Source organism: Nicotiana tomentosiformis, chromosome 1 (assembly GCF_000390325.3).
Source record: "Nicotiana tomentosiformis chromosome 1, ASM39032v3, whole genome shotgun sequence".
Taxonomy (NCBI): Eukaryota; Viridiplantae; Streptophyta; class Magnoliopsida; order Solanales; family Solanaceae; genus Nicotiana; species Nicotiana tomentosiformis.
Window position 1 is genome coordinate 75,774,123 of NC_090812.1, and position 144,179 is coordinate 75,918,301.

Sequence of the window (144,179 nt, forward strand, 5' to 3'; positions counted from 1 at the left end):
ATAACCACAATTTCTTTTAAGTTTGAAAATACAATAAATAAATTTAAGAGTAAAATCCCACAAATACTGATACAAATACACTCCCAAAACTCGGTGTCACTGAGTACATGAGCATCTAAATGATAACATAGTCTGACTCATAAAAATACTGTCTGGAAATATAGAACAACACAAATACCTGAAAAGGAAAAGAGTCAAGGTCTGCGGACGCCAAGAAGCTACCTCGATAATCTCCAGCAGGTAAAACTCCGAAATCTAGCAGTCGCCGGAAGTACCTGGATCTGCACACGAATTGCAAAGTGTAGTATGAATACAACTGACCCTATGTACTCAATAAGTAACAAGACTAACCTTTGGGCTAAAGGTAGTGACGAGCTCCACAGGTACAAACCAATATACAAATAATAGTAAACAAATGTAGGCATATTCTCAAGTTCAACAGTTAAACTCAATACAAGTAAAATAGATAAATTCTGCATGATATCAGGAATATGACATCCTTATATCTACATGCCAAAATATATCACACTCTCAGAATACTCAATCACTCAGTACTGTTTATGGCCAATCCATCCCAGGGAACTCTATCCCAAATACATATATATCAACTGACAGTCAGTCACTCAGTACCGTACAAGGCCAATCCAGCCCAGGGAACTCCATCCCCATATATATATATATATATATGAATAAGGAAACTCCATGCCTAGGGAACACCATCCCGAATATAAATAGATAAGGCAAATCCATGCCTGGGGAACTCATTCCCAAATATAAAGAAACTACGCTCACTGTGGGGGGTGCAGACTCCAGAGGGGCTCCTTCAGCCCAAGAGCTATAATAAGCCAGATCCAGGCATAAATGAATAAAATATGATGCGGTGTGCAACCAGATCCCATAAATATCACTCAAAATCTCCAGTCTCTCGGGCTCTCAATGACATAAAAATCAACCTGACATGATGATATGACGTATCAATGAATGATAACAGAGACGGAGATATGATATGCAAATGATAGATGTGACTGAGTATACAATTACAATTTAAACAAATAATTCAACAGCAACATGACCCATGTGGGTCCCAAAAATATCGGCACGTAGCCTAAACATGATCTTTAATACGAGTCTCAGCTCAATTTCTCCAACACGTGAAGGATATATGGATAATGACATGATTCTTTGATTATACAACTCTACGGAATTTATTTAAGTCACAATTTCTATGGTGCACGCCCACACGCCCATCACCTAGCATGTGTGTCACCTCCAAACAATTCACATAACACGTAATTCAGGGATTCATATCCTTAGAACCAAGTTTAGAAGTGTTACTTACCTAAAACCATGCAAGTTCTTTATTCCAATATGCCTTTGCCTCACAAATCGGCTTCCTGACGCCTTAAATCTAGTCACAATTAATTCGATACAATCAACACAAATTATAGGAGTTAATTCCATAAGAAAATACTAATTTTCCAGCAAAACTTCAAAATTCAACTCAAAAATTGTCAGTGGGGCCCTCGTCTCAGAACCCGACAAAAGATACAAAATATAAACGTCCATTCAACCACGAGTCCAACCATATCAAATTTACCAAAATCCGACATCAACTCGACCTCCAAATCTCAAATCTTATTTTCAAACCCCTAGGCCCAATTTCTCGAATTACACCTCAAAAACACGTAATCTAGTCAGAATACTCAATGATAATTCAATATTATTGACTAATAATGACCACAAGTGACTTACCTCAAGATTTCCCATGAATTCTCTATGAAACATCGCCTCAACCCATGTTAGAATTGACCAAAAATGGCAAAAGCTCGGAACCCTCTATTTTGTTCACTGCCCAGATGTTCCGCACCTACGAAATTTTTAACCGCTTCTGCGATCATTTTGCTGCTTCTGCGGACTCGCTTCTGCGGTTTTTCCCAGCTTCCACTACCTCTGCTTCTATGACCTTAGTGTCACTTCTGCGGACTCGCTTATGCGAGGTTCCGTCCGCTTCTGCCGACCTCACGCTTCTGCGATCAACAAGCCGCTTTAGTAGCTTCGCAGATACGGCAAAAGCTTCGTATATGCACACACTGCCCCTCTTCACGCCTGAACACATATGTGATGCCAAGCTCGCTTCTGCGAGCTCGCACCTACGAGAAAATGTCCGCAAGTGCGATTGCACCGGAAGGCAAAATTTTCAGATTTCCTCTAAGTCCAAATTTTGATCCGTTAACCATCCGAATCTCATCCGAGGCCCCCGGGACCTCAACCAAATATACCAACAAGTCGTAAAACATCACACGAACTTAGTTCAAGCTGCAAATCACATCAAACAACGCTAAAACCACGAATCATACCCCAATTTAAGCCTATTGAAAACTAACAAATTCCAACTTCTACATTCGGTGTCGAAACCTATCAAATCAAGTCTGATTGACCTCAAATTTTGCACACAAGTCATAAATGACATAACATATCTATTACAATTTCCAGAATCGGATTCTGACCCTGATATCAAAAAGTCAACCCCCCGGTCAAACTTTCAAACTTTTCAATTTCCTATTTTTGCCATTTCAAGCCTAATTTAACTATGGACTTCCAAATAATTATCCGGACACAATCCTAAGTCCAAAACCACCATACGGAGCTATTGGAATCATCAAAACTTTATTCTGGGGTTGTTTACACATAAGTCAACATCCGATCAACTATTTTAACTTAAGCTTTAAATCTTAGAATTAACTGTTCCAATTCATTCTGAAACCTCCCCGACAAGTCACATAATTAAAATTTAACATAGGATAAGCAGTAAATGGGGGAACAGGGTTTTAATACTCAAAACGACCGGCCGAGTCGTCACATTCTCCCCCTCTTAAACAAACGTTCATCCTCGAACGGGTTTAGAATTATACCTGGAGTCTCAAATAGGTGTGGATATTTGCTCCGCATCTCCCGCTCAGTCTCCCAAGTAGGTTCTCCGACTGGCTGGCCTCTCCACTGCACTTTCACTGAAGCTATATTTTTTTATCTTAACTTTCGAACCTGCCGGTCCAAAATGGCCACCGGCTCCACATCATAAGTCAAATTACCATCCAATTGCATTGTACTGAAATCCAAAACATAAGATGGATCTCCGATAAACTAGATGAACACCCGATAAACTAGGTGGCAATGCAAGTTCATAAGCCACCTTTCCAATCTTCTTAAGTATTTCAAAAGGCCCAATATACATAGGGATCAACTTGCCTTTCTTCCCGAATCTCATAACACCTTTCATAGGCGAAACTCGGAGTAGTACCTTCTCTCCTACCATGTAAGCAACATCGCGAACCTTCCGGTCGACATAACTCTTCTGTCTAGACTGCGCCGTGCGAAATCGATCCTGAATCAATTTAACCTTCTCCAAAGCATCCTGAACTAAATCAGTACCCAATAGCTTAGCCTCACCCGGTTCAAACCAACCCACCGAAGATCGACACTGTCTCCCATATAAAGCCTCATACGGAGCCATCTGAATGCTCGATTAGTAGTTATTATTTTAAGCAAACTCTGCAAGCGGAAGAAATTGATCCCAAGAACCCCCAAAATCTATAACACAAGCACGTAGCATATCTTCCAATATCTGAATAATGCGCTCGGATTGTCCGTCCGTCTGAGGGTGAAATGATGTACTCAACTAAACCTGCGTGCCAAATTCTTGATGTAATGCTCTCCAAAACTGTGATGTTAATTGCGTGCCCCAATCTAAAATGATGGACATTGCAACACCATGAAGGCGAACAATCTCGCGGATATAAATATCATCCAACCGCTCGAAAGAATAAGTAGTACCAACTGGAATAAAATGCGCGGACTTGGTCAACCGATCCACAATCACCCAAATAGCATCAAACTTTCTCGAAGTCTGCGGGAGTCCAACTACGAAGTCCATGGTAATACTCTCCCATTTCCACTCCGGAATTTCAAGTCTCTGAAGCAATCCGCCCGGTCTCTGATGCTCGTACTTCACCTCCTGACAATTTAAACACCGAGCTACAAACCCCACTATTTATTTCTTCATCCTTCTCCACCAATAGTGTTGTCTCAAGTTCTGATAGATCTTTGCAGCACCCGGATGAATGGAGTACCGCAAACTATGGGTCTCCTCAAGAATCAACTCACACAATCTATCTACATTTGGCACACAAAAATGACTCTGCATTTTCAACATCCCATCATCTCCAATAGTAACATCTTTGGCATCACCGTGATGAACTGTGTCCTTCAGGACAAGAAAATGGGGATCATCATATTGGCGCTCTCTGATGCAGTCATATAAGGAAGACCGAGAAACCACACAAGCTAGAACCCGACTGGGCTCCAAAACATCTAATCTCACAAACCGATTGGCCAAGGTCTGAACATCAACTGCAAGAGGCCTCTCACCAACAGGAATGAATGCAAGGCTACCCATACTTACCACCTTTCTACTCAAGGCATCGGCTACCACATTGGCCTTCTCAGGGTGATACATAATAGTAATATCATAGTCCTTTAGCAACTCCAACCATCTCCGCTACCTCAAATTTAGATCCTTCTATTTGAATAAGTGTTGAAGACTCTGATGATCAGTAAATACTTCATAGGACACACCATAGAGATAGTGCCTCCTAATCTTTAATGCATGAACAATGGCTGCCAACTCTAAATCATGAACATGGTAGTTCTTTTCATGTGGCTTCAACTGGCGCGAAGCATAAGCAATCACTCTACCCTCCTGCATTAATACACACCCAATACCGATCCGAGAAGCATCACAATACATTGTATAAGAGCTTGAAGCTGAAGGCAAAACTAGAACTGGATATGTGGTCAAGGCAGTCTTGAGCTTCTGAAAGCTCTTTTCACACTCATCTGACCACCTGAATAGAGCACCCTTCTGGGTCAATTTGGTCAGGGGCAATGCAATAGACAAGAAGCCCTCCATAAAGCGATGATAATACCTAGTCAAGCCGAGAAAACTCCAAATCTCAGTTGTTGAAGATGGCCTAGGCCGACTCTGAACTGCATCTATCTTCTTCAGATCCACCTTAATTCCTTCACTGGATACTATGTGTCTCAAGAATGCCACTGAACTAAGCCAGAACTCACACTTAGAGAATTTGGCATAAAGTTTGTCCTCCCTCATCCTCTGTAGTATAATACTCAAATGTTATGCATGTTCCTCCTGGCTACGTGAGTACACCAGGATATTATCAATAAATACTATGAAAAACAAATCAAGATATGGCTGGAATACACTATTCATCAAGCGCATAAATGTTGTTGGGACATTGGTCAGACCAAAAGGCATCACAAGAAATTCATAGTGACCATAACGGGTCCTGAATGCCATCTTTAGAATATCCGAATCCTGAATTTTAATTGGTGATACCCAGATCTCAAATCAATTTTGGAGAACACCATCGATCCCCGAAGTTGGTCAAATAAATCATCAATAGGTGGCAAAGGATACTTGTTCTTGATTGTAACTTTGTTCAACTGCCTGTAGTCGATGCACATCTGCATAGTACCGTCTTTATTTTTCACAAACAGAACCGGTGCACCCCAAGGCGACACACTAGGCCTAATAAACCCTTTATCAAGAAGTTCCTGAAGTTGCTCTTTCGATTCCTTCAACTCAGCTGACGCCATACAATATGGAGGAATAGAAATGGGTTAAGTACCCGGCACCAAGTCAATATCGAAATCAATATCCCTGTCGGGTGGCATACCCGGCAGGTCTGCAGGAAATACATCCGAAAAATTTCACGCTACCAGTACAAAATCAATAGTAGGAGTGTCTGCATCAACATATCTTACAAAGGCCAAATATGACAAACACCCCTTCCCAACCATCCGTTGGGCCTTCAAATAAGAAATTACCCTACTGGGAACATAATTTAGAGAACCTCTCCATTCAATCCTCGGTAATCCTAGTATCACCAACGTCACGGTTTTTGCGTGACAGTCCAGAATAGCATAACATGGAGACAACCAATCCATACCCAAGATTACATCGAAATCAACCATACTAAGCAATAATATATCAACTCTAGTCTCCAGTCCCCTAATAGTCACTACACATGACCGATACACACGGTCCATAATAATAGTATCGACCATCGGCGTAGATACACGAACATGTAAAACTAAGGATTCACGGGGCATATCCAGATAACGAGCAAAATATGATGATACATACGAATATGTGAAACCAAGATCAAATAATATAGAAGCTTCCCTATGGCATACTGAGACAATACATGTGATTACTGCATTTGAAGCAACGGCATCTGGCCTGACCGCCACTTGATAGACCTCCCCCTCTTAGGAGACCTCTAACTCCTTGTGCCCCCACCCTGAGATGGGTGGGTGGGTAGTGAATTAACTGGTGCGGGAGCCGCAGCTTGACTCCTCTACTAAGTTGGACCTCCCGAAAGGCGGGGACAATTTCTCTTTATATGACCTACGTCTCCACACTCAAAACAACCCTTCTCGAACAATGACGGCAAGTACTAAGGTGGACCTCGAGAACCAGAATAGCTACCAGAAGAATCTGGTACAGATGAACCCTGAACTGATGGTGCACGAGATGAACTCTGAGCTAGAAGTGCACTATGAAAAGACTGACTCGGTCGAGTACTCTATGAACCATGGCTACCTGATGCGCCATGATGAGCTAGACAAGCCATCTGAGCGGGCCTATAAGGTCGACCCCTACTGTGATAGGACTGTCCCCCAGAAAGAACACCGCTGGAATTACCTGGGCCACAAGACCTCTTGGCCTCCCTCTCCTCACGCTCTTGAGCACAGACCATTTCTAGCCGTTAAGCATTGTCAACCACCTCGTCGAATTTAGCACTTGCTACATTTCCCATAGTCATAACAAAACGGAACTGATGGTTGAGTCTATTAATGAAACTCTTAATAATATCCCTCTCAGTGGGAATCAACAAAACTGCATGACGAGCCAATTCTGAAAACCGCATCTCGTACTAAGTCACGGACAGGTCCTCCTGACGTAAATGCTCGAACTACCTGCGTAGTTCCTCTCTGCGGGTCTGTGGCACAAACTTCTCCATGAATAATACGGAGAACCCATTCAATGAAAGTGGTGCTGCACCAACTGGTCTGCTCCTCTCATAAGTCTTCCACCATCTAAAGGTTTCCCTGATCAGCTAAAAAGTAATAAATGAGACCCCACTGGTCTCCAGAATACCAGTTGTATGAAGCATCCGCTGGCATCTATCCAAGAAATCCTGAGCATCCTCTGACTCAGTTCCACTGAAAGTTGGAGGATGGAGTCTCCCAAACCTCTCTAATCTGTTTTGCTCCTCGTCATGGCCCACCTGGGCCTGAGCAACTACAACTGGCTGGACTGGTAGTGCTCCTAGTATATGAAGTCTTTGCACTACATGCTCTGGAGTATGGGCAGCAGGGGTATGAGTACCTCCCCCGGCCTGAGAAGTGGTTGATGCGAAAGACGAAACAACCTGAGCAAGGCCAGTGCAAACAGTCAATATCTGGGCTAAAGCCTCCTGAAGGCCTGGAATCAGAATAGGCATAGCTGGTGCCTGAGCTAGCCCCGCTGGCTCAACCATATCTGGAACCTGCTCCTGAGCTAGAGCAACTGGTGGTTCTATAGGTGCTGCTCTAACTGCTGTACGAGCTACAAATCGACCTTTACTACGGCCTTGACCTCTCGTGGCCCTAACTGGTGGCACTGGTGACTGACCGTTCGATCTGGTAGTACGTGTCCTTACCATCTGTGAGAGAATAACAACAACAACAACAACCCAGTATAATCCCACTAGTGGGGTCTAGGGAGGGTAGTTTGTACGTAGACTTTACCTCTACCCAGGGGTAGAGAGGCTGTTTCCGATAGACCCTCGGCTCCCTCCCTCCAAGAACTCGCCACCTTGCTCTTGGGGTGACTCGAACTCACAACCTCTTGATTGGAAGTGGAGGGTACTCACCACTAGAGCAACACACTCTTGTCAACCCATCTGTGAGAGAATAGAATAAACGAATTTTAGTTTTCTGGAATCAACAAATTCGCACGACAGAATACAACAAAGTAAAATTTCCTAAGGGTTTGGCAGCCTCTCGAAGATAAGTACTGACGTCTCCGTACCGATCCGCAAGACTCTATTAACATGCTCATGACTCATGAGACCTATGTAACCTAGACTCTGATACCAAGTGAAAAATTATCACGATCCAAAATTTCACCTGCCGTGATGGCGCTTATCTCAATACTAGGCAAGCCGACAACCTCAATAACCATAATTTCTTTTAAGTTTTAAAACACAATAAATAAATTTAAGAGTAAAATCCCACAAATACTGATACAAATACACTCCCAAAATCCGGTATCACTGAGTACATGAGCACCTAAATGATAACACAGTCTGACTGATAAAAATACTATTTGGAAATATAGAATAGCACAAATAACTGAAAGAGAAGAGAGTCAAGGTCTATGGAAGCCAAGCAGCTACCTCGATAATCTCCAGCAGGTAAAACTCCGAAATCTAACAGCCGTCGTATAAGGAAGTACCTGGATCTGCACACAAAGTGCAGAGTGTAGTATGAGTACAACCGACCCCATGTACTCAATAACTAACAAGACTAACCTTTGGGCTGAAAGCAGTGAGGAGCTCCACAGGTACAGACCAATATACAAATAACAGTACAAAAATGTAGGCATGTTCTCAAGTTCAACAGTTAAACTCAGTACAAGTAAAATAGATAATTTTGTATGATATGAGGAATATGACATCTCTATATCTACATGCCAAAATATCTATTGTATGTGATGTACCACAATGAAAACCTCGTGTACTCACATTCTCAGAATTCTCAATCACTCAGTACTGTATATGGCCAATCCAGCCAAGGGAACTCCATCCCAAATACATATATATCAACTGACAATCAGTCACTCAATACCGTATAAGGCCAATCCAACTCAGGGAACTCCATCCCCAAATGTAAAATAATAAGGCAATTCCATGCCTCGGGAACTCCATCCCAAATATATATATATGAATAAGGCAAATCCATGCCTAGGGAACACCATCCCGAATATAAATAGATAAGGCAACTCCATGCCTAGGGAACTCCATCCCAAATATAAAGAAACCGCGCTCACTGTGGGGGGTGCAGACTTGCAAACTCTAGAGGGGCTCCTTCAGCCCAAGCACTATAATAAGCTAGATCCATGCATAAATGAATAAAACATGATGCGTTGTGCAGCCCGATCCCATAAATATCACTCAAAATCTCCAGTCTCTCAGGCTCTCAATGACATGAAAATCAACCCGACATGTTGATATGACGTATTAATAAATGACAACAGAGACTAAGATATGATATGCAAATGATGGATGTGACTGAATACACAATTACAATTTAAACAAATAATTCAACATCAACACGACCCATGTGGGTCCCAAAAATATTAGCACGTAGCCTAAACATGATCTTTAATACGAGTCTCAGCTCAATTTCTCCAACACGTGGAGGATATGTGGACAATGACATGATTCTTTGATTATACAACTCTACGAAATTTATTTAAGTCACAATTTCTATGGTGCACGTCCACATGCCCGTCACCTAGCATGTGTGCACCTCCAAACAATTCACATAACACGTAATTCAGAGATTCACACCCTCAGAACCAAGTTTATAAGTGTTACTTACCTCAAACCGTGCAAGTTCTTTATTTTAATATTCCTTTGCCTCGCGAATCGGCTTCCGGATGCCTCGAATCTAGTTATAGGAATTAATTCCATATGAAAATACTAATTTTCCAATAAAAATCCGAAATTGAACTCAAATTTTATCGTGGGGTCCATATCTCAGAACCCGACAAAAGTTACAAAATATGAATGCCCATTCAACCACGAGTCCAACCATACCAAATTTATTAAATTCCGACATCAACTCGACCTCCAAATTTCAAATCTTATATTCAAACCCCTAGGCCCAATTTCTCGAATTACACCTCAAAAACACGTAATCTAGTCGGAATACTCAATGATAATTCAATATTACTGACTAATAATGATCACAAGTGACTTACCTCAAGATTTTCCGTGAATTCTCTCCGAAACATTGCCTCAACCCGTGTTGGAAATAACCAAAAATGGCAAAAGCTCGGAACCCTCTGTTTTTTTACACTGCCCAGAGGTTCCGCACCTGCGGAATTTTTAACCGCTTCTTCGCAACCGCTTTTGCGGTCATTTTGCCACTTCTGAGCCTCCTTCGCTTCTGCGGACTCGCTGTTGCGAAGAAGCTGTCCGCTTCTGCAGTTTTTCCCAGCTTCCCCTGCCTCCGCTTCTGTGACCTTGGTGTCGCTTTTGCGGACTCGCTTCTGCGAGGTTTCGTCTGCTTCTGCGGACCTAATGCTTCTGCGATCAACAAGCCGCTTCTACGATGCATCTGCGATGCCAAGCTTGCTTCTACGAACTCGCACCTGCGAGAAAATGTCTGCAGGTACCATTGCACCAAAAGGCAAAATATTCAGATTTTCTCTAAGTCCAAATTTTGAACCGTTAACCATCCGAAACTCACCCGAGGCCTCCGGGACCTCCACCAAATATACCAACAAGTCCTAAAACATAACAGACCTATTCAAATTTCCAACAAGTCCGATTGACCTCAAATTTTGCACACAAATCATAAATGTCATAACAGACCTATTCAAATTTCCAGAATCGTATTCCGACCCCTATATCAAAAAGTCAAACCCTCGGTCAAACTTCCAAACTTTTCAATTTTCTATTTTCGCCATTTCAAGCCTAATTTAACTACATGCTTCCAAATAATTATCCGAACACACTCCTAAGCCCAAAATCGCCATTCGGAGCTATTGCAATTATCAAAACTTTATTCTGGTGTCGTTTACACATAAGCCAATATCCGGTCAACTATTTCAACTTAAGCTTTAAATCTTGGAACTAAGTATTCCAATTCATTCTGAAACATCCCCGACAAGTCACATAATTAAAATTTAACATATGATAAGCAGTAAATGGGGAAACGGGGTTGTAATACTCAAAATGATCGGTCGGATCGTTACAAAAATCTTAGGCAAGTCAATGCCATGGAGGGAGTAAACATGATGCTAAACAAACGGAAAACCAAGGGTCCACAAGTGCAACAACGAGTGGACAATTTTGTGCAAGAAGATAGTGGGTTTGATCAAGATGATTCTTACAATGACCAAGAAGAGGAGGTGCAATATGTGAACAACTTTCAAGGACAACGAAACAACTTCCAAGGCCCAAGCCAACAATGGCAGCCTCAAAACAACCAAGCCAATTGGAATTCTCACATCCAAGGAAATTGGAATGCTGGCAACAACCAAGGGAATTGGAATAATAATAATAATCAAGGAAATTGGGGAGGTAACAATCAAGGCGGATGGAACAATAAGCAAGGCAATCAGGGGTCGGGTTTTCAAAGGCCCCCGATGTATCAACAACTGAACAACCCGTATCCTTATCCTTGCCATGGTCCTAGTTCTTCAACCAATGTGTATTGAGAACATGTTCAAGCAAATGCTAGAAAATATGCCGATTCGGATGCCTAACTTGCCTCACACAATACATTGATCCACAACTTAGAAGTGCAAATAGGGCAAATCTCTCAAGCTCTCAATTCTCGTCCTAAGGGGGCACTACCCAGTGACACGGTGGTAAACCCTTCCCCAAAGGGTGGGAACAACACGGGGAATGCCATGGCCGTTACTACAAGAAGTAGAAGAGGTGGGAATGCACCCACCTCAAGTTAAAGGCAACTTGTGGATGATGAGCAAGTGGTACAAGAAGAAGAGGTTCCGAACGATGTGGTGCAAACAAATAATGAAGTTCGGATTGATATTGATGATAGTGTGGACGAGACTCAAGAGGGGGTGAACCCGTATAGGGATTACGTTATTGACATACTGGAACAGCGGTGCAAAAGGCTAAGGCACCATTGCCTAAGCCTCTACCTCCATATCCTCAAAGACTTGCCAAACAAAATGGCGCGAATCAATTCAAAAAGTTCATCCAAATGATGAAGAGTCTCTCAATCAATGTGCCATTAGTTGAGGCTTTGGAACAAATGTTCGGTTATGCAAAGTTTATGAAGGATCTTGTGACAAAGAAGCGGTCAATGAATTTTGAAACTATCAAAGTCATTCATCAAGTGAGTGCAATTGTGTATTCAATGGCTCCTAAGTTGGAAGATCCCGGTGCTTTCACAATTCCTTGTACAATTAGGAGTGCCGAGTTTGCTAAAGCTCTATGTGATCTTGGGGCAAGTATAAATTTGATGCCCTGTACGGTTTTCAAGACCTTGGGAATTGGAAAACCAAGACCCACATCTATGAAATTGCAAATAGTCGATCATACAATGAAGAGACCTTTGGGAGTGATTGAAGTTGTCTTGGTTCGTGTTGATAAATTCATTCTTCTGGCGGATTTTTTCATTCTTGATTGTGAAGTGGATTATGAAGTGTCAATTATTCTTGAAAGACCTTTCCTTGCTAAGGGGAAGGCTCTTTGTGATATGGAAGCCGGAGAACTCACTTTCCGGGTGGGTGATGAAAAAGTGGTATTCCATGTGTGCAAGTCTATACGGCAATCAAATAGCAACGAGGTGTGTTCTTTTGTGGACTTGGTGACCAATGTTATTGTTGATGATACAAGTGCCAAAATTAATGTTGGTGATATGTTGGAAGCCGTGGATAGCTCCATGGAATGTGTGAACTCTTTGCAAGGAAAGGGTCGTACAATTATGCACCCCAGAAACTATCCTTGGATCTTGAAAATAGGAAAACTCCTCATACAAAGCCTTCCATTGAAGAGCCTCCTACCTTGGAGTTGAAGTCATTGCCTTCACATCTTCGGTATGAATTTCTTGGCCCTTGTTCTACTTTTCCGGTTATTCTTTCCTCTTGTTTGACTAACATGCAGGTGAATTCTACATTGGTGGTGCTACATAAGAGGAAGAAAGCTATTGGGTGGACATTAGCGGATATTCGGGGAATAAGCCCCGCATTTTGCATGCATAAGATCAACTTGGAGGAGGACGCTAAACCATCTATTGAACATCAAAGAGACTCAATGAGGCTATGCAAGAAGTTGTCAAAACGGAGATTATCAAGTGGTTGGATGCCGGGGTTGTCTACCCCATTTCCGATAGTTCATAGACTTCTCCAATTCAATGTGTCCCAAATAAGGGGGGCATGAGGGTGGTCACCAATGACAAGAATGAGTCGATTCCCACAAGAACGGTGACCATGACTATCGCTTCTCATTTCCCACTCCCCTTCCTTGACCAAATGCTTGATAGGTTAGCCGGCCGTACTTTCTATTGCTTTCTTGACGGATATTCGGTCTGCAACCAAATGCTTATTGCTCTGGAGGATCAAGATAAAATAACCTTTACATGTCCCTATGGTACTTTTGCCTTCAAGCGGATGCCATTTGATCTGTTTTAATGCATCAACGACTTTTCAAAGGTGTATGATAGCTATATTCATGGATATGGTGGAGGACTACCTTGAAGTTTTCATGGATGACTTCTCAGTGGTTGGGGATTCTTTTGATGATTGTCTTGCAAATTTGGATAAAGTGTTGGCAATATGTGAAGAAACGAATTTCGTGCTCAGTTGGGAGAAGTTTCATTTCATGGTCGAGGAAGGCATTGTACTTGGCAACAAGATCTCAAATAATGGAATTGAAGTTGACAAGGAAAAGATTGAGGTGATTTCTAAACTTCCACCTCCAACTTCGGTAAAAGGTGTGTGGAGTTTCTTAGGCCACGCGGGGTTCTACCGGCGTTTCATCAAAGACTTCTCTAAAGTGGTGAATCCGTTATGTAAGCTTCTTGAGAAATATGCTAGTGACGTAGCGGTTGGGGCTGTTTTGGGGCAACGCATTAACAAGATTTTTCATCCGGTCTACTATGCTAGTAAGACTATGAATGTTGCCCAAATCAACTATACCGTTACGGATAAAGAGCTCCTTGCCATTGTGTTTGCAATTGAGAAGTTCCACCCATACTTGATGGACGCAAAGGTTATTGTCCACACAGATCATGCGGAACTTTGTTATCTTATAAGCAAGAAAGATTCCAAAGTTGGTTTGATGAGATGGGTACTTTTGTTGCAAGAGATTGATATTGACATCCAAGATAGAAAAGGGAGTGAAAATCAAGTGGCAGGCCACTTGTCTCATTTGGAGGAGGAGGGGAGGTCGCATGATGGGCTTGAAATCAATGACTCCTTTTCCGATTAGCAACTCTTGGCTATTTCAATCAAAGAGGTGCCATGGTTCGCGGATCTAGCAAATTTTCTTGTGTGTGGAATCATCCCGGATGAGTTCTCTTCAAACCAAAGGAAGAAGCTCAAACGTGATTGTCAAGATTATTATTGGGATGAACCATACCTTTTATGGATTTTCACGGATGGGATGATTAGAAGATGAGTACCGGAAGAAGAACAAGGTGAAATTCTCGGGACTTGTCATTCTTCTCCATATGGTGGTCACCATGGTGGAGCAAGAACGACATCCAAAGTGCTAAATTGTGGTTTCCATTGGCCCACTCTTTACAAGGATGCAAGTGATGTAGTGAAACGGTGTGATGAATATCAACGGGCTGGTGAAATCTTGAAGAAAAATGAAATGCCTCTCACTACCATTTTGGAGATTGATATCTTTGATGTGTGGGGTATTGACTTCATGGGCCCTTTTGTGAGTTCTTGTGGAAGCACCTACATCTTGGTAGCGGTTGATTATGTGTCTAAATGGGTTGAGGCCGTTCCTCTACCCAACAATGAGGCGAAAAGTGTGGTGGCTTTCTTGAAGAAAAGTATTTTCACAAGGTTTGGTACTCCGCGGGCTATCATAAGCAATGGAGGGTTATATTTTTGCAACAAGGCTTTCGACACTTTACTTAGCAAGTATGGTGTTACTCATAAAGTCACGACTCCTTATTATCCACAAGCTAGCGGTCAAGTGAAAGTCTCCAACCGGGAGATAAAGAGTATTTTGTCCAAAATAGTGAATGCTAACCGGACGGATTGGTCTAAAAAGCTTGATGATGCATTATGGGCTTATCGGACGGCTTACAAAATACCTATAGAAATGTCGCCATACCGGTTGGTGTTTTGAAAAGCTTGTCATCTTCCGGTAGAACTTGAGCACAAAGGCATGTGGGCTCTAAAGAAGTTGAATCTTGATTGGGATGTAGCCACTAACTTGAGGGTTGCACATTTGAATGAATTGGATGAGTTCCGATATCATGCTTATGCAAGTTCGTCCTTGTACAAAGAAAAGATAAAATATCTTCATGACAAATACATTTGGAACAAAGAGTTCAAGGTGGCTATCTCGTATTGTTGTTCAACTCGAGGTTGAGGATATTTCCCGGAAAGCTAAAGTCTACATGGAGTGGTGATCGGGTCCTATCCTACACTACTATTGAGTAACGAGGGTGGTCGATGCAGTTTTAACCCAACTAGGTCGGGATCGAATCCACAGGGAGTTAATATTTGGAATTAGGTTTATATTTAAGCTAGATTCAGATTTTGAATCTAATTACACTTCCACAAGTTTGGGTTTGATTTCTACTTCTAACTTTACTCTAAAGATTGCAATAATTGAAACCAAGGATAGTATTTTTGTTGTAGTTTTTCAAATGTTTAAAGAGACTAGGGTAGTGACTTCTAGGGCAAGCTTGATTAGTTGGGATTGTAATATAGCTATCACACCCGGGTACTCACTCTATACCTCTCGGTAGTTTGAGTGATTTTACCCAATCTGGCTTTCTAAAGTCCAAATGGGTATTCATGCAAATCAAGTGATATTAGCTCAAGTTGGGTATTACTATCTCTAGGTTTAACCCTTTAATTGGGGCTATCAATTTCTTAAGTTCACCCCAATTCCTTGTTAGCCTAGTTTTCCTAGACTTAGTCCCTCTTTCTCAAGTAGAGACTAAGTCATAAAGGCACGAATCAATGTTTGTAACCATTAATTCTTGAGTTCTAGCAAGAACTAGGCTAAATATCACTAACCCATTCACATTCAAGCCCTAAAACCAAATACCCATTAAATACCCATACTAGGGTTGGGTCACAACCCTAGCTATAGGTTTAGCTACTCATGAAAATAACAGAAATAAAAGATGAAGTGAAGATAAAATCCATAATATTAATTTATGGAATGAAAATATAATGTTAAGAAGTGAATCTAGTACAAAATTTCCAAAAACGAAAAAATCAGTCGTCTCAGGTGCTCATACAAAACAAAACATAACCTAAAAATGACAAAAAGTTTTATATATACTAAGCTGAAAATATCTGACAAAAATGCCCCTGCGGAGGTTGTGCGGCCACATAATTCTGAGTGCCGCCGCACTCTTGCTTTTGCGGCCGCATAATTCTGATGCAGTCCGCATTCTTCTCTTTTAGATTTGGATTGAGCTGAACTTTCGTAGACCGCATAATTTTAAGTGCGGCCGCACTCCAGATTATGCGGCCGCATAAAAGTGATGCAGTCCACACTTGCTTGAGTTTAGCTTGAAATCAACTTTCTGATTCTTCATCTTGCGGACCGCATAATTTCGATCGCGGCTGCACAAGGGACTTCCGCGGCCGCATAATTCTGGTGTGGTCCGCCCTTCTCTCTTTTGCTCATGTTGTCAGCTCTCTGAATCTCAGTCATCACAGTCCGTGTAATTTTAATTGCGGCCGTATAAGGACTTTCGCGGCGGCACATTTCTGGTGCGGTCCGCGCTAATCATTTAGCCCAAAATCACACTCTCTGAATCTCCCTCTTGCGGACTGCATAATTATGATCGCGGCTGCATCATGGCTTTTGCGGCCGCACAATATTTGTGCGGTCCGCACTTCAGACCTCTTTGCCCAGCCTTGTTTTTTGTTCAATTTTTGACTCCTTTGTGAGTTGATTTTGATTCCTTTGGCTCATTTTGAACAATTCCTGCAAGCAAACATATTTCATTAGTTTCCGGGAATACCTTTAAGCATTTTTGGCCTAAAACACAAGTAAAAGAGAGCAAATAATAGGTTAAAATCCCTACTTATCAGCTCCCCCAAACTTAAGCTTTTGCTTGTCTTCAAGCAAATAAGGTAATTCTCACCTCCACTAGAAAAAAGGATATTTCAGCTGGCCTAAGGTGAATCAATCATGCATCAATTGGGACTAACAATTACCCTCAACACAAATAAATTATCAACACCATGTATTGACCTTTTGAGTACCATAGCTCTAATGTGACACTAGAGCATCAAGAGTTGACTTAATTCACCAAGGAAGCTCGCTCTATCATGTAGGTCATTGTGGAACCCAAACTCCTCCTCCTCTACTCTCCATGAGCAAATCTCACTTTAGAATATAACACTCAAAACGAGGATTGTGAAGAAGTGCGCTCATCTCTCTCAAAAGAATGTCATAAGTCCGCCTTTAAGTACCATAAGCTTGCCCCTTATATAAATCACCACTAATGTACGCTCACTCAACTTAAAATCATATAGGGCTTTTGAGGGAATATAATGAAGGCTTTTGGATCAAGATAGGACTTATCAGTATATGATGGTTTCATCTTTCCTTAAGCACTCCATTTCCTCTTTTTGGCTCATACTTTCTTGACTCTTTGAGTCATTTTATTCTTCCTTAGGGGAACTAGAAAGACGTAATGTCACTCTTTCTTGCTAATGACAATCATTTTTCTCCTTTTCTATTCACTCCATGCCTTTCATCATTGCTTTCTTTGAATCCCTTCAACTTTCTACTTTATTCACTTTCATTTTGACATATTTCTTTTTAGCCTTTATTCCTTTTCTTTGCCTTCCCTTTTTTCATTTCTTTTTTGTTCTTTGTACCTTTTATCAATTTCATATTCCTCTTATCTCCCCCAAACTTACGCTTTTGCCAATTGTATCAAGAATGCTGAGGAAGGATCGAGTGCCAAGAGAGGGTCATTATAAAACGGATAAAGGCTTGCAACATGGCTATTGAATGAAAAAGGGTTTCGGCTCAAAGGGGTTGACTAGGGATATAACATTGGTAGGATACGGAAGCTTTCAAGTTTCAATTTGGATCAAAGAGAGCCTACAATCATTTCTCAAGTCGAGCTACACTTAGAATTTCGCCTAGACAAACATTCAGGCAAAGTTCTAGACTTATTGGCATGGTACTTGGACTTGCAATTCAATACCTCACCTCTCAAGCTGCTAGATTGTTAAAGAGAATAGAATCTAGGGCCCACAACAACCCTAGCTAAGTTTGAAAATCACAAATGGCTCAAAGAAACCACTCGATGATTGTTTTAGTCAACACAAGAGTCTAAAGGTCACAACTAAAGCTATTCTTTTCCAATCAACTTGTTTCTAACCATAAGTACGAAGGTAAATGTGATAGTACCAAGAGAAGCCTGCTTGAGTCACTTTTATTCATTACTACTATATATACAAAAACATAAATAAAACGGACTTAATCCCTTAAAAAGGTTGTCACGCCATCCATCGTTGGGAAGAGCCACCCGGTTGACACAACATTCACCTTTGAAAAGAACTGTGGCATTAAGAAAACCAAAGGCTTATTGTTCACACAAAACGTAAAAAGAAGCTAACAACTTAAAAAGAAGCTACTAAAGTAAATAAGAAGCTATGCTACTAAGGAAAAACAACGAAAGAAGTTATGAAGTAAACTACGGAAAGTAGACTAAATATGTACAAAATGAAGTAAAGCGAATATATACATAATAGAAATGAAAATATACATCGAATGGTAAGAATATATAAATACCAAAAATGAAAATAAAGATAAAGAAAAATAGTATAATGGTTATTACATACCAAATGTCATCAAATCAAAATGGACCACCCCCCAAATAAAAAATAGCATTGTCCTCAATGCTCATAACAAATAAGAACAGGGAAAAGGGGTAGAGAGTATAGAAAACTCCCTTTGTGGTCTATGTCTGCATCGTGTCCTCAACATAGACGGGGTCCTCAGCATGCATGGGCTCATCAGCACCCTCTGTATCCTCTAAATGGATCTCTACATCCTCTGATTGGGGGACTACGGGGTTGTTGAGCATCTAAATCAGCTCCTCAATAGTGTGTGAAGTGGCAACCGGCTCCTCAGACTGGCCGGTTGCTGCCTCTGATGCCTCAGGCACTGCTGCATGTGCTGCTGGGACTGTCTCCTCCATGAGCAGGTCCAGTGGAATATCACCAGTAGAAGCAATCTTCTCAACTTCTTTGCTCAACTTCTCCACCAACTCCTTAGAAGCCTGAGCTTTCCGTATCTTCTTCACCTGCTTCCCCAAATCCTTGATAATCCTCCCACGTGTATCAAGAGTCTCCCGGATCTTCTTCTAGTCATCCAGAATCTTCTTCTGGTTGTCCAGAATCTTCTTCAAAGAGTCCTCCACTGATGGAGGTACCTGAAGCTCGGATGGGGCTGAAGACTGTGCTGCCACTGCACTGGATATGGCAGTCAGCTTTGTGGTAGCTGCTTGCATCCAGTTGGTGAGGCTCGATAATGTCTGTGAAACCCGCAGTGCAGTCTGAGGGTAGGTAGAAGATGTGGGCACTGACAGTGGCACTGAGGGGGATGGTCCGGAGGAAGGAGGAGGTATGGCAGCTGCTCCGGCAGAAGTATCGGTTGCTGTGGAGGGCTCGACAACTGACCCGGTGGCCACTACCCCTAGCTCTTCAGACTGGCCAATGGAGGTAGTGGATTTACCCTTGAATTTAGGGTTGTCCGCTCTCTAGAGGTGGTACCATGAGAAAGGCTTTTTAGCCTTCACCTCCACATCAAAATGTCTCGCTGTTGATACCCGTTATTTCCCTCATATTTTCAAATATATATATATATATATATATATATACTTTCAAAATAGTATAGGCATATACAAGCATTTTTCATAAATTTGTTTTTATAATTTTTAAAATCTTTAAATTAATTTATTTCTGCATTTTATTATATAAATATCTAATAATTACCCTCCAAATTATTTTTATGATGATTTAATAATCTAAACTTATCATTTATACTAATATGAGATTTTAAATATTTTCAGGGCATTTCTTATAATTACATTTGCATTTTTCAGGGCTAAATTGCACATTTTGCAATAATAGCCCATATGAATGTATAATTATATTATTTATGCAAAAAATAACTTATTATATTTTTATAATGTTAAAAAATTATTTTTAATCATTCTAATGCACAAATAATATTTTTGTTATTTATTTATTATGTTTTTATAAATTTTTTATTTGTTAAAATTGGGTATTTAAAATCTAGCCCTAAATTCCTTCTAATTTCGGACCTAACTACCCAAACATAGCCCAATTAACCCTGGCCCAAGACCAATTAACCCAACCCCATACCCGGTCGCGACCCGTTTAACCACCCGACCCAAAACCCTTTTAAATCGTGGTCGCTGATCTCTGAGATCAACGGCCCACATTACACCCTCTCTTTTTAATTATACCCAAACCCCCTAACCCTAAATCATTCCTCACCGCCCGCCTCCCTTGAATCCTCTCATCTCTCATCTCTCAAACCCTAGCCGGCTTTCCCCCAATTTTCTCTCCTAATCCCACCGGACATGGGATTACATAGATGTTTCTTGTCATATTCTACTTCCCACTGGTACTGGAACTTTATATATAACGCTTGCCTAAACATGAAAAGCGGATCTCATCAACTTCGAACCAAAGCTGGTTTAGTTCCTAGACCTTTTCCGTCTATGTTCATTCTTGTTCTTTAATGGTATGAATCTCTGTGTATTTCTGTGATTCCTACTCACCCTAAAGATAGGGTTTCAGATTCTTTTAATTCGATCCAAGTCTGGTTCGATTCTTTGATTTTAAAAGGTATTTCTGTCTATGTTCATCTTATTCTATGCATCATGTGATTTTTACCTTTTATTTATTTTAGATTTTTGCCGATTTGTGTACTTTATCTAAAATTAAGGTTTTTGAAATTTTCTCTTTTCCTTACTGATTTCGATTTCTTTCCTTTCTCGTGTTTGATTGATGATTTTCCTTGTTTGGATGTTAATTTCTACTACTATATAAACCCCTCCCCATTCCCCTTTGAGAGAGACTTGAATCGTGAATGTTTACTAAAAAAACTAAATTTATCGCTCTTTTTTCTCTAAATACTCTTGTTCTATATTCAGGTTCCTGGCCGGTTGAAAGTCAGGGCCAGAAATTCTGGGTTCTTACTACTGTGGACTTTGTTCTTTCTTGGTTTTCGCTTAACTGATGAGTTGCTGCACTTTTGTCACTTCATTCTTATTTACCTGTCATTTGCATATGTTTTCGCTTCTGAAGATTGTAGTTTAATGTGTTTTCTGGGCTATTCTTGTATGCAATCCTAATTGCTTTACTTTAATTTTTGGTCTCTCTAATCTTCACTTCATTATGTTGGTAATCTGAAACATGCCTAAGCCTAATTCGAATAATCAAGATTCTCTTAATTTCGTTTAGCCAATGTGTTACTGCTTGACATCTCTTTGGTGTTTAATCATGCTTAAGGTTGTTCGTTCTGTTATTTGAATATGCTCCATATGCATAATTTGAACTTCCTTTAGATTAACTGGTCTATTAGGTCAGATTTGAATGCTTACACTTATTGTATGACATGAGTTTATCTTCCCTTTCTGTTCTGAATCTCTATAATGGCAATCTTGCATAGGTAGTATGTTTTAATTCTGTGTCAAGATCATGTTCTATCAATCATGACTAGTTCTCAATTAATATACCCCTTAGCATGTTTTGGCTCACTTGATCCACCAATATGTTGTCATAATTTGTGCTTCCCTACTATGTCTAAATGTTGTTCTGCTACCTGATGTGAAGTTAACATGGCTATCTTGTGACACTAGCATCTGTACTTAACATAATTTGGACCTTTTCCTTGTTATGAGTCTGTGTACTCCAATCATGTAAACATGTTTGTTAATGTGTAACTACTTATGCACTAGGTGGTGAACTTGTTCTTCTAAATCTTGCTAAAGATATTCTTAAAACCTAAAGCCGGTTTGGTTATTTGCTTTATGTGCCCAACTTGACTATTTTTGTACTCTTCAGTTCTGTCCCTCAGCTATTGTCCAATCTCCCTCGTTATCATTTATGTTATTCTGAACTTCTTATTCCTAACCGGCCGAAAGCCAAGGCTATCAAGGCTCTTGCCACTGACCTCCCTAGTGTGAATATTGCTCAGGGTTCATTTGAGACCCTTGTGAACTCTAACACACTAGGATTTGGTCCCTAATCTTTCCTCTGAACTGTCTCTTTTAACCTCCCTAGTGTGAGCACTGCCCTGGGTTCTTGAAGCCCTTGGGAACTCTGACACACTAGGGCCTTGGTTCTATATGCTCAACTCTATTTTGTGCCTACTGGGTGAATCACTTCATTTCCTGGCTGCCTTATGTCCATGAAAATGTAATTTTGGGATGTTATGAACTATGAGACTGAAGGCCCGGCCTGGCCCGGAGTATCTTTGGGCCTGCTGTAGGCTCCCTATAGATATTCTACTTTGTAATTTATTCTATTCATTCTAGGTCTGTAATAATACTTGTAATGACATTTTGGGGTATTAGTAAAAGTGGGAAAGAGGTTTTATCTTACATTTGCATTAAACCGGGTAGAAATCCTGCCTATAGGTTCGTTACTTAGCTAAAATATGTTATTATGCTCAAACATATTCAGTTGTCATGTGTAAGAGATCATGTCTATAGGTATTCTATTTTCCTCAAAATGTGTTAGTTTTCAGTTATCATAGAAATTATGCCTATAAGTATCCTATCTTGCTCAAATGTGTGTTAGAAATCTTGCCTATAGTTTCTCTATTTTGTCCAAATGTGTTCTACTTTTACCGGTTAGAAACCATGCCTATAGGGTATTGAATGATTAATATCTCAATATGCGCATAGGATTCTGTTTACATACGGCTTAATCTATATATTAGATGTCATGCCTATAGGATCTAAAAAAAATAGTTTTAATTATAGAAATCATGCCTATAGGGGCTAAATCAGTCTTGATTATTGTCCTGCTCGTTTCTTTTAACCATTATTAGAAATAATGCCTATAGGACTCGATTAAGCAATTCTGAACATATTCTTGTGATTACCATTGTTAGTTACTGCGCGAATCACCTAGAAATCATGCATATAGGTTTAATCTCTTATGCTTATAATCAGTAGGCAACTATTTAGGCTTTAGAAATTGTATTAAAAGAAAGGGTTTTACACATGAAGCTGCCCGCTTATAAAATCCAGAATCACATAAAGATCCTGCCTATAGAGTTCTGCGACCTTAACTTATTAAAATCAGCAACTGTCAATGTTAGTTAGTTCGCGTGCATTTGTTGCCTAAGTGCGGCGACCAATTTGAGCCCTTGTTTTCCTATACATGAAAGTCCTAAATGTTTTGCTTGTCACCTAGTATTTTCTCTTTTGAGTAACCTAATTTAAAGTTTAGAACCACCCTGAAATAGAGGTCCAATTGCCTCCTGGACCATAGGCATGGGACGGGCAGTGCACGCATAGAGTACAACTAGAATTGACTAGTGTGCTTTAGGTAAACAACTTAAAGATAGTAATCGGGTAGCAGGAGATGATAGTATGTGCCCGCTGAATAATATGAGTAACACCCCATCTTGAGAGAGTTACGAAGTATTATTTATGTTGCACGGGGTGATCCTCTAGGCTAAAACACTTAGGAGGACCTTTGTTTAAAAGTTAATCATTTTTATTTGCCCAATTTTTGTCTCTTCTCCTCGTTTAGACTAATTCATATAATTCGAGTTCGGCTGGGACCCACCGTTATGGACCTCAAGGAGTGCCTAATACCTTCTCCTCGAGGTAATTTGAGCCCTTATCCGATCTTTGGTGATGCAACTGGTTAATCCAGAGTTATTTGCAAATAGGTGCCCTAACGCACCTTAATTCGTTAGGTGGCGACTCTCTCTTTTAACACCCTTTCTTAAAAGAGTTGTCACGTGTCGAAGCCCGATTTGGCGAAAGAAAGGGGCGCGACAGCATGGCGACTCTGCTGAAGAAATTTTTAGGCTCTTACCATTGCGAACTTGGTCTATATGAATTAGTCTCTCTCGATAAGTGTGTATTTATTATTTTGCTAATACTTGAACATTCCTCTCCCATTCTCCCTTTTATTGCTACATGCACACCCTCTTCCCTATTTCCCCTTTATGTGAACTCATATGTAACTCTTCGCTTAATCTGGTTACAATATGCATCCCACTGGCTCCTACTTTTTAAATGTTGTTATATCATGACTTTCCCAATCCTTACCCCTTTATTGCTTCATTACAATTTTTTTAATTATACGAACTAACTTCTTCCCTGTTTTTCTTTCTTTTCTGTCTTTACATTTATTAAATACTGCATTTATCGCTTTTATCATGCAAAATACTTGACAACGTGTTGTTTTTGGAAAGGCTTATTTGCGGTAAAACTAGTCGATCAGCGGTGCAATCAACGGTTCCGTGCCTTTTCTTCTCAAGTTGTCCACTTGAGGGTACCGGTCTAGACTCTTCTAGAAACCCCCACTCTGATATTAACTATGCATGCATCATGCCTAAACCTAGTATGGGTTAGAACGCTATCCGCGTAATAACCCCCTAAGGCAAGCCTTGTCCAAAGCCCATTGGGGTTTTCATAATCCCAACGGGCATGATCATGATATGTGCATTATTTGGAGAAAATGTGCTGATATGCTAATCATTAATGCGTAAATAGTCGGATCCGGAGGGGGAAAGGGCTAACTTTATCTGTTTTGCAGAAATGAGGCACGAAGTCCCCAAGTTAGGCATGGTTCGAAGTATCCCACCTTTGTTGCTAGATTGGTGGGAAAATCTCTCGCCAAGCGACAAAAACCATGTAAAAAGAGTTCTCGGGAATTTACCTTCTTTGCTAGACATTCAGCCAAACAATGTACTGATTGAGTCCGCTGCTATGTTCTGGGATGAGAGGAGGGTTGTTTTCCGTTTCGGTGACATAGAAATGACTCCCTTTCTAGAGGAAATAGGAGGCTTTGCTGGGCTTCCCTGGGACATCCCTGGTCAGTTGGTACCGGAAAATAGCACTTCTCGAGGTTTTCTGAAAATGATGGATTTTAGAAGGAATGATGAGTTAGTCTGCCTGAAGAAGTCTTACATACCATTCGACTTCCTTTACGAGCATTATGGGCACAGCAAGTCTTACCGTCTTTATCATGATGAATTTGCTATCACCTCTCTAGGTTGGACTCATCGCCGGGTTTTTGTGTTCATTGTCTATTTTCTGGGGATGATGGTATTCCTAATACAAGGAGAAAGGATTCACACTCGCTTAGCTATGGTTACTAAGACCCTAATGGAAGGAATTGAGGGACAGGCTTACACTATTGTCCCAATGATCATAGTGGAGATCTACCGAGCCTTGGACCATTGCAAGAAAGGATATAGGCATTTTGAAGGTTGCAATCTGTTACTGCAAATATGGTTGTTGGAACATTTTCAAAGGGGACAATACCGTCAAGAATTTTCGCGGCGACCATGGAATGACCACATAGCTTTTCACCATCCGAAAAGAATGACTTTTATCCCGGATAGGTTTGCACAACCAGGAAACGTTGTGGGCTGGGTACACTTCTTTAGCAATTTGACTGACGACAAGGTCCATTGGATGTTCGAGTGGTTCCTACTAGCGAATTCATCATCAGGTCAAGAGATATTCCTCATCTAGTGCTAATCGGATTAAGGGGTATCTATCCTTATGCTCCTATCAAAGTCATGAGGCAAGCTGGGAGAAAATAGGTTATACCACGAGTTACCAAAATAGTTCATTACAAAGCAGGTTTCCAAGGGAATGTCATTCCATGCAAGTTCAAGGCACAGCACATGTGGCATCAAAAGATTATTGTGGAGAAAGATACCATCGAGCTAGACAGGTATCATGCCGGCCATGTGTATTTCTACCCATCATGGTTGGTTGATGACATAGCATGAGAGGTCAAGCCAGGGGTTGATTTGAGGAATAAGGTCATAGACGACGCTGCTGAAGCACAAGTCAAATACAGGAGGTTGCTCAAAAGGGTCTTTGAATCTGAGTCCAGGCATTTGGAACAACATAAAGTGGACATGGAAGCAATCAATGAATGGAGGGGAATTGCTACTAAATCAACAGAAAGGTTGGAGTATTTGGAGTAGGGTTTGATGGAACTTGAGGAAAAGATGAGGAAAAGGGTCTCAGATTGTCAGAACGCAAATGGCAATGAAGGAGGACATCTAGCAAGGGCGTATCTGCTATTGGACATGCGCGACCTGGGGAATCTGATTGACGGGGCTAAGAAATCCAAGCTTGGAGAAGGTCCCTCTGGGACCAAGTAGATTAGGGGTGATGTTTTCTAGATTCGTCTTAGAATTTGATTGTAGTAAGGAAAATGGCACTAGTGACTCTTTATAATTATTGTCGTTTTAGTAGATATTTGGTCTATTTATCATATTAATGAAATGATGCAATTATCGGTATTGAGTTTTCGCCAAAGCTATATGTCGCTAGGCCTACCTCGGGCACAATGAGGTCCCCAAATTAGGACGCAAATTATTTCATGACTTTGTGAAATATGTTTTAATATTGCAAACTCTCTTTTAATATTTCTTACTAACTTGGTTACCTTTTGCTTTTTTTTTTTTGATTATTCCCACTCCCAAAGGTAGCTTCGTGCATACTGACATCTTCTCAAGAACTAGACCGCTGCACCATCTCGGGCCCGTCGAGTTCCTGGGTAGCCTGGCAAATTAGCATGAATTACTTTTAAAAATAGTTTTGAGCATTTGAGACATTTTTCAGTATTCTGTTTTGAAATAATTGCTCGAGCCATCAAGACGCACTTGTTGACGTTTCTAAGATTTTTTTAATGCATTACTGCTTTTTGTATTTATTATTATTTTTATATTTTTCTTTTCAGCATTATTATTACCTATCCCGATAAACCTACGACTGTGACATATAATGAGACAATGCAACATGAGGATAGTGATTCAGTCAACCATTACTGACAACGCCGCCAATTTAAATAGCGATTTGATGAAAGCCATGTCTAAAATGTTCAAGATCAATCATAGGAACTCCACGACATACATACCGCAAATGAACGGAGTTGTAAAAGCCGCCAATAAGAATATCACGAAAATACTGAGGAAGATGGTAGAAAACCACAAGCAATGGCACGAGAGGTTACTATTTGCCTTATTAGGGTACCGGACCACAGTCTGCACGTCAACCAGGGTAACTCCTTACCTATTGGTCTACGGTACGGAAGCCGTCATTCCCGCCGAGGTAGAAATTCCCTCCCTCAGAATTATACAGGAAGCTGAACTCAGTGATGCAGAGTGGGTAAGAAGTCGCTATGAACAATTAGCTCTCATTGACGGGAAAAGAATGAATGTAGTGTGGCATGGTCAACTTTATCAGAAAAGAATATCCAGAGCTTTCAACAAAAGGGTCAAACCTAGACAGTTCGCACCGGGGCAGCTGGTGCTGAAATGAATCTTTCCACATCAGGATGAAGCCAAAGGAAAATTCCCACCCAACTGGCAAGGACCCTATATGGTTCACAGAGTACTAACAGGAGGAGCACTCATACTCGTAGAAATGGATGGAGAGATTTGGCCAAAGCCTATCAACTCAGATGCAGTCAAAAGATACTATATTTAAAGCTGTTTACATTTATGCAATTGATGTAACTGAACTACACTTGACCTGATTCCCGTTTAAGTGGAGATACGTAGGCAGCCCTGTGGGTTCGGTCACAATTCAATAAAATTCTCATTTTTCCCACAATCAGAAACTGGGGCAGAATTTTGAGGAGGACCCTCAAAATTCCGGTGCAAGCTTAGCCAACGGCACCGTGTGCGGAATATCCAGAAAATCGTCTGAATAACTGGGGCAGAATTTTGAGGAGGACCCTCAAAATTCTATGGCAAGAAGGTCGCAATGTCTCTGATAATGTCACAGTTACTGGTTCATCTAATTTATTAAATATTACTGTATTTTAAATAACTATGCACACATATTTTTCGGAAAACTTTATTTTTAGCAAGATGCTACCCATGGTAACTCGAGCAGGATTTCAATGCAGAGTAAAGCAAAGCAAGAAGGCGGAGGCACAAACCGACCTCCCCATAAAACTCACAATTTTCCTTTGGATACAGGAACAAGGAATAGCCGCGAGTACGTGCGCACCTTAGAATCACTATCTTCATAACAACAAAGCTACCGAACGCAAACATATCTCCATCTAAGAAATACTCTGCTATCACTTATTATCTATTCATTGCATGAGACTAAGCACTGTCTCCATTTGGCATGAGGCTAAGCTCTGCCTCCTTAATTGCACAAGGCTTAGCTCTGCCTTTCCTATTGCATGCGACTAAGCATAGTCTCCCATTTTGCATGAGGCTAAGCCCTGCCTCATCAATTGCACAAGGCTAAGCTCTGTCGTTCCTATTGCATGAGACTAAGCATTGTCTCTATTTTTCATGAGGCTAAGCTTTGCCTCCTTAATTGCACAAGGCTAAGCTATGCATTTTCTATTGCATTAGACTAAGCATTGTCTCCCATCTTGCATGAGGTTAAGCCCTATCTCCTTAATTGCATAAGGCTAAGCTCTGCCTTTCCTATTGCACGAGACTAAGCATTGTCTCCATTCTGCATGAGGCTAAGCCCTGCCTCCTCAATTGCATAAACCTAAGCTCTACCTTCCCAATGCATGAGACTAAGCATTGTCTCCAAGCTTGCATGAGATTAAGCATTTTCTCCCATCTTGCATGAGGCTAAGCCCTGCTTCCTTGATTGCATAAGGCTAAGCTCTGCCTTCCCAATGCACGAGACAAAGCATTGTCTCCAATCCTGCATGAGACTAAGCATTATCTCCAACCTTGCACAAGACTAAGCATTGTCTCCAATATTGCACAAGACTAAGCCTTGTCTCTCCTTGCATAACCACAAATGTTGTGTTGTCCAACACCTTGCATTATTCTCTTCTCTCGGGGCTAAGCTCTGCCCCCGGTTCTACACAAGACTAAGCTCTGTCTTATTTCATCTCAAGCATCATGTCTTTGCATCTCATGGGCTGAAGCATAGCCAAATTTTCCGAAGGCGTCATAGTCCGAAGGCATCATCCTCATAGCCGTAAGACACCATGCCATGGCCTGAGGATCTCTTAATATCGCACATCATTATTCAAAGGTATAATAGTTCGGAGGCACCATCTACATAGCCCGAGAACATCATTTCATTTCCTGCGAATCCTCTATCTCACAATTCATGGCCCGGGACATCACGGTCTAAGGACATCATCCTCACCGTCCAAAGACGATCTCCATAGTCCAGAGGGAATTTGCATCATGCTTAAATTTATGCAATAATCTATATGTATTTGTATGCATCGTATTTTGAGTTTATAGGTGATCGAAGAAATAACCGTTCTCGTAACTGGAGCAATCTTCGCTCCGGTTTCCATTCAACGTTCATGTCCAGCAATTATTTCAAACGTAACCTACCACCGTCTGTTACCCACTTCCATCTGATAACCATTCAAATATCCATAACCATTACCAGATACATTCGTTTACAATCCTGATATCGTCCTATCCAGAATATCTTGTCAGTTCTTACAATAACTCCATCAGTTTATTCCACCGTTGGAACCAGGACTACACATGGCCTGATTCCTTTAAAACCAGGGATATGTAGGCAGCTCGGAAACCCGGGTTCAACCTATATTTTTTGAAATCACCCCATTCGGTCAAAATCGGTCATCATTTCTTTACCCGACAACTCTTTCATCCTTCTCGGGTAAAGAGGGGCAACTTTTGATACCCGATTTTTCCCTCATATTTTCAAATATATATATCTATATATATATATATATATATATATATATATATATATATATATATATATATATATATATATATATATATATATATATATATATATAGTATGTAAGCATCATCATTTAGTTTATAAGCATATACAAGCATTTTTCATAATTTTATTTTTATAATTTTTAAAGGCTTTAAATCAATTTATTTCTGTATTTTATTATATAAATATCTAATAATTACCCTCCAAATTATTTTTATGACGATTTAATCATCTAAACTTATAATTTATACCAATATGAGGTTTTAAATATTTTCAGTGCATTTCTTATAATTACATTTGCATTTTTCAGGGCTAAATTGTACATTTTGCAATAATAGCACATATGCATGTATAATTATATTATTTATGCAGAAAATAACTTTTTATATTTTTATAATATTAAATAATTGTTTTTAATCATTTTCATGAATAAATGATATTTTTGTTATTTATTTATTATATTTTTATAAATTATCTATTTGTTAAAATTGGGTATTTAAAATCTAGCCCTAAATTCCTCTAATTTCAGACCTAACTACCCAAACATAGCCCAATTACCCCTATCCCAATACCAATTAACCCAACCCCATACCCGGTCGCGACCCGTTTAACCAACCGACCCAAAACCCTTTTAAATTGTTGTCGTTGATCTCTGAGATCAACGACCCACATTACACCCTCCCTTTTTAATTATAACCAAACTGCCTAAGCCTAAATCATTCCTCACCGCCCACTGCCCTTGAATCCTCTCACTTTCCCCCAATTTTCTCTCCTAATCCCACCGGACACGGGATTACATAGCTGTTTCTTGTCGTATTCTACTTCTCCCTGGTACTGGAACTTTATATATAATGCTTGCCTAAACATGGCAAGCGGATCTCATCAACTACGAACCAAATTTGGTTCAGTTCCTAGACCTTTTCCGTCTATGTTCATTCTTGTTCTTTTATGGTATGAATCTCTGTGTATTTCTGTGATTCCTACTCACCCTAAAATTAGGGTTTTAGATTCTTTTAAATCGAACCAAGTCTGGTTCGATTCTTTGATTTTAAAAGGTATTTCTGTCTATATTCATCTTATTCTATGCAGCATGTGATTTTTACCTTTTTTTTATTTTAGATTTCTATCGATTTGTGTACTTTACCTAAAATCAGGGTTTTTAAAATTTTCTCTTTTCCTTACTGATTTCGATTTCTTTCCTTTCTCGTGTTTGATTGATGATTTTCCTTGTTTGGATGTTAATTTCTACTACTATATAAACCCATCCCCATTCCCCTTTGAGAGAGACTTGAATCGTGAATGTTTACTAAAAAACTGAATTTATCGCTCTTTGTTCTTTAAATACTCTTGTTCTATATTCTGGTTCCTGGCCAGTTGAAAGCCAAGGCCAGAAATTCTGGGTTCTTGCTACCGTGGACTTTGTTCTTTCTTGGTTTTCGCTTAATTGGTGAGTTGCTGAACTTTTGTCTCTTCATTCCTATTTATCTGTCATTTGCATATGTTTTCGCTTTTGAAGATTGTAGTTTAATGTGTTTTCTGGGCTATTCTTGTATGCAATCTTGATTGCTTTACTTTAATTTTTGATCTCTCTAATCTTCACTTCATTTTGTTGGTAATCCGAAACATGGCCAAGCCTAATTCGAGTAATCAAGATTCTCTTAATTTCGTTTAGCCAATGTGTTACTACTTGACATCTCTTTGGTGTTTAATGCTGCTTAAGGTTGTCCATTCTGTTATTCGAATATGCTCCATATGCATAATTTGGACTTCCTTTAGATTAACTGGTCTATTAGGTCAGATTTGAATGCTTACACTTACTCTATGATATGAGTTTATCTTCCCTTTCTGTTCTGAATATCTATAATTGCAATCTTGCATAGGTAGTATATTTTAATTCTGTGTCAAGATCCTATTCTATCAATCATGACTAGTTCTCATTTAATATACCCCTTAGCATGTTTTGGCTCACTTGATACACCAGTATATTGTCATAATTTGTGCTTCCCTACTATGTCTAAATGTTGTTCTGCTACCTGATGTGAAGTTAACATGGCTATCTTGTGACACTAGCATCTGTACTTAACATAATTTGGACCTTTTCCCTGTTATGAGTCTATGTACTCCAATCCTATAAACTTGTTTGTTAATGTGTAACTACTTATGCACTAGGTGGTGAACTTGTTCTTCTAAATCTTGCTAAAGGTGTTCTTAAAACCTAAAGCCTGTTTGATTATTTGCTTTATGTACCCAACATGGCTATTTTTGTACCCTTCAGTTCTGTCCCTCAGCTATTGTCCACTCTCCCTCATTATCATTTATGTTATTCTGAACTCCTTATTCTTAGCCGGCCGAAAGCCAAGGCTATCAAGGCTCTTGCCACTGACCTCCCTAGTGTGAACATTGCTCAGGGTTCATTTGAGACCCTTGTGAACTCTGGCACACTAGAATTTGGTCCCTAATCTTTCCTCTGAACTGTCTCTGTTAACCTCCCTGGTGTGAGCACTGCCCTGGGTTCTTGAAGTCCTTGGGAACTCTGACACACTAGGGCCTTGGTTCTATATGCTCAACTCCCTGGTGAATCACTCAATTCCTGCCTGCCTTATGTCCATGAAGATGTAATTTTGGGCTGTTATGAACTATGAAAATGAAGGCCCGGCCTGGCCAGGTGTATCTTTGGGCCTGCTGTAGGCTCCCTATAGCTATTCTACTTTGTAATTTATTCTATTCATTTTGGGTCTGTAATAATTCTTGTAATGATATTTTGGGGTATTAGTAAAAGTGGGAAAGGGGTTTTATCTTACATTTGCATTAAACCGGGTAGAAATCCTACCTATAGGTTAGTTACTTAGCTAAAATGTGTTATTATGCTCAAACATGTTCAGTTGTCATGTGTTAGAGATCATGCCTATAGGTATTCTATTTTGCTCAAAATATGTTACTTTTCAGTTATTATAGAAATCCTACCTATAAGTATCCTATCTTGCTCAAATGTGTGTTAGAAATCTTGCATATAGTTTCTCTATTTGGTCCAAATATGTTCTACTTTTACTGGTTAGAAACCATACCTATAAGGTATTGAATGATTAATATCTCAATGTGCGCATAGGATTCTGTTTACATATGGCTTAATCTACAAATTAGATGCCATGCCTATAGGATCTAAAAAACCAGTTTTAATTATAGAAATAATGCCTATAGGGTCTAAATCAGTCTTGATTCTTGTCCTGCTCGTTTCTTTTAACCATTATTAGAATTCATGCCTATAGGACTCGATTAAGCAATTCTGAACATATTCTTGTGATTACTATTGTTAGTTACTGCGCGAATCACCTAGAAATCATGCCTATAGGTTTAATCTCTTATGATTATAATCAGTAGGCAACTATATAGGCTTCAGAAATTGTATTAAAAGAAAGGCTTTTACCTATGAAGCTGCCCGCTTATAAAATCCAGAATCACATAGAGATCCTTCCTATAGGGTTCTGCGACCTTAATTTATCAAAATCAGCAACTGTCAATGTTAGTTAGTTCGCATGCATTTGTTGCCTAAGTGCGGAGGCCAACTTGAGCCCTTGTTTGCCTATACATGAAAATCCTAAATATTTTGCTTGTCGCCTAGTATTTTCTCTTTTTAGTAACCTAATTTAATGTTTAGAACCACCCTGAAATAGAGGTCTAAATGCCTCATGGACCATAGGCATGGGACGGGTAGTGCACGCATAGAGTACGACTAGAATTGACTAGTGCACTTTAGGTAAACAACCTAAAGATAGTAATCGGGTAGCAAGAGATGATAGTCTGTGCCCGCTGAATAATATGAGTAACACCCCATCTTGAGGGAGTTACGAAGTATTATTTATGTTGCACGGGGTGATCCTTTAGGCTAAAACACTTAGCCCTCCCCCCCAACCTTTGTTTAAAAGTCAATCATTTTTATTTGCCCAATTTTTGTCTCTTCTCCTTTTTTAGACTAATTCATATAATTCGAGTTCGGGCGGGACCGACCGTTGTGGACCTCGAGGAGTGCCTAACAACTTCTCCTCGAGGTAATTTAAACCCTTACCCGATCTTTGGTGATACAACTAGTTAATCCAGAGTTATCTGCAAATAGATGCCCTAACACACCTTAATCCGTTAGGTGGCAACTCTCTCTCAAAGCCCGATTTCGCGAAAGAAAGGGGCGCGACACTCGGCTCTACCCCTTGGTCTTGGAAATACTCTGTGAGGAAGTTGGGGTAGGGATACAATCTTTCTTCTTTTTGGACTGCATTGGAAATGTTGTAGGAAATCAAGTTTCCTACATTAATAGGATAGCTTGCCATGATGGAAGCTACCAATACTGCCTGGGGGAGTGGAAAGACATTCTCATGCTGGCACGGGTCAAGACGGCTACATACGAATGTTTGCCACCCTTTTGCTTCAAAGTTAATGGTGGCTATGACAATTTGAGCTCCTGCAGTGAGCCATGCAGGTGTTGTCCCCGGAATAGCAAGTATCTCAGCTTGCCATGGGCGAACTGCATCACCCAAGGCTAGCTTTTCCAGGTATTGCACTGCCTCGACCTCCTCAAACTCTATATATTTGTTCAGTGCGTGGCCATCAAATTGGATTTTCAAGTTCCGGACCTTCGTCACCTTTGTACCCTTTTTGATGTGGGCAACATTGGCATAAAATTCCTTGACGAGGTATTCATTGGCATATTGCAACCGGCCGGTGAACCATTTCCATCCTTTTCTCTCCGTAAATTGCTTTAGGACATTCAGATTGTGCTGGCTTAGGTCTTTGGTTATGAATTGTCGCTCAAGAGTGAGCAACCTTTAGGGCCACCATCCCCAAAATTTTGCATACGCCTTCTCACTTACAAATCTATCAGCCCACACCTCCGGCTTCCTTGATCTAGCCAGGCCTCCCACAATTGTGTCACCCCCTTTCCCGTCATCCGGGACCTTATCATCATCATCTAAATTAATTGGGGTAGCTGTTGTGGCAGGTGTTGTAGCAGGTGGGGAAGATGGTTCAGATGCCTGACTACCTCCTTCTGAGCCATCAGAAAAACTAGAGGAGGAGGTAGGTTCATTGACTAAACGGAGTCTATCGGGGAATTGTTGTGATTGTGCCCCCGGTTGTGGTTGTACATAATCCCCCTCAGAAGTTTCCCGGGATGAGAGGTATTCACTGGTGTCTGAGGAGTCCGGAGTTGGTCTACTGAGAGTATTCTTTTTGCCCAAGACTTTCTAGTTTTCCTCTACCCCGGCCTCGGGAGGATTCTGCCCTCCCTTTGGAAGTATCACCTTGACCACGAGAACGCACCATTGTCTGCAACACACAGGTAGTGAAATTCAGTTAGAATTGGGGTTCAACATGTGTTATTAAATTACAATTGAAAAGAAACACACTGCTTCTCAGAACAGGGCAGTGCGGACCACACAAAAGTGAGTGCGGCTGCGGACTGCCCATCGCGGACCACACAAAAATGAGTGCGGCCGCATAATACCCATCATGGACCACATAAGATTGAGTGAGGTCGCGGAGATACCAGGTTCAGACTTCTGGTTCTCTGAAGTTACCTCAGCGTGGACCGCATACTTTTGTGCGGCCGTGAAAACCCATCGCGGACCGCACAAGATTGAGTGCGGCTGCATAATCGATTTGTTGGATCTCTGAAGTTTAATTGTGTGGACCGCACAAAATTGAGTGTGGTCGCAAAAACCAACTGCGGACCGCACAAAATTGAGTACGGCCGCACAAACTTAGCAATGACAAGTGCTTTTAACCTAGGGAATCGCAGACCACACAATTTTGTATGCAGACCGCACAAAAATGTGTACGGGTGCGAAATTCAAATCAAAGCGGCACTGGAGTACGATAAATACTAGGGTTTTCACTAATTAGGCATGATTTGTGAAAATTAAACAATAAAAGCTACTAACCCCAGCCTCCATTATTCATTTAAACACTACCCACATGCTTCTAAGCAAGAATCAAGCATCAGTTTGACATTTTTGGCATGAATCTAACCCTAGATAAAAAGAAAACTAAAACAAAGAGAAAAGAAAAGAAAAAGATGAAATTAATTTATTGAAATCAACATACCAGTAATAAAATGTAGTAGGAAATCAACACTTGATGAATATGGGATGAGATTGAAAATAAGAAATAGTGCATTGTGCTTTAGTCTAGCTTGAGAGGTCAAAGGGTGTAAAGTGTGAATAGTCTCAAAAAGTCCGATTTATACTCTGACCATGTTGGCCCACCGACTTACCTGAGTGTGACCGCACAATTTTGGTGTGATCCGCACTCTTTACCTTTCTAACTCAGCAGTTGATTCAGTGACGCGGTCCGCATAAAAATGGCTACGGCCGCACAATATGTGCGGTCCGCAAAATTTTGATCGCAGCCGCGAATCCTTAAGGGATTTTGTCAGGCCAAACTTCAGATAGTTGGCATTTTCCATCTTTCAGTTGTGCAACCGCACACAGAATTGTGCGGCTGCGAAGGGCTTGTGCGGTCCGTATAATTCTGGCGCGGTCCGCATAATTTCACCACTTGGCCAATTTTTGTCTTGTCAATTTTCTGCACTGCACACCCAATTCTTGCATACACTTCACAACCAGTTAGTCCAAAACAATGCCTAATCTAACAAGAAAATCAAAATAAAGAAAAACACATGGGTTGCCTCCCAAGAAGCGCCTGATTTAATGTCGCAACACGATGCATGTTACCATCATTCATTTGAAATGGAGCAATGCCACAACGTGGCCATCATCAACCTTACCAAGGTAGTGCGTCACCCGGTGCCCATTGACTCTAAAGATCTCACCATTCTTATTTTTCAAATCAAGAGCACCAAAAGGAGTCACATGTACCACTTCAAAAGGACCACTCCACTTTGATTTAAGCTTTCCCGGAAACATCCGTAACCGAGAGTTGAATAAAAGAACAAGGTCACCTTCTTTGAATTCTTTGTTCTTGATATACTTATCATGTAGGTACTTCATCTTGTCCTTATACAAGGACGAACTGGAGTAAGCATGGAACCGGAACTCATCAAGTTCATTCAATTGCTCCATCCGAAGATTGGCAGCTACATCCCACTCAAGGTTCAATTTCTTCAACGCCCGCATGGCCTTATGCTCTAATTCCACCGGAAGGTGACATGCTTTCCCAAACACCAACCGATACGGAGACATACCAATTGGAGTCTTGTAAGCTGTTCTATAGGCCCAAAGAGCATCGTCAAGTTTCCTTGACCAATCAGTCCGATTTGCATTGACAGTCTTGGATAGAATACTCTTGATCTCCCTGTTGGAGACTTCAACCTGTCCACTTGCCTGGGGGTGATAGGAGGTTGACACCTTGTGAGTGACACCATACTTGGAGAGTAAAGTGTCAAAGGCTTTGTTGCAAAAATATGAACCCCCATCATTAATGATAGCCCTTGGGGTGTCGAACCTTGTGAATATGTTTTTCTTCAAGAAAGCCACCACACTCCGTGCTTCATTGTTGGGCAAAGCTACAGCTTCAACCCATCTGGAAATGTAATCTACAGCAACAAGAATATAGGTGTTCCCACACGAGCTCACAAATGGACCCATAAAGTCGATGCCCCACACATCGAAAATATCAATCTCTAGGATGGTGGTGAGAGGCATCTCATTTTTCTTGGAGATCCCACCAACCCTTTGGCAATCATCACAATGCTTAATGAGCTCTCTAGCGTCTTTGTACAAGGTAGGCCAATAGAATCCATAGCTTAGGACCTTTGTAGCAGTTCTCGCCCCACCATGGTGACCACCATATGGCGAAGAGTGGCAAGCTTCAAGAATACCCAATTGTTCTTGTTCTGGTACACATATTCGGATAACACCATCAGTACAAATTTTGAAGAGATATGGCTCATCCCAATAGTAGTCCAGGCAGTCCCGTTTGAGCTTCTTCCTTTGGTTTGAGGAGAACTCACTCGTAACAATGCCACTCACAAGATAGTTGGCCACATCGGCAAACCATGGCATCCCAGTCATAGAAATGGAAAGGAGTTGTTCGTCAGGAAATGAATCATTGATCTCAAGGCCATCATGTGGCCTCCCCTCCTCCTCCAATCGGGACAAGTGGCCCGCCACTTGATACTCACTACCCTTTCGGTCTTGAATCTCTAGATCAAACTCTTGCAATAGAAGTACCCACCGCATCAACCTTGACTTAGAGTCTTTATTGCTTATCAAATAACAAAGTTCCGCATGGTCGGTGTGAACAATCACCTTTGTACCCATTAAGTACGGGCGGAACTTCTCCATAGCAAAGACAATGGTTAGGAGTTCTTTCTCGGTCACTGTATAGTTGACTTGGGTCTCGTTCATGGTCTTGCTAGCATAGTATACCGGATGAAAGATCTTATTAATTTGTTGCCCCAATACCGCACCAACTGCCACATCGCTTGCATCACACATGAGCTCAAATGGTAAGCTCCAATTTGGCGCGGTGATAATAGGAGTGGTAGTCAACTTATACTTGAGTAGTTCAAATTCTTTCATACAATCTTCATTGAAAAGGAAGTTGGCATCTTTCTCCAAGAGTTTGCACAAGGGGTTTACCACCTTAGAAAAGTTCTTGATGAATCGGCGGTAAAATCCCGCATGACCTAGAAAGCTTCTCACTCCCTTTATGGAAGTAGGGGGAGGTAATTTAGATATCACTTCAATTTTTGCTTTATCAACCTCAATACCATTTCTTGGAAATCATGTGACCGAGGACAATGCCCTCCTTGACCATAAAGTGACACTTCTCCTAATTCAGCACCAAGTTAGTTTCTTCACAACGTGCCAATACCTTATCCAAGTTATCCAAGCACTCTTCAAAAGAATCCCCCACGATAGAGAAATCATCCATAAAAACCTCGAGAAATTCCTCCACCATATCGGTGAAGATGGACATCATACACCGCTGAAACATTGCCGGTGCATTGCATAACCCGAATGGCATCCGCGAGAATGCGAATGTGCCATATGGACAAGTGAAGGTGGTCTTATCTTGGTCTTTAGGTGCAATAAGAATCTGGTTATATCTGAAATATCCATCCAAGAAGCAATAATAAGCACGTCCGGCTAACCTATCCAACATTTGATCAAGAAATGGAAGCGGAAAATGGTCTTTCCGCGTAACTTTATTGAGCTTTCTATAATCCATGCACACTTTCCACCCAGTGATAGTTCTTGTGGGGATCAATTCATTTTTGTCATTTGTGATCACAGTCATGCCCCCTTTCTTTAGGACACATTGCACCGGTGAGGTCCACGAACTATCGAAAATGGTGTAAACCACCCCGACATCCAACCACTTGATGATCTCTTTCTTTAGTACCTCTTGCATGGCCTCATTCAATCGTCTTTGATGTTCCATGGAGGGTTTGGCATCCTCCTCCAAAATGATTTTGTGCATGCAAAAGGCGGGGCTTATACCCCGAATATCCGCCAATGTCCAACCTATTGCTTTCTTCCTCCTTTGAAGCACCGCAAGGGTGGCATCTACCTGCACGTTAGTTAAGCACGAGGAAAGAATAACAGGTAAAGTGGAACAAGGGCCTAGAAACTCATACCTAAGGTGTGAAGGCAAAGGCTTTAACTCCAAGGTGGGAGGCTCCTCGATTGAGGGCTTTGTTGGTGGAGTCTTCCAGTTTTTGAGATCCAAGGAAGGTTTTCGGGGCTTATAAGTATATGATCCCATTCCTTGCAAAGCATTGACACATTCTACAAAGCCTTCCTTCTCATCCTCATCATGATTCAACAACACAGTTTCTAAGGTATCTTCCATATTTATCACAGCGCTTGTGTCATCAACAATTACTTCGGTCACAAGATCCACGAACGAACACACTTCGTTGCTATTTGGCTGCCTCATTGATTTACAAACATGGAACACCCCTTTTTCATCGCCCACCCTGAAGGTGAACTCTCCATCTTCCACATAAACTAAGGTCTTCCCTGTAGCAAGGAAAGGTCTCCCCATAATGATTGGCACCTTGTAGTCAACCTCACAGTCAAGTATCACAAAATCTGCGAGAAAGATGAACTTGTCGACCCTAACTAACACATCATCGATTATCCCCAATGGCCTTTTCATTGTCCGATCTGCCATTCGAAACCTCATGGATGTGGGTCTTGGTTTCCCAATCCCCAATATTTTAAACACAGAATAGGGCATCAAGTTAATGCTTGCCCCCAAATCACATATAGTTTTGGCGAAATCGGCACTCCCAATAGTGCACAGGATTGTGAAAACATCGGGGTCTTCCAACTTTGGAGCCATGGAGTGCACCATATCACTCACTTGATGTGTCATTTTGATCGTTTCACAGTTCATTGATCTCTTCTTTGTTACCAAATCCTTCATGAACTTGGCATATCCCGACATTTATTCTAAGGCTTTAACCAATGACACATTTATAGATAAACTTTTCATCATATCAATGAATTTCTTGAAGTGATTCTCATTATTTTGCTTTGCAAGTCTTTGAGGGTATGGAGTAGGAGGCTTTGTCATTGCTACCTTAGCCTTTGGCACTACCGGTTCCATCATGTCAGTTACGTGCTCCCTAGACGGGTTTACTTCTTCTTGCGTCTCCTCCACATTTTCATCAATATCAATCATTGATTCTTCATTAGCTTGAACATCATTGCTTGGCTCATCATCATCTTGCTCCAACACATCATCACCCACATGTCTTCTTTGGTTTGAGGTACTAGCAACTTCACCCTTCCCACTTCTTGTTGTCACAGCCATTGCATGCCCCGTATTCCCACCTTTCGGGTTCACCACCATATCACTAGGTAGTTTCCCCTTTGGGCGAGTATTTAAAGCTTGAGAAATTTGGCCAAGTTGAACCTCCAAGTTGCGGATAGAAATGTTGTGGGAGGCTAATTGGGCATCGGAGTCGGCGTTTTTCTCCATCATTTGCTTAAACATGTTTTCAATCCGTCCCATTTCACTATTGGAAGAACTAGGACCTTGCAACGGATATAGAGGCGGGTTGTTTGGTTGTTGATACATCGGGGGCCTCTGAAAGACCGACCCCCGATTTCCTTGATTGCTATTGTTCCAACCCCCTTGATTATTGTTGTTCCCCCAATTGCTTTGATTTTTGCCACCCCAATTACCTTGATAATTTCCTCCCCAATTGCCTTGATTACCTTGATTACCCTAATTGCTTTGATTATTGTTGTTGCCACCACTCCAATTTCCTTGGTTTCCTTGTGATCTCCATTGTTGTTAATTTGGAGCATTGCTTCTTTGACCTTGATAATTGTTGACATATTGAACCTCTTCATCTTGATCATCATATGAAACATCTTGATTATACCCACTATTACTTTGCTCAAATTGTTCCTGATGGTTTTGTCCTTGTTGACCTCGTTGTCGTCTCTTGTTTACCATCATGTTCACCCCTTCCATATCATTCACCTCTTTTGACCCTTGAACTTGTTGAAGCTAAGTCTTGGCCAATTGGTTCATGGTGGTTGTCAACTCCGCAATAGCTTGCCTATGATCATGTAGCTCCTTGTGTAGGTGAATAACATTTGGGTCACCCTGAGGAACATTGGCTCTACTTTGCCACGCTGAAGAGGTGTCTGCCATCTCATCCAAGATTTCACAACCTTCAGCATAAGGCGTGTTCATGAAGTTACCCCCAGTGAGTTGATTTACCACACACTGATTTATTGTGTTGATCCCTCTGTAGAAGGTCTGTTGGATCATGGCCTCGGTCATATCATTGTTCGGACATTTTTGACCATGGTGCGATATCTTTCCCAAATCTCGTGCAATGGCTCATTGGGATCTTGTTTGAAAGCGAAAATTTCATCCCTTAGTATAGCCATGTGCCCCGGAGAGAAGAATTTGGCAATGAACTTCTCGGCCAACTCATCCCAAGTGTGGATGGAATGATTGGGCAATCTCTCTAACCAGTCCAAAGCCTTTCCCTGTAGAGAAAAGGGAAACAACCTTAACCGCAGTGCATCCTCAGTGACATTTTTTTTCTTGCTCCCCCAACAAGTATCGACGAAACATTTGAGATTCTTGTAGGCATTTTGGTGTGGAGCTCCGGTAAAGAAACCCCGCTGCTCAAGCAGTGTAAGCATCATGTTGGTAATTTGGAAGTTGCCCACCTTAATCCGGGGCGGGACTATTGCACTTGCATAGCCCTCATTCGGCAACACCCGGTGCGCTTCTCTTGGTGGAGGTGGGGGAGGGTTTAGGACATTATCTTGAGGCGGTCGGCCTTGCCTGTCTACTTGAGGCTCGGGATGAACCTCATCCACTAGATCATCATCTACCTCCTCCCCCAATGGTAAATTTTCGAGGAGCTCGTTGTTAAGGGCCATTTTGTACCTAAAAGCAATTCACAAACAAAATTAGTGACTTGGAAGGAAAGAAAGACAAAACACACAAATACCTAGATATATAGATAAATCCGTTTAACTCCCCGGCAACGGCGCCAAAAATTGATCGGGTCCAAGCCTACACTATTATTGAGTAGCGAGGGTGGTCGATGCAATTTTAACCCAACTAGGTCGGGATAAAATCCATAGGGAGTTAATGTTTGGAATTAGGTTTATATCTAAGCTAGATGCGAGTTTGGGTTTGATTTCTACTTCTAACTTTACTCTAAAGATTGCAATAATTGAAACTAAGGACAATATTTTTATTGTTGTTTTTCAAATGTTTAAAGAGACTAGGGTAGTGACTTCTACCTAGGTGGATATCTAATGGGTAGCAAAATCTAGGGCAAGTTTGATTAGTTGGGATTGTAATATAGCTATCACACCCGGGTACTCACTCTATACCTCTCGGTAGTTTGAGTGATTTTGCCCAATTTGGCTTTCTCAAGTCCAAATGGGTATTCATGCAAATCAAGTGATATTAGCTCAAGTTGGGTATTACTATCTCTAGATTTAACCCTTTAATTGGGGCTATTATTTTCTTGAGTTCACCCCAATTCCTTGTTAGCCTAGTTTTCCCAGACTTAGTCCCTTTTTCTCAAGTAGAGACTAAGTCATAAAGGCATGATTCAATATTTGCAACCATTAATTTTTGAGTTCTAGCAAGAACTAGGCTAAATATCACTAACCCATTCACATTCAAGCCCTAAAATCAAATACCCATTAAATACCCACACTAGGGTTGGGTCACAACCCTAGCTATAGGTTTAGCTACTCATGGAAATAACACATTTTAAAGATGAAATGAAGATAAAATCCATAATATTAATTTATGGAATAAAAATCTAATATTAAGAAGTGAATCTAGTACAAAATTTTCGAAAACGGAAAAGTCAGCTGTCTCAGGTGCTCATACAAAACATAACATAACCTAAAAATGACAAAAAGTTCTATTTATACTAAGCTGAAAATATCTGACAAAAATGCCCCTACGGAGGTTGTGCGGCCGCGTAATTCTGAGTGCGGCCGCACTCTTGCTTTCGCGGCCATATAATTCTGATGTGGTCCGCGTTCTTCTCTTTTGGATTTGGGTTGAGCTGAACTTTCGCGGACCGCATAATTCTAAGTGCGGCCACGCTCCAGATTATGTGGCCGCATAAAACTGATGTGGTCTGCACTTGCTTGAGTTTAGCTTGAAATCAACTCTCTGATTCTTCATCTTGCGGATCGCATAATTTTGATCGCGGCTGCACAAGGGACTTTCGCGGCCGCACAATTCTGGTGCGGTCCGTACTTCTCTCTTTTGCTCAAGTTGTCAGCTCTCTGAATCTCAGTCATCGCGGTCTGCATAATTTTAATTGCGGCTGCATAGGGACTTTCGCGGCCGCACATATCTGGTGCGGTTTGCGCTCATCATTTATCCCAAAATCACACTCTCTGAATCTCTCTCTTGCGGACCGCATAATTATGATCGCGGCCGCATCATGGCTTTCGCGGCCTCACAATATTTGTGCGGTCCGCACTTCAGACCTCTTTGCCCAGTCTTGGTTTTTGTTCAACTTTTGACTCCTTTGTGAGTGGATTTTGATTTCTTTGGCTCATTTTGAACAATCCCTGCAAGCAAACATATTTCATAAGTTTTTGGGAATACATTCAAGCATTTTTGGCCTAAAACACAAGTAAAAGAGAGCAAATAATAGGTTAAAATCCCTACTTATCAAGTGGTCCTTTTGAAATTGTGGGTGTGACACCTTTTGCCTTTTGGTGTATTGGACTTGAAGAACAAAAACAATGAGGTATTCTGAGTCAATGGTCACCGGTGAAGCACTATCTGGAAAAAGTCGGAGATGGCCACATCGTGGCGGTGATTTATTTCAACTAATGGTATTCTGCATTGTGCCACGACGTTAAATCAAGCGCTTCTTGGGACCCGAGCTTTCCTTAACACTCATGTGAAACAAATGGCTAAAAACGTAAGTTTGGGGGAGAGACGAGGAAATTGAAAAAGGGTATCAAGGCACAACAAGAGAAAAAGAAATGATGAGAAGAAAAGGCAAAAATAAAAGAAAAGAACAAAAAGAAAGATGCAACAAAATGAATAAGTAGAAGAGTTGAAGGGAATCAAAGAAAGGCAATGATCCCAAACATGGAGAAATATAAATGTAATGATAAAGAAAGAGTGATGTTAAGTCTCTCTAGTCCCCCAAGGAAAAGAAAGTGCCTCAAGGAATTGGCAAAGTGTGAGCCGAAAAATGAATGATGGAGTGCTTAAAGAAGGTGTAACCATTCAGCCATAATGTATCCAACCCTAATCCAAAAGCCTTCATCATATCCTGAACAGTCCTATTTGATCTCGAGCATAGTGAGCTTACATTAGTGGCGATCTACATGAGGAGTAAGCCTATGGTACTTGAAGTCGTACTTGCGACATTCTCTTGAGAGAGATGAGTGGAGCTTTCATAAATCTTTGGATTGAGTGCTAAAATTCGTAAGTGAGCTAGGGAAACAGAGAGTAGAGGAGGAGGAGTTTGGGATCCTCAATGACCTATATGAGAGAGCGAGCATCCTTGATGAGTAAAGTCAACTCTTGATGCTCAAATGTCACTTTACAACTATATGTGTATAAATGTTTAATTTGTCACTTTGTTGATAATACATAAGTAGTGTGGGTAATTGTTGGTCCCAACTGATGTATGGATGGCTCACCTTCGACTCGCTGAAATGATCATTAACTTGTGGAGGTGGGAACTAATTTATTTGCTTGAGGACAAGCAAAGACTTAAGTTTGGGGAAGTTGAAAAGTGAGGATTTTGACTGCTTACGAACACCTTTTAGCTTTTGTTTTAGTCTAAAAGTATTGAATTGTGTGCCTGAAACTAATGAAATGTGCAAAATTACAGGAATCATAGAAGTTGGACTCCCGAGATAAAATCCAACTAAAAAAGGAGTAATCTAAATATAAGGCAATAAAGGACACATAAGTATGCAATGTGCGGTCCGCAGATTTCAAACAAGGAAGAAAAACCTAGCAGACATGTGTGCAAATTGCTGACCGCACATGAATTGTGCGTCCGCAAGAGCTGGGATAGGATCCAAGAGTAAAGAGTGTGCAAATTTCCATGTCCCGAGCCTCTGAGAATTGCAGACCGCACAAGAATTGTGCGGCCGCAGAAGAAGTGTCTTGTGACCGCAGACATAATTGTGCGGACCGCAGAAGATTGCCTCGCGGCCGCAGTTCAGAAATGTGCAGCCGCAAAACTCAAATTCCTCCCAAGATGAAGAAATATGCGGATCGCACATGGAATTGTGCGGCCACAGAACCTTCTGAGGGGCATTTTTGTCCGAGATTTTTAGACTTGTATAAATAGAAGAGTTTCAAGAAATTAGGACAAGTTTTGACATCAGCAATAACTGTAGCCGTTTTTCTTTGCTTTTTTTGGAAGTTTACTATATTTTGGTGTAATTTACAATAGATTATATTATTTTAAGCTTACATTATGAGTTTAGTTAGTCTTTCTTTTTCTTTTTCTTCAAACCCAAGCATGAGTAGTTAGATTTTTACTAGGGTTGTGACCCAACCCTAGTATGTAAACCTTATGGGTATCTAATTTAGTGCTTGTTTATGATTGGGTCTTTATTATTTAGCCTAGTTCATGCTTTAATTTGTGGAATTAATGGTTGCAAACATTAGTTCATGCCTATTTGACTTAGTCTCTACTTGAGAAAGAGAGACTTAGTCTAGGAAAACTTGGCTAATAAGGAATTGGGTCAATCGAGAGATTGATTAACCTAATTAAAGGGTTCAACCTAGAGATAGTAATAACCCGACTTGAGCTTTTATCAACTATTTTGTGGGATACCCATTTGGTCTTGAGAAAGCCAAATTGGGCAAAACCACTCTCTGACCGAGAGGTATTGAGTGGGTAATTGAGAGTTGATAGCTATAATACACCCCGATCAATAAAACAAGTGTTAAGGTCTTTATCCCATTAGGCAAACACCTAGGCAATGGTCACAACCCTAGGCTTTTTACCAATTTGAAAAACCTAAAAAACAACTATTCCTAGTCTTCTTTTTTTATTCTGCAAACTTTAGTGTAAAATTAGAAATAGAAACAAAACCTTTTTATGGAAGTGCAAATCAAGATAATTCAATCTCGCGCATTAGAATATATACTCCTAACTCCTATCATAGCTCCCTGTGGATTCGACCCCGACTCTTAGTTAGGTTTTATTATTGCAAACGACCGTTTCATACCTTTTTAGAGGTGTGCATTTGGACGCGATCACCACTCATAGTTGAACCTCTACCTATGCCAGCTGTGCCTGTGCGGTCTCCTTCTCTAAAGCTAGTCGGTCCACTTTGCCCTTCCAAACATCGGCCATGGCTTGGACCTTATTCATTTCAACTCGGAGTTGGTCGATCCGGTCAATCTTCTGCTGAACCTGCGAGGTTTGGTCGTTAGTTGCCATGGCTAAGTCTTCATTGCTAACTTCAAAAACCTTTACCTTTTATAACAAGTCGGCATGCTCTTTCCAAGCCGCATCCAGCTCGACCTAGAGATTCTTGACGACCCCTTCGTGTTGCTCGCTGAGAAACTTATACATGTCTCTTTTCTCGGAAAGCTCCTTGACCTCAGTCTCGAGCTGGTTAACCTCGGTCTGGTACCAAAGAAAGCTTTCATGATGGAGTACCGAGGCATGCAAAAGAGTGAGAGAAAGAAGACATGAGAAATATCAAAGACTAAGTCAAAGGTCGAAAAAGCATAATGATGCCTTACCTGATTCAATACATGATGAGCCTCATTGAACATGCACGGTACGCCCACCTCGTTCATTTTTGCATGGTCTTCTTCGGTCACCAGGCATCGAAAGTGTCTCGCTACTCCCACGGGAACAAAAAGAACCTGGGCATCCTCCGGGACAATGATGATTATCGACCTCTTACGGTCGGGGTCCGCACTCGGGGCGGGGAACTGGTTGACTAACTTTGGGCTCGAGTTTAGCCCTCTAACCTCTGAAGATGGATCTTTTCTCGGCACTTCTAGGTCGCCCATCAAGGAAAAGTCTTCCAAGACAGACGAGTCCACATCGTCAAAAAAGGAACGAAGGGGATCGTCCATGCCATGAGCCCCTTCGTTAGATTTCTCCTTCCTTGCTTTGGCTTCTTCGAGCATTGACTCGGTATAAGAGGGCGTCCTGAAGATCTCAATTGTAATGGGCGCTTCCTTCGATGCAGAACCAGCATCCTGGGAAGTTTCACCCTGGGGATCCACATCAGCTTTCTGAGTTGGGGGTCGGTCTCGTGAGTCTCCCCCTCGGATGCCTCTCAATCCCCGGGATAGGTGGTCGTCCCGTGAGTTACGAAGACAAATTCCTCCTCTGGCTCGTCCCTAAGCCAAATGAGGGAGTCGGAGGCAGGCACACAGGAGCTGGAGCCCCTCCTGGGCTTGCGAAGCACCCGCTTCTTCAGTTTCTTTGCCTCGGAGCTCGGGGAGCCCGAGAGCTTTCTATTTCTTTTCTTCTTTCTCTCCATGGCGGCAACAGAGGGATCAATGGGTGGGGGCACATCTTCCTCCCCTTCTGAAGGCCTAAGTTTGGTGGTCTTAGGAAAACCTACAAACGAAGACATAATGTTGGCTATTCGGGAAGAGACCTTACCATGAGAACGGGCTTCCCATCGGCCCTTTGAGAGTCTGCGCCACGTGCACTCGAAGTAGGACATCTGAGTACAGATGCCCTCGGTCCATTCCTTTATTTGGGGGACCGCATTCGGAACCCGGTCAACAGCTGCACACCCACAAACATATATGAGAAGATCGAAATAAAAGAAGAAGAAATTTTGATGAAGGAGTTGCACTTACGAGACGTATTCCATTCCTCAGGGAATAACATGTATTTTCGGGGGATCAAATCCTCGGTCTTCACTCGGGTCCCTGCTATCCACGATCTCGGTCTTCGTCGATACTGGAGAAGGGGGCCTTGCTGGCCCGGCGTGTAAGCTTGATCAGTCCCCCTCGGAACATCGGGGGATTGTATAATCAGAGAAGGTGGTCGACCGTGAACTGACGAGATTCAGTCTTATTCACGAAGTAACAAAGGAGGGTCACGATCCTCCACATTGATGGATGGATTTGCCCGAGGCACACTTCGTACCTCTTGCAACATTCCAGGATGATCGGGTCCACCGGGACCAATGTGAAGGGATAAGTGTAAACACTTAAGTACCCCTTCACATGGGTAGTAACGGAGTCCTCGGGCTCGGGGACTACCATATCCTTGCCTTACCAACCGCAGTCCTTACGAACTATGGGAGGAACGTCCTCGGTCACCGAACATATATATCTCGAGACCCTTCGCCTCAGTCCTGCTTGCGAGGAGGCTTCCTTCTCGAACTTGAAGTCGTCTGCAATTGAGCATCCCCCGGGGATAAACGCCAACATGGGAGGCTCAACGGTCGGTTCGTTAGCAGCCGTAACAGGGGGAACCGTTTCGAGGATAACCACCTCAGGGTTAATCGCTTCAGGACCAACGACCGGTTGAGAAGACGAAGAGGAAAATTGTTGAGGAACGGTTTTCGATATTTTTGCCATTGTCATCTGGGGGAGTGTTTGAAAATTTGGGAAATGAACACGAAGTTTTGGAGAAACGGGTTTTGAAGATGAAGAACAGGGTATGAAGATTTGAAGAAATTTTGGGTAGAAATCTGGAGATTGCTACGAAGATTGAAGAACATGGATGAAGATTTGAAGATTTGAAGAAGGTTTTGATGATGGTTGATGGCTCGAAGATTGCGGTTTGATCGGAAAGTAGAAAAAGGACAAAGGAATGAGGCTTTTATAGGGAAATAGCCGACGCTCCGCATTCAGAGGCAACCTGCCGGTGAGCGACACGTGTTCGAAGTCAGAATGACGTGATTGATGGGACGTTTCGGTTCCCCGTCGTAAGTTACGAAGGAAGGTACCGGAGTCATCTATCGTTTCACATCGTTTCGGCTAGCCTACTTTCTGAAAAACGAGTGGAATATCTGTATACGGGTAAAACTGAGCCCGTCGCATGACTCGACTTCCCGGTGAGCCAAGCGGAGTGGGAAGATGACCGTAACGTATCAGAGTCAGAACAAAGAACCCCTCGTATCAGAGATCGGGCAAACACCTCCCCTGTCCGATTTAAGGGTTGAGACTTCGGAGAGCATCACCGAGCAGCTGCACACGACTAACAAAGAGTCGTGATATCCGTACCCAACCAGATATCACGGCGCGAATCTCGGCTCGTATCAGTGAACGGCGTAATAGAAGATTTTTACCTTTTTTAGAATTGTACTTAGGGTAAAACTCTCCTACTATATAAAGGGGAAAAATTATTATTCATAGAGACATTGTAACACGCATATCAAGGCAATATACTCTTATTTTCTCTGTTATTCAAAGTTTTTACTTTTGTTCATCAGTTCTTCATTATTGTGAGCCCGGGATCAAAGGCAGGCATTTCACTAAGCTGTTACTGAGTCCGGAATTATTCCCCTTAATTGGTTTGATAACTTATTACATACTTTATCTGTTTAATCTAACGCTATTTATCATTTGTATTGAATTAATCCGCATATCCTTAAAATCAAGTATAAATTTAATAAATATTTTTAGGGAAAACAATCAAATATATCAAATCAGTCGAAACTAGTTCGTGCAAAATCTTTAGCAATACTATTTATTTATTTATTTATTTATTATTTAGCTCTACTTTAATTATATCTTTGCAATTTTCAATGTAGAAAAAGAAATGGAAACATGTCAGAGTAGTTCTTGTCATATATATATATATATATATATATATATATATATATATATATATATATATATATATATATATATGACAAGATAAACAAGATGCATGTGGCAATAAATAATTGCTTTTCCCAGTTGTGTCATTTTAGTAGGTAATTTTCGAAATACATACTGTTATAGCTAGAACAAATCGGTAAAATTTAGTGTAACTTAAAAATAATGCTCAAAGATAGAAATAGTGACAAGTAATATAACCAAGAAAAGAGTACTACTTAGGCGTCGTGGTTGAGGTGATAACATTGGCTGCAAATAATTGGAGGAATGGGTTGTGAAAAGAATCCAAAGGAGTGAAAAAGCTTGTTTTTGAAGGCAAATTTGTCTTCTAACACCGTAAAAGCCTGTCACTACATATATTTAATTCTTTGACCAGGCCCCGTTGACGAATCTAGACCCCTATTCGATCCTCTTTTATTATCTAACAACTACATTCATGTATTGTTTCAAAATCTTTGTCCTACGCCTGAGACAAGCTACTCCAATTTAATTTAAACTATCCGTATAATTTCTAGATTTTGTTTATCGTGTTTGACATAGAGAATAACAAAGAAAGAATTGCCATAAATTTTTCTTGGACTTTTACTATTTGTCAAACAGCAGTAAGGGAAATTGGAAAAACAACATATATAGTGAAACACAGATCGAATTTTCGTTCAGCCAATTTCTTGTGAGAATGATTCCTCGAATAAACAATTTTCTTGTTTCACCTTTGAAGAATGACTCTTATAACCAATTCAATTGTGACCTTATAAATTTACTGTGTTGGGAGTGTGTGAACAAAGTCATATATGGAAAGTAGAAAAGAAAAATAAGCTACTTATAAGGAGTTGAATACTCTTAATAGTGTGAGGCCTTTTGGGAAAAACCGTGCGGGCTTGACTAAAGCGAATAATATCACATTATATTAAGAGTATCTACAAACCGCACCAACCCGATAATCTGAGTCAAACCGAGAAAAAGGACTTAACTATGGTTTAGTTTGATTTGGTTTGGTGTTGGAAAACAAAACCCGACCATATTTGGTTTGGTTTAGTTTTAACTGAAAAAAGTTAAACCAAAATTAAACCAACCCGACATTATATGTATAATAATTTTAAATATATTTAGTATATAAAAATATTTATTGTAGTGTAGCTTATAAATATTTCTTAAGTTTTTTTTTATAGTTTTATCTTTTAACGTATTATTTCAAACTTGGACTTATAATTTTTGGATGCTCCTATAAGTTTTATAGTCCATAAATGTTAGTAACTCAAACAAATCCTAAACCAAAATCAATCAATACTAAAGCTAATAAAAGACATTCAATTCAATTGTACTATGAATGAAAATAGTGTTGGATATCAATTTTTTAGTTTATTCATGCTTTAGATAAAATGCATAACTTATTTTTCTTTTGGTGTTTAGTCATGTAAATAATAGTATTTATTAGTCGTACTTATTTTAGCAACTTATTAGTAATTTTAAATTATGTTTGTTTTCATTATGGCTTATTAATAATATTTATTTTATGCGATTTTATTATCTTTATTATTGAATATTTTAGTACAATGCCATGACTCATCTCATATTTATGTTATTTTAAAGAAATATTTGGAGCACAAATTCTATGTTTTGTGCTATGAAGACTTTATGGAAAAAAACTCAAAAAATTCGAAAAAAACCAAGATTAAAAAAACCGACTTTTATTGGTTTGGTTTGGTCTTTAGATTTAATAATCCGATACAATTGATTTGGTTTGGTAATCAGAAAATTCGAACCAAACCGACTTATGTACAACCCTAGCTAGCACAATTCTTTTTGTATACTCATTTCAGACACTCACTATGTATACTCGTTTCATTTAATTTAATTTAATTAACGTCTGTTTCCACAGCAATGAACTAGCCAAACGCTAGCTCATTCAATGGCTCAATCTATGTGTTTTCGTGTTTGAAGTTAGAGAAAAAACTCTCAGTATAACTTCTCAAAATTTTGATTCCCTTATTAACAAGTTTGGAATTATGTCAACCAGGGACCTCGCATTTTGTTTAAGAACACCACCAACTCTTTAATTAAACGAATTTCCATAAATATGTTTTTTATACACCATCATTAATGGTTAGTGGTTTAACTAGTTATTAGACGCTATAATTTTGGAAGACAAATCCACGGATAAGGAATAAGGGAAATATATATATATATATATATATATATATATATATATATATATATATAATTTGAAGGTAAAAGTTATTGGGTTCTAGTGAACCTGTATATATTGCTTTTGGATTGGCCCCTGTTGGCGAGTATCATCCATCACTTATCGGGGAATTCAGGATCTAAAGTTAATGTTCAAAATGAATGTGATCTTTATATATTGGAATCTCCATTTTTTCCTTTGAGGAAGTCTTTCTTTTAAAAGTCACTCCCGAGGTTACATATGTCTGCCTCTCTCAATAACATACTATTTTTTATGTTCCAATTCATGTGATATTTTTTTCTTTTCTTAAACTTCGAAAAATACCATCACATAAATGGGATGGAAGAAGAAAAAAGAAATACACATACGCATGTACTATAAACACACAAAAAGAGTCTTAGGAAGTAAGGGCAAAGTATGGGGAATAGAGTGCATAGCCATTCTTAGGAGTTTGGTTGTGCTATCTTGGAACTTGTATAGCTTCTTTCTATTTCTTAATCGAGAGACGCCATTCACAGCTAGCCGACTATATGCCGCCATTGAAACTTCTTTTTTAGATTTTTTAAAAACAACCCATTCGTGCAAGCTATCAATGATCATCGTCGTTGGAATCTATCTTTGGTTTGCTTGCAATCTAGTACCAATCGATATTTTGAAGCTGTTCTATTTTAAGTCATTGGTTGTTCAAATGAAACCCTACATACATTACTCTTACGCTATATATCTTGCATGGCCATATAATGCAGACACAAGTACTTTAGTTTCATTTTGTGTGACAGTATCTTTCTTTTCAATTGATTAGTCGACTTTATATTGCATAATCTACATTGTATATAGAAACTCACACGCACCAAACTGACTACTATATATGGAGTAGTATATGTTTAGTACCTCAATCACTTAATTCTCTTATAAATTTATTGAAAACGTCACAAATTTGTTTTATAAATTCAAAATTAACTCTCCTTACTTTGAAAACTCCCTCTTAAGCATATTATTTTGTAGCTATTCCAAATTTGTTGTTTTATAGCTAACACTAATCTCCCATATAAATGCACATGAACTCCAGTATTATTATTCAAATTTTGTATTATTCTATATATCTTTATAACATTTTTTCTTGTGTTATTTGATCTGTTTTGTCATAAGGTGAGTGATGTGTTGGTCTGGGAACTCGATAAGTGTTATTTAGGGGTGAGCGTTCGGGCAATTTAGATTGGATATGAAAATTTCGATTTGGATTTTCGGTTTTCAGATTGATGAAATAACAATCCAAATCAAATCTAAATAAGCTCGGATTGGATCAAATTTTTTATGTTTGGTTTCGGATTAATCGATTTGGATATTTTGAATTTTCGTTTTGAGCTTATAAGCCGAGATGTTTCTTCTTTTTGCAAAAATTAATATCCAAATGAAGTTCTCATATAAAAATTGCCTGAAAAGTTCATCATTCTCACCATAATTATCCAAATAAAGTATTCAAGTAATGAAGTTATTATCAGAAAATGCAACAGAGATATTAATACGGCCGATAAGAAGTAGCAATAGTAAAACCATGTCCAAATAGTATTATGACAGTAATTAACTTAGTAACTAATTCTGAATAAATGAGATAAAATGTGTAGGGTATCCTGAACTTATAACTATTGGTATATGAATAATGGACTAAATATAAAATATAATTTTTTTGAATTTTTGGATATTTAAAGTACCAAATCCAATAGGCAATTTGAAATTCAAAAATTTTAAAAGTTAAATCCAAAATTCAAACCAAAATTCCAAAAAAAAATGGATTTCGATTTGGATTACGGGTTTGTCCAAACTATACCCACTCTCAGTGTTATCTATAAACTAAGGATGCAAAATTGTAGATGGTGGTTCTTGGGGATCCAATCCATTGATTTAAAGTACGTGAGATTCGCCGTAAAATGATATTATTTCTCACTTCTGTTACATTGGGAAATTAAAGCCCTTTGTTTCATTATTTAGATGTTTCTACTTGTATCATATGATAACAAATGACAGAAGCTAAAAGTCCAAGGTACGTATCAGTAGCTGACCTTCAACTATTAAATTCTCAAATATAAAAAATATACTACTATAGTTTTTTTATGAGAAATACTGATACATATGCAAGCGCAACATGCTAAATTTACAATAAAATGAAGAAGGGAATCCTTTAAACCTCGGATCTGCTGCAATATTTCAGAGCCCCATCTCTCGTTAGCCCATTAATTTTTATAATATGTTACCATACGTTATACCCATTTCGATTCATGATTTCAGATATGATAAGATAAGAGGTTTCTTTAATACTTCAACGAAATAAATTCACGTCTACCATTTTTCCAGCTTCTGTTTGCGGGCGCTCTTTTGTAAATTTTGAAGTTGGAAATTATATGTCATGCATAGAAGTCTGGAGCTGTCAGCCTTATAATTGAGACTTCTCTGGCCTCTTCCGAACATGAAGAGCTCATTTTCTAATTTTATACAATACACCAAATGATATTTCTTTCTTGATTTTCGTGACAACCAATACTATCTTTATACTTTTATAAAGGGTTTTTAGTTTTTTTCCTTAATTTAAATAATATACACCGATAAAATAAAAAAATTTACGTTATTTATTTAATTACACTGATTATAATAGATTATTACTCAACTTTGATAGTGCAAAATTTGTATATATTGATAGTGCATCGAATTAAACTCTTTTTTCTAACAGGAGATTCTCTTTTTCCCTCACTTCATTTAATTGATGATATTTTTTCTTCTTCTTTTAGTGTGTTTCCAATAACACATCCTACCCATGTTTTCACGTGGACATGGTGCATAAAAACAAAAGCACTACTGTGGGGTAGTACATTGTACGTGGTCTCATATAGCAAAATTATAAAAACTTAAAAAGGGGGAGAGTGGGAGTGGGGAGAAAGAATTAATAAATATATTATAACTACTAAATGAGTAAATAGATTGTATAGGGCATATGTAGATATGAGTGCTAGTTGCAGAAGGCGGTAGTTTTCCGTTAAATTAGCCCACAATAGAAAGCGATAGAAGAATAGAGATTGAGAAAGACACATAAAATGGCCCCATTCTCCCCTTATTGGTTTTGGTGTAAGGTCATGTGTTACTGCAAATAGGGATATCTATCTGTGTGTATGCCAGAAAAAAAAGAATAGAGTTTATAGTTTCTTTTCTTTACAATATACTATGATGTTCGAAATTATTGACCCGAATAATTTAAATTTGTATTATATAGTCTAGTAAAGAATAAAGAATCTCTTTTTGATTTTTTTATTTTCTTTTTATGGTTCAAACATGAGATATTTAATTAAGGAATTCTTTAGTGATGTTTGTGGCCTTAAGAATAGAAGGGAACGGTTGTGGCCCAGCAGTGGTCATCTGAGGATAATGGTAGTAGCCTTCATCCTCTCTGGACTACTATTAATTCAACCAATATATAGGGGGTACCACCCCATACACACCTTTCTAAATTATTTGCTTTTTTACTATTGTAGATAAGGATCAATAACATTATTTTTTGAGTCTGCAAACTTGATAATTTAACAAATTTTAATCATATGCTCCTTATATTAAGAGACCAATCTTACAAGAATGATCTCATTTCCCCTTTGCCAGTTTCTTTCCTTTAGCCTGGTACTCTTTTAACAGTCCTGACTAATGTGCCTTTGATCCATCCTTCTTAGACAAAATAAGAAAGATCATGCATTAATTAAGCATTAATACAAAAAATCATCAAATGGCATATCTTAACCAATTTCTCAATTTTGAAGGCAAATATACCAATCCATATAGCGATGTTGTGACACCAACTGCAAGTAGAGGTCCTGAGGAGTCTCTTTTGCTGAAATAAACGCATTGCTAGCTAATATGATTTTGAAGGCAACACAACTTGCAGTCATAGTTGACCCAAACTGTTTGCTAATAGTACGGACAGGAATTATTAGAAACTGTTAATTAAATAAAAGCATGAAAAAATTACTTAAAGAACAAGATACAGTTAATTATGAAAGCAAATTAGGATAATCAAGCAACATTAACTACGAAAAGGGAAAGAGTCAGTGGTCACAAAAATTCATTAGAAAGCTGAATGAAAATGAAATCAAATCTTTCCTCGATTATGTTGTCCGTTGATAGAGATAGCATGCATAGAAAATCTGCCCAGACCCCACCCCCTCCCCCCGTTTTCTCCCTGTGGTCCTCCATTTCACTATCCAAATAAATACTTATATTATGTTATCCATTTATAAGTCATGTAATTATCTTAATAGTATTAATCATTCAATTTACTTTCCTAATATTTAAAAATACTCATTTAATTACTTTCCTATTTAGGACCTTGATTTAGAAAAGTGAAAAACACATTCCTAAAATACCTACCATAAATAAATGAGAAAAACACGTTTTAGAAAAGGAATTAAAATGTTTTCAATTCCTAAAATCTTAAGTTAATTAAAAGAAAATATATATTTCAAGAAGGAATCAAATTATTTTAAATTCTAATATTTCCTATACATAAATAGAAAAGGACAATACATTAAAAGGAAACTCTTAACTACTTTTGTTATAGGAAATGTTTCGGCAACTTTGTCAAACAAAAACGTAGAATCCATTTTTTCCTTTTTTTAAAAAAAACTTTTCTATTTTCATGTTAAATTTTGAAATGTTATATTTTTACTTTGATCTATATATATAATTATGTAATCCATAAATATAATTATTTTGGAAGGGATTATGTGGAATGTGTTCTTTTAGAGTGTTCCTACTTTCTCATGTGGTGCATAAGTTAGAGTTAAATGAAAATCTTTGAGATGAGAAGAAACATAAGACTCAAAAAAAAAGAATTAAATTGGGAGTGTCTAGTTGACGGCCTACGAAGATTACTGAAATACAGATCGGTTTACCTAGATTATAAGAGTGTATGGGGTACATGCAGAATAAATTTGTTCTTTTTGTATATATTTTTATTGATTAACACGATAGACACATGCAATGCACGTACACTAAAAACTAGTTATATACAATGATTCACCCATGACTTTATAAACATCCCTTATTCTACTCCTACCAACCAAATCGGAGTACCTAATTGGGTTATTAACATAAACCTTGGTAGTTTCACATCTCCAAATATTGTGCATTAATTTAAACTCTCACCCGTAACTTTATAAACATCCATTAATAGTTACACATATCTGCAAATTTTCTGTTCAAATCTTTTTCTAATACATTAGAGCATTAGGGAGGGATATTGAAGAGGGAAATGGAAGAGTGAGAATCGAACTCGCAAGCAAACTTAGGAGATATTGTATAATAACAATAGATTGCACATATTGGTACGGCAGAGGTGGAAGGTTAAAACCGATCACTGCAGAAATGGATTTTGCTTATATGTTTCTGCAACGACCTCGAGTAAATTTTTAATAGTAACTAGGTTCACATTCAAATATTTATAGATATTTAATAAATTTTTCGAATACATTTTTATTATTTGAATAAAATTTACTGGATTCACGTGAATCCGTAAGTCAAGAGGTGGATCTACTGGGTTCTCCCTCTTTTATCTTCCCCTAATGTTATGGGAAAAAACTTTTTTTGTTAATTAGAAAAAGGTGCAACTCAAATTAATTAAATATGGAAATAAGTTAAAGCGAAAGGAATGCTATTTTTAGCAACTGACAATCCCGTAATATCTGAAATTCTGGTGTTACGGAATATACTTCAGTACATCATATGCTAACTGCTTTAATTGGTGCGTCATCAACATGCTCCAATATTAATCAGTCGTTTGATACACGATTATCATACGCGCGTCAGAGGGAGCGTTTCTCTAACTTTCAGGTACCAAACACCAATCGCACGGAATTTTGAAACCCCGTTTTCCGCCTTTTTGGGCTGGTGTCCACGTCATCCCCCTGACATGTCACCTTTGACGGGTCCATTGATTGACACGTATCAGTGGAAGACCAATTGTATCACACTGTTCTCACACTTTGCGTTCTTGCGGGACAGTCTCACGTGGTTGGTCCTGTCTCCTCAGGCCCACCTACCATGGCCCATTTTGGTGTGGTTACGTTCCATAGCTCTCGCACCTAGTTAAAAGTTGAGCTGAATTAAAACTATTTTCCTCGAGTATAAGAGTAGTGGATACGTTTATTTATTTATTTATCATCTATCTGGTTTCTCTTTTGTAGACTGTATTCTTCTTGTAATTGAAATATTTTTGTCATATAACTTGTATCAGGACTCAAATCTAACATTATGTCAACTCTAATATCTTGTTGAACCAGGCAAGGATCAGAGCCCGATCCACAAGTTAAACTTTATGGGTTCAACCTTTAAGGTTTTTAATATTGAACCATTATATTTTTAAAATTATGGGTTCATATCTAATATTTTTACAATTTTAATAAAATTTTACACAAAAAATCTTTTACTCAGTATCGAAAATTATGAGTTCAATTGAATCCGTAAATAGCACACTACATCTGCCCCTCACAAGAATAATGGTACTATCTTTATTACTTTTTATTTGACACACTTTTCTTTTTGATTTGTTTTTTAAAAATTATACTTTCTTATCTGAAAACTTCTGTAATGACATACTCTTATAACCATAATATATTTTAATATGTTTAAGAATAGAAATTTTAAGAGTAATTTTTAAATGTGTCCCAGAAAAGTAAATACAATTCCGCATCTCCCCCTCTCATATTTTTCGTAATAGGCTCACCTCTCCTATTCGGCAACCTTTTCTCAAATTTATATATACCCCACTTTCCTTATACCTTTAACCTTCACGCATTCTTCCACATTCTCTCTCTCACCATACAAGAGAAGGAAAAAAGAAGAAAAAAGAAAGAATCCCATTTCTTCTATTCAAGAAGCTGTGCATTCATAGTACTTGAGGAGAAAGAAAGAGGGAGTTGGTTCAAGAGGACGTAACAAGGAAGGAACGAGTTAGGAAGCTACCTAATATTTTTCTAGTACAATTTTGAACCGCCTTTTGTTACTTTCCGCAAAGCAAAACAAAGGACAGTAGCATTTTAGCAGCTTTTGGAAGTCCCTTTTTTCTTACTCTTTTTGAAAAAAGGATCTCTATTATTAATGAATATTGCATTACCAGAAATGTTACACAGTATCACTGGCAATGGAGGAAATGGAAGCTCAGAAATGAGCGTGCTTGAACGACAACGAGCGAGAATGAAATGGCAGCAAGAACAGCTGCAGCAACAAGAAATGATGAGTTATTTTGATGGACAAAATGATCAACAACTGATGAATTTTTATTCTCAAACAGCTGGAGCTCAACAGTTTCATGGTCAGATCAACAATGTAAACGACGAGAGTCTTAATGAGCTTGTGACTCGGGCAATTAAACCGGACCCCTGTTTAGAGAACAATTGGACCATTGGTACTGATGGTTTAGGCTATGTTCCCACTGGGGTTGGATATGGAGGAACTACACCACAATTGGGATTGAATTATGCCATTTCCAGAACCACAAGTTGCCCACCTAACATGGCGGATAACGCTGTGTCTGATGGTAAAGCCAAAGAGAGTATGATGAGTTCTAATAGAGGAAGAGAGAGCTTCAAGAAGAGGAAAGCAGATAAGAATCAACATCTCAAGGTATGTTCAACTCCAACTGAAATTGTTCCTCTGCCCTGTCTATGTTTAGTCCCTGCATTTCAATGAGGTTGAGACACAATATAATTAAGTAATTAAAGGTTTGCTCTTTCTAAGAGTTTAAACTTACGCACGATGGTCACATAATTCAATAGTTGCAACTGTCCTGTAATCTAACAATTGGTGGACATTTTTCAGGAGCTTGCTGAAGAGGAAACCAAAGACAAGAAAATGAAAGAATGCATAGAGGAAGGAGATTCCAAGGTAACAACAGAGAAATACAACAACAGAAGGAGCACCAATAACAGTAACAACAGTAAGGAATCTTCTGAATCTTCAAAGGAGAAGTCCAAAATTACTGAAGATAAAAAGCCTGACTATATTCATGTCAGAGCACGTCGGGGTCAAGCCACTGATAGCCACAGTTTAGCTGAACGAGTGAGTTATAGATTTGGTCCAAGTGTTTTTTACTACATATTAATATTTTAATCCAGTGCACAACTTAACCAGCAACTTAATTCATATTTTTGGCAGGTAAGAAGGGAAAAGATTAGTGAGAGAATGAGATTTCTACAAGATTTAGTACCAGGATGTAACAAGATCACAGGGAAAGCAGGAATGCTTGATGAAATAATCAATTATGTCCAGTCTCTCCAAAGACAAGTAGAGGTAAAAAAAAATCAAGAAAAATAGTGCCTTCCATATTTGCTATTGTTGCTAGAAATATTATGATTTGAGATTCTATATTTGATAATTCAATATCATGACAGTTCCTATCCATGAAACTGGCTGCTGTTAATCCAAGGCTTGATATCGAGATAGACAATTTCTTCAACAAAGATGTAAGGGAACATATCAAGAAATTATTTCGTTCTTAGCGTAAAAACATGTTCTTATTTCACATTTTATTTCTTCAGATATTTGCAACTAGCACGGCTAATTTTCCTACGGTGGGAGCTGGAACATCATCTGAAATGCTTAGTATGGCTCAACGCCAGTTCAATTCATTGCAGCAAATAGTGTCAAGTTCTGGATTCGAAATGGGTATTCTAAATCTTAGCGAAATGGCTCTACGTAGAACCACTAGCGCACCTGTATCAATCCCTGAAATATTTCTTGACTCATCCAATATCAATGTAATTATTCGAACCTATCTTAGTCAATAAACTGTTAATTTCCCTTTTTCTTTCAATTTGTTTAACGAAAGTACCATTCAAAAATACAGCAAGTTCAGAGCTTTCCAACTTGGGACACTGACTTAGATAACATGTATGCAATGGATCTTCAACAAGGAAGATCAGCACAGTTTCTTCCCCATCCGTCTACAGGTATGCACAAGTGACATGTCTAGTCGATATTTCTATCATGTCTATGATAATTCAACAAAAAAAGATTAAAAATCATTTAAAGTGGGTGATACTTTCCATGTTAGAGACTCAGAACCTATCATATTGCTTTGAGAATAGTTGGGACCTCTTTGATTTATACTCCTGTTGAAAAAGGTTGCTGATTAGGTATCTTCCCTTTTTTTCCTGTCTTCCACTTTAAATGATCAAAACTATGTTACTTTTGCACGGCAAAAAATTCCCAAAGTAGTTGATTGACAGGCAAGATGTAACTATCCAACACAAATGAACAGTTATTATTCAACTACATTATTAAGACTTACGAGTTCTGGGAGGGCCGTCTTTCCTTTTTTCTTTTTTTGACAATGGTAGTCTCTTGGCTACGTCCACCTCAACTATTCCACCAAGTATTGCCTACTCCCCAACTTAGTGTTCTTTCCGCTACTGAAATTTGAACCTTGGTCTCTCATAGGAGGGCCCTATGCCCATATCTTTCTCAGCTACAATACTTATCTGAAAAGGGACCGCGGTATCACTTACCGCAACACTTATCTTTAGTTTAACACTAAAACAATAGAAATTAGGCTTCTGTACAAGTGTTGAAGCTAAAAACTATTGATTGTTGTGCAGGTTTTGTTGAAGCTGGAAATGACCTGAAGATGGGAATGTGACCTTACAGTTCTAAACATTCAAGATCATTGAATGACTTCACCTCAGATGTCATGGATCCTGATTCTTTTTTCCAAGTACATAACATAGTATATTATGTATGTAAATGTTGCAGTTCAAGAGTATCAAAGCAATACTATGACACTGTTCACTGGAAACCTTATCTTCTCTAGCAATTAATCAAACTGCAATTGGAGCCAACTATGCCCAAGATATCCAGTATAAATTAGCTAAAAACAAAGTAGAAATCTGGCTAATTCTATATACATAAATCTAATTTTCATCTATATATAAAGGTAAACAAAAGCAACTACTGAAGAGAAAAATAAAAGAAAAGGCATCTCAACAGGAGCAAAATTTGTTCCTTTTTTTTTTCTCTCTCTTTTGATAACCGAGAAATCCCCGTGATAACCGAGAAATCCCCGAAAGCTAGTGGCAAGTGCAAAATTTAGTCCACCTCAATAATTCATATTTTATAAATTAAAATCTTTAGTAATTTATAAAGTATTAATTAAGACAATTTGTGAGTACAATATCTATATTACCCAATAATCAATAGGTATTTAAGAGAATTCCTTTAGATTATATACCTACCAGATTTAAGAAAATGCATGATTAAGTTCTCATCATAAGATACATATGTTCTAATATTCTAAGATTAAGTTCTCTTCATAAGCTACCTATATTTATCTAATTTACGGTAACTTGATTTAATGATGAATGAAGCATTCATATAGCCAACCCGACTTGTTCGAGATTGAGGCATGGTTCTTGTTGCAGTATGGTAACTTATGGTTGTAATCAATCAAGATATCATATTAATTTTCCATTTTACTGTCAGTTGTAAAGTACAAATTAAACTCCATAAAATTTAATGGAAATCCATCATAATAAAGTTGTTAGTAAATATGCTTAGAAGCTGGTTGATTCTAATATATTAGGAAACACAATATTTTGTAGTTAGAGTAGTAGAGAAAATTCTATCCCAAAGATTGATTATTAAGGGTCATACTCATCAAGTGGCACAAGCTGATACTCTGTTGACTATAACCTGAGTGGTAATATTGAGCAGCCCATGAGAATACTAAAAGGAAGCAAACAAATAAACCATAGTGGCTAGCTTAGTTGCCTTTTGGACAGAATAAGACATGTCGATTAAGACCTGGAAAATTAATAAAGGGAGAAGCCTTTTTCTTTTTCAAAATAATTGGTGATGTTGAGACATCTGAATTAGATATTAGGATTCATGCTTTCTCCATAGAGAAAAAAACAGATTAGCGCCTAATCATATGGCAGCTCATGTTTTTGTCACACAATTAGAATAAATTTTGTAGATAGAACAACATTACATTTCACATCAGTCTTTAAATATTGTTTTAATCATTTGAACAAAGAAAGGAAAAAAGAGGGATAAGTAGCTTACGTGATTTATAAGGGACTAAAAGTTTGTTATAATCATATATCCAAATTCCACTGAGGGCAACATAGAGTAAATAACATACTGGTGGCTTTGAATTGGAAAAGATGGATTTTTGTGGATTATCATTAAGACATCAACCAAACTCATATTAGTGACTACTTGTCATGTAATCTAACTCAGTACTCCTTCCCTCCAGTGAGGGAGTATCTTTTTCCTTGTATTCTTTATTCTTTTTTTTTATGATTTCATTTTTCCTTTTTTTTTTTTGTTTTTTTTTTTTTGTGGGGGGGGGGGGGGGGGGTAGGGTAACAAGCTTGCAAGAGTTCGTTATTGCTTTTCATCTCTCAGTCAGCACTATAGAATATATAGTTCCATTATGCTCTGGAGGGCATCTTTCCATTGTTAATGGTTCAAAGCAAACCAGATGCATTTATCCGAGTCTGGGCAGCACCACTATTGGGCCTAGTCTATGTCATCTTTTGCCTTTCACCATTATTTCTCTGTTCCAACATCTGCTTACCTTCATTTTCAATGAGCAAAGACGGACCTGGCCTCTTCTACAGACAAAACCTACAGGATTCTTCTTGTCGGAATAGATGCTGAAAGATGGTTTTGCTTGTTGTCTTTCTGGACCCACTAAGGTTACAAAGCAATTCCTTCAATATTAATCAAAATCTTCGTAATTATTGTTTCCTAAAAATCCAAGAAGGTTGTCGAAATATGTGGTGTGTAGTACAGCAACCTTGAGCCAACATTTCTACATAGCACTTTATGTTTATGACCTTTCCCAAGCTCTCAATTTCTTAAAGAATTCCTCTAGAATCCATGGACAACTGAAGAACTTGCATCTCTACGTTCAATAGCCTGGTACACGAAGCATCTCGCGTTCATGCAGGTGTAGGGAAAGGCCGCACCCTAAGGGACTGTGATGTAGCCAGTCTACCCTAATGCAATCGTCAGTGCTTGATTGCACGGCTCAAACCCGTGACCTATAGGTCACACGAAGATAACTTTACTGTTGGTCCAAGGCTCCCCTTCAATTACTCTATTTAATTCAGGTTCCTTCTGATTGAGCTAGACAAATAGATCTTATTTTATGTTTTCCTGCTTATATGATTCTTGCGGCAAGAAGTGATGCATTACATCTTTGTGACAGAAATTGTTAAAGTAAATCAGCACAAATGGTATGCCTTCTATCTCTTAGGAACAATGTTCAATGTGTAAATGGATGAGTTTTTTCACTGCGTTCAGCAACTATTCACAATATAAATTGGTATTATGTACAAACAAACTTAAATACTGAATACATAAAATAGACACAATTTAAAACAAGATAAAAATACTTTACATCAATGAAAACATAATATAAGCATAGGCATTTAAAGGAAGAACCTGCCACCAGTAATACAGCTGTTTCCACTGTCTCACACCAAGTAGCATTCCTTGGATGGGCACCACTTCAGATAAGTTTCTCAAACTTTGCAAGTCCCATTAAATCACAGATTCTTCCCCAGCCTCTGTTTTGGCAATAGATTGAACTAGTTTAGATTTTTGCAACTATTTGATTTCATAAAAGAAACATGGAACCAAAGCTAATGAGCGTGATAGTGTAAAGTGTAAACATTATAGCTTTTCCAGGAACTATTATTATGGGTGCTATCTTGCAGTTGTGTAAACAATACTCACCGACACTTCCTTGCATTACACTATGATCACGCTTGCATACACTGGGGAGAGAGAGCGAGAGACCTTTGGATTAAGCTACGTCCCCTGGTTCTACCACATCTGAAGGCTTCAACCTTTCTGCTTCCTTGTAAATAACCTTTCCGTCATCTCCTTCCACAATCCTGGCCACTGTCTTCACCTATTTCAACATGGATCCCAAAAGATTATTGAGTTTACTACGTTATCAATGCCTAGAGATTATACCGATGGAACCAAAACTATATTGATTACTGGTGTATATGAGGTCAAGCTCAATAAATCCAACAATAACATAAGTACTAACAAACTTCTACAGGATATTACCTTACATATCTTATTTCAAAGTTTAAAGGCTTTAAAGTGAAAAAAAGGGACAAGGGAATTGTGTTCAATAGTAGAAGTGGGAATACAGATGTTGCACTAGTTACATATGACAGGGGAATAACTAATACAGTTAGATACAAGCTTATTTATAAATAATAGTCACCACATGTGCTAGCAACTAAAACGTGCATACTTTCCAATCGTCAACAACAACAAACCCAGTGTAATCCCAATCGTCAACAAAAATATAAAAGAAAATGTAGAGAAAAACTCCTGATGATACTGTTGCATAACATAAAAACGGGCATAGAAATAGCGTATCATGCATGAAATAACTAAAAATTTAGAAAATTAACGATATGTGCATCATTCAGGCAACAGTTAGATAAATTTCGGGAAATCTTTAAGACCTTAGGACCACCTATCAGTCAGGGGCAGAAACCTCAGTGGACTAGCATTGATTCTCAATGATAACAATGAACAACAAACTGAGAATTGCGACTTCTATAACTTCATCTTAATTATGCCCAACTGGACATTGCAAGTTCCACATTTTCATATGAAAATGCCTTCCTCCACAACTTTAGACTACACTGGATCCCCCCAAAAAAAGCCTAAGTGGAAAGGTGCATACCAAAGACAATAGTGCACTCTCTCAGCCTCAATTCGTCTACTTTCATCCATACTTATCGATTATAAGGATGTGCATCAACTCAATCAAGTTGTGCATTGATATAACACTTTATGCTGCAATACTTGTCTTAACCACCAAAAGAATAACTAATGACGGGTAAGCTTTCATTGCCATGATAGTATACAGGAACCAATCATAGAATGCCTTATTAAGAGAGAAGTTGCAAAGTAAAATTCACACGATTATACAACAGCATGTCCTTCAGGTTAACTATATATTAGCCACGTATCATAAACTATATTTGCTGCTTAAGTACCACATTCAAAGCGAAGAGTAACTCTTCATACATTCGAATATTGGTTCTTAGACATGTAAGGAATTGACTAACTGTGGGTGTAGTCAGTCGGTTAAGTTAACTAGATTTAGTTAGAATTAGTTATGATTCGTCTTTAGCATAAATAGCTGGATATTTGTTCATTGTAATTAGTTAGCTCGTTTGATCAATACACAGATACAGAACTTGCTTCCTCACGCTTCTCTCATTTTCTATTCTCAATGTTGTTCAATCGAGCTGCTCAGTTCATCAATTTGGTGAAAGTTAACAAGCAGTGGCGGAGCCACATTGAAGCAAGGGGTGTTTCGCCAGAAAATTACACTATTTTACTAGATACTTTTTTTTATTTTATGTATATTTACTATATGTTGACTCCCCTTGACTTTTTGATGTATCTAATTATTTATATTTTGATACCCCTTGATGAAAATTCTGGATCCGTCACTGTTAACAAGACAAAACATTTATTTCTAAATGCTTAAATGATTACATCAGGCAAAAAGACAAGCGACAATCAGAATGACATTACTCAAATTTTGTAATAAAAGATTTTCCAACAATGTGTTTAACTTCTAGTATTAGTCGCCAGCAAGGGAGAAAAGGATCGCAGGTGAGTAGGAAATTCCACCCCTTTGATAAAATTGCCGATCAAACTAATAAAATATCCTTAAAAAGCCAAAATATGGCCTTGAATGCTGCAAACACAAATTATGGTGGTCTAGCTGAATAGATATTATATTAAATAGCAGAAAAAGCTTGCACCAGATTGTGAAAATGTCATACATGAGATCTCATGGCAGCTACTCAAATTCTGGATTTATGAAAAGTATAAACCAAAAACAGTGAGCAACAGGTTGGGTACCTAACTAGTAATTGCCCCTACATCAACTCGTACTTATACATTCTAATTTTTATAAATTTATCCTTTGCTAAAGCTCCAAAGTAGATGAAAACCAACTCTCTCACACTCAGCCTAATTAATGGTAGATGCTATGTAAAATTACATGCACATTAGACAAACTCATCAAACCATTTGAATCATGGTTTTAGTAAGCAGAATAAAGCTGTGTATGAGGAGAGTAAAGCTATGTATGAGGAACTAAAGGTAAGACCACGAAACAAAATTCAATTGAAACATATCAAAGTTCAGTCCTGATAATCATTCATGTACATTTCCTCCAATAAATTATTCCTTACTCATCGAACCAGAAAAGGAACCATTGTTTCTTATCCTAATTGCCAACGGTCCTTGAAGGTTCATTTTTTTTAAAAAACTCAGCATATATCTTCCATGATGCGCAAAAAAGATGACTTATCTTTAATCTAGTGAGAGCCTTTAAATGTGAAGTAGTTCAATTTTTGCCAGCTAATACTATCGCAATATGTAACCATGCCTTAGTCATTACAACCATGATTTATAAGAGAAGTATACCAATTTAAAATTCGCATGAGAAATGCATGTCTAGGATGATTAAAGTTTTTGACTAATTGCAAATATTAATTTTCAATAGTATTATGCTAATCATTTTTTATCATATATGACCATAAAATCAATACCAGATTAGATAAAACTTAACATAGGCCGGGGTGTTATTGGTAACAAATCTTAATCCAATTAAAAACCAAATTAACTGGTAATATTTTAATAATACTGTACATGCAGATTTTAATATATTAATCTAACATCAGATAATAAATAACGCAAAGATTATTAATCACAGCTTAATTCTTAAAGCAACAAAAAAAAAAACAGAGAGAAAATACTGACCAGAGCAACCTCTAAAGCTTCGACAGCAAGCTTCTCCATGAGTGCCTGTGTACTCTCATAGACAATCTCATTTCTCAGACCTAAAAAAATTAGAACAATTTGAGCTGTAGAATACTGGTTCAAAGGGAAATTAAGGATGTGGATATAACAGAAGACGGCGCGAACGAGATGAAGTGTATCGACGAGACGGCAAAGGTGAGCCCAATCAAAAGCGTGTTTGCTGTTAAGACCGTGAATCTATTGTAATGAGTATATCTCGGTCACGTCGTTGTTCAGCCGGTTTCTCTTTCGAGTTCCGGCTCCGGCACTAGGGGTATGATGACAGGAAACTTCACTTCTCTCCAATTGTACTCTTCTTCTTCTTCCATAACCGTTTACATGACTTTGTTGCATCTTCAGTTTTGCAATTTGTGTCAGATCGTGTTTGGATTGTTCCATTTTTGCCAATTCGAATACGGAATATGTATATACTCTTTCATTCTCAGTTTAGCTGAACCTATTTTACGGATAATCGCTTAATGCATGAATATTTTGATATATATTCCTCACATTTTGTTCATTTCTTAAACGATTTGAGATGCTTAATATGATTATTTATGTTAAATTTTGGTATTTCTATGGGTAGGAATCATTAGTATGTAATTTGGGACGAAAGGGCGCGAATTGGAGCGAAATCGAAATAAAAAGGCAAAAAATAAAATTTAAGGGCCACAGCAAGCGTGGGGCGCTGGTTGTGGCGCAATTTACAGCAGCTAAAATATTTGAGCGCCAGGGCCAGTCGCTGCCCTGAACGCTAAAAAACGTGAACATGTCCTATTTCGACCGGGACTCGATTATTTCGACCCCAAGATACCTCCAACTCATATAAAAGCCAACCTAAACCTATTTTAAAGAGAGGAGGACGTTTTTGAGAGGAAAACACAAGCACAGAGCCGCCGTGGAGGCCGAAATTCATCAAGTTCCATCTTTCTCCTACCAAACTTAGTAATTTTTATGTTTCTTTGTATGATTTGTTGTTTGGCTACCATATCTATGTGGAGCTAAACTTCACGTTCTAGGGTTGTGGTTCTTTCATGACTATTGTTATTCGGATATTGATTTTGCCTTTTTGATTTATTATATTAGTTTATTTATTCAATCTTGCGCTTAATTATTTAATTGCTTGATCATCAATTGAATACTATTTACGAATCTAGAATTGAACTCGAAAGTTGGAATTCTAGATTGCATATAGGATTCAGTAGAGCAAGTTCTTGAACTCGGGTATCGGGGAACGGATTTGTGGTTAGGATAGAGATATACCTAATTGGCTTGCTTGGTTGATTTACAGGAATTATAAATGCGTTCTTGTTGATTCTAACTCCATAGACATATAGGCGTTAGGTTAGCTTGAATAGGTGAGCAAGAACTCGACAGATTCTTATGAGCAATATTAACCATGTCTACCAATAAGCTAGATAAATTAGTCGGTCAATTCAATTAAAGAATACAATAGGATTGTTAGATAGCCCATAACCCTATATCGTTTTCATTACATTGATATCATAAAAATCTGCTCTTTCTCTGTTCAAAGTTCATTATTTATATTTTTTTATTTAATTAGTTTAGAATTAAATATTTTTAGGTTTAATTCTTGTATAGATAATTAGGATAGTCTAATTTAGTTAATAGTTAATCACAAGTTCTCGTGGGTTCAACATCCGACTTTTAGTCACTTTATTACTTGACGACCGCATATACTTGCGTGTGCGTTTGGCCGCAACAAGTTTTTGGCAACTTTTGAACTTCCCTTTTGCTTTGCATCTTTTGAAATTCCTTTTGCTTTGTCTCTTTCTTTTGGACTATTTTTCCTATGACTGTTGTTGTGTGTTGTGATACTAATATTGTCTCATTTTTATCTTTTTGTCCTTTTGTCTTTTTGTTTTTTGAGCCGAGGGTCATTCAGAAACATCCTCTCTACTCCTTTGGATTAGGGGTAAGGTCAGCATACACACTACCCTCCTCAGACCCCATTAATGGGATTTTACTGGATTATTGTTGTTGTTGTTGTTGTTGTTGTATACTTTGTATAGCTATAAATCACTAAATAAAGATAAATTATTTTCAAATAAGTAAATGGTTCATTCTTTTTTGCACGATCTAAAGAGGAAATAAATTCACATAAATTGAAATGGAGAGAGTATGCGTTTGGTAAGAAGGAAAATAAAAAATATTTTTTAATTTTCTCATGTTTGATTGGGTTAAATATTTTAGAAAATATTTCCTCGTCAACTCATTTTTTTTTCAATTGGAGAAAAATATTTTCCCTATCTAGAGAAGAAAAAATATTTTTCAAAACTCATTTTTAACCTTCCTCACCCTATCACTCATCCCCAACCCACCCCGCCCCCACCTCACCCTACCCAAAGCCGGGACAGCTTTCACCCCAAACCTCCATCCAAAATAGAAATATTATTAATGATATATTTTTATGTTATAGATAGAATACTTTTTTTATTTCAACAAATGCGTATTTTTCTTTTCATGATATAAAAAATAATTCATTTTAACAAAAAAGTATTTTCTTTTCTTGAGCCCGGGTACTCCATCTACCAAAAAAAATGATTGAAATAGAACAAAAAATAAGAAAAAATTTTTTCTTTCATTTTAACAAAATAATGTAGTAAAAAGTATTTTCTTTCACTTCAACAAAAAAAAAGTTTGTTTTCATGACGTAGCAAAAGTATTTTCTTTCATTTCAACAAAATGAATATTTTCTTTTCATGATATAGAAAAAATATTTTCTTTTATTTCAACAAAATAAGTAATTTATTTTCATGTTGTAAAAAGAGTACTTTATTTTTTAACAAAAAAAGAGTATTTTCTTTTCAGTTAAGGAGTACATATTTCAATATTATTTTTGCGTAAAAAGTAATGTATCACATTAGTTCCTTTGAGTTTGTGTGAATTTTTAGAAGAATAATTAAATTTTTGAACAAAAATAGAGTTCTGAAAATGTTGGGTATTTATAGGGGATGGGAGGAGAGCACAAGAAACATGGGGACTTGGGAAAGGAGTTGAGTGAGGAAAGTAACATAAAAAAAAAGTTTTCAAAAAAATATTTTCTAGTCTCTAACCAAATATTAGAAAAAAAATTTCAAATTTTTTTTTTTACTTACCAACCAAACAAAGGAAAATAAGTCATAAAAACACTCATTTTCTAGGAAACATTTTCCTCCTACCAAACACACGCAAAGTAATCACATTTTAAAAGGAAGGCATAGCCGGCATATTTGAATTTCCGCGGTGTTGAATTAAAAGGTTGCGCCATTGCGAAAGCTGGATGGTGCCCGGGTTTTATTACTCCCTTTTAGTTCCAAAGTGAAGGGTTTAAGAAAGAAATAAATTCTTTTAAAATTTGTGATAATAAATATTTATATGGTTATAATATTTTTAAAATTTTATTATGTGATTATAAAAACCTATCATTTTAGAGTAAAATAAAAATGTTAAGTTAGTGTTTTCAAATTTTGAAGATTAATATTCTCTTCTGACGGACTAAAAAGAAAATATTGCTACATAAATAAAATAAAAAAATATTATTTTTAATACTTTTCCTTCACTTTCAGCCTTTATATGTTTAAACTTAAAAGAGCACTTTAATTTATCTGTTGTTACTTTTTTTTTTAAAATTGCGATGATATATATAACAACTAAAAATACATTAATTTATAATTAAATAAGATATTAACACTCAAGACGAGAAAAGATGAATTGAAATTTCCGCAGATAAAAAATGTTAAAGTAATTTCTTCTAATCTCTTATCGACTATTCCTTAGCAAGAACTCCCCCTTGCAATCTTCTTGGTATTTTTGGTATAAAAAGAAGAAAGAAAACAATTTTCCTGAACTGATCAGGTAGACTCTTGAGACTATTTTTTCAGGAAACTATATTTCAATATCAAATTCATGATGATTCCCGCATTAAAATAAGACTTTAGAATGTTAAAAAGATTATCCAATTAACTTACGAATGCAATACTAAAGAACATCATTATACTTGAGAAGGTTAGTATTAACCAATTAAATTTACCATTACATTTGATTAAACAGAACAACACTAATGGAAGGAAAAAATGAGACACCAACAATTCCGTGATTTAACCAATTATGCCTATGTCTACAAGTAAGAAGAAAATAATTCCCAATATAAACGACGACATTAATCCATAATCGTAATTCACTGAGCCACTTCATGAGTAGGAAAGAAATTTCTTGAGATAATTATTGTAAGAGCAAGGTCGCTCCAACTGAACTAGATGTCCTGCCTCTTTTATGTACTCGATTGTCCCATTTTCTCCCAACTTCCTGCACTCATTATTTTATCCAAAATTAGATAATTCGATAGATTTGATCAATAACAGCATAAATTTTGAATTCCAAAATTGCTCTTCAGCAGCTAGAACATAGCTAGCTGCCAAAGCTAGGAACTTACTGTTTCATGTTATCAGACACTGCCATATTAAAAATCTTGTCGTCGTCACCACATAAAAGGTAAATCCTCTGTTGTGAAAGATTAAACAAAGATATTTAGTAAAGTACTACCCAAGTTTACTTTTTATTTTTCCTTTTCTTTTGGGGCATGTTTTTATCGTTTTTTTTTTCCTCCCTTAAAATATCCTTCAATTCCCTTTATTAAGCAATTGGCTAAGAACTGATATTTTATTTATTCGGTATGAGATTGACTTATGATTTTTGGGTAATTTACCTACATTCAAGAAGTTTTGTTCAGTAACAAGAACAAGAGGAAGTGAAGGTTGGAAATACCTGGGAGTAGTTTGGGATAATAGTTGCGTCTTTGTCACTGATTACTAAAGCGTCAAGAAGTTCGGCTTTCTCCTTTCTGTTGGCAAACATAACCTGCTTTTATAGTGTTTTGTTATTAAAATCATGGTATAAAAATGCAAATGTAGTTTATAAACACTGATAATATAAAGAATTTGTACACAAGAACAACATTCTTTAACTGGTAAATTTATAGCTAGCAGAATATTAATAACTTTAAAGTTTATCAATTACCAAATTAAGTTTATCAATAATATAATTACCTGCTATGAGAGGCGGATCCACCTCACAAATTATGGTGCACTTGCACTTGGAGCTATAAGTTAGATTTTTAATATAATTTTCTGAAAATTTTGTTGTATAGTGCAGTGTGAACCCATGGTCAAAAGTGGGCGTTGGATCCCCAGGTTTCACACCATATGGCCACATATTCTATTTTTATTTTGAGCTAATCTTTTCTTCTCTTTCTCTTACCCTTTCTTTTCATTTCTCTTTTCCCTTTGACTTCATCCAATTTGATAAATTCTCTTCATGGTAAATACTAAATACTAATAGATTAAGAATTCTGATATTAGCTATTGATTATTTTTAGTTGAGATTTGTTTTATCTTGAACTACTCTAACTTTGTTTTACAATAAATAATTTATGTGACTAAATGATTAGTTACGCAGTACATGATAAAACTTGCTTCATATTTTTTTATTCCAATCAAATTTTTGAAGTTTTGTCTTCAATTTTTAAATAAGTAAAATACTTTTTTTTGGTAAGCAAATACAAAGAATTAGCCATATGCTCTTAAGGCTTTTTGATATCTCTGTGTTTCTTTTTGAATAAAAACATGCGAAAGTTTAATTTTTTACGGCATAACTTTGTCATTAACATTCTACGTACCTTAACTTCCTCTTTGCTTTGACACAGTAAGAACCAAATCAATTTAAGACCATATTATTCAATAATTGTATATAATGTTAGTGATATAAAATAAAAATTATGATTTATCAAGTATGAAGTTTATCTATTTAGATAATGTGCAAAATTGATTAGTTGTAAAACACTATGACAAGTATCAACTTTAGTCAAAGTTAATGGTGCATCCATGATATTAAAATTCTGAATCCGTTTCTGCCTGCTATTGTATGTCACCATAATCTGAGTGTAAAAGAAATTTATATGCACCTCTTCCAAATGGAAATGTCAAAAAATATATAATATCTGAGATATATAGTAACACTATATCCGCGGTAAAAACTTACTTGCGAATAGTGTTTACATCAACTCATATCCAACATTTTTTCGTCTTTCTTAAGTTTTCTATCCTTATTTTAATAGTCTTTTTTACATGTTGATGAGACGCAATAATTTTTCCATTCAGTTACTTTTATGTTTTGGTTGGTTCATGTATCTCTAACGATGAATCAAAAAAAATGCCAAAAGATATATAGTGCCTGATTTAAGAGATGTCCTTAGTACTTTATACACCAAATAAAGTTATTTGTCCACTTTTGACATTTTTTTTGGGACGTCAACTTTGACTAGACTCTTAAATCTTTCTTTTGGGGCTGCTTTTACCACTTCCCCTCGCCTCAACAGTTACATGCATGTCATTGATCATCCAATAGATTCAGGTATCTTAGCACAATTTTTACAATAATGTAGCTCATTTTTTGAGATGTATATTATTAAGTAATTAAAAGTATATCAACTTAATTTTTTAAACGAGCAGGTCACATTATTCCACGTGGTATCAACACTACAGAGATTTTAAATTTAAGTCTCAATAAATAAAATGATCACACAATTCAATATAATTAATAGATAGAATATGACTTGTAATAAGTTAAAGAGGAACAACGTACCTCAAGAAAATCTTTGTAGAAAAATTCAGGCAACCATGGCAACTTATGAGAACCAATAGATAGAAGCACTTTAACTCCAGAGACAGTTTTGGGCAAAAGAAAATCAGGCCAACTTGTGAACCCAATATTCTCCAACGATGCATTGCTAATAGACTCAGTCAACTCAATAACCGTACTTGACATAACCATAGATTCAACCATGTGAGGATACAATTGAGCCAACTTGAACCCAACCATTCCTCCGTAACTAAGTCCAACTAGAGAAAACTTTTCCACTCCAAGCTTCATCATTCCCTTTGCTAAACAATCTGCCTATAATATAATTTCATGTGTTTGTCCAATGATAAAGAAAATTAAAAAAACGACTGCAATTTAAATTTCAGATGAAATAATCACGCAATTTAATACCTGAAAACTCGTTGACCTTTCGGGACGATCAGTGAAGGAATCTCCAAAGAAAAGTAGGTCAGGGACGTAGATAGCAAAATCAGCACCTGAAATTCTTAAGGAAAGCACTTGAAAAAGCCAAGTCAAAATTCCATTGGAAACAAATCCATGAACAAATACAACAGCAGGCTTAGGTGTAGAATTAGGTAATTTGTTGTTTGGGTTATGGTAATGAATGGTTTCAGTTGGAACCCAAAAATGCATGATAGTTCCTCGTTCTATTTCCACTATTTGGGATGTCATTCCAATAGCTTTCAATACACCATGAATTATTGGTTTTATCACTGCAAATACATTTCCCATTTTCTCAAACTCTTAATTTCTCCCTTTCTCTAGAGGAATTATTCTTAAGATGATAGCTGTGAGAAATTATATATACTACTATATCTGTAATACAGTACAGGCTAGGCTGGCTAGAGATGATATTGTACACGTATTCTTGGCGGCAAGCTGACAGAGTCTTATCTTTTTATGTTTATTGCTCTATTATACAGTCCGTCATCTTTATAACAACATCCTTATATAACAACACTTCACTATAAAAGTTAAGTTTTTTTGGAACCAAATTTCATTTTCTGTTATAATATATGTTTTCAATAACAGCAATTCGCTATAACATCCATAAATATTTGGAACAAACGAATCTGTTATAGAAAGGTTCGACTGTATTATTCTAACACATTCTTCACGAGAGTTGACCTACTTTATTCAAATTAAATTTATTATTCTATTATATGGCGATCCTTCATCAGATCTGAAATTATTAAAAAGAACTTTGACAGATACGAAAATATCCCATGAAACTCGCACATACTTGTAACAAATTGAAAAGTTTAAAATTAAAAAATTGTATTTATGAAATGAAACTGAGAGAAGTACTATTTAGCTAGAATCGATCAGAGGATGATCCAATATTTGAATTTATGAGTTCTAAAACTAAAAAGATAACTTACTTAATTATGGATAAATTATTCATATATATTCAGTAAATTTTTTAACACAAATATAAAATACTGGCCAAAACTAATAATTTCTGTAAACTCTTAGCTAAAACTCTAGCTTGGCTAAGGGGAGGAGAAATATCATATAACGGTACTCCATATCCCATCAAATGATGGTAGATAAGTACTGAAGAACTACTTTTGAACCCTCTGACAAAGAGATTTTATTTGTATCACTACAAAAAAAAGAGGCTCATTTTGTGTGTGTGTGTGTGTGGGGGGGGGGGGTGTTTGGTCGATTTGTGGTGGTTTTCGACCTCCACAAAATTAATTGTGACGGTTTAAAAAAATACTACAGTTATGTTCGTCACGAGCATTTACGCACAGTTTTCTAAAACCTTCATAACGATTGCCACAAAATAAAATTTGAATTTGTGACGGTTTCTCCACGCAAGTAAGGACAGTTTGTAACCCCTATAATATGATATCAATCTTCTAAAAAAGAAAATTGTGGGGATTTATAACCCCCACAATTTGAACTCAATGGTTAAAAACAGCATTTAATAGTGACAGTTATAAATGCTAAAATACCTATTTCAAAATTTTAATTCTAGGATTCAATGATAATATTACTAAATAACTCATACAACATAAATCAAATTCCTTTAAAAATATCTAGTGTAACAAACATTACGAATTCGAATTCATATCAAACTAAAGTCATACAAACAAATTAATTATAACTTTGTTTACCCGTAAAACGATACAGTTAAATTTGTTCGTCATTTCTAGACAAGTGAATTAATTTGATCCAAAAAGTAACGAAATAACTGATGAAATATAAAATACTTAGCCTTAGAATGCAGATGGAACGACAGAGTTGATGAGTCCGGGAACAGGGTTCTCGGGCACAACAATGATAAGATCAAAAGCGATGAGAATAAAATTATAGTAAAATACTGTATAGAATGTAGTATAAGTTAACCAGAAAATTCATCTCCTTACAATGATAACTGAGCTCCCTATTTATAGCTATATATTGGGAAAGGAAGTCCTAGGATGATGCCTTCTTTAATATCAATTATGAGGGCCATTGATCAAGATGTAACGTTGGACATAAATGCTAAATTTCTTGTAACGGACCATCATCCTTAATGGTATAAAATATTTTGTATTAAATGTTACCGGGCGCAAAGCATTTAATACTCCATTTATAATCGTTATTCCTTCCGGTGACAAGCGGAACAACTATGTTCGATGGCCATCCCCATCTTGTGTTCCATGTGTCCTTCCTTTAAGTGTCCACGTGTCATGTCATATTTTTTCTTATACAGATAGCCCCCCTGCTTTCCGGTGACACAATCTTTAGTTACCAGGAAGTTGGTAGAAAGCACCTTTTTGGCTGGAATTACTATAACTCCCTTTGAAGTTCTCTGACAGTTGATTAGACGCACATCTCTCCGCATTTAATGTCCCAAACACGCGTCATTTCATGATTTAACACAGCTTTTACCGATTATCGAGGTAATCATGGTCATGAATTTAGCCACCTAAATTTTACTTATACACACCATCCTTCTCTTATGTATTTCATAATCTCTCATACTTCTAATTTGCAACTTTATTTGCCGACTTTTCTCTGATCTTCTTCGAACCAGAAATTTTCCTTCCTTCTATTCTAATGGCTTTCTCTTCAAAACGTTCTAGTTCTTCAAAGGGTAAGAAAAAAACTGAGGATTCTATTCCTCCAACAGTGGGTTCCATCATCCCAAAAAAGCTTAGTACTTCGAAGGATTTTGAAGAAAAATTTCCTGCTGCTAACCCTCGCACATGGGCTGTTAGTAGGTACTCTTCTTCTATTCTCCCTTCTAGTATTCCTGTTGTGTAGAAGGACTGCCGCTGTCATGAGTTGGATATCATTGCTCCTGACCTATCGGAGCGAGTGACCCTTCCCATGGAGGGATTTACATATTGTTTCACGTATCCCTTTACTTTTGGTGCATTTTCTTTGAGCGGAGAGCTTGATTCCATGATTACGGGGTTTTGCCTTCGCTACCAAGTGTGTTTGGCACAGTTAAGTCCTTCAGTGTGGAGGACGGTCGCCTGCCTTCGGCGTTTGTGCCTAGAAACAGGAGATGAGCTAACCCTAACTCATATGATGAATCTTTTTTCCCCCAAAATCTTCCGCGGGGAATGATAAACCTTTGCAAGCGTGGCCATCATGCTTTGTTGTCTAGCATGGACGACGACAATGACCGTGGGTGGATGGAACGGTTTGTTGCAGTTGCCACCAGTGACATTATTCCAGCAACAGCTTCATCCTTTCCGGTTACTTGGAACCACTCTCGTAAGTTTTCTTTTATACACCTTTTCTTACTAGATATCCTTTCATGCTTGTATTGATCCTTCAATCTTCCTAAGTTTCAGCGACTCGATGGATCCCACCGATGGTAGAGGGCTTGGACCGGTGGGTTCAAAAGATCTTGGACATCACAACGCCCAAAACTCGTTTGTGGAAAGAGCTGTCCATTAAATACGAGCGGAAGGCCAAAAATCATGGTAACTTTAACTTACCTCATTTCCACTTTTTGTATATGAAAAACTTGGTTGAACCCTTCTGACATGTTCACAAAATTAGGTCTACCTGCGGGCTCAGTTGATGTCCCCGAGGAAGATGTTTTGGTTGACCCTGCTGATGCAGCGAGGCTGCTTCAGGAGACACTTACTCGAACAGGCGTCTCTGGGCCTGCTTCGGGCGCAAACGTTTCTTCACGGAGTCCCCGGCTAGAGAACAAGCAACCAAATATAAGGCGTTCCTCTACGGCCGGGGAAAAGAAAAAGAGGGCAAACCCGAATCATCTCCGGTGGCGATGATGACTGGTCCTCCTTCCGGGCCGGTCATAAACACTATGATGATCGACGATAATGAAGAAGCTAGTGATGAGGGATCTTCTTGACATATAAGGATATGATCCTCATCATCTCAACATGATGCTCGACCTATTGAGACTATTGCAACAGTTGAAGATGACGTCTCGGCACTTTGGGGAGAATTTGATTTGGTAGATAATGCCAACTCCCGCTCTCGGGCCCCAATTGGTGTAACCGATACTGCAAGGCTGAGTATTGGGTCCATGCCATCTTTGGTTGGCGAGCATCAAACAACCAGCACTGCATTTGATGTAGCTGCTTGTCACTCTTCCACTCCATCATCTTCATCTCCACCTTCACCATCACCAGCAACTGCTATATCATTTCCATCTTTGTCCACTCTTCAAACAACGGTTGCTACATTATCTCCATCATCCGCGCCTGACCACGAAGAAGGTGCCCCTCTTCCACAGTCCCCAGTTCATGGGAATTTGGGGCAAAATTATGCTGCCCCTTTTGAAGATCCACAAAGGAAGAGGAGTGTTACCATTTCGGTCTCCACCGGGTGCAACTTACTTTCGAGGCCGGTGGAGCTTGCTAACTATCTGAAACCTTTGACTTTAGAAAAAGACTAGGAGAAGATTCAGGCACTCTCGAGAGAGTGTTTGTTGAACAATGCTATGCATAATGCCGCAGCGGTACGTTCCTTTCTTCTTCTGTTATTTCTTCTACTTTTGAACAAATATACCCTAAGTTTTACCTCTTCTTGTTTTGTAGGCCAACTTTTTGATTCTGAGGGCCTCCAAAGGCTGATTCGTGAGAAGGAAGAACTTACTTCTGAACGGGATCATCTATTGGCGGAACGGGACCAAACTGTTCTCCGCCTCTCGGAACTGGAAACCAAGGCTACCGAGGCCGTTGTTTTGGAGGCCCGTTTACAGCAAAGCGAGCAAGAAATGGTAACCCTTAGCCAAGAGATTAGGCCGTTGAGGGTTAGATTTGATGAAGCCAAGGCTAAATGGACAGAAGTCCAGAATGCCATTCTTGCTGCAAATGATGAGGATGTCTCTACTGAAAGAGTGATTAACTTAAAGGCAGCCTTAAACTCCAAAAGTGAAGAGCTTGCTGTTGTGGTAGCGAAACATGCCCAGTGGGAAGAGAAGTACAGGAAAACTATCGAGCATAATAGAATCTATAGTTCAACTGTCTGTGAGCTCGATGCCGGTCTCAAATCTGCTAGGTCCGCCCGGGAAAACCTTTCTGCCAAAATTACTCAACTCAAAGAAGAACTCAAGCGCCGAGCGACTTCCCTCATTGTTGAAAACACTTATTCTATGTATAGTATGAGGAGAAAAACCTTGGAAGAGGCCAAGACTGGTATCATTGACATTGATGTCGAAATTGCTAAGGCCCGAGAGCTTGAGTTGGCTGCAAAGAATGGACTCCCGGTGCAGTCTGATGCTCCAGGTTCTTCTGATTCCGGTTTCGAGTTTTTAGAAACTGAAGAGGGGTCGAAAGGTGATGATGCCGAAGAGCAAGTAGGGGAAAACGTTGAGTCATCAGTGGAACCAACTCCCGGAGATGCAGATACTTCTCTTCCTCCTGATTCCGGAGACACTGCAACTTAGCTTTTTCTTTCTTTTTCTATTTTTTACCTTTATAACTCTGACGCGCCCTTGTAAATAAAAACATATTTTTTGCTCAAGTTCGTTTGAGTCTTATTTTTATTTTGAGTTTTCATGAAAGTCTTTAACTTTCGTACTTACTTAAGTATTCTGTGCATGTTGTTCTTTTCGCACTTTATTATGTGTAATCTCGGATGATTTTTCTTCAAAGCATTTTGGTTCCGAGAATTATCCCCTTTACATGAGGGTTTCAATAAGTATTTGCGCAAATTTGTTTTTTGCGTCATTTTCGTATGCAACTTGGGGTGTATTTTTACCCGATGGCATTATGGATTCTGGGCATTGATTCTTTCGAAACCAACCCTTTAACATGGGAGTTTTTTTATAAGAGAGGGCCCTCTTATGTTTACGGTGTTGTTGAAGAGGGCGTCTCTTGTTCATTACGTCATAATCATTTGAAGTATTTGTTTAACTTTCAAATGCTAAAATTAACTCATCGTTTAGACAAGAAACAAGATAAAAACAAAAGGATTTCATTTCATTTAATTCCTTCTATTTTCAAAAGTACATAAGCATTTTGCTATGCAGAAAAGAGATTGCCATGACTTGTGGCTATCTTGTACAACTTGTTTCTACGGTGCTGGCTGCGCAGTTCCCGGTCCCGATGATGTATTCTATTCCGGATTTTCGTTCCTCGGTTGATGTGGCATTCAGTGTTGCCTAGCATTCAGTGTTGCTGTAACCTCATATCATTCCCCCCAAGTATTCGAATGCGAAGAATGCGAATTGGAACACTAGAAGTCTTGTATCTTCGAAGATCCCACCAATGAATTGCTAGGTAATCCTTCACTCGGCAACATATCTTGTTTTCCATGATATCGACCGAAAGAATACCTAAAATTCCTCTAGTGGTTTGTGCTCGTGAACGATCGGGTAACCACTTTTCGATAGCAAACGTAACTTCTTGGTGGGAATTTGCTAATAAAGCAAAGATTATCTAATTGTCCCTAAGTGGAAACTTATTTGTTTGCCTTGTTATCAAAGGTCTTACCACTACTGTCTTTGTAGTATGCTTTCCGTTGCTGCCTCGTTAAAAACCTTGCCAGAGAAACCCAATTGGTACAAAAACTGAATGAAGGGAAAAAGAGTGCAGCACATACTTTCCATTTGGCTGTTGTTCGTTAGCAGTAATATCTTTTGAGGTGAGCCACGTTCCAGTTGCTGGGCAACTTGTCTCCGTTTTGGTTTTCTAACTCGTATGATCCTTTCCCAGTGATAGCTAAAACCCAGTAAGGGCCTTCCCATGTTGGGCCTAACTTGCCCGAGTTGAGTTCTCGGGTGTTTTGAGTTACCTTCCTCAAGACCAAGTCTCCTACTTTGAAATATTGGAGATTGGCTCTTCGATTATAATAACGCTCCATTCTCTACTTTTTGGCTTCCATTCTGACATGTGCCAAGTCCATGCGTTCCTCGAGCAGCTCCAAGTTGATTAGCATTGCTTCGTTGTTCGATCCTTTGCTCGCCTCGAAATACCTAAAGGTTGGTTCCCCCACTTCCACCGGTATCAAAGCTTCTACACCGTATACAAGGTAAAAAAGGGATCTCTCCCATGCTTGACTTGGTCGTTGTTCGGTAGGCCCATAGAACCCCAAGTAATTATTCTGGCCAGTTGCCTTTTGCTGCTTCCAACCTTTTTTTTGAGGTTTTGAATAATCACTTTGTTTGTTGAGTCCGCTCGACCATTTGCACTTGGATGATAAGGTGAATAGGTAATCCTCTTTATCTTCAAGTCTTCAAGTAACTTTGTAACTTTTGCGTCGATAAACTGTGGCCCATTGTAGCATGCAATCTCTTTTGGTATTCCAAACCTGCAAATTATATTTTTTCACAGAAAATTGACTACTTCGCGTTTTTCGATCTTCTGATAAGGACCTACTTCCACCCATTTAGAAAAATAATCAGTCAAAATTAAAAGAAACCTTACCTTTCCAGGAGCCAGTGGCAGTGGTCCGACGATGTCCATCCCCCATTTCATGAACGGCCACGGGGACAGAACTGAATGCAAGGGTTCTGCCGGTTGATGTACTAGTGGTGCGAAATGTTGGCACTTATCACATTTTCGTATGAAGTCTTTAGCATCTTGTTCCATACGGGGCCAGTAATACCCGCCCGAACTAATTTCAGCACCAAAGAATCTGCATCTGAGTGGTTGCCGCATATCCCTTCGTGGACTTCTCTCATGACATAGTTAGCTTCTGATGCTCCTAAGCACGGGGCCAACGGGCCTTGAAAGGATTTTCTGTACAATTGGCCTTTCTTGAAGCTATAACGTGCAGTTTTGGCGCGCAACGCTCTTGATGGTTTGGGGTCTTTGGGCAACTTTCCATGCTCGAGATAATTGATAATTTCGTTTCTCCAGTCCCATACCAGACTAGTCGAATTCACCTCATAGTAACCATTTATGTCCATGTCTGAGTTCATCAGTTGTACTACCGTCCCTGATTTTGATCCTTGGATTTCTGTTGATGAGCCAAAATTTTCCAATGCATCTGCCTCCGTGTTATCTTCCCTCGGGATATGAGTTATTGACCACTCTCGGAATCGTGCCAATAGAGCCTGAACCTTTACCACGTATTGTTGCATATGCTCTTCTTTGGTGTCAAAAATTTCGTAGACCTAATTTACCACCAACTGCGAATCACATTTGATTTCGATGACTTTGGAGTCATGTCCCCGGGCTAATTTGAGCCATGCAATTAAAGCTTCGTACTCTGCTTCATTGTTAGTTAAAGGAATCGTTCTGATGGCTTGCCTTAAGGTTTCCCCCGAAGGCGTGATTAAGACTATTCCGAGCCCGAACTCTTTTACGTTTGAAGCTCCTTCCATAAATAAGGTCCAAACTCCTGATGTCGATTCCGACACCATTATTTTCCCCTTAGCTGCCAGAGGAAATAGTCCCAGACTAAAGTCGGCCACGAAGTCAGCCAAGACTTACGACTTAATTGCAGTCCTCAGTTTATACTATATATCGAATTCGTTCATTTCGACGACCCATTTGGCCAACCTACCCGAAAGCTCAGGTTAATGGAGGATATTCCTCAGAGGGAAAGTAGTTACCACAACTATCGGGTGGAATTGGAAATAGGGCCTCAGCTTTCGAGCGGCAACTACGAGAGCTAAGGCCATCTTTTCTAGATGTGGGTAGCGAATTTCTACTCCTGTTAAAATTTTGCTAACGTAATAAATGGGAGATTGCGTACCTTCGTCCTCTCGGACTAAAACTGTACTTACAGCAACTTCTGAAACCACGAGGTAGACTAGCAACGTTTCACTTTTTTTGGTTTTGATAGCAACGGAGGTCTTGACAAATATTTCTTCAACTCCTTCAAGGCTTGCTGACACTCCGATGTCCATTTGAATTCTTTTTGAGCAGTGCGAAGAAGCGATGGCATTTTTCTGATGAACGGGAAATGAACCTGCTCAAAGCTGCCAATCTCTCTGTGAGCCTCTAGACTTCTTTTACATTAGACAATTGATCCGGGATGTCCTCTATGGCCTTGATTTTGTTGGGATTTACCTCAATTTCCCTTTATGAGACCAAGAATCCTAGAAACTTACCCGAACTAACCCCGAACACATACTTCTTGGGGTTAAGTTTCATATTGTGCTCCCTCAGGATGTCGAATGTTTCTTGCAAATGCTTCAAGTGGTCACCTGCATTCAAAGACTTAACGAGCATATCGTCTATATATACTTCCATAGTCTTTCCTATTTATTTTTCGAACATCTTATTCATGAGCCGTTGATAAGTGGTTCCGGTGTTTCTTTAGCCCGAAGGGCATCACATTGTAACAATATATACCAAAATTTATTATAAACGAAGTTTTTTCCTGATCTTTTGGGTTCATCTTGATTTGATTGTACCCAGAAAAAGCATCGAGGAAACTCATTAACTCGTGCCCGGCCGTAGCATCAATCATCTGATCAATATTTGGTAATGGGAATGAGTCTTTCGGGCATGCCTTATTAATATCCTTATAATCTATGCACATGCGAAATTGATTATTTTTATTAGGTACTACTACTACATTGGCTAGCTAGTCCGGATACCTTACCTCTCGGATTGAACCAATCTTAAGTAAACGAGCTACATCTTCTTTGACGGATTTATTCCTTGCTTCAACAATAGGGCGCTTCTTTTGCCTTACCGGAGGTATGTTGGGATACAAGCTTAACTTATGTACGGCTATCTACGTTGGGATTCTTGTCATATCCTCGTGCAACCATACAAAATATTTGGCGTTAGTTTAAGGAATTCAATAAAAGCAGACCTGAGTTCCGGGTGCAATCATGTTCCCAAATTGAATTTCCTTTCTAGGAATTCTTCGAACAACGCAACCTGCACCCGTTCTTCTACCATGGATTTCATTGCGTATGTCTCTTCCAATACTTGAAAATACCTTGGTACATGATATTGTTCCGACTCTTCTATCCCAGGGTTATATTCCTCTGGTTCGGGGGCAGGTGCCGGTTCCAGTAATTATTATGCCGCACGTTCCTTTCCTTTGCTACTGGAAACCGAAATTTCATTCATCTCCCTTGCTACCGGTTGATCACCCCTTATCTATTTGATCCCCTCGGGTGTCGGAAATTTTAACAATTGGTGATATGTTGAAGTCACGACTTTCATTTCGTGCAACCATGGTCTTCCCAAGATGATGTTATACCCCATGTCTCCATCTACCACTTCGAAGAGTGTTGTTTTCATTACTCCCTCAGTGTTCGTGAGTAGCAAAATTTCTCCAAGGGTTGTCACGCTTGCTAGGTTGAATCCGGCGAGGAGTTTCGTTGTTGGGATAATGCTTCTGGTGAGTTTATCTTGCTCCAGTACTCTCAATTGTATGATATTAGCTGAACTTCCTGGATCCACTAAAACACGTTTATTTTTAAAATCTGACAAATTTAAAAAAATTACCAGTGCGTCATTGTGCGGCAGTAGTAATCCATCTGTATCTTCATCCGTGAATGTGATATCGTCTTCCGAGAGCCACTTACTATGAGTTATCGACACTTTTGTCTTCTTCGCTGCCGAAAGGTTGACCCCGTTAATTTCATTCCCTCCGAAGATCATGTTGATCGTTTGGCATGAAGGTTCTTCTTATGCTTTCGAGGTTTTCGCGTCGCCCATGTTCCAACCATAGTTGTTTTTAGCTAGATCACTCAAAAATTCTATGAGGTGACCATTCTTTAACAGCGTTGCCACTTCTTCTCGGAGGTGTCAGCAGTCCCCAATCCGGTGGCCGTTAGTGCCATAGTATTCACATCATAAATTGGGATCCCTCAGGCTGAGATCGAATTTCATAGGTCTTGGGAATCGTGCCTCTTTAATATTCCTCATGGCTGACACCAACTCTACGACACTGACATTGAAGCTATATTTTGATAACTTTGGGTAAGAAGAATCTCGCGACCCTGAGATTTCTCTATTCTGCAGCGATCTGTTATTCCGGCCACGATCAGTTCTTCTAATAACGGTGAACCTGTCTGCTATCCGGAAGTTCCTGCCATAACCTTCTATCTGCTCGTAGGGCAAAAACCTCCCCCTCAAAGTCCTTCTATCCATGTAAATATCATCTTTCATTCTTTACCCATCCTTTGGTCGATGATGGAAAGCTAACCTCGTCATCTTCGATTCTTATTTTTGACTCGTACCAGTTATGGACATCCGCCCAAGTCGTCACTTGAAACTCGAGCAGACTTTACTTCAACTTCCGGGAAGTGTCCGAACTTCTCGGATTTAAACCTTTGGTGAATGCTTCAGTTGCCCATTCATCCGGGACTGCCGGTAGTACCATCCTTTCCTTCTGGAACCGGGTAACGAACTATCGTAATAACTCGGATTCTCCTTGTGCGATCCTGAATATGTCAAACTTTTGGGCTTGAACCTTTCTGGCACCGATGTGAGCCTTGATGAAGGAATCCGCGAGCATTTCAAAGGAATCTATGGAATGCTCGGGCAATAATGAATACCACATTAAAAATCCCCTCACGAGAGTCTCACAAAATTTCTTTAGCAACACGGATTCAATTTTATGAGGAACCAAATCATTTCCTTTCATTGCTGTTGTGTAGGTGGTAATGTGCTCATGTGGATCTGAAGTTCCATCATACTTTGACACTTCGAGCATTTTTAACCGCTTCGGGATTAATGCACTCGCCTTGTACGGTAATTGAATATACTTCTTCGAGTTTGGGCCTTTTAGTACTGGTGGGGTGCCCGGGATTTGATTCATGCGGGCGTTTACTTCCTTCATTAACCGCAAAAGTTCATCTTTGAACGGATCGTTACCGTTATTGAGGACAAATCTACTCCCCCCGACCTTGTCGGAGCCAACTTCGTCCCTGGAAGTGTTATTATCAACTCTCTACGTCGTCTGGTTCGCGGGAACATCAAGAGGAACCGGATCTCACTTGTTTGTATTATTTGAGGCACCTGATAGCGCCTGCTTCAATTCCATCATAACCTGATCTTGCCACGTGAGATGGCCTAGAATGACTGCCTTTTGCTCTTGCAGGACCCTTACGGCATCCGCTATATACTCCTCATCAACATTATCAGGAGTTGCCTCCCAAACCTGTCGAAGGTACCGCTTGTCATGTACCGGTATGGTGTCATTCTTCTCATTGCGAGTGTTACTGATTGAATCCTCGAAATGAGGATGTTCCCCTTGAATTTCAGGGTTGCGTGTGCCGTTAACAGTGTTATCTGCCATTTTTTGTGATTTTTTGCTAAGACAAAGTAATCAAAACACGTTAGTAAAAAAAACAAGAATCAATTTAATTGCACGGTTGTCTAGGCTTCACGGTGGGTGCCAAACTGTTTACCCGTAAAATGGTACAGTTAAATTTATTCATGATTTCTAAACAAATAAATTAATTTGATCCAAAAAGTAACAAAATAACTGATGAAATATAAAATACTTATCCTTAGAATGTAGATGGAACAAAAGAGCTGATGAGTCCGAGAACAGGATTTTCGGGCACAACAATGATAAGATCAAAAGCGATGAGAATAAAATTATATTAAAATGCTGTATAGAATGTAGTATAAGTTAGCCAAAAAATTTCTCTTCTTACAATGATAACTGAGCTCCCTATTTATAACTATGTATAAGGAAAGGAAGTCCTAGGATCATGCCCTTCTTTAATGTCAATTAAGAAGGATATTGATCAAGATGTAACATTAGACATAAATGCTAAATTCCTTGTAACTGACTATCATCCTTAATGCTGCAAAATATTCTGTATTAAATGTTACCGGGCGCAAAGCATTTAATACTTCATTTATGATCGTTATTCCTTCCGGTGATAAACGGAACAACTATGTTCGATGGCCATCCCCATCTTGTGTTCCACATATCCTTCTTTTAAGCGACCACGTGTCATGTCGTATTTTTTCCTATACAAACTTAAACATTAGACAATCTAGAGTAGTTTCTCAACAAACAAAAATACAAAGTGCAAAGTACTTGATTGATGATTTGTATTGCTGTCACTTGATGTTACTCTTTACATCCATGGTGAAGCAGACTCGGTCTTCACATTACTATGCTGAAACAATGAAACAAAGAAATTTGATGAAAAACTTATAAACGACTAGCATAGTCTAACAATGGCATTGTACAAAAGTTACTGGACAACCTGGTTACATAAATAAACGAAAGCTCCAAATCTTCTAACAAATAAATTTGTTACTTGGTCTAACAATTGCATTGAACAGAAGTTGATGGATATTCTCACATGAATAAGAGCTAAAGTACAAAATGCTTTCCTCATATATCATCACAAAACTTACCTCCACAAATTATTTTACTTGTCAGCATAAAATCTAGACATATATTCATGAAAAAGAACACTTACGTAACTATTAGACTATTAAGTCAACCTCTATAGATTTACTAACATTATTAAATAAAAAAAGAATAAGTAGCAAGCCAGTCCAATGATTAACATAAGTTAAACTTGTACTAAAGTTGATCGCTAACAACTCTGGAACACTGAAGTAGAAGCAATGAACTAAGATAAACTAATAATAAAATCAAGTCAGTTTCAAAAATCTTTGGAGCTAACTACAAGCAAAAGAAGCAAAAAAAGTGCCAAAACTTGAAGCGAAAAAATAAAATTTGTATACTACCAGCTTACTTCAACATCTTATTTTTTGAGTGACTTAATCAAATTTTCTAAGGCACGAATTCTACTAGCATCTGTATCCGTAACAACTGAAAAAGAATATGAAACAAAATACTCTTAGTTACTTAATGTAACCTAAAGGAAATAAGTAAAAGGTTTGAAAATGAAGGAGGTAACATACGTGACATCTCAACATTCAAATTGTGGAATTTTTGTTTGATTAGTCTCTTTCGATTGTCTCTTCATCAGTTAACCATCTTAGTATCCTTCAAATCGATATTGCTAAGCTAATTAAATAATTAGTACCTGTCTTTCATATGATTGGAGTTGAAAAAATAGGCAGCAGATCGAACTATCACCACAAGAGTGTTAGGGACCTTTGTGGTTGCTGGATGCTGTTGTATATTTTAGTAAACAATCCATATTAAGAATAAGAAAATTTCATATGCAATCAATAAATTAAAAAAATTACCATAGATGTATGTAAGTTGGGAGTTTAGACTTGTATATCAAGTTTCCATCTACATGTAGCCACATACGTAGGAAGATGTCGTTGAGCCAACTATGCTAATTGATCCTAAGGCTACCATTTCAATGTTTCTGATAAGTTATGTGTCTTGCTATGTTTTGATGATTTAACAAACTTTATTGAGAACCATATGGGGAACCTGTTCCACATTCTCTGAGTGCTCAAATATCAACAAGTCTCAAGTTTGGGACATGTTCTAACATTCAGAGTCCAAGAAATAACAAAGGGAACAGATCGACATCAGTTCCCTTGCTGACAGTACCAGTCAACTCCCCATAGTTGTAAAGTGACTGCAATTATTCCTCTGCACACACATAACAATGCAAACAGTGGAGCAGTCACTTTATGGGGAATGTCGTTGTACCAAACATGCTTGCATCATTCAAGTGATGTCACTTATGTAATATTAACATGAAGCAAAGTCAAAACAACACACTTGCACACTCCAGAATTGATGAAGTTCTCTCTCCAATATATTGCCAACCTGCAAGTGACATTCAAAGCATCAAGAACAAAGAGCAATATAACGAAGGACCAGTTTCCTGCACTGAGTCATCATATGTCCTTAGTTGTGTAGCATCTTTGTCAAAGTTATTTACTTGTAATTCCTACTTAGCTTAGTTAGAAGCATTGTGTAGGAAACCTTTATAAAATCATAAACCAAGTGCTTGTGTCTTGGCTAGAGTTAGTCGAGTTGTAAGCTTTGTAATAGAGTTATTACAAGTTAGTGAGGGATTAAGAGGTTAATTCCTAGGTTATAATGGTTTGTAATCTGAAGTTTGCTTAGTAGTGAAGTTGAAATCCTACAAGAGTAGGCCGTGGTTTTTAATCCCGTGAGCTGGGAATTTTTCACGTAAAACTCTATTGTGTTATTTACTTACAGTTGTGTGAGTGTGTTTTGTGGGAACTACTAGAGAACCTGGTTCTCTATATAAGTTTGGTGGACCCTCAGTTTCTATTAATTGGTATCAGAGCGGATTCTTTCTATCAAGCTAACACCTAGAAAGGATCCTCATGGCTGCTCCACCAAACTTCGAATAATGTCAATCCACCTACATACCACCAAGATTCAATGGCTAATACTATGGATGGTGGAAGATAAGGATGCATGATTTTATCATGGCTGAAAATTCAGAGCTCTGGGATGTTATCTGCGACGGTGATTTCATTCCTATATAAACCATTGGGGAACTAGCAGTGACAGTTCCCAAGTCTAGGAAGGAATATAGCAATGTTGACCGCAAGGCTATAGAGAAGAACTTTCGAGCAAAGAAAATCCTCGTCTGTGGCATTGGGCCAGATAAATACAACATGATTTCGGCTTGCAATCTGCCAAGGAGATCTGGGAAGCTCTCCAAACAGCACACGAAGGGACAACTCAAGTCAAGTAGTCGAAGATTGATATGCTAACAACTGAGTATGAACTCTTCAGGATGAAGGACGATGAGTCCATTTAGGACATGCACTCTCGCTCACCTCTATCATCAATGTGCTCCATTCCGTAGGAGAAATCATTCCAAGGAACAAACTTATCAGGAAAATACTCAGCGTATTACCTGGTTCCTGGGAAAGCAAAGTAAATGCTATCACGGAGGCAAAGGATCTACAAAAGCTAACCATTGATGAACTCATTGTTAATGTGAAAACTTATGAAATGAAGAAGAAAAAGGATCATGAGACAAGAGAGCCCAAAAGGGAGAAGAACCTAGTCCTCAAGACAGAAAACAATGAATGAAGTGGTGAGGATGATGATATAGCTTACTTGACAAAGAGATTTCAGAAAATGGTCCGCAGAAATGGAGGTATTCCAAAGAAGGGAAGCTCCAGCAAGCTAAGAGGATATGACATATGTCATAAGTGCGGGAAGCTAGGACATTTCATCAAGGATTGTCCCCTCTTCAAGAAAGACTAGTACAAGCACAACATAGATAAAACAGCCAAGAGGAACCTGGTTCTTGACAAAAGATTTAAGAGAAAAGAAGACGCCGACAATGTTGTGAAACAAGCTCTTGCTGCATGTGGAGACTCTTCCAGTGAATCTGGAGAAGATGATGCACAAGGTGACACCTCCATGATGGTAGTCGAAAGTGAAGCAGCTAATTATGATTCCATATTTACCCTGATGGCAAAATCTGACGATGATGGAGATAATGATAATGATGAGATAAACTTTCTAGACGTTCAAAGAAATCTGAAGTTTTACTCTCAGAAAAAGCTCAAATCCTTGGAAAATATTTTAATTGACGATTATCACAATCTTATAAACGATTAAAATACCTTAACTATAGAGTTAGGAGAGGTAGAAAATGAGAGAGATGATTTGGTAGTTGTAGTGGCCGGCCTAAAAGAAACCATCGAGAATCTAGTGAAATAAAAAAGTGTTCTGAATAAAAAGGCTGAAAACATAGAGAATGAGAGAGATGACTTGTTAGTAGTCGTCATGGACCTAAAAGAAATAATAGAGGAATTAAAAAAGGGAAACAGTTCTCGGACTGTCCAAAAAGGGAAGGAAGTTGCAAGTGAGGCACACATTAAGCTTGAAAATGAACTACAATCTATGAAATCTAGTCTGTGTGCTGAACTTGAAAGAAACAAACAGCTTCAAGAAGATCTAGGCAGAGTTAAAAATGACCAAGAAAAATCTCTAGTGGACCTGGTCCTCTGATATAATTGATGCCATGTATACAAGCAATGGTGGGAACATGCAGGGCATCGGGTTCTAAAGGGAAAAGACTCCCTACAATCCACATAATAAGTATGTTACTGTCCCTGATAATTGGCTTTGCACTCACTGTGGCAACATTGATCATTTTAAGGAAAACTGTAAGGCTAGAATTCAGTCCCAACAGAAAAACAAGGTGTTTGTTGAAAATGCAACTACTACTAAGGAAACGGGTCCCTCCGTTAAAAAACGTATACTGCCTGCCTGGACAAAAAGAAGTTTAATTCGACCCTTTCCTCACTACGAGGGACCTAAACGTGTTTGGATTCCTAAGTCTAATCCTTGATTCTCTTGTGCAGGGAGCATTGAAAGGAAGCATCAAAAAATGGTACATGGATAGTGGCTATTCTAAATACATGACTGGAAGCATCGATGATTTCCTTTCACTCAAAGACCTTCAAGGAGGGAGTGTGTCCTTTGGCAATGGCATAAAAGGATATATTCTGGGAGTAGGAAGAATTGGGAAGTCACTCACCCACTCAATTGAAAATGTGTATTATGTGAACGACTTGAAATATAGCCTACTGAGTGTTTCCCAAATCTACGATAAAGGAAACAAAGTGGAATTTATGTCAAAAGTCTGCACAGTTACAAACCTTTTGATTGGTGAAGTGGTCCTGATAGCAAAGAGATACAAAAACATTTATGTTGTTGATTTTGAGTCCCTACAAAATGGGGATATCACTTGCCTGAGTGTTGTTGATGATGATGCTGAACTATGGCACAAAAGATTGGGTCATGCAAGCTTTATGTTGCTGAACAAACTAGTCAGGAAGCACCTGGTTCATGGCTTGCCGATTTCAAGTTTCAAAGACCACAAGGTGTGTGATGCATATGTGAAAGGAAAGCAATCCAGGTCTTCTTTCAAGGCCACAAAGGATGTTAGCACCTCAAGGCCACTCGATCTCCTCCATATGGATCTGTGTGGACCTATGAGGGTGCCAAGTAGAGGAGGAAAGAAGTACATTTTTGTTATAGTAGATGACTATTCTAGATTCACCTGGACCTTGTTTCTCAAAACCAAGGATGAAACTTTTTCAGTGTTTGTTGCTTTCGTGAAGAAGATCCAAGTGAAGTTGAGCCAGAATGTTGCGTGCATAAGATCTGATCACGGCACAGAGTTCGATAATGCAAAACTCGACGAAATCTGTGCTGAAAATGGCATAAGTCATAATTTCTCAGATCCAAGAACACCTCAACAAAACGGTGTTGTGGAGAGGAATAATAGGACTCTTGAAGACATGTCAGAAGCAGTTAACACTTCATGCTATTTGGTGAATAGGTGCATGATCAGGTCCCTCCTGAATAAGACTCCGTATGAACTGCTGAAAATAGGACTCTTGAAGACATGTCAAGAGTGATGAAGGAATCTTTCTGGGCTATTCATCACAAAGAAAAGCATACAGAGTTTACAACAAAAGAACTCAATGTGTTGAGGAAAGCATACATGTGATCTTTGATGAATCACACCACCTACGTGGGAAAGATTCACATGATAAGATTGATCAAGACAGAGAGAAGTCAACAGTCCCTGGTTAAGTCATTGATATAGCAAATGGAAAGGATGACATAATGAGCTACGTCATGGAATAAAATGATGATGATGCAACAGTCTCTCCAGCGTATGTAGAGGAACCTGGTTCCTCGATCACAACAACTGAAGCTGAGAACATAGTTGTTGATGTTGTGCAAGGAATCCAAGATGCTGAGCTGAGAAGTGGGACTCATATCAACCATGGGTCACATTCAGAAGTACTTGGACCCTCTCACAATGAGATTCAGGTGTCTAACTGGAAGCACAAAAGCTCACACCCTCTTCAAAATGTGATCACTCCTCTCGACCCAGGGATTCAAACTAGATCAAAGTCAAAAAACTCACTTGCCTTCTCAACCTTTCTCTCTCAAGTTGAGCCCAAAAATATCAAGGAAGCATTGAAAGATGCTAACTGGATTACTGCTATGCAAGATGAACTCCATCAATTTGAGAGGAACAACGTATGGTACTTGGTTCCTCGACCTACTAACAGAACTGTTATAGGAACCAGACGGGTATTCAGAAACAAACTTGATGAGTTTGGGAACACAACAAGGAACAAGGCAAGGCTGGTAGTTCAAGGGTACAATCAAGAAGAAAGGATTGACTATGATGAAAATTTTACCCCAGTTTCTCGAATGGATGCCATCAGAATTCTAATTGCATTTGCATCCCATATGGAATTCAAATTGTTTCAAATGGATGTCAAAAGTGCATTTCTGAATGGCTTTCTAAAAGAAGAAGTCTTCATCAAGAAACCTCCTGGCTTCGAATGTCATGAGCATCCTGAGCATGTTTTCAAACTCGACAAGGCATTATATGGGCTGAAGCAAGCTCCTCGCATATGGTATGAAAGGTTGTCCAAATTTCTCCTAGAAAATGGTTTTACAAGAGGAAAAATTGACAACACCTTATTTCTAAAGAAACGGGGGAGGAACCTACTCATTGTGCAAGTTTATGTTGACGATATCATCTTTGGTGCAACAAATGATTCTATGTGTGAGGAGTTTGCAAAACTCATAGGAAGTGAGTTTGAAGTGAGCATGATGTGGGAATTGAATTTCTTCTTAGGCCTGCAAGTCAAGCAAACTCCTAAGGGCACAATGATAAGTCAGAAAAAGTACATCAAAGAGCTTCTGAAGAGATTTGAAATGGAAAGCTCAAAATTCATTGACACTCATATTGCCACTGCCACTCGACTGGACATGGATGAACCCGGTTCCCCTATGAACGAGACCATGTACAGAGGTATCATTAGGTCACTCTTGTATCTCACAGCAAGCAAACCAGATATAGTTTTCAGTGTGGGACTATGTGCCAGGTTTCAATCAAATCCAATGGAATCTCATCTGAAGGTCGACAAGAGAATCCTGAGATATCTAAAGGGAACGTAGGACCTGGTTCTCTACCTCCCCTTAGGAGACAACTTCGACTTAATCGGGGATGCTGATGCTGATTATGCTGGTTATCTGGTGAACAGGAAAAGCACTTCTGGCATGGTACACTTTATGGGTTTGTGTCTAATTTAATGGGGTACAAAAAAATAAAATTTAGTGGTTCTTTCAACTGCAGAAGCTGAATATGTGGCGGCTGCCTCTTGTTGTGCTCAACTACTATGGATCAAGCAGCAAATAGAAGATTTTGGTGTATTCTCTGATTGTGTGCCGTTACTATGTGACAACACCAGTGCTCTCAACATGGCAAAGAACCCAGTTCAACATAAGAGAACAAAGCACATTGATATGCAACATCATTTTCTCAGAGACAATGCTGAAAATGGGCTTATCTGCGTGAAGTTCTGTAGCATAGAAGATCAAATTGCAGACATCTTTACCAAAGCACTGAGCAGAGAGTACTTTGAAAAGAATCGTCTTGCACTAGGGTTGATAAAATCAAGTTGAGGACCTGGTCCCTCGATGATTGGCTATGAAAGAAATGTACAGGTGAAATTGCTAAAAGGTATTTTCTGGCAAGGTCTAACTCATTTCCATACCGTTACAGGTAGACACGCATGACGATTACAGAGCAAACAATGAGCTAATGTATTGCATCTTTGCAAAAGGATGAGGATCACATTTACAAAATCTGTCAGGGAACCTGGTTCCTGCGACACAGGTTAGTAATTCCTTTTGTACTCTCATGCATAATTTTTTAGACGACTGAAAAATGTGCCATATCATTAAATTATCAGCTTCTTTTCTTTGTAACCCAAGCGTCCTACCCGTTATAAAATGACCCGTCTACCCAGAAAACCAATACTCATTCCCAACCGGTCCCTCACCCTCTTTTAATGAACCCAATCTCTGTCACTCTCACAACTGTTCACATCAAAGGCCAAAATTTCCCTTTTTCTCTCAACAACCAAGTACTTTCTTCTTTCATAAACTCTCATTACACTTTATAATGTCTGAGAATCGCGAAGCCTCAAATGTCCCCAGTGTTGTCCCCATTGTATCTTCATCTCTTGAAGCACCAGTGACAGAGTCTAAGTACCTTACGCCACCCAGTCCAAACCCTAAGCAAGATTCCCAACCACCCACCGCCTCTTCTCCACCCCAATCAAGTTCTGGTTCTCATCGGAGTCGCAAAACTTTGAATCCCAAGAGGTTTGTGGCTAAGACCTCTCCCTCTGCCTCTCCAAAAAAAATGGCCGAGGGAGAAATAGTATAGGGAGAAGAAAATTAGGAAGTTTCCAGTCTGCGTTTAGAAGAGAGTTCTGAGGCACAACAAAGTGTGGTTAACACAATGACTACCCCAAGTCTCGATTTGAATGCTGCAGATCTTATAGGTAATATTCCTTGTGTGCCTCCTGAGTTTCCTTTGGGGTTAGAAGAACAAGAGGCCATAGAAAATATGTTGTCAATAGCTGTTGATGGGTGTGTGGATGGTTGCTATGAAGGTGTATCAGAAACCAATGGATCTGAGGGGGAAGGTGAGAGTCTACAGGAAGAGGGTAGGGAAGTGATGCATATCGAAAATTTGGCACCTAAAAGTACTACTGGGGAACCACTCGAGGGACTTGATCCCTCCGCCCAAGAGGAGCCCTTTGCTCCTACTTGGGATGAAACCCCATGTTCATCAAAAGAATCACATGTCAGTACTGATCCCGCTCCCTCTCCTTATTTCTATGATGAGCCATTGGCCATTGTTGCTCCCGAGATGAGATCTCTATCTGAGGAGGAGAATGACAGTAGTGAAGAAGACTATGATAATATGGCTCTTGCAAACTTTATTAGTGCTAGGAGTAGTAGGGCAACTCCCAAAACACCCACTCCTAAAAGACCTACTACTAGGCTGCAACAAAAGGAGTCTCTTGAGTTAGTTCTGAAGAAAAAGAGAAGGTTAGTGAAGGGTGGAAAGTTAGTACATGAAAAGGTAGTGCCTACAGCTCTTGTTGTGGACATTGATGACGAGGCGGATGGGGAACCCAGTCCCTTAATCCATAAGTCCTCCAAGAAACCTGCGGTCCAAAATTCTAGAAAAGAGTCATCTGTGAAAGTGATGGAGGCTAGCAATGTTAAAGTGGGTGAGTCTGGAGAAAAAGTGGCTGATTGGTCTGGTAAGAATGTGTCTGAGAAACCTATAGAGAAAGCTAAAAGTGTGAGAAAATTAGTGAAAAGGAAGGTTGGTGCCAATGAGGAACCTGGTTCCTAAAAAAGGACCAAGGTAGGGATGGCCAAGAATGAAGAAAGGGAAAATCTAAGAAATCAGAAAGTGCTGTGGGGCAGAACATTTGCCCCTGATATTCTTGACATGCCAGGAATGCGCCAACTAGTTGATATATGTGACTTTCAACAGTGGACACCTTTGTTCACAAATGAGAGTTCTAAAGTATATGAGGCCGAAGTGCGCAGATTTTATGCTGATTTTTTCACAGTCGAGGATGACAACATCTGCATGAAGGTAAATGGGGTTGATTTTGTGTTGGATAAAGTTGTGTTAGGAATCATCTTGGGTGTGACTACTGACGGAATATCCTCCATTGAGGGGACTTGATCGTCAAACTTCAGAAATGTCATTCTGAAGGATGATGCAGTGCATTAGGGGGAACGGGTACACAAAAAGGCCCTCCTTCCAGTGTATCAGCTTTAATTTGAGATGGTGAACAAGGTGTTGCTCCCTCGTGCATAAAGGCGTTCTATTACGTCTCGAGCAGACTTGTTCCTCATGGAAGCACTAGATGCTTATTCCATTATTAATCTGTCAGGTATCATGATTGAGCACATGAAGAAAGTGGCAGATTTCAAAGATAGTAATCATGGGCTACTCTACTGGTTTATACTCACCAAAGTTTTTAAGTTCTTCAAAGTCCCTTTGGGAAGGCTACGATGGGTACTCGCAAGCAGAGCTTTCCAAAACCACCTTAGAAGAGTGTGAGTGCATCGATAAGAAAGGCGGGGTTGGCAGCAATTCCACTATCTCTCAATTAATTGATGCTCAGAATACTGTCAATGAAGAGATAAGGAAGTGGAAGGCTAGGAATGCTATCCTTGAGGGACAACTTAGTCAGGCGCAGGGGACACTAGGCTCCAGCAGCTCACAAAGCATAGAGGTTGCCCGTCTGACCAATGAGAATACTGATCTCAGGAAATAGGTCGAGGACCTGATGGAGAGGTTACTCACTGAGAAAGGGTCTGCTAATGCTCGAATAGATATCCTCCTTAGAAATCTTGCCTCTTCCGGTGCTCCTTAAAACCATTTCCTTCTCAGTGTCAAGTTCTAGTGTCTTTCTGTTTTGGTATTCTGAAGTTGGATATATTTAGTGGCTGGTACTCTTTTTTTGCTGTTTGTATTTTGTGGAATGAATGTCACGACCCAAACTCCCTCCGTATAACGTCGTGATGGCACCTAGTCTCTACGACTAGGTAAGCCTAACAAATTATGTAAAATAACAAAATAAAAGTAAAACTTGGCAACTAACGGCAGTGGATAACTGAATAACTAGTAACAATGCCGCTTGGCATGTACAATAACCAATACTCTATAAATACACAGTCTTCCCAAAACCCGAAACATCATAAGTCACAGGCTACAGGAGGAAACTAGTATCTATATACACCAGAGTCTAATAGAAGAAGTACAGAAGGTAATTGACATAGGAGAGAATAGAGGAGGACTCTGAGGTCTACGGACGCGACAGATGTACCTTGAAGTCTCTGTACAACAGGAAGCACTCTCAGCTAGTAGCGAGGCTGATAAGAAGCACCAGGATCTGCACACAAAACATGTGCAGAAGAGTAGCATAAGTACACCACAATGTTACCCAGTAAGTGCCAAGCCTAACCCCGGTCGAGTAGTGACGAGGCCAGGTCAGGCTCACTCGTAAATAATAAATAAGGTTGGAGAATATACAGTATAATGAGAGACTATAATTTAACAAAAGGAAACACAGCAAGGCAACAGTACAACACACAGGGGTAAACAACAGGGGATCTCCCGAGATACCGTCTCGTAGTCCCAAAATAAATATACAGGGAGAACTCCCGAGGTACCGCCTCGTAGTCTTAAAAGTAAATATACAGGGAGAACTCCTGAGGTACCGCCTCGTAGTCTCAAAAGTAAATGTGCAGGGAGAACTCCCGAGAAATCGCCTCGTAGTCTCAAAGTAAATGTGGAGGGAGAACTCCCGAGGAACCGCCTCGTAGCCTCAAAGTAAATATGCAGGGAGAACTCCCGAGGAACCGCCTCGTAGTCTCAAAAGTAAATGTACAGGGAGAACTCCCGAGGAACCGCCTCATAGTCTCAAAAGTAAATGTGCAGGGAGAACTCCCAAGGAACCGCCTCGTAGTCTCAAAAGTAAACATACAGCTCAAACCGATAAATACAACAGTTAACATCAAGATTTCTACAGTTATACTGATAAAGAACAAGGAAAACCAGGAAATCAACTAGCATGCTTCATAGAGTTCAAATAAGCAGTTGAAGCACGTAGACATGCGATATTAGACTAAACAGGATAACTACACATATTGGAATAGCTCAATTAAGAATGAAAACAGACTAATACTCATTTAAATGGTATAACTCGAATTAAAGGAAAAATAGGTTGCTACTCAGTAAAAAAAATCTGTTTTTACAACAAATATCCCGTGTACGTACTCGTCGCCTCACGTACACGGCGCTCACATATCACAACAGTACCAAATCCTAAGGGGATTTTCCTCACACAAGGTTAGGCAAGCCACTTGCCTTGAACCAAGCTCAATCAATCGGTAATGATGTCTTTTTCACGAATATCTGACTCCAAATGGCCCAAATCTAGCCAAAATAAATTACATACCATAAATACAACTATAAGAAAACTAATCTAATTAATGAAATCAAAGCTAAAGAAAGAAATTAGAAAATCGCCCCAAAAAGTCGAACCGGGTCCACGTCTCGGAATCGAGTAAAAGTCATAAAATATGAACACCCATTCACTCACGAGTTCACTCGTACAAAAATTATCCAAAACCGATATCAAAATCCGAATCAAAACTCAAAAAATTATTTGAAGAACTTTCCAACTTTTTCCCAAATTTCTCAACCAAATTCCTTAATTAAATGATGAATTCAACTATAGATTAATGGCATACAACCATAAACGAGTTAAGAATCATTACCCTTAAGTTCTCTCTGAAAAATCCTTGAATTATCGCCTCAATCCGAGCTCACAAAGACCCAAAAATGAAAATGAGATCAAGCCCTCGAAATTGACCTTTTCTGCCTAGCGATTCCGCATCTGCGGACTACCACTCGCACCTGCGGAATTTTCATCGCAGATACAGAGATGGATTAAGGTCCAAAGATCCGCTTCTGCGGACTAGAGCACGCATCTGCGGGCCCGCTTCTGCGGATGACTTTTCGCATCTACGACTCTGCCCATGCCGCCCCTTTTCGCTCCTGCGGTCAATCTTCCGCATCTGCGGATGCGTAGATGTGGCTCCCATTTCGCACCTGCGCTCACAGACCAAGCTTGACCAAACTGCACCTACACTCCTCCTTCCGCACGTGCGATCCAGCACCTACGATCTCCCCTTTGCAAGTGCGAAAATACCAGAAACCAGAAAATCTTCAGCAACTAGCCTAAATCCAAATGCAATCTGTTAAGCATCTGAAACACACCTGAGGCCCCCGGGACCTCAACCAATCATACCAACAAGTCCTAAAACACCATACAAACTTAGTCGAGCCCTCAAATCACACCAAACAATGCTAAAAACATGAATCACCCTCATATTCAAACTTAATGAACTTAAAATTTTAAATTTCTACAACCGATGCCGAAACCTATCAAATCACGTCCGATTGACCTCAAATTTTGCACACAAGTCATATTCAATTTACGGACCTACTCCAACTTTCAGAATTGGAATCCGACCCCGATATCAAAAAGTCCACTACCGGTCAAAATCTCCAAAAATTCGACTTTCGCCAAATCAAGCCTAAATCGGCTACAGACCTCTAAAACACAATCCGGACATGCCCCTAAGTCCAAAATCACCCAATGGAGCTGACGAAACTCTATTCCAGAGTTGGCTTCACACAGTTTCAACTACAATAAAAAATTTTAAGACTTAAGTTTCCGTTTAGGGACTTAGTGTCCCAAAACACTCCGAAAACACAACCAAAGCCTTCCAACAAGTCACATAAGCAGAAAGAGATACGGGGAAAGCAGTAAACAGGGGATTGGTGCTATAACTCTCTCTCAAAACGACCAGCGGGATCGTTACATCATCCCCCTCTTAAAATAATCATTCGCCCTCGAACGAGTATAGAGACATACTTGAAGTGGTGAAAAGATGAGGATAACAGTTGCGCATATCATGCTCGGTCTCCCAAGTCATCTCCTCGACCGGCTGGCCCCTCTACTGAGCCTTCACGGAAGAAATGTTCTTTGACCTCAGCTTTCAAACCTGCCCGTCCAAAATAGCTACCGGTTCCTCAACATAAGATAAATCCTTGTCCAACTGGACAAAGCTGAAATCCAACACATGAGACGAATCGTTGTGATACTTCCAGAGCATAGAAACATGGAATACTGGGTGAACCCTTGCTAGACTGGGAGGCAAGGAAAGCTCATAAGCAACCTCCCTAACATGCCGCAACATCTCGAATGGGACGATAAACCTTGGGCTCAGCTTGCCCTTCTTTCTGAACCTCATAACACCCTTCATGGGTGACACCCGGGGCAGGACCCGCTCTCCAACCATGAGTGTAACATTGCAAACCTTCCGATCTGCATAACTCTTCTGTCTGGACTGGGATGTGCAAAGTCGATCCTGAATCACCTTTACCTTATCCAGGTCATTCTAAACCAAGTCTGTACCCAATAATCTAGCCTTGCCCGGCTCGAACCAACCCACTGGAGACCGATACCGCCTACCATACAGAGCCTCATATGGTGCCATTTGGATGCTCGACTAATAACTGTTGTTGTTGGCAAACTCCGCAAGTGGCAAGAACTGATCCCACGAACCTCTAAACTCCATCACACATGCTCGGAGCATATCCTCTAATATCTGATCAGTGCGCTAGAACTGTCTGTCCGTGTGAGGATGAAATGTTATGCTCAGCTCCACTTGAGTACCTAACTCATGATGTACGGTCCTCCAAAACCGTGATGTAAACTACGTACCCCGGTCAGAGATGATAGATACCGGTATGCCATGAATCCTGATGATCTCGTAGATATAAATTCGAGCCAACTGCTCAGAAGAATAGGTAGTCATCATAGGAAGGAAATGAGCTGACCTGGTCAGCCTATCCACAATTACCCAAACTGCATCAAACCTCTGCTGAGTCTGTGGGAGTCCAACAATGAAATCCATAGTGACACGCTCCCACTTCCACTCCGGAATCTCTAACTTCTGTAGTAAACCACCTGGCCGCTGATGCTCATACTTCACCTGCTGGCAATTTAGACACCGAGCTACATACTCTACTATGTCCTTTTTCATCCTCCTCCACCAATAATGTTGCCTCAAGTCCTGGTACATCTTTGCGACACCCGGATGAATGGAGTACCGCGAGCTGTGAGCCTCCTGGAGAATCAACTCACGCAAACCATCTACATTAGGCACACATAGCCTGCCCCGCATCCTCAATGCACCATCATCCGTAATAGTGACCTCCTTAGCATCACCGTGTTGAACTGTGTCCTTAAGGAAAAGCAGATGGGGGGTAATCATATTGACGCTCACTGATACGATCATAAAGAGAAGACCGTGAGACCACACAAGCCAATACTCGACTCATCTCAGAAATATCCAATCTTACAAAATGGCTGGCTAAGGCTTGAACATCCAACGCCAATGGCCTCTCTGTTGCTGGTAGATATGCTAAATTCCCCAAACTCTCTACCTGGCGACTCAAAGCATCGGCCATCACATTGGCCTTCCCAGGATGGTACAAAATGGTGATATCATAATCCTTAAGCAGCTCCAACCACCTCCGCTGACGCAAGTTAAGATCCTTCTCTTTGAACAGATGCTGCAAACTCCGGTGATCGGTGTAAATCTCACAAGGGACACCGTACAAATAGTGCTGCCAAATCTTCAAGGCATGAACAATAGCTGCTAACTTAAGGTCGTGGACATAATAGTTTTTCTCATGCACCTTCAGCTGTCTGGACGCGTAGGCGATCACCCTACCATCCTGCATCAACATCGCACTGAAACCAATCCGCGATGCATCACAATATACAGTATAAGACCCCGAATCTGTAGGCAATACCAATATTGGGGCAGGAGTCAAAGCTGTTTTGAGCTTCTGAAAGCTTTCCTCACACTCCTTTGTCCACCTGAATGGAGCACCCTTCTGGGTCATTGGTGCTGCAATAGATGAGAATCCCTCTACAAAATGACGGTAATACCCCGCCAAACCAAGAAAACTCCGAATCTCCATAGCTGATGACGGTCTAGGACAACTCTGCACTGCTTCCACCTTCTTTGGATCCACCTCAATCCCATCACTCGATACTACATGACCCAAGAATGCCACTGAGTCTAGCCAAAACTCACACTTTGAAAATTTTGCATATAACTTCTTTTCTCTCAAGGTCTGAAGCATAGTCCTCAAGTGCTTCTCATGATCCTCTCGAGTCCAGGAATACACCAGGATGTTGTCAATAAACATAATGATGAATGAGTCAAGATAGGGCCGGAATACACTGTGCATCAAGTGCATAAAAGCTGTTAGGGCATTGGTCAGCCCAAATGACATCACAAGGAACTCGTAGTGACCGTACCGATTCATAAAAGTAGTCTTCGGGATATCTGGCTCCCGAATCTTCAACTGATGATAACCGGAATGTAAATCAATCTTGGAAAACACCCTGGAACCCTATAACTGATCAAATAAATCATCAATATGAGGCAATGGATACATGTTCTTCACTATAACTTTGTTTAGCTGGCGATAATCAATGCATATACGCATAGAACCATCCTTCTTCTTCACAAACAAGACAGAAACACCCCAAGGTGACACACTAGGCCGAATGAAGCCCTTCAAGAAACTCCTATAACTGCTCCTTCAACTCCTTCAACTCAGGAGGAGCCATACGATATGGAGGAATAGAGATCGGCTGAGTGCCCGGTAACAAATCAATGCCAAAATTAATATCTCTGTCGGGTGGCATGCTCGGAAGATCAGCTGGAAACACATCTGGAAAGTCCCTCACTACTGGGACTGGCTTAACTGTAGGGGCATCAATACTAACATCTCTCACATAAGCTAAATACGCGTCACACCCCTTCTCAACTATTTGTTGAGCTTTAAGAAATGAAATAACTCTGTTGGGAGTATACTCTAAGGTACCTCTCCACTCTAATCGCGGTAATCCTGGCATAGCCAGCGTTACGGTCTTAGCGTGACAATCAAAAATAGCATAATGGGGCGACAACCAGTCTATCCCCAAGATAACATCAAAGTCTACCATACTGAGCAATAATAAATTGGCTCTGGTCTCAAAACCACTAAGAGCAATCAAACACGACCGATACACGTGATCCACAACAAGAAAATCTCCCACAGGAGTAGACACATAAACAGGGGAACTCAAGGAGTCCCGATATACGCCCAAATACGGGGCAAAATAAGAGGACACATAGGAATAAATGGAGCCTGGATCAAATAAAACTAACACATCTCTATGACAGACCAGAACAATACCTGTAATGACAGAGTCGGAAGTAATTGCCTTTGTACAGGCTGGAAGAGCATAATATCTGGCCTGACCTCCCCCTCTAGGGCGACCTCGACCTCCTCAACCTCCACCTCGAGCTGGCTAAGCAGGTGGAGCGATAGCTGGTGCTGGAATCATAGCCTGAGGACCCAGTGGAGCACGCGGTGCCTGAAAAGTCTGTGGAGGTGCACCCCTCCTAAGTTTGGGGAAATCCCTCACCATATGACGGGTGTCGCCACACTCAAAACAAGCTCTCGGAGAGCGTGGTTGTTGTGACTCACTCGGGCCAGGTCTGCTGGACTGACTGCTAAAAGCACTCCGTGCAGGAGGCTGACTAGACACTGGCAGTGCATAATAAGGCTCCTGGGGACTAGAAAGGGTCGGATTACCACTGGCGGCTAGAAGAGCTGAATGAACGGGGCGGCGCACATAACCCCTACCATGGCGAACTGCAGCTGGGGCACGAGTACCACTGTAAGTTCCAGACTCTCGAGACCTCTTGGCCTCCCTATCCTCTCTATCCCGAGCGAGCATGCCCTCCAATCTCCTAGAAATACTCACAACCTGCTGGTAAGAAATATCCATCTCCAACTCCCGAGCCATGCTAAGCTTGATACTGGGGTAGAGTCCCTTGATAGACCAACGGACCCTCTCTCGAACTGTGGCAACCAAGGCTGGTGCAGGTCCGGCCAAATCACTGAAATGAACTGCATACTATGATACAGTCATAGCACCCTGGCGCAGCTGCTCAAACTCCGCGCGCCATGCGTCTTTGAGACTCTGAGGAACATACTGGAATGCAGTAAAAAAAATCCCACTCGACTCCCCTACGCCCATAGTGCGGAGAATACGATGATACTCCTCTAGAAAACCTTGGGCATCCTCTGAGGCCAATCCACTGAAGGTAGGAGGGTGGTACGTCTTGTACCTCTCAAGTCTGAGCTGCTCCGCCTCAGAAACTACTGCCCTAACCTCGGGATGAACTGGAGCTACCGGCTACACTGGTATGATCTCTGGATCCCGGTCTACATGAACTCGCTGCTCTAGGGTACTGGCGACGGGAGTCTGTGCTCCTCCCCTGGCCTAAGATGTGGCAGTTGCAAGTGGAATCAATCCAGCCTGAGCTAAGGTGCTGAACATGCTCATGAACTGGGCTAGAGTCTCCTGGAGGACTGGTGCAGCAACAGGTACTGCAGGTGCCTGCCCTCCAGCTGGAGCTACTGGGGGCTCCTCTATCGCAGCTCGTGCGGGTGCTCTGGCTGCACCGCGTGGACGTCCTCAGCCTCTACCCCGACCCCGGCCTCTCGAGGCTCTAGCAGGGGGTGCGGGTACCTGGTCATTAGATCTGCATGTACGCGTCCTCACCATCTGTGAGAGAATACAATACACAAGTTTAGAATTTTGAAGTCAACAATTTTGCACGACAAGGAATCAAAGAAGTGTATTTTTTCCTAACAGTTCCATAGCCTCCCGAAGATAAATACAGACGTCTTTGTACCGATCCGCGAGACTCTACTAAACTTGCTTGTGACTCATGACACCTATGAACCTACAGCTCTGATACGAACATGTCACGACCCAAACTCCCTTCGTATAATGTCGTGATAGCACCTAGTCTCTACGACTAGGTAAGCCTAACAAATTACGGAAAATAATAAAATGAGAGTAAAACATGGCAACTAACAGCAGTGGATAACTGAATAACTAGTAACAATGCCGCTCGGCATGTACAATAAACAATACTCTATAAATTCACAGTCTTCCCAAAACCCGAAACATCATAAGTCACAGGATACAGGAGGAAACTAGTATCTATATACACCAGAGTCTAATAGAAGAAGTACAGAAGGTAATTAACATAGGAGAGGATAGAGGAGGACTCCGAGGTCTGCGAACGTGGTAGATGTACCTTGAAGTCTCCGTACAACAGCAAACACTCTCAGCTAGTAGCGGGGTTGATAAGAAGCGTCTGGATCTGAAAACAAAACATGTGCAGAAGAGTAGCATGAGTACACCACAATGGTACCCAGTAAGTGCCAAGCCTAACCCCGGTCGAGTAGTGATGAGGTCAGGTCAGGCCCACTGGTAAATAATAAATAAGGTAGGAGAATATACAGTATAATGAGTGACGAATTTAACAAAAGGAAACACAGCAAGGCAACAGTACAACACACAGGGGTAAACAATAGGGGATCTCCCCGGGTCGAGTTTTGACTTGGGAGAGGTGCTGAGGCTGCTGGGATCTGATGCAAACGCACCTGCATGGAAAGTACCGCGAGTACGAGACCGCAAAAGCAGCCCTGGTGTCACAGAAGCGATTGGGCTTAAGGTTGGTTAGAGTTTGTAACGACCCGATCGGTCGTTTTGAGTATTACAACCATGTTCCCCCATTTACTGCTCAATTTATTCTTTACAGTTGTTATGTGACTCACCGGGGTGATTGGTTCGGGTTCGGTGAGGTTTTGGAATGAATTAGAACACTTATTTTCAAGGTTTAAAGCTTAAGTTAAAATAGTGACCGGATGTCGACTTATGTGTAAACGACACCAGAATAGAGTTTTGATGATTCCAATAGCTCTGTATGGTGATTTTGGACTCGTGGTTGAATGTGCGTTCATATTTTATAACTTTTGTCGAGTTCTGAGATGTGGGCCCCACGAGCGATTTTGGGTGCAATTTCGGATTTTTGTTGGAAAATTAGTATTTTCATATGGAATTAATTCCTATAATTTGTATTGGCTGAATCGAATTAATTTTGACTAGATTTGAGGCATTTAGAGACCGATTCGCGAGGCAAAAGCATAGCAGAATAAAGAGTTTTGCGGTTTGAGGTAAGTAACAGTTCTAAATTTGGTCCCGAGGGTATGAAACCCCGGATTATGTGTTATGTGATTGGTTTTTAGGTGACGCACAGGCTAGGTGATGGGTGTGTGGGCGTGCACCGTAGGAATTGTGACTTGGGCAATTTCATGGAACTGTGTAGTTGAATAATCTGTTGATATCCGTACATTTTTCCACGTATTATAGATATTGAACTATAAATCACGATTAAACCATGTGTTGACACTGTTGGGACCACAGAGGTCGTGTACATGTTGAATTATCTGTTAAATTACTGATCTGTACTCAATCACGGTTTTACTTGCATATTACATCCCAGTCTCTATTATTCATTATTGATGCATCATATCATTGTTGTTTGGGCTGCTTATCATGATTTCCGAGAGCCTCGGAGACTGGAGAAGTTGATGATTGAGTGAGGCCGAGGGCCTAATTGTGAGGATATTTATAGGATAGGGCTGCACACCACAGCATGTTTTATTGATTTATGCCATGATTGGCTTGATATAACACTTGGGCTGAAGGAGCCCCTCCGGAGTCTGTGCACACCCCCAGTGAGCGCATGTACCTACTGAGTGCGAGTGCCGAGGGTTGAGTGATTGTGAGGTTGGAGTGAATGAGAGGACTGAGTGATTGTTGCTCTGAGAGGATGCATTGATTTCATTATTGTTGTATTTCAGCTGTCATATATCATTGTTTTGGAAATTTCTGAAAGACATTATTTCTGTTTCAGTTGAAATTGATATGAAATTACTGTGGAGTTTTAAATGTTAAACTTGAAAGCATGCCTACCTTTTTATATTGGAAATTATTGTATTTGGATTTGGTTGTAAAGCTCGTCACTATCTTAGTTGTAAAGCTTGTCACTATCTTCAGTTCTTTATTTAGTATTGTTACTTACTGAGTTATATGTACTCATACTACACCCTGCACTTCATGTGCAGATCCAGGTGTTCCCAGACACAGTGGGTGTTGATTCCTTTGCATAGTTGATTTTTCGGAGATTGCAAGGTAGTTGTCATGTTTCACAGACCTTATCTCTCCTTCTCTATCTTTTGTTTACTGTATTTGGTCTCAAACTATTATAGACCGTGTTTTCCAGACTAGTAATGTATAGATGCTCATGTACTCAGTGACACCGGGTTTTGGGAGTGTATTTATTTTTAGTATTTGTGGGATTCTCTCTTAAACTTAAATTATTATGTTTTCATATTTAAAAGAAATTGTGGGTTATTGGTATTGTCGGTTTGCCTAGTATTGAGATAGGTGTCATCACGACAGGCGTGATTTTTGGGTCGTGACTGAGTCGCAGGTGCGAGGATTTTACCGCACCTACGGGCGCGCAGAAGCGAAGGTGGTCTAGGGTTGGAAGATCACAGGTGCGGGTGTTGTGGTGCACCTACGGAGGCGCATGTGTGGACGTGGGCACGTAGGTGCAGAAGGCTGTTCGAGCTAGGGAGACCGAATATGCGGGTGATTTTCGCAGAAGCGGATGCGCATCTGCGATCGAGGGCCCGCAGAAGCTGAAAGTTGGCGCCTTGGGGAGAGGCGCATCTGTGAGGAAGTTTTCACAGAAGTGGCTATTGTTCTACAGATCCGAGAAGTTGTCTGGGCAGAGGGTTCTTTTAAAAACAGGATTTGGCCCATTTTCTCTCATTTTCACTTGGTTGGGGTGATTTTGGAGAGCTTCAAGGGGAGATTTCCATCAAACAACACAAGGTAAGTAAACCTCACCCATTACAAGTTAAATACATGATTTATATGTGGATTTAAGCATGAGAAATTGTAGAAATTTGAATTTTGGTAGAAAACCTAGAAATTTGTATTTTTGGATTTTGACCACGAAATCGGACATGGCAATTGGAATAAGTAATATATTTGAGTTCGTGGTGTAATGGGTAAAGTTTATCTTCAAAGGTTTTTGGAATCCGAGCACGTGGGACCGAGGGTTAACTTTATCGACTTTTCGAGCAGAGTTGGAGATTGTTTAAATGGATTAATTATGGGTATTAGAGTATATTTTGATTGGTTTGCACATTGTTTGAATAACTTTGGATCGACGGGCATTGGTTTGAGGTGTTAAAAGGCTTTGGAGCCGGATATGGAACTTCGGAGCGAGGTAAGTCTAAGTCTCCTGTCTAACCTTGCGAAGGGGAAACTACCCCTAGGTGATATTTATTGTTATGTGCAACTAGTAGTGGGTGCTACGTACGCAAGAGGTGATAAGAGTCCGTACGTAGCTAAAGCATGTTTATGTCAGGGTAGACTTAGGATCTTATTATGTAATATTTGAATTATTTGAACTCATGTTGGTGGCTTAATTAATTGAAGTTATAAATGAAACTGATTTAGAAATAAATATATGAATACTGGGCCAAGCCTTAGCACTTTGAGTTGAGGGCGAGTTACTTGAGAAACGGTAAAGTTTATATCCATTTTGTACCCATGTACGGTATTATAAATACGTGTCGCGTAATTCGGTAACTTCCTTCCTTTTCATGTGGAGCGGGCCGAATGCCTCGGCAGTATATATATGCATCTATGGTTCATGACGCACGACCATCGACAGTGTACATATTATTCTGGATCGGGCCGAACGATCTCGACAGAATCGTGCGTTATATCGGTAGTAGTCCGAATATTCACGAGCTAATCTTCTCACTGATGCCCGATATTTTGTAACGACCCGACTTGTCATTTAAAGAATTTAAGCCCGTTCAGTGACTTAAAGTCTTGAGTAGCTTCGCAATATGTATTATGACCCGCAGGTGTGGTCGAGTTTGATTTTCGGAAGATTCAGAATTAAATTAAAGAACAATTCTTATTTAGAAGCTTAAATGGAAAGAGTTGACCGGGGAGTTGACTTTTGAGCAAACGACCTCGAAATAAAATTTTGATGGTGTCTATAGTTTCATATGATGATTTCGGACTTAGGCATATGCTCAGATTTGGATTTGGAAGTCCGTAAGATAATTCGACGCATTTTGGCGAAAGTTGGAAAATAGAAGATTTTGGAAAGTCCTACCGAAGGTTGAATTTTTTATAACGAGGTCGGATTTCGATTTCGGAAATTTGAATAGCTCCATTTCGTCATTTATGACTTGTGTGCAAAATTTGAAGTCATTCCGGATTGATTTGATACGTTTCGGCGCAAAAATATAGAAGTTGGAAGATTTGAAAACTCATAATTCGATTCGATGCGCGATTCATAATTTCGGCATTGTTAGACATGGTTTGAAGCCTCGACTAAGTTCGTATTGTATTTTGGGACGTGTTGGTATATTTGGTTGAGGTTCCGAGGGCCTCGGGTGGATTTCGGAAGGTTAACGGATCAATTCGGACTTGAAGAAAAGTTGCTGGAATTTCTGGGCAGCTTGCTGTTTTTTTTCATAGAAGCATGAACAGTGCCTGCAGGTGCATGAACAGGGCCCGCAGGTGCGGAACTGGGCAGCAACATAAGGACCAAAAATTAGTCACTTTGTCATTTTCGATTGAGATTTTGGAGCTCGACTTTTGGGCGATTTTGGAGTTCTTCACAACTTTGACTTGGGTAAGTGTTCTATATCCTAAAGTGTTTATATTTCATGAATCTATGATTATATTCATCATTTAATTCGGATTTAAATGGAGGAAATCAAGATTTTTGCAAAATCTTCCAAAAATAAAAATTTAAGATTTGGAGGTCGAGTTGTTATTGGAATTCGATAAAATTGGTATGGTTGAACTCGTATCGGAATGGGTGTTCGAATTTTGTAAAAATTATGTCGGGTTCCGAGAGACGAGCCCCGCGTTGACTTTTGTTAACTTTTTAGAATAAATTTTTAAGCCGGCGTATTATTATCCGGAATTATTTTCGATGAATTTTAATGAAGTTATACAATTAATTTGGATAGATTTGAGCGGCCCGGAGGTCAATTCAAGCAAGAAGGCGATTTTTGAAATATCGGCATAACTTTAAAAAAGTAAGTGTCTTGCCTAACTTCGAATGGGAGAATTACCCCTTAGGCATCGAGTCTTGTGTGCCATTTGTGAAATGTGAAAAGCCGCGAGGTGACGAGTACGTACTTGGGCTTATATGTGCTAAACTTATTGAGTTAAAAGTCTGGGCATATTAGGAAGTAAATTGGATAATTGTTGGCATATATTTAATCATCTATTTGCCATGCCTCAAATCACATTTATTGAAATTGTTTTTATATGATAATTTGATAAAATTATTACTTGTATATTTATGTGAATTCTGTGAGTTTGATGGTTAATATTTCTTAGAATTTAATTTCATTATGGATTTTTTCTCTGCAAATAATTAATTAAATGAACTTAAGAAGATGTGTTAATATAATTATCTAAATTTGGATTAATGAAGGTGTGCCCTATGTTGATTGTTTTTGAGGTTTTATATATACATTGTGTGGAGCCTTGGGCTATTTGTTGTGAAATTAATTGATTTTGTTATATCTTTGAAATTTGGTTGTGGCCATTGGGCAAAATGTGATATTAATTAATTTTTTATGTTGCCGTGATAATTTCCCATGTAAAGTGTTATGTTGTGTGAGTTATTATTTTGGGGAGATAAGGGTGGCATTTCACCGTTGATATTATATGGGTATAAGGGTGGTATTTTACTGTTGTTGTGTTTGTTAGAATATTGTCTTGGCGGAGTGATAAGGGTGGCTATAGGAGCGATAAGGGTGGAAATAGGAGCGATAAGGGTAGTTATTGATATTGTCTGGTGGATTGATAAGGGTGGCTATAGGAGCGATAAGGGTGGCAATAGGAGCGATGAGGGTGGCTATTGTCAGGGACGATATGTAATGATGTGGAGTAGTGGTGTTGGTGATTTTCATGTGATGTTGTGATTTTCTTGTGTTTAATTTTATGACTTATGCAATTTATCTTGTTGTTGGTAAATTGATAATAATCTGATTTATGTTGAAGTTGGGAGCCTGTGTCTATTGCCAGGCGGATTATAAAATGAAATGTGGGCATGAAGTGCCGTGAGTAAATAATGAGGATATTGGCACGTGAATTATCCGTGCAGTCGTGATATGATATATGAGCATGAGGTACTGTGATTAAATGATAATGATATTTGGCACGTGAATTGTCCGTGTAGTTGTGATATGAAATGAGTGCACGAGGTGCCGGGGAAATAATATGATTTGATTATGGGCACAAAGTGCCGTAGAAATATAAAAATTGGGTTGAGACCCGTGTTTACGAAAAATATAAAAATGGGCTGAGACCCGTATTTTTATGGCTATGAAATGAGGTGTCACATGGTGACATTTTTAATTGAAAGAATTATATTTAAAATACTTATTTGGAAGAATTTTTATTCAAAAAGAATTATATGAAAGAATTGTATTTGAAATATATTTATTTGAGGAAATTATATTAGAAGAGATTTATTGAAAAAATTTTATATTTGAAAGATGTTTATTTGAGGAAATTATATTTGAAAAAAGTTTTATTCGTAAGAATTATGTGTGAAAAATATTTAATTGAAAAACTTGATTTAACTGGGTGTAATTGTATTTATCAATTGTTGAGCGGTATTAATGGTGATTTTATTGTCTTACTGTGCATATCAGTGGTTGTTTTATATTGCCCCTATTGTTATTTATTTTCTATTATTTTGTATGCTATATTACATAGGTTATTAGACTAGTGAGTGTCTTGATTGTACCTCATCTCTACTCCACTAAGGTTAGTCTTGATACTTACTGGCTACCGACCGTGGTGTACTCATACTACACTTCTGCACATTTTTGTGCAGAGCCAGGTATTGGAGGTATCGGACTCGGACAGAGATAGAATGGAATCGCAAGAATTCAAGGTAGATCTGCTTGGTCGTCGCAGTCCCTTGGAGTCTTTTTATTTTATTGTACTGTTAATTTTTAATCAAACGGTACTGTTTATTCGGTCCTCGTAATCATTTTATGTATTCAGTTAGAGTTCGTGACTCAGTACTACCAGTCTTGGGAGGTTGTTATATTTGTAATTATTTTCGATGTTGGTTTATATATATAAAACAAAAAAATGGCTTGAAATGTAATTGTAATCATCTTACCTAATCTTAGAGACTAGGTGCCATCACGACGCCTGTGGTAGGATTTTGGGTCGTGACAAGTTGTTATCAGAACTCTAGGTTCATAGGTTCTACGAGTCACGAACGAGTCTAGTAGAGTCTTGCAGATCGGTACGGAGACGTCTGTACTTATCTTCGAGAGGCTACAGAACTGTTAGGGAATTTCCACTTCTTTCATTCCTGTCGTGCGAAATTTGTTAAATTTGGAATTTGAGCCTTTGTATCTCTATTCTCTCACAGATGGTGAGGTCACGTGCTACCAGGTTAGCTGAGCAGTCATCCGCACATACAGCTAGGGCTGCAAGAGGTCGGGGCCGAGGTAGAGTTCGAGGAAGGGCATGTGTCGTGACTGGAGCACCTTTCAGAGTAGCAGTTGAGGAACCGCCAGTAGCTCCAGTTGGGGGATAGGTACCAGAAGTACCTGTTGTTACCCCCTGACTTCAGGAGACTTTGGTACAGTTCCTGAGTATGTTTGGTACATTAACTCAGGCGGGATTGATTTCTGTTGCACCAAATATTTTGCAGATTGAGGGAGTAGCTCAGACTCTTACCACAACTCCTGAGTAGCAGGTTCACGTTGGTCAGGTTCCAGGTGTAGTACCGGTACAACATGTTATTCCGGTTCGGCCTGAGGTCAGGCCAGAGGCATCAGAAGAAGAACAAAAAAGACTAGAAAGGTTTAAGAGGTATAGTCCACCTACTTTCAGTGGCACAGCTACAGAGGACGCCCAAGGATTTCTAGAAAATTGTCACCGTATTCTCTGCACCATGGGTATTGTGGAAGCGAGCGGAGTTGCCTTTACTACATTTCAACTGTCAGGCGCAGCATATCAGTGGTGGCAAATCTATGAAGAAGGTAGACCAGCCGATGCAACACCACAAACATGGGCTCAATTTTCGAAAATATTCTTGAAAGAGTTTGTTCCTCAGACTCTCCGAGATGCGTGGCGCACAGAGTTTGAACGGTTGTGTCAGGGCACTATGACAGTGTCAGAATATGCTATCAGGTTCAGTGAGTTAGCCCATAATGCACCTATCTTGGATCCTACAGTCAGAGAACGGGTCCGCAGATTCATTGAGGGGATCGATTATGAAATTAAAATATGCATGGCTTGAGAGATGCAAACTGATACTCCATTTCAACAAGTAGTGGAGATTGCAAGGAAGATTGAGGGTGTTTTAGGCGAGGAAATGGAGTCTAAGGAGGCCAAAAGGTCTCGAAGATCTGGAGGGTTCATTGGATTTTACTCTTCAGCTAGGACCCATTATAGCGGAGGCTCGAGCAGTCGGCCAGCTCAGTCCGCACATCAGATTACTCGGAGTACTCCAGTTTGTTCTTACAATGCACCACCGGTACGAGATTCCTATAATGGTTATTTCAGTTATCCAGTACAGACTTAGTATGAGAAACCGCGACCTCGGAGGGCCTGTTATGAGTGTGGTGACACTAGGCACATTATGAGAGATTGTCCCATACTTGGGAGGGGTGGATTTTATCAGAACACTTAGGCTATGGACCCCAATGCAGTTACTACTCCACGCACACAATCGGTTATGGGTGGAGGACAAACGGGTAGAGGGCGCCTAAGAGGTGGAGGCCCGACCCGTTGATATAATCGCTATGATTTGGTTGATCCCGATACACCAGATGGTATCGTTATAGGTATGATCCTTTGTTATAAAAAGGATATTTTCCCTTAATTTGATTCGGATCAAAATATTGAGGCGAGTCCTCCTATTATGCTCCTCTTATGGGTGAGCTTCGTAATTTTGTGACCCACTTATATGTTTATCCCTGTTGGGAGATTTGAAGATGTGAGCCCATGTCTGTCATTTTTATTTTTGGGCACCATTGAGGATTATAAGTCCAAAAGTAACTTTTATTATTCATTACAGTGGGTTTGATGTGTTTCGGAATAATTGATTCCAATTTTATGAATTATATGCCCTACCGGTATGAGGGTTCATTATGTGTTCTGAAAAGTGTTTACGAAATTTATTAAAAAGAAGAAAGAAAGGAAATTGAAATTTCAGTTGGCACAATGTGCAAAATACGTGTGATTCAGAGTTGAGTACGAGATCCTCGCATTTTTATATATGCTGTGAAATATTTAAACCGGGCTACAAGCCGCTGTGGAAGTTATATAAGGACGAGGTCCTTGTGGTGAAATATTTATGAGTTTAAATTCTCCCTTTGTGAAGTTTAATGTGTACTATAGTACTAATAGGGAGTTATGCCTGATAGGCTTATGTGATAATTTTTTATGTGTTTCTGTGCCATGATTGTGCTATAATTATTGAGTTTTAGCCTACGAGGTGAGTGCCCAGGTGGCGTTAAATGTGACTCGTTAAAACGGGCAAATAGTTATGAGGTCTTCATGCCTCACATTCTGTTGTCAGTGTTGTGAAAAATTTGAAACGAGGTACTGGTTAATATGAGATTAATTGATGATGCTGGAATTAATTATGAACAGATTTTAAGACCAGAGATGGGGTGATGGGCATACATATGATGTGCTTCATGTCCTGATATCATTATGATAATGCAGTATTTGTAATGTTGAGAATTGTGTTATTGATATATACCTTGTGGTGCTTTGTTGGATTGTGGATGTGTTATTAGGAGTTGTTTAGGTGTTACTCTGGTAGGTGGATAGGCCCATTTACAGGGGAGACTATGCCGAAATTTATGAAAATTTTGGGAGTTAGAAGAATTTGGGAGATTGATATGTGCGAAAGAAGAGAAAAGTTATGTTATGTATTTGAGGGCAGACTTTATTTCGCATTCAAGGGTGAATGATCCTAAGCGGGGGAGAATGTAACACCCCGGAAAAATTTTGAAGTACTTCAACAATATCAAGAAAGTTAATGTGTGCGTAGGCACGAGTGGCTATAGCCAATTGAGACTAATAATGTGTGTTGATGTGAAAATCAGGTCTTTTGAAAGTGTTTGGAGTGTAAGAAATTGGTTTTAAGGCTTATAAGTGTAAATCAAAGAAATAATCTAAAAGGAGATGGTGTTGTCGGGCTTATCTCAAATGCGGTAACGTGGGATCAACCGTGAGTATATGTGTAAAAGTAAAATCATCAATTTGGTAACCTCAGAATAATTCTTAGAGCGTTCGAGGACGAACGTTTGTTTAAGAGGTGGAGAATGTAACGACCCGACTTGTCGTTTTAAGAATTTACGCCCGTTCAGTGACTTAAGGTCTCGAGCATCTTCGCAATATGTATTATGACCCGCGGGTGTGGTCGAGTTTGATTTTCGGAAGATTCGGAATAAAATTAAAAGAACAATTCTTATTTAGAAGCTTAAATGAAAAGAGTTGACTGGGGAATTGACTTTTGAGCAAACGACCCCGGAATAAAATTGTGATGGTGTCAATAGTTTCGTATGATGATTTCGGATTTAGGCGTATGCTCAGATTTGGATTTGGAAGTCCGTAAGATAATTCGACGCATTTTGGCGAAAGTTAAAAAATAGAAGATTTTGGAAAGTCCTACCGAAGGTTGAATTTTTGATAATGAGGTCAGATTTCGATTTCGGAAATTTGAACAGCTCCATTTCGTCATTTATGACTTCTGTGCAAAATTTAAAATCATTCCGGATTGATTTGATACGTTTCGGCGCAAAAATATAGAAGTTGGAAGATTTAAAAACTCAGAATTCGATTCGATGCGCGATTCATAATTTCGGTGTTGTTCGACATGGTTTGAAGCCTCGACTAAGTTCGTATTGTATTTTGGGTTGTGTTGGTATATTTGGTTGAGGTTCCGAGGGCCTCGGGTGGATTTCGGAAGGTTAACGGATCAATTCGGACTTGAAGAAAAGTTGCTGGAATTTCTGGGCAGCTTGCTATTTTTTTTCAAAGAAGCATGAATAGTGCCCGCAGGTGCGAAACTGGGCAGCAACATAAGGACCAAAAATCAGTCACTTTATCATTTTCGATAGAGATTTTGGAGCTCGATTTTTAGGCGATTTTAGAGGATTTCTTCATGACTTTCACTTGAGTAAGTATTTATATTTCATGAATCCATAATTATATTAATCATTTAATTCGGATTTAAATGGAGGAAATCAAGATTTTTGCAAAATCTTCCAAAAATGAAAATTTAAGATTTGGAGGTCGAGTTGTTATTGGAATTCGATAAAATTGGTATGGTTGAACTTGTATCGGAATGGGTGTTCGGATTTCGTAAAAATTATGTCGGGTTCCGAGAGACGAGCCCCGCGTTGACTTTTGTTAACTTTTTGGAATAAATTTTTAAGCCGGCGTATTATTATCCGGAATTATTTTCGATAAATTTTAATGAAGTTATACAATTAATTTAGATAGATTTGAGCGGCCCGGAGGTCAATTCAAGCAAGAAGGCGATTTTTGGAATATTGGCATAACTTCAAAAAGGTAAGTGTCTTGCCTAACTTCGAGTGGGGGAATTACCCCTTAGGCATCGAGTCTTGTGTGCCATTTGTAAAATATGAAAAGCCGCGAGGTGACGAGTACGTACTCGGGCTTATATGTGCTAAACTTATTGAGTTAAAAGTCTGGGCATATTAGGTAGCAAATTGGATAATTGTTGGCATATATTTTATCATCTGTTTGCTATACCTCAAATCACATTTATTGAATTTATTTTTATATGACAATTTGATAAAATTATTACTTGTATATTTATGTGAATTCTGTGAGTTTGAAGGTAAATATTTCTTGGAATTTAATTTTATTATGCATTTTTCCTCTGCAAATAATTAATTAAATGAACTTAAGAAGAGGTGTTGATATAATTATCTAAATTTGGATTAATGAAGGTGTGCCCTATGTTGATTATTTTTCTATCTTTGTTGATTATTTTTGAAGTTATATATATATATTGTATGGAGCCTTGGGCTATTTGTTATAAAATTAATTAATTTTGTTATATCTTTGGACTTTGGTTGTGGCCATTGGGCAAATTATCATATGAATTGATTTTGTTATGTTGCCGTGATAATTTTTCGTGTAAATTATTGTGTTGTGTGAATTATTATTTTGGGGAGATAAGGGTGGCATTTTACCGTTGATATTATATGGGTATAAGGGTGGCATTTTACTGTTATTGTATTTGTTAGAATATTGTCTGGGCGGAGCGATAAGGGTGGCTATAGGAGCGATAAGGGTGGCTATTGATATTGTCTGGTGGATCGATAAGGGTGGCTATAGGAGCGATAAGGGTGACAATAGGAGCGATGAGGGTGGCTATTGTCAGGGACGATATGTGATGATGTGGAGTAGTGGTGTTGGTGATATTCATGTGATGTTGTAATTTTTTTGTGTTTATTTTTATGACTTGTGCAATTTATCTTGTTGTTGGTAAATTGATAATAATCTGATTTATGTTGAAATTGTTAGCCCGTGTCTATTGCCAGGCGGATTATAAAATAAAATGTGGGCACGAAGTGCCGTGAGTAAATAATGAGGATATTGGCACTTGAATTGTCCGTGCAGTTGTGATATGAAATGTGGGCACGAGGTGCTGTGATTAAATGATAATGATATTTGGCACGTGAATTGTCCGTGCAGTTGTGATATGAAATGAGGGCACGAGGTACCGGGGAAATAATATGATTTGATTATGGGCACGAAGTGCCGTAGCAATATAAAAATTGGGCTGAGACCCGTATTTACGAAAAATATAAAAATGGGCTGAGACCCGTATTTTTATGACTATGAAATGAGGTGTCACATGGTGACCTTTTTAATTGAAAGAATTATATTCAAAATACTTATTTGGAAGGATTTTTATTCAAAAAGAATTATATGAAAGAATTGTATTTGAAATATATTTATTTGAGAAAATTATATTAGAAGAGATTTATTGAAAGAATTTTATATTTGAAAGATGTTTATTTGAGGAAATTATATTTGAAAAAGATTTTTATTCGTAAGAATTATGTGCGAAAAATATTTAATTGAAGAACTTGATTTAACTGGGTGTAATTGTATTTATCAATTGTTGAGCGATATTAATGGTAATTTTATTGTCTTACTGTTCACATCACTGGTTGTTTTATGTTGCCCTTATTGTTATTTATTTCCTATTATTTTGTATACTATATTGCACAGGTTATTAGACTAGTGAGTGTCTTGACTGTACCTCGTCTCTACTCCACTGAGGTTAGTCTTGATACATACTGGGTACCGACCGTGGTGTACTCATACTACACTTCTGCACATTTTTGTATAGAGCTATGTATTGGAGGTATCAGACTCGGACAGAGATAGAGTGGGATCGCAAGGATTTAAGGTAGATCTTCCTGGTCGTCGCAGTTCCTTGGAGTCTTTTCATTTCATTGTACTGTTAATTTTTAATCAAACAGTACTGTATATACGATCCTCGTGATCATTCTATGTATTCAGTTAGAGTTCGTAACTCAGTACTACTAGTCTTGGGAGGTTGTTATATTTGTAATTATTTTTGTTGTTGGTTTATATATAAAAAAAAATGGCTTGAAATGTAATTGTAATCGGCTTACCTAGTCTTAGAGACTAGGTGTTATCACGACGCCTATGGTGGGATTTTGGGTCGTGACACATTTGATGGTATTTCTTATTTATTTGTTACTGCCGCCACTTGGCATTTTCTGAGATATTAATGTAGAATACACGATTGAGAAATTTATGCTTTAATGGAAATAACTGGAAATTTTTGAGATTACAGATTTACTCAACTATTGTTGTGCACTTCATTTAAAAAATTAAAATAAATGTCTCATATAGGTAATTTTACTAATGCACAATCAATTAGGATAAGAAAACTCAATAGAATTGGAATATAATAATCAATGTACTTATATATTAATATTTTGATCATAAGCAAAATATAAATATAAGAAGCTAATTAAAATTTCATAGTAGGGAAGAGAATATAAAAAGAGGAAAAACTGATAGTGTGAGGCTACTTATACTTTGAATTAATTTTAAAATAAATAAATCAAATAATTAAATAATACTCAAAAATATTATTGATAGATTTAAATGATGAACATAATATTATATTTTGACCAAAAAAATTATAGTATCAATTTTTTGGTGCACGAATAGTGTAACTTTACAAGTTGTTGCAATTGATATAACCCTAAACCAATTTGAAACATCTAATGACAGTTTGATGATTTTTATCTACAAATGATAAAATATAACATTTGATTACATTAATCTAATTTAATTTCTCTCTCTCTCTCTCTCTCTCTCTCTCTCTCTCTCTCTCTCTCTCTCTCTCTATATATATATATATATATATATATATATATATATATATATATATATAAGTAAGTAAGAATATAATATCGATATTTATACCATATATCCAAGTAAAAGCAATAAGATTTCATAAAACAAAAAAGGATAAAATATTTATGAAGAAAAGAATAAATAAATATTTGCAAAAATATAAGTCATTTGCAAATAATAATGTGAACAAATAATGTAAGACTTGACTTTGGTTATAAAAATGAGTATCATTATAAGACTTATAAATCGAGTTACTAATCTAAGATTTTATCAGAAAATAGGTTGAACAAAAGTGATCACTCCATCTAAGTCAAGATACTTTCTAATTCAATCGAAGATAATTTTCCATGTTTTTAACTATGAAAAGCCATGACAAAATATTTTCTCATATGGGACTATTTCTAAATAAATATGTATTTACATTAATTGTATAACTTCATTAAAATTCATCGAAAATAATTCCGGATAATAATACGTCGACTTAAAATTTTATTCCAAAAAGTCTATAGAAGACAACACGGGGCCTGCCCCTCGGAACCCGACATAATTTTCATGAAATCCGAGTACTCATCCGATACGAGTTCAACCATACCAATTTTATTGAATTCCAATAACAACTCAACCTCCAAGTCTTAAATTTTTATTTTTGAAGAATTTACAAAAATCTTGATTTCTTCCATTAAAATCCAAATTAAATGATGAATATAATCATAGATTAATGAAATATAAATACTTTAGGATATAGAACACTTACCCCATTTTATATGGTGAAAATCGTCTAACAATCGCTTCAATTCGAGCTCCATAGTTCCAAATATGTTAAAAATAGCTGAAACCTCGAAATATAGCTACTGCCCAGGTATTTACTCTTCGCGATCGCAAAGCACAAATTTTTTCAGCCCCAAAATTGCTCTTCGCGATCGCGGAAAATAAATCGCGATCGCGAAGAACAAACTCCCCAACTCTTCCAGACAACCTCTGAGATAGCTTTATGATCTTCATTACGAGTTACAAGTAGGAAGAAATTGAAGATTGTAACGATGATGCCGTTGAACAAATAACAAATGAAGTTAGAAAAATAGTAAATAAAGCACTATTATATTCATTTAATTACAATGTATTCTTATTCGTTTTGAATCATATTATATTTTTGAATTGTTTGTAGCACAGACTACATAATTATTCCACCTGTCACAGTTTATGCGAAACCATTTTCTTTTTAATCAGTCCAAAAATGAATGTCACCTTTCCTAACTTAGAAATAATTTATTTGTAGAATTTCTAATTTACCCTTAATGATTAATCTAAAGGTACATTATTTATGATTTGTTTTAGAATACAAGTTTTATAATTCTTCTTTTTTTCCCCTTAAATTTCATACTAAGTCAAACACCGCCATACAAATTGGAAAGGAGAGAGTATGATATATGTCACGAACTAAAATCCCAACTTGTCGTGATGGCGCCTATCTCGATACTAGGCAAGCCGAAGGAGAATATAGTCGTGAGCATCTAATATGAATACAAGTCTGGAAAATATAGTCTATAATAGTCTGAGACCAAATACAGTAAACAAAGAGATAGAGAAGGAGAGACAAGATCTGCGGAATACGGCAGCTACCTCAAATCTCCTGAAAATCAACCGGGTGAAAGGATCAACACCCGTTATATCCGAGAACACCTGGATCTGCACACGAAGTGCAGGGTGTAGTATGAGTACAACCAACTCAGCAAGTAACAATAATAAATAAGGAACTGAAGATAGTAACGAGCTACACAGTTATGGTTCATTTCCAGTAATTCCAGCAAAGAATAGACATGCTATCAAATCTGACAGTTTAATGTCAAATCAATTTTTATACAGTTCCTGTTCATATAATCCGTATATCAACAATCTTTCAGAGATTTCACAACAATGACAGATAGCAACCAAGTACAACAACAAATAAAAATCAAGTACAACCTCTCACGACAATAATCACTCACTGGGCTCCCAGCCCTCATCACTCCCTGGGCTCTCAGCCCTCATCACTCACTCTCAATGGGTACTCGCGCTCACTGGGGGTGTACAGACTCCGGAGGGGCTCCTACAGCCCAAGCGCTATAATCTGCACGGACAACTCACGTGCCATAATATAAATATCTGGATCTGCACGGCCAACTCACGTGCTATAGTATAATATAAGGATCTGCACGGCCAACTCACGTGCTATAGTATAATATAAGGATCGGCACGGCCAACTCACATATTGCACGGACAACTCACGTGCTATGATATCAATATCTCACAATCAGGCCCTCGGCCTCTCTCAGTCATAAATCTCTCCAGACTCTCGGGCTCTCATAAATCATGAAATCAGCCCAAACAACAATGATATGATGTATCAATAATAATAACAGAGACTGAGATAAAATGTGCAAGTAAAAATTGAGACTAAGTACATATATCATTTAGCAGGCAATTCAACAAGTACGCGTCCTCTGTGGGTCCCAACAGTACTATCACATAGCCTAAGCATGATTCTAACATGATTTACAGTCAAATTTTTATCAACACATAGAGAGTATATAGCTAACAACAAATTATACAACTTTATAGTTTCCCAGGACGGACCAAGTCACAATCCTCTCGGTGCAATCCCACACGCCCATCACCTAGCATGTGCGTCACCTCCAAAATAATCACAAGATACCAAAATCCGGGGTTTAATACCCTCAGGACCAGATTTAAAACTGTTACTTACCTCAAAACGTGAAACTCTTTACTCTGCTATGCCTTTGCCTCGCAAATTGGCCTCCGAATGCCTCGAATCTAGTCACAAATAATTCGTTTCAGCCAATAAAATTTATTGGAATTAATTCTATAAGAAAATATTAATTTTTCATAAAAAATCCAAAATTTAGCTCAAAAATCGACCATGGGGCCCACATCTTGGAACCCGACAAAAGTTAAAAATACGAAAACCCATTCAACCATCAGTCTACCCATACCAATTTTACCAAAATCCGACCTCAACTCGACCCTCAAATCTACAAATCTTATTTCCAAATTTTCAAGTTCCAACCTCCTATTTACACCTCAAAATCATATAATCTAGTCAGATTATTCGATGATAATTCAATATTATGAAGTAGAAATGATCACAAGGGACTTACCTCAAGTTTTCCTTGAAAATATATCAAAACATCGCCTCTCCTCAAGCTCTAATTTGTCAAAAATGGCGAAGGGGACGAAGTCCCTATTTTTATAATTCTGCCCAGACTGCCACAGTTTTGCCTCGATCTTGGCCTTCGATCGAGGTCCTCGATCCTAGGTCTTGATCCTGAGCCTCGATCTTGGGCCTTGATTTTGACCCTTGATCCTGGCCCTCGATCATGGCTCTCGACCCTGGTCTTAGACCCTGCCTTCGATCGTGGCCCTCGACCCTAGGCTCGATTGTGGCTTCGAGACTGATCCTCGACCCTGCCTTCGATCGTGGCCCTTGACTCTGGGCTCGATTTTCTGTGCTCGATTTATTTGGGCTTGATTCTGGCAGAAGAAATTTCCAACATAAGGAAATTGCAGCAGGTGTTGTAGTTCAATATTTGATCTTTTAACCATCCGAAACTCACCCGAGGCCCTCGGGACCTCAACCAAATATACCAAAAAGTCCTAAAACATCATACGAACATAGTCGAATCCTCAAATCACCTCAAACAACGCTAAAACCATGAATTACGCCCCTATTCAAGCCTATTGAACTTTGAAACTTTTTATTTCTACAAACAACGCCGAAACCTATCAAATCACGTCCGATTAACCTCAAATTTTGCACACCAGTCATAAATGATATAACAGACACTATTAAAATTTTCATAATCGGATTTTGACCCCGATATCAAAAAGTCAACCCCCCCGTCAAACTTTCCAAAAATTCAACTTTCGGCATTTCAAGCCTAATTCCTCTACGGATCTCCAAATATTTTTTTCGGACACGCTCCTATGTCCAAAATCACCATACGGAGCTATTGGAATCATCAAAATTCAAATCCAAGGTCATTTACACATAGGTCCATATCCGGTCCACTTTTCTAACTTAAATTTTCAATTATGAGACTAAGTGTCTCATTTCATTCCGAATTCCTTCCGGACCCGAACCAACTAACCCGATACATCATAAATCAATTGCAAGGCATAAACTGAGCAATAAATGGGGGAACGGGGGTTAAAATATTCAAAATGACCGGCCGGGTCGTTACATTCTCCCCCTCTTAAACAAACGTTCATCCTCGAACGGGTTTAGAATAATACATGGAGTCTCAAATAAGTGTGGATATTTGTTCCGCATCTCCTGCTCCATCTCCCAAGTAGATTCTCCGACTGGATGGCCTCTCTACTGCACCTTCACTGATGCTATGTTCTTTGACCTCAACTTTTGAACCTGCCGGTCTAAAATAGCCACTGGCGCCACATCATAAGTCAAATTACTGTCCAGCTGTACTGTACTGAAATCCAGAATGTGAGATGGATCCCCGACATACTTTCAGAGCATCGATACATAGAACACTGGATGAACACCTGATAGACTAGGTGGCAAAGCAAGTTCATAAGCCACCTCCCCAATTTTCTTAAATATCTCAAAAGGCCCAATATACCGAGGGCTCAACTTGCCCTATTTCCCAAACCTCAACACACCCTTCTGGGTGAAATCTTGAGCATAACCTTCTCCCCAACCATGTGAACAACATCACGAACCTTCCTGTCGACATAACTCTTCTGTCTAGACTATGCTGTGCGAAGCCGTTCCTGAATTACTTTGACCTTCTCTAAAACATCCTGAACCAAGTCAGTACCCAATAGTCTAACCTCACCAGGCTCAAACCAACCCACCGGAGACCGACACTATCTCCCATATAAAGCTTCATACGGAGCCATCTGAATGCTTGACTGGTAGCTATTATTGTAAGCAAACTCTGCGAGTGGCAGAAATTGATCCCAAGAACCCCCAAAATTAATGACACAAGCGCGTAGCATATCCTCCAATATCTGAATAGTGTGCTCGGACTGTCCGTCCGTCTGAGGGTGAAATGTTATACTCAACTGAACCTGTGTGCCCAATTCTCGCTGCACTGCCCTCCAAAACTACGAGGTAAACTGCGTACCCCGATCTGAAATAATGGACACCGGCACATCGTGTAGGCGAACAATCTCGCGAATATAAATCCCAGCCAACCGCTCCGAAGAATAATTAGTACCGATTGGAATAAAATGCGCAGATTTGGTCAACCGATCTACTATCACCCAAACAACATCAAACTTTCTCAAAGCCCGTGGGAGTCCAACTACGAAGTCCATGGTAATACGCTCCCACTTCCACTCTAGAATTTCAAGTCTCTGTAGCAATCCGCCAGGTCTCTGGTGCTCGTACTTTACCTGCTAACAATTTAAACACCGAGATACAAACCCAACTATATCTTTCTTCATTTGCCTCCACCAATAGTGCTATCTCAAATCCTTATACATCTTCGTGGCGCCTGGATGAATAGAGTACCGCAAACTGTGAGCTTCCTGGAGAATCAGCTCACGCAAACCATCTACATTAGGTACACACAGCCTGCCCTGCATCCGTAATACACTGTCATCTCCAATAGTGACTTCCTTGGCATCATCGTGCTGAACCGTGTCCTTAAGGACAAGCAGATGTGGATCATCATACTAGCACTCTCTGATGCGATCATATAAAGAAGACCAAGAAACCACACAAGACAAAACTTGATTCGGCTCGGAAACATCCAATCTAACAAACTGATTAGCCAAGGCCTGAACCTCCAAGGCTAAAGGCCTCTCTTCTACCGGTAAGTATGCTAAGCTGCCCAAAATCTCTGCCTTACGACTCAAGGCATTGGCCACCACATTGGCCTTTCCGGGATGATAGAGAATGGTGATATCATAATCCTTAAGCAACTCCAACCACCTTCGCTGCCACAAGTTAAGATCCTTCTGTTTAAACAAATGTTGTAGACTCCGATGATCGGTATATACCTCACACTGGACACCGTACAAGTAATGCTGCCCAAATTTCAAGGCATGAACAATAGCTGCTAACTCAAGATCGTGGACTGGATAATTTTTCTCATGTACATTTAACTGTCTGGACGCATAGGCAATCACCCTACCGTCTTGCATAAGTACTGCGCCAAGACCAATCCGCGACGCGTCACAATACACAGTATAAGACTCTGAACTTGTAGGCAACACTAATACTGGAGCTGTAGTCAAAGCTATCTTGAGCTTTTGAAAGCTCTCTTCACATTCATCCGACCACCTGAACGGAGCACCTTTCTGGGTCAATTTAGTCATAGGCGATGAAATAGACGAGAAACCCTCCATGAAACGACGATAATAACCGGCCATGCCAAGAAAACTCCAAATTTCAGTAACTGAGGATGGTCTGGGCCAATTCTGAACTGCCTCTATTTTCTTCGGATCTACCTTAATACTTTCACTGGACACTATATGTCCCAAGAATGCCACCGAACTAAGCCAGAACTCACACTTAGAGAATTTGGCATAAAGTTTCTCCTTTCTCAGCCTCTGTAATACAATACCCAAGTGTTGTGCATGCTCCTCCTGGCTACGTGAGTACACCAGAATATCATCAATGAATACCACGACAAATAAATCAAGATATGGCTGAAATATACTATTTATCAAATGCATAAATATTGTTGGGGCATTGGTTAGACCAAAAGACATCACAAGAAATTCATAGTGGCCATAACGAGTCCTGAATGCCGTCTTTAGAATATCCGAATCCCGAATTTTTAATTAGTGATACCCAGACCTCAAATCAATTTTGGAGAGCACCCTCGCTCCATAAAGCTGGTCAAATAAATCATCAATACGCGGCAATGGATATTTATTCTTGATTGTAACTTTGTTCAACTGATTATAATCAATGCACGTCCGCATGGTACCATCTTTCTTTTTCACAAACAGAACCGGTGCACCCCAAGGTGACACACTAGGCCTAATAAACCCCTTTTCAAGGAGTTCCTGAAGTTGCTCTTTCAATTCTTTTAACTCAGTTGGTGCCATACAATACGGAGGAATAGAAATGGGTTGAGTGCCCTGCACCAAGTCAATACCGAAATCAATATCCCTGTCGAGTGGCATACCCGGCAGGTCTGCAGGAAATACATCCGGAAAGTCTCACACGACCGGTACTTAATCAATAATATGAGCATCTGCATCAACATCTCTCACAAAGGCCAAATATGACAAGCATCCCTTTCCAACCATATGTTGGGCCTTCAAATAAGAAATTAACCTGCTAGGAACAAGATCTAGAGAACCCCTCCATTCAACCTTTGGCAACCCCGGCATCGTCAACGTCATGATTTGTGCGTGACAGTCCAGAATAGCATGACATGGAGACAACCAATCCATACCCAGGATTACATCAAAATCAACCATACCGAGTAATAAGAGATCAACTCTAGTCTCCAGTTCCCCAATAGTTACCACACACGACCGATACATAAACAGGTGAAACTAAGGACTCACAGGGCATATCCAGATAATGAGCAAAATATGATGATACATATGAATAAGTGGAACCAGGGTCAAATAATATAGAATCGAGGCAACAACATCTGGCCTGGCAACAGCATCTGAGGCATCTGGCCTGACAATACGTGTGATCGCTGCGTCTGAGGCAACAGCATATGGCCTGGAAGGAAAAGCAGAATTGAGCCTGCCCGCCTCCTGATCGGCCTCCTCCTCTTGGGCGACCCCTAGCTGCCTGACCCCCACCCCGAGATGGCAAGGCGGGTGATGTAACTGTTGGTGCTGGTGCCATCGGTCGAGAACTCTGTTGTGAAGCCCCACTCAACAGCCTAGGACACTCTCTCTTAAAATGACCAAATTCTCCGCACTCGAAACAACCCCTCCTCTGACGGAACTGCTGCTCCTGATAACCCGAGGAATGACCTGCAGAAGCATGTGTGGACGAAGCATGATGAGAACTCTGCGCTGGTAGTGCACTAAATGAAGACTGGCCTGAGTGAGCACCATAGGAACCATGGCTAGCTGATGCACCACGATGAGTTGGATGACCCATCTGAGCATGTCTGTAAGAACGACCCCTACCACGGTGAAACTGACCCCCTGAAGGAACACCGCTGTAATCACCTGGACCACGAGGCCTCTTAGCCTCTCTCTCTCTCTCTCCACGTTCCTGGCTACGAACCATCTCTATCTGTCAAGCAATGTCCACTACCTCATCAAAATTAGTACCACATACTCTCTCCCTAGTCATAAGTAATCGCAGCTGAAATGTGAGGCCATCAATGAACCTCCTAATCCTCTCCCTATCAGTGGTAACCAACCAGACTGCGTGACGAGCCAACTCAGAAAATCTCATCTCGTACTGCGTCACGGATATATCACCCTGGCGAAGCTGCTCAAATTGTTTGTGCAGCTCTTCTCTGCGGGACTGAGGTACGAACTTCTCCAAAAAGACCACGTAGAACTGATGCCAAGTAAGGGGTGCTGCGCCAACAGGCCTATGCCTCTAGTAAGTCTCCCACCATCTGAGTGCAGCCCCAAAAAACTGAAAGTAGTGAATGAGACCCCACTGGTCTCCAGAATACCCGCTGTCTGAAGCATCCGTTGACACCTATCCAGAAAATCCTGAGCATCCTCTGACTCAGTACCGTTAAATGGTGGTGGTCGAAGCCTCTAAAATCTCTCAAGTCTCCTCTGCTCATTGTCTGTCATAACAGGAACTACCGGGGCCTGAGCAGGTGCAACCGGCTGGGCTGGTAGTACCCCAGGTATCTGAAGTCCTTGTACTACCTGGTTTGGAGTACGGGCAATGGGGGTATGAGTACCTCCCCCAGCCTGAGAAGTGGCAGGTGCGGCCTGAGCCAAAACCACCTGAGCAAGACCAGTGCAGGTTGCCAATATCTGGGCCAAAGTCTCCTGAATGCCTGCAATCTCAATGGGCACAGCTGGTGCCTGAGCTGATCCTATCAGCTCAACTATATCTGGAATCTGCTCCTGAGCTGGAATAACTGGTGGTACTACAGGTGTTGTTCCAACTGTGGTTCGAGCTACACCTCGACCTCTACCTCAGCCCCGACCTCTACCACGGCCCCAGCCTCTCACGGCCTTAACTGGTGGCACTGGTGGTGGGACCGTCCGATCCGGTAGTACGTGTCCTCACCATCTGTGAGAGAATAGAATAGCAAAAATTTAGTTTCCAGAATCAAAAAATTCGTACGACAGAATACAACAAAGTGAAATTTTCCTAAGGGTTCCGCAGCCTCTCGAGGATAAGTACAAACATCTCCGTACCGATCCGCAAGACTCTACTAAACCTGCTCATGACTCGTGAGACCTACGTAACCTAGGCTCTGATACCAACTTGTCACGACCCAAAATCCCAACCTGTCGTGATGGAGCCTATCTCGATACTCGGCAAGCCGAAAATCTCAATAAACCAAAACTTCTCTTTAAGGTTGAAAATATAATATTTAAATACAATACAAATACTCTTCAAAGCCTAGTGTCATTGAGTACATGAGCATCTAATATGAATACAAGTCTGGAAAATATAGTCTATAATAATCTGAGATCAAATACAGTAAATAAAGAGATAGAGAAGGAGAGACAAGGTCTGCGAAACACGGTAGCTACCTCAAATCTCCTGAAAATCAACCACGCGAAAGGATCAGCACCTGCTATGTCCGGGAACACATGGATCTGCACACGAAGTACAGGGTGTAGTATGATTACAACCAACTCAGCAAGTAACAATAATAAATAAGAAACTGAAGATAGTAACGAGCTACACAGTTATGGTTCATTTCCAGTAATTCCAACAAAGAATAGACATGCTATCAAATCTGTTAGTTTAATGTCAAATCAATTTTTATACAGTTCTTGTTCATGTAATCTGTATATCAACAATCTTTCAGAGATATCACAACAATGACAGATAGCTACTAAGTACAAGAACAAATAAAAATCAAGTACAACCTCTTAGGACAACAATCACTCACTAAGCTCCCAGCCCTCATCACTCCCTGGGCTCCCAACCCTCATCACTCACTCTTAATGGGTACCTGCGCTCACTGGGGGCGTACAGACTCCGGAGGGGCTCCTACAGCCTAAGCGCTATAATCTACACGGACAAATCACGTGCCATAATATAAATATCTGGATCCGCATGGCCAACTCACGTGCTTCACGGCCAACTCACGTGTTATAGTATAATATAAGGATCCGCACGGCTAACTCACGTGTTGCACGACCAACTCACGTGCTATAGTATAATATAAGGATCTGCATGGCCAACTCACATGCTGCACGGACAACTCACGTGCTATGATATCAATATCTCACAATTAGGCCCTCGGCCTCTCTCAGTCATAAATCTCTCCAGTCTCTCGGGCTCTCATAAATCATGAAATCAGTCCAAACAACAATGATATGATGTATCAATAATAATAACAGAGACTGAGATAAAATGTACAAGTAAAAACTGAGACTAAGTACATATAGTATTTAGCAGGCATTTCAACAAGTATGCATCCTCTGTGGGTCCGAACAGTACTATCACATAGTCTAAGTGATAGTACTGGGCCTCTAGGTCTCGATCCTGGGCCTCGATTCTCACCCTCGATCCTGGCCCTCGATCATGGCTCTCGACCCTGGTCTACGACCCTGCCTTCGATCGTGGCCCTCGACCCTGGGCTCGATCGTCCTTGATTCGGGGCTCGATTCTAGGCTCGATTTTCTGGGCTCGATTTATTTGGGCTCGATTATCGCAGAAGAAATTTCCAACATAAGGAAATTGCAGCAGCTGTTATAGTTCAATTTTTGATCCGTTAACCATCTGAAACTCACCCGAGGCCCTTAGGACCTCAACCAAATATACCAACAAGTCCTAAAGCGTCATACGAACTTAGTCGAATCCTCAAATCACCTCAAACAACGCTAAAACCATGAATTATGCCCCAATTCAAGCCTATTGAACTTTGAAACTTTCCATTTCTATAAACAACGCCGAAACCTATCAAATCACGTCCGATTGACCTCAAATTTTGCACACCAGTCATAAATGATATAACATACCTATTAAAATTTTCAGAATCGGATTTCGACCCCGATATCAAAAAGTCATCCCCCCGGTCAAACTTTTCAAAAATTCAACTTTCGGCATTTCAAGCCTAATTCCTCTACGGACCTCCAAATATTTTTCCGGACACGCTCCTAAGTCCAAAATAACCATATGGAGCTATTGGAATCATCGAAATTCAAATCCGAGGTCATTTACACATAGGTCCATATCCGGTCCACTTTTCTAACTTAAATTTTTCAATTATGAGACTAAGTATCTCATTTCATTCCGAATTCCTTCCGGACCCAAACCAACTAACCTGATACGTCATAAATCAATTGCAAGGCATAAATTGAGAAATAAATGGGAGAACAGGGTTATAATATTCAAAACGACCGGCTGAGTCGTTAGAATATATGAGTTTCATCCAAGAGTTATTCGATTATTATATGATTTGTTTAATTTAATTACATAGAATTTTTTTTATAAGGGTACTTGCATTGAGATAAGACGATAATTATGATTTTGTTAAAATGTATGATCTAACGTACTAAAACAAACCAGATCATAAAAGTCTAATACGATTAATATAGCTTAACCATAATGCAAATTACCCTCTTTTTTATAATATAGATAATTATAATAACTTATTTATTTATCATTAGATATTATAGAGTAATTAAAAGAAATATTTATTTATATGTATTTATATAATTAGATCTTTTTATATTTTTTAATATCAATGTTTATTATCAAGAACTGAATAAATTTTTCTTTTCAAATGAATAAGTAAGTACGTTAATGTTTGACAAATTTGTGTCTACATAAATCAAAATAATTAACAAATAGAAATATTTCGAATTTCGAGTGTCAAACGATTTGTTTTAACTATAATTTTTTCACATAACTTTAAAATATTCTGAATTGTTAATTATTGTGACTTATATTATTACTTTTTATGTAGTTTCTAAATATATAAATTTTATTTAAACTTATAAAAATTTATGTCAGAAATCACGGTCAAAATTAAAATTGTATTAAATACATTATGGCAGAGGGTATAACTAAGTAGTCAAAGAAGAGCACTAACGATGAAATATAGAGCAAATTAAGAGGATATTTGCTAAGCTTATAAGATGGTTATACTGGCTTATATTTGATTAAAACTTTTACTATTTTATCCTTAATAATATTTTCTAATTTATAGAATACCTTTTCCATAACAAATGTCATAACTTTCTCTCATTCAATATTCGTCCTTTTTCTCTTCTTCTTTTTTTTTTATATTTTACATATGAACTTTTAAATTTATAATATTTTGTAAAATATTTTAAGGTATTTTAACAAAAGAACATTTTATTAGCACTTTTTTTTCAGATACATCAACTGCTTATTATCAGTCTCAAACACGTAACTGCTCATTTATAAAATCAATTTCAGCACTTACAAGTATTTTTCAACACTTCAAACTTATCATCTATTTACAATCAGCCAACCCAAATGACTTATGTGGCACAACTCGAACTGCGAGTGTCAAACTTGTTAATTTTAATCATAAATTCAGACATAAATTCTTAAAGTTTTTTAAAACTAAAATTACATACTTAGAAGTGCGTAAATCACTATAACAATAACAACAAACCAGTATAATCCCACAAGGGTTAGAAGGGTGGTGTTTATGCTTTCCTTGAGTAAAAAGTACTACTATAAATAATAATAATAATAATAATAATAATAATAATAATAATAATAATAATAATAATAATAATAATAATAATAATAATAATAATAATAGTAAATAAATTAACTTATTTAAAAGTCATATGAAAAAATTACGATAAAAAATAATAATTATTAAATTCGCGAAATTCAAACTATGTCGCAAAAAATTGGGATAAGGGAGTATTTATAAAAAAAAGTCAAATCGGCTAAAATCCAAAATCCAAATATGTATTGGATTTTCTAAACCTTGTTTGATTTGGGTTAGGGATAGCCACAACCCAATTTCACCTATAGGTCATGATGGCGCCCAACACTACAACTAGGCAAGCCAATAAATAAATTAAACATATATCAATTATTTTCAGAATATTTTTCTAAGTAATTTTATTATTTCTTTTCTAGAAATATTAAAGAAATTTGAAAAGATACTGATTAACTTAAATCCAAGAAAATAATACAATTCCAAATTCTACCAATGTGTGTGCCAAGACCTGGTGTCACAAGTGTATGAGCATCTAGTAGATTATACAAAACTCCAAATACTGTCTGAAATAAAAATAGACAAAATAAAATGCAAGAAGAGGTACTGGTAGCTGCAGAACGGCTCAGAAAAGCAGCTCACCACTATGCCTCTGGATAACGTGGATGAGCGATGATAGGTCCTCCACTAGTGCCTGTCTCAGATCCTGCACAAAAAGTGCAGCAAGTGTTGTAACGACCTAGACGGTCGTTTTGAGAGTAATAGCCCTGATCCCCTATTTACTGCTTCTCCCATATCTATTTCGGCTAATGTGACTTGCCGGGAGGTTTTATTTTGGTTGTTGGAGTGATTTGGGACACTTAGTCCCTAAACGAAAGCTTAAATCTTAGATTTTGACAATAGTCGAAACTGTGTGAAGACGAATTCGGAATGGAGTTTTGTCATTTCCGTTAGCTCCGTTGGGTGATTTTGGACTTAGGAGCATGTCCGGATTGTGTTTTGGAGGTTCGTAGCTCATTTAGGCTTGAAATGGCGAAAGTCAATTTTTTGGAGTTTTGGGCCGGTAGTGGAATTTTGATATCAGGGTCGGAATCTGATTCCAGAAGTTGGAGTAGGTCCATAATGTTGAATATGCCTTGTGTGCAAAATTTGGGATCAATCGGACGTGGTTTGGTTGGTTTCGGTATCGGTTGTCAAATTTAGAAGTTTCAAGTTCTTTAAGTTTGAATCGGAGGATGATTCGTGATTTTCGCGTTAGTTGATGTAATTTGTGGGCTCGACTAAGTTCATATGGTGTTTTTGGATTGGTTGGTATGTTTGGTTGAGGTCCTGAGGGCCTTAGGTGAGTTTCAGATGGTTATCGGATCGTTTTTGGACTTGGAAGTTTTTGTGGTGCTGGGCAGGTTCTGCTGTAATCGCACCTGCGCAAGGCTGCCCGCAGGTGCGATCAAATTGGCGCAGAAGCGGAATTGGGTGTATTGGTCAGGGGTCACAGGTGCGTGGAAAAGGCCGCATCTGCGATGCCCGCAAATGCGCAAGGCTGTCCGCAGGCGCGAAGTTAAACCGCAGAAGCGGACGAGATTTCCTTAGGCTCGCACGCGCAGGTGCGGAGGCAAAAAGGGGTAAGTGATTTGCACAGATGCGCATATTTTCCGCACAAGCGCACCCGCAGGTGCGAGCCCAGGCTCCGCAGGTGCAGAAATACCTGGGCAGTGGATAAAACCGAAGGGATTCGTGATTTTTGTCATTTTTGACTTTGCAAACTCGGTTTAGGGCGATTTTTGTGAGTATTTTCGAGGCATTTCTTGAGGTAAGACCCTTGTGCTTATTTTTGATCAATAATCTTGCTTCCCTATTTGTTTTTCCACCTAGTTAGTATGTATTTAAGGTGGAATTTGGGAGTTTGAGGCTAGGGATTTGGAAAGTTTCATTTGTGGATTTGAAGGACCATTTGGTGTCAGCTTTTAGTAAATTTGATATAGTTATACTCGTGAGTGAATGGGCTTTCGGATTTTGTGACTTTTATCCGATTTCGAGACGTGGGCCCTGGTCGACCTTTTAGGACGAATTTCGGTATTTTTGTTAAAGTATTGATTTCATTAATTAGATGAGTCTATGATGGTTGTATTTATGATATGCAATTGCTTTTGGCTAGATTTGGGCCATTCGGAGCTGGATATTCGTGGGAAAGGCATTGTGACCGATTAATTGAGCTTGGTTCGAGGTAAGTGGCTTGCCTAACTTTGTGTGGGGGAAATCCCCTTAAGATTTGGAACTATTGTGATATGTGAGCGTCGTGTACGTGAGGTGACGAGTACGTATACATTTCTATTGTTTGCGCTGCATATTTACTTTGGGACTACGAAACGGTATTCCTTGAGATCCCCCTGTCTTGCATATTTACTTTGGGACTACGGAACATTATTCCGAGAGATCCCCCTGTACTGCATATTTACTTTGGGACTACGGAACGGTATTCCGGGAGATCCCCATGTCTTGCATATTTACTTTGGGACTACGGAACGGTATTCCGGGAGATCCCCATGTCTTGCATATTTACTTTGGGACTACGGAACGGTATTCCGGGAGATCCCCCCTGTATATTTATGTTTGGGACTACGAGACGGTATCTCGGGAGATCCCCTGTTGTGTTTCTGTGTACTGAGCGGTTACCTTCTATGATTTAATTGTTGTTAAATTTCAGCCTTTATTTTATTGCGGTATTACACTCTATATTGTTTTATTATATATTTACCAGTAGGGCCCTGACCTGACCTCATCACTACTCGACCGAGGTTAGGCTTGGCACTTACTAGGTACCGATTGTGGTGTACTCATGCTACTCTCTGCACATGTTTTTCATATGTAGATCCAGGTACTCCTTATCAGCCGCACTATCAGTGAGCCGGGACAGCTTTGGAGACTTCAAGGTATATCTGCCGCGTCCGCAGACCTCGGAGTCCCCTTCTACTCTTTCTCATGTCCATTATCTTCTGTATTTTTCCTTTGTTAGACTCTGATGTATAGAGACACTAGATTTTCCTTCTGTAGTTTGTGATTCATGATGTTCCGGGTTTTGGGATTTGTTGTGTATTTTTGAATAGTTGGTTAAATTTATGTTTTTATTTCATTATTCAGCAAAATATTAGGCTTACCTAGTTGTAGATACTAGCTACCGTCACGACGTCACACGGAGGGGAAATTGGGTCGTGACAAGTTGGTATCAGAGCTCTAGGTTTATAGGTATCGTGAGTCACAAGCCGGTTGATTAGAGTCTCGCGGATCGGTACGGAGACGTCTGTACTTATCTTCGGGAGGATATGGAACTGTTAGAAAAATTTCACTACTTTGATTCCTTGTCGTGCGAAAATTGTTGACTTCAAAGATTCTAAACTTCTGTATTCTATTCTCTCACAGATTGTGAGGACACGTACAAGCGGATCCGATGACCAGGCACCCGCACCTCCTTCTAGAGCTCCGAGAGGCTAGGGCCGGGGTAGAGGCCGAGGATGTCCACGTGGTGCAGTCAGAGCACCCGCACGAGCTGCTATAGAGGAGCCCCCAGTAGCTCAAGCTGGAGGGCAGACACCTGAGATACTTGTTGCTGCACCAGCCCTCCAGGAGACTCTACCCCAGTTTCTAAGCATGTTCAGCACCTTAGCTCAAGATGGATTGATTCCACTTGCTCCTACAACATCTCAGGCCTGGGGAGGAGCACAGACTCCCGTCGCTGGTACTCCAGAGTAGCGGGTTCAGGTCGACCAGATTCCAGAGATTGTACCAATGCAGCTGGTAGCTCCAGCTCAGCCCGAGGTTAGGGCAGAAGCTTCTGAGGTGTACCACCCACCTACCTTCTGCGGATTGGCCACAGATGATGCTCAGGGTTTTTTGGAGGAGTGTCACCGTATTCTCTGTACTATGGGCGTAGCGGAGATAAGCGGGGTTTCTTTTACTACATTCCAGCTTAGAGGAGCAGCCTATCAGTGGTGGCGTGCTTATGAGTTGAGTAGTCTGGCAGAGGCAGCTTCACTTACATGGACTTAGTTCTCAGACATGTTTGTGAGAGAGTATGTCCCTCAGAGCCTCAGGGACTCATAGCGCACAGAGTTTGAGCAGTTGCGCCAGGGTGCTATGACTGTGTCAGAGTATGTAGTCTGTTTCAGCGATTTGGCCCGACATGCATCGGCCTTAGTTGCCACAGTTCGAGAGAGGGTTCGACGGTTTATTGAGGGACTCCACCCCAGTATCCGGATTATTATGGCCAGGGAGTTGGAGATGGATATTTCTCATCAGTAGGTTGTGAGTATTGCCAGGAGATTTGAGGGCATGTTTCCCCGGCATAGAGAGGAGAGGGAGGCCAAGAGGTCTCGAGAGACTGGTTATTATTCTGGAGCTCGTGTCCCAGCAGCTCGCCATGGCAGGGGTTATGTGAGCCGCCCCATTCATTCAGCTCTTCCAGCCATCAGCGGTGTTCCAGCTCCTTCTAGCCCCTAGGAGCCTTATTATGCACCGCCAGTATCTAGTGTGCCTCCTGCATAGGGTGTTCCTAGCGGCCAGTCTAACAGACCTGGCCCGAGCCAGTCACAACAGCCACGCCCTCCCAGAGCTTGTTTTGAGTGTGGCAACACTCGCCATATGGTGAGGGATTGCCCCAGATTTAGGAGGGGTGCACCTCCACAGACTTCTCAATCACAACGTGCTCCACCGGGTCCTCAGGCTATGATTACAGCATCAGCTGCCACCCCACCTGCTCAGTCAGCCCGAGGTGGAGGTCGGGGAGGTATAGGTCGCCTTAGAGGGGGAGGCCAAGCCATATACTATGCCCTTCCTACTCGTACAGAGGCAGTTGCTTCTGATTCTATCATTACAGGTATTGTTTCGGTCTGTCATAGAGATGCGTAGGTATTATTTGACCCAGGCTCTACATACTCTTATGTGTCCTTTTATTTTGCCCCGTATTTGGGCGTATCTCGGGATTCATTGAGTTTCCCTTTTTATGTGTCTACTCCTGTGGGAGATTCTCTTGTTGTGGACCTCGTGTATCGGTCGTGTTTGATTGCTCTTAGTGGTTTTGAGACCAGGGCCGATTTATTATTGCTCAGCATGGTGGACTTTGATATTATTTTGGGCATGGACTGGTTGTCTCCCCATTATGCTATTCTTGATTGTCACGCTAAGACCGTGACGCTGGCTATGCTAGGATTTCCGCGATTAGAGTGGAGAGGTACCTTAGAGTATACTCCCAGCAGAGTTATTTCATTTCTTAAAGCTCAACGAATGGTTGAGAAGGGGTGTGATACGTATCTAGATTATGTGAGAAATGTCAGTATCGATAACCCTACAGTTGAGTCAGTTCCAGTAGTGAGGGACTTTCCAGATGTGTTCCCAGCAAATCTTCCGGGCATGCCGCCCGATAAAGATATTGATTTTGGCATTGAGTTGTTGTCGGGCACTCAGCCCATCTCTATTCCCCCATATCGTTTGGCTCCTCCTAAGTTAAAGAAGTTGAAGGAGCAGTTACGGGAATTGCTTGATAAGGGCTTCATTCGGCCCAGTGTTTCACCTTGAGGTGCTCCTGTCTTATTTGTGAAGAAGAAGGATGGTTCTATGTAGATATGTATTGATTACCGCCAGTTGAACAAAGTCACAGTGAAGAACAAGTATCCATTGCCTCGTATTGATTACTTATTTGATCAATTATAGGGTGCCAGAGCATTTTCCAAGATTGACTTACGTTCGGGATATCATCAGTTGAAGATTCAGGAGCCAGATATCCCGAAGACTGCTTTCAGGACCAGATATGGTCACTATGAGTTTCTTGTTATGTTTTTCGGGCTGACCAATGCCCCAGTAGCTTTTATGCACTTGATGCATAGTGTGTTCCGGCCTTATCTTGACTCATTCGTTATTATGTTTATTGATGACATTCTGGTGTACTCCTGGACTCGGGAAGATCATGAGCAGCACCTGAGGACTACACTTCAGACCTTGAGAGAAAAGAAGTTATATGCAAAATTTTCAAAGTGTGAGTTTTGGCTAGACTCTCAGTGGCATTCTTGGGTCATATAGTATCGAGTGAGGGGATCCAGGTGGATCCGAAGAAGATTGAAGCAGTGCAGAGTTGGCCCAGACCGTCCTTAGCTACAAAGATCCGGAGTTTTCTTGGTTTGGCGGGGTATTACCGTCGCTTTGTAGAGGGATTCTCATCTATTGCAGCACCTATGACCAGGCTGACCCAGAAGGGTGCTCCGTTCAGGTGGACAGAGAAATGTGAGGAGAGCTTTCAGAAGCTCAAGACAACCTTGACTACGGCCCCAGTATTGGTATTGCTTACAGGTTTAGGGTCTTATACTATATATTGTAATGCATCTTGAATTGGTCTCGGCGCGGTGTTGATGCAGGATGGTAGGGTGATTGCTTACGCGTCCAGACAGCTGAAGGTGCATGAAAAGAACTATCTTGTCCACGACCTTGAATTAGCAGCTATTGTTCATGCCTTGAAGATTTGGTGGCATTATTTGTATGGTGTTCCTTGTGAGATTTACACCGATCATCGGAGTTTGCAGCATCTGTTTAAGCAGAAAGATCTTAACTTACGTCAGCGGAGGTGGTTGGAGCTACTTAAGGATTATGATATTACTATTTTGTACCACCCTGGGAAGGCCAATGTGGTGGCCGATGCTTTGAGTCGCCAGGCACAGAGTTTGGGGAGTTTAGTATATCTACCAGCAGCAGAGAGGCCATTGGCGTTGGATGTTCAGGCCTTAGCCAGCCAGTTTGTGAGATTGGATATTTCTGAGCCGAGTCGAGTATTGGCTGGTGTGGTCTCTCGGTCTTTTCTTTATGATCGTATCAGGGAGCGTCAGTATGATGACCTCTATCTGCTTATCCTTAAGGACACGATCCAGCATGGTGATGCTAAGGAGGTTACTATTGGAGATGATGGTGCATTGAGGATGCAGGGCATGCTATGTGTGCCCAATATAGATGGTTTGTGTGAGTTGATTCTCCTGGAGGCTCACAGTTCGCGGTACTCTATTCATTCGAGTACCGCAAAGATGTATCAGGACTTGAAACAACATTACTGGTGGAGGAGAATGAAGAAGAACATAGTAGAGTATGTGGCTCGATGTCTGAATTGCCAGCAGGTAAAATATGAGCATCAGCGACCAGGTGGATTGATTCAGAAGTTAGAGATTCCAGAGTGGAAATGGGAGCGGATCACTATGGATTTCATTGTTGGACTCCCACGGACTCAGCGGAGGTTTGATGGAGTTTGGGTGATTGTGGATAGGCTGAGCAAGTCGGATCATTTCATTCTTGTGATGACTACCTATTCTTCCGAGCAGCTAGCTCGAATCTACATTCGTGAGATTATCAGGCTTCATGGCGTACCGGTATCTATTATCTCTGACCGGGGTACGCAGTTTACATCACGGTTCTGAAGAGCTGTACAACAGGAGTTGGGTACTCGGGTTGAGTTGAGCACAGCACTTCAACCTCAGACGGACGGGCAATCCGAGCACACTATTCAGATACTGGAGGATATGCTCCGCGCTTGTGTGATATATTTTGGGGGTGCTTAGGACCAGTTCTTGCCACTTGCGGAGTTTGCTTACAACAATAGTTATCAGTCCAGCATTCAGATGGCAGTGTATGAGGCTCTGTATGGTAGGCGGTGTCAGTCCCCAGTGGGTTGGTTCGAGCCCGGCGAGGCCATATTATTGGGTACGAACTTGGTTCAAGATGCCTTAGAAAAGGTTAAGGTGATTCAGGATAGACTTCGCACAGCCCAGTCCAGACAGAAGAGTTATGCAGATCAGAAGGTTCGCGATATGGCATTCATGGTTGGAGAGCGAGTCTTGCTCCGGGTTTCTCCTATGAAGGGCGTTATGAGGTTTGGAAAGAAGAGCAAGCTGAGCCCAAGGTTCATTGGTCCATTTGAGGTGTTGTGGCGAGTTGGGGAGGTTGCTTATGAGCTTGCCTTGCCTCCCAGTCTAGCAGGAGTTCATCTGGTATTCAATGTTTCTATGCTCCGGAAGTATCACGGCGATCCGTCCCATGTGTTGGATTTCAGCTCAGTCCAATTGGACAAGGATCTATCTTATGTTGAGGAGCCATTGGCTATTTTAGATAGGCAGGTCAGAAAGCTAAGATCAAAGAACATTGCTTCCGTGAAGGTTCATTAGAGGGGACAGCCATTCGAGGAGGCAACTTGGGAGACCGAGCAGGATATGCTCATCCGTTATCCTCATCTTTTCACCACTTCAGGTATGTCTCTATGCTCGTTCGAGGACGAACGATTGTTTTAAGAGAGGGGATGTAACGATCCGGCCGTTCGTTTTGAGAGTAATTGCCCCGATCCCCTATTTACTTCTTCTCCTATATCTATTTCTGCTATTGTGACTTTCCGGGAGGTTTCATTTTGGTTTTTGGAGTGATTTGGGACACTTAGTCCCTAAACGAAAGCTAAAGTCTTAGGATTTTGACAGTAGTTAGAACTGTGTGAAGACGACTCCGCAATGGAGTTTCGTCGATTCCGTTAGCTCCGTTGGGTGATTTTGGACTTAGGAGCATGTCCGAATTGTGTTTTGGAGGTCCGTAGCTCATTTAGGCTTGAAATGGCGAAAGCCAAATTTTCGAAATTTTGGGCCGGTAATGGAATTTTGATATCGCGGTCGGAATCCGATTCCGGAAGTTGGAGTAGGTCCGTAATGTTGAATATGACATGTGTAAAACATTTGGGGTCAATCAGACTTAGTTTGGTTGGTTTCGGCGTCGGCTGTCGAATTTAGATGTTTCAAGTTCTTTAAGTTTGAATCGGAGGATGATTCGTGATTTTAGCGTTAGTTGATGTGACTTGTGGGCTCAACTAAGTTCGTATGGTGTTTTAGGATTAGTAAGTATGTTTGGTTGAGGTCTCGGGGGCCTAGGATGAGTTTCGGATGGTTATCGGATCATTTTTGGACTTAGAAGATATTTCTGGTACCGGGCTGGTTCTGCTGTAATCGCACCTGCGCAAGGCTGCCCGCAGGTGCGAGCCCGCAGGTGCAAACAAATTGGCACAGAAGCATAGTTGGGTGGATTGGTCAGGGGTCGCAGGTGCATGGAAAAGGCCGCATCTGCGATGCCCGCAAATGTGCAAGGCTATCTGTAGGCGCGAAGTTAGACCGCAGAAGCGGACAAGATTTCCGCAGGCGCGCACGTGCAGGTGCGACCCTTTCATCGCAGGTGCGGAGGCAGAATGGGGTAAGTGATTTGTGCGGATGCGCACATTTTCCGCACAAGCGCACCCGCAGGTGCGAGCCCAGGCTCCGCAGGTGCGAAATACCTGGGCAGTGGTTAAAATCGAAGGGCTTCATGATTTTTGTCATTTTTTACTTTGCAAACTCGATTTAGGACGATTTCTGAGAGCATTTTCGAGTCATTTCTTGAGGTAAGACCCTTTTGCTTATTTTTGATCAATAATCTTGCTTCCCCATTTGTTTTTCCACCTAGTTAGTGTGTATTTAAGGTGGAATTTGGGAGTTTGAGGCTAGGGATTTGGAAAGTTTGATTTGTGGATTTGAAGGACCATTTGGTGTCGGATTTTAGTAAATTTTATATGGTTAGACTCGTGAGTGAATGGACTTTTGGATTTTGTGATATTTACCTGATTCCGAGATGTGGACCCGGGTCGACCATTTAGGACGAATTTCGGAATTTTTGTTAAAGTATTGATTTCATTAATTAGATGAGTCTATTATTGTTGTATTTATGATATGTAATTGCTATTGACTAGATTTTGGCAATTCAGAACCGGATATTTGTGGGAAAGTCATTGTGACCGATTGATTGAACTTGATTCGAGGTAAGTGGCTTGTCTAACTTTGTGGGGAGGAAATCCTCTTAAGATTTGGAACTATTGTGATATGTGAGCATCGTGTACGTGAGATGACGAGTACGTATACATGCTAGTTGTGGAAAACCCCGATTTTCTTACTGAGCAACAACTTGTTTTCCTTTTATTTTGAGTTATACCATTTTAAAGAGTATTAATCTATTTTTTCATTCTTAATTGAGTTATTCCAATATGTGTAGCTATCCTGTTTAGTCTAATACAGCATGTCTACGTGTCTTAATTGCTTATGTGAACTCTGTGCAGGCTTG

At 39.6% G+C, this 144,179-nt stretch overlaps 3 protein-coding genes and 1 long non-coding RNA gene across 6 annotated transcripts; 1 reads left to right on the forward strand and 3 right to left on the reverse strand.

Moving 5' to 3' along the window:
- Positions 1-34,201: 34,201 nt before the first annotated feature.
- Positions 34,202-40,413, reverse strand: LOC138906967 (uncharacterized). Its single transcript, XM_070196708.1, has 6 exons — positions 39,626-40,413; positions 38,833-39,067; positions 37,459-38,291; positions 34,869-35,061; positions 34,404-34,775; positions 34,202-34,270 (listed from the first exon to the last, which is right to left on the reverse strand). The coding sequence occupies exons 1-6, from the start codon at positions 40,411-40,413 to the stop codon at positions 34,202-34,204; spliced, it is 2,490 nt and encodes an 829-aa protein (XP_070052809.1).
- An 18,875-nt stretch (positions 40,414-59,288) lies between these two features.
- Positions 59,289-62,285, forward strand: LOC104084797 (transcription factor bHLH63-like). Its single transcript, XM_009588746.4, has 7 exons — positions 59,289-60,115; positions 60,311-60,550; positions 60,647-60,781; positions 60,883-60,954; positions 61,030-61,248; positions 61,338-61,440; positions 62,089-62,285. Exons 1-7 carry the CDS (start codon positions 59,591-59,593, stop codon positions 62,127-62,129), a joined length of 1,335 nt encoding a protein of 444 aa, XP_009587041.1. The 5' UTR covers positions 59,289-59,590; the 3' UTR covers positions 62,130-62,285.
- A 2,479-nt stretch (positions 62,286-64,764) lies between these two features.
- LOC104084798 (uncharacterized) lies at positions 64,765-68,860 on the reverse strand. 2 transcript variants are annotated; one of them, XR_683687.4, is made up of 3 exons: positions 68,312-68,860; positions 65,234-65,411; positions 64,765-65,064 (listed from the first exon to the last, which is right to left on the reverse strand). It is a non-coding gene; the product is annotated as an uncharacterized lncRNA (long non-coding RNA). The 2 variants fall into 2 exon arrangements; XR_001967034.3 differs by lacking the exon at positions 65,234-65,411.
- Positions 68,861-72,359: 3,499 nt separating this feature from the next.
- On the reverse strand, positions 72,360-75,809 carry LOC104084799 (uncharacterized). 2 transcript variants are annotated; one of them, XM_009588747.4, is made up of 5 exons: positions 75,401-75,807; positions 74,993-75,304; positions 73,118-73,210; positions 72,786-72,853; positions 72,360-72,658 (listed from the first exon to the last, which is right to left on the reverse strand). In XM_009588747.4, exons 1-5 carry the CDS (start codon positions 75,740-75,742, stop codon positions 72,544-72,546), a joined length of 930 nt encoding a protein of 309 aa, XP_009587042.1. In that variant the 5' UTR covers positions 75,743-75,807; the 3' UTR covers positions 72,360-72,543. The 2 variants fall into 2 exon arrangements, with proteins under 2 accessions (XP_009587042.1, XP_009587043.1); XM_009588748.4 differs by lacking the exon at positions 72,786-72,853 and having other exon boundaries at positions 75,401-75,809.
- Positions 75,810-144,179: the final 68,370 nt, after the last annotated feature.

What these genes read in the sequence shown, in the direction of transcription:
- LOC138906967 (XM_070196708.1), bottom strand. Translation starts at nt 40,413, where the DNA reads ATGTCGGGATATGCCAAGTTCATGAAGGATTTGGTAACAAAGAAGAGA. An exon ending in GAGGAGCCTCCCACCTTGGA is followed by an intron (nt 39,068 to 39,625) that starts GTTAAAGCCTTT and finishes TGGATATTTCAG; the next exon opens with ATATAACCAGATTCTTATTG. An exon ending in CAAAAGGGTGGCAAACATTC is followed by an intron (nt 34,271 to 34,403) that starts GTATGTAGCCGT and finishes TTTCCAATGCAG; the next exon opens with TCCAAAAAGAAGAAAGATTG.
- LOC104084797 (XM_009588746.4), top strand. Translation starts at nt 59,591, where the DNA reads ATGAATATTGCATTACCAGAAATGTTACACAGTATCACTGGCAATGGA. An exon ending in ATAAGAATCAACATCTCAAG is followed by an intron (nt 60,116 to 60,310) that starts GTATGTTCAACT and finishes GACATTTTTCAG; the next exon opens with GAGCTTGCTGAAGAGGAAAC. An exon ending in CTCTCCAAAGACAAGTAGAG is followed by an intron (nt 60,782 to 60,882) that starts GTAAAAAAAAAT and finishes ATATCATGACAG; the next exon opens with TTCCTATCCATGAAACTGGC.
- LOC104084799 (XM_009588747.4), bottom strand. Translation starts at nt 75,742, where the DNA reads ATGGGAAATGTATTTGCAGTGATAAAACCAATAATTCATGGTGTATTG. An exon ending in AAAGGTCAACGAGTTTTCAG is followed by an intron (nt 75,305 to 75,400) that starts GTATTAAATTGC and finishes ATTATATTATAG; the next exon opens with GCAGATTGTTTAGCAAAGGG. An exon ending in TCTACAAAGATTTTCTTGAG is followed by an intron (nt 73,211 to 74,992) that starts GTACGTTGTTCC and finishes CTATAAAAGCAG; the next exon opens with GTTATGTTTGCCAACAGAAA.